The 121,896-nt window shown below is 33.6% G+C and overlaps 2 protein-coding genes across 10 annotated transcripts; both read right to left on the bottom strand.

Annotated features, from left to right (window-relative positions):
- Positions 1–1,440: 1,440 nt before the first annotated feature.
- LOC135847384 (neurogenic protein big brain-like) lies at positions 1,441–15,728 on the bottom strand. Its single transcript, XM_065366883.1, has 7 exons — positions 15,173–15,728; positions 14,773–14,899; positions 3,316–3,526; positions 3,157–3,225; positions 2,946–3,054; positions 2,735–2,851; positions 1,441–2,648 (listed from the first exon to the last, which is right to left on the bottom strand). The coding sequence occupies exons 1-7, from the start codon at positions 15,498–15,500 to the stop codon at positions 2,062–2,064; spliced, it is 1,548 nt and encodes a 515-aa protein (XP_065222955.1). The 5' UTR covers positions 15,501–15,728; the 3' UTR covers positions 1,441–2,061.
- A 3,969-nt stretch (positions 15,729–19,697) lies between these two features.
- LOC135848637 (voltage-dependent L-type calcium channel subunit beta-2-like) lies at positions 19,698–85,169 on the bottom strand. 9 transcript variants are annotated; one of them, XR_010559400.1, is made up of 12 exons: positions 84,761–85,169; positions 64,198–64,409; positions 36,881–36,997; positions 36,663–36,782; positions 36,346–36,580; positions 30,966–31,203; positions 30,612–30,771; positions 27,483–27,581; positions 27,092–27,392; positions 26,846–26,884; positions 26,349–26,494; positions 22,059–22,194 (listed from the first exon to the last, which is right to left on the bottom strand). XR_010559400.1 is itself a non-coding variant. In XM_065368589.1 (12 exons), the coding sequence occupies exons 2-11, from the start codon at positions 64,288–64,290 to the stop codon at positions 26,409–26,411; spliced, it is 1,488 nt and encodes a 495-aa protein (XP_065224661.1). In that variant the 5' UTR covers positions 64,291–64,409; positions 84,761–85,169; the 3' UTR covers positions 22,078–22,194; positions 26,361–26,408. The 9 variants fall into 9 exon arrangements, 7 of the variants coding, with proteins under 7 accessions (XP_065224655.1, XP_065224660.1, XP_065224658.1 ...); XM_065368589.1 differs by having other exon boundaries at positions 22,078–22,194; positions 26,361–26,494; XM_065368583.1 differs by lacking the exon at positions 26,349–26,494 and having other exon boundaries at positions 19,698–22,194.
- Between the last annotated feature and the right edge of the window lie 36,727 nt (positions 85,170–121,896).

Raw genomic sequence — 121,896 nt, 5'->3', positions numbered from 1 at the left:
TTGAAAATTTCCAAAAATCAGAAAAAATTCTCATGTTTTTGATTTTTTGGCTATTTATCTACAATTTCTACAATTTGCAGTAATGCTCCAGAAATTGGCATTATTGGCAACCCCCCTCCGTTCCAAAACATTCCCTCTGTTTCAGAAATTAAGTATAACCTTATCATTCGATGTTTTAGCATGATTATATTGATTATATATCTACATATAATGTAAAATACTGTAGAACAAACATTTTCAAAATACGAAAATAAACAGCTTGGGTAGAGACAGGATTAAAAAACACGAATTTTTTAAAAAGGTCCTCTCTTTGAGAACCCATTTCTCCTCTTCATGGGCACTTCCGGAGCTAAAATGTTTTCTGAGTGACTTTAAAAACTCGAAGTGAAGGTTTCTGCTGAATTTGATCAACATTTTCTGACTTCATGTTAGTTGTTATCCTCTTGACGTACAAACAATATTTCAGGATCTAATTAGGCAATTTATTTCACATCCATGATTTTTATTACATAAGTGGAATTTTACAGGCGTTCAGTGTAGTAAGGGTATGTTAAATGAACGATGACGAGTGAACGAAAACCGAAATTAGTTATTTTTGATATTGTATGTAGGTACCCAGTACCTACGTAAGTATTATTTTGGAGATTTCTGTATAAATCGCTTTGGTAAAATTACGTTTTCTTTGTTTTTTTTTGCAAAGAAAAATGAAATAGGCCTACAATTACATGATTATGTTGACGAATTTCATAAAAACGGGTACCTGGGTATTATTTAAAAATTTTTGGATTTCGGCTCCAGCCCTTCTGATGGTGGGAGGGGGACGGGGCTTCCCTTTACGACTCATTTTTAGGCTGTAGGTGAGTTAGTTCCAGTTACTTGATTTTTTTTTTTGACTAATAGTCGAATTCGAACGCTTAAAAAACGATAAAGGAATCAATTTCAAGCATTTTCTATGCTTTGGGAGAATAACTCACAAGCTTTCCATTTTTACTAGAATTGTTGAAATTTTGTTCATAAAACCTTACAATTTTGAGTGTGGGAGCAAAAAGTCTCAAATGTTTTTTTCACAAGTACCTAGATACAAACCCGAGTTCTCTATCTTTACCTCTAGTCCATATGTCGGTTACCATATATTTATTGTTCACTGACATGAAGAACTGCTCACTCAAGGTAACGAATGTTGTGAAGTGGGTGCAAAAATAAGGCCATCAAGTGTGAAGTGTAAACTTAGGTATTGGTAAGTGTAGCTTTTTGTTGGGCTATTCGTTAATTTTTCAGTACAGAGCAAAATTAAAAGAGAAGAAAAAATCATTACCAAATTTTTATTCACTAAAAAAAAAAAAAAAAAAAAAAAAGTTGTGAGTAAATAAAGGAACTGAATAGTTTCAAATACTTACAACGTGATACTGTTCTGAATTCTGAACTTTTCAACATAAACACTTTATAAAAACGTATCATTTTATTTACACTTAATTTACATACAAAAGGGAAGACACAAAAAATAATTAAGAAGAAAAATAAATGCAAAAAAAACAAATACCCAGGCAAAGGTATAGATAGATACATAGGTCCAAAGAAAACAGGAACTACGACTACGAGCTCAAATTAACTCTCTTTTATTTTTATAACGAACGAAATCAGAACATAAACAAAAACAATCCTTTATAACGGGAATGGAAAAGCCAGTTGAAATTTTAATAAAAATTTAATTTTCGGGTTTGGTTTTTTAAAAAGTATTTTTACATCAGTAATTCGGAACATAATTCAATGTGATATTCATTGTAAATTATTAAGAAAAAACTTTTATAAAAACCAGGTATTTTTTCGGTTAATTTCTATTTTAATAAAAAGTTTTTCTAATAAAAGCTTTGGTTTCAGTTTAGGTTTCGGTTTTTGATCCAAAATCAATATTTTTCTCTCCGTTTTCCATCTCCGTTTCGTACTTAATAAAAAATTTAAAAAGAAAGGAAACATCTTTCGAAAATTTCAAACAAATACTTACTTAAAAATAAACAATAATTAACAATAATGGAAGACTAGATTCATAGTTTTGAAAATCTTTCAATACAGGGAGCTCAACTGCGAATTAGGAGAAGGCTGACTATGGTAATAAGGACTATGACCTTTGGGTGGAGGTGGAATACTCGAACTCGAATACGATTCTTTTCTACCACCCATACTATGAGTTGGAGTTATCTTAGAACCACTGGTATTATTACTAATATAGGAATTATACGAATTATCATTAGAATCGTGGTGCTGTTTCTTAACGCCACCATAAATCGACTCGTTTCTTCCGGGTATTTTCCCATAAATATCCCTGCTACTGGTTTTGGTACCGTAGATGTTCTCGGTTCCTTGACGTTGCTGGTTTTGGTGATTTTGACTGATTGGATTAGCATTGCTGGAGGGCATAGGGTACATTGATTGAGCCGGGTATAAAGGACCAGGGCGAGGTTGTTCGCGTTGATAATTATGAGCAGGAGGTGTTTTGGTGTAAACTGATTGAGATCTGCTTAGATTAGCTCTGGTTAGAGGTGGTGATTTGGTGTACAGTGAACGACTTCCTTCGTATATTGATTCAGATCGATCTTGTGTTTTACATACTGACATTGGATAGAAACCGGTATTGTATGAATGACCATTTCCTGTAAATATTTGTTTGGATTAGAATTTGATTCAGTATCGACAGATGCCTTTCTTGGCGAGGAAAATGATTGAATTAGACAGGTACCTGAATTAGTCGATAACTGCCTAGTATATGGATTTGGTTTCATGATTTTCATAGCAGTGCTTCGACCTTTGCCTAAATCATCGTACGTATCAGCTTCCGAATGAATACTCGCCGAATCTACGAACAAATGTTGAATTAGATAAGTAGGCATGTACTGTTTTCCAACATTTAACACCTTCACGAGAAAGGAGGCCAGGGGAAGAGTACATACCACCATCAACAGACATTTCCGATCTACTTTTACGCCTGTTTGTAATGAATATGACTTTGAATACTAAATCAGCTGCTACACCACCAAGACATGGTCCGCCCCAAAATACCTGCAGATAAATACAAGGACTTGAAATTAAGAAACATCTGTTTTGGCTTTTTTTGAACATAATTTTTTTCGAGAGTAAAATAAAAAATGTGTATGTACGAACCCATTGATTATCCCATCTGTTTGTTACAAAAGCTGGTCCAAAAGCACGTATAGGGTTTTGTGTTGGTTGCTGATAAGGAAAAATTATGATTAGAATAAGTAGGTATTATAGTGGATTGTGATAATGATGTTAATGAAGTTCAGTGTTAGAAGAACTTACTGAAACCAATCCAGTAGCTAAATATGCCAAGCCCATGCAGGTTGCCGAATTTCCGAACCATTTACGATGATCATCTACTGTAATGCGATATGTGAACACGATCAGAAATGAAAGTACAAATTCTATACCTAATCTCTTCCAGACAGACATATGACTGGCTAAAGATGGCACAGCAGCGTTATAGTCTCCAACATGAGGTGTGACAGATACCCTGAAAATGAAATTTATCGTTAGCAGAATGTCGATAGGTAGCTTATGCAATGCAGTTTATAAAACTACGAAGTAATGATGGTCTAATTATAGTTAAGTTACTCAAAATGGACGTTTTTTTTCTATCCTCATTTCCAAAATAAATTTTCAATGTAGGGATACAAAAAATTTTCCAAAAACTTTCTCTAGGTAATACCAACACAAAAATCAGTGATTTTCCCACCTCAAACAGGGTGGGGATGACCTAGGAAGCTGAAATTTGGAAATTTTGATCACAATGGGAGTACTGACCAATGGTATGATTTTGGACACTTTTCATCTATTTGGGGTCATATTATGCCCCTCCAAAAAAATGACCTTTCTGTAAAAATGGGGTTGGAAGGTTGAAACATGCAAAAGGCACTTCAAGTACATCCTCCCATTGTACTGTGAGAATTTGGACTCTCTAGGTCAATTCCGAGGGACTGTAGGCTGTCTGAAAAATTGAAAAACACGTAAAATAGACCAAAAATTCACTTTTGGACCCTGGAGAGAGGTCAAATAGGGTTGGAATGTTGGAACCTGCAATAATCACTCAAGGGGTACCCTTCAATTGTATGCTGAAAATTTGGACCTTCTAGAGTTCTAGATCAATTTTAGGAGGGGGAAGGGTCCAAAAACTGGGGTCAAATGTGGTGTTTCCCACCTCAAATGGGGTGGGGATGACCTAGGAAGCTGAAATTTGGATATGTTGATCACAATGAGAGTACTGACTCATGGCATGATTTTGGACCTTTTTCGTTCATTTGGGGTCATATTATGCCCCTCCAAAAAAATTACTTTTCTGTAATTTTCAACTTTGACCCTTCAAACTGCGGGGGTCAATTCTAGGTCCTAAACGAACCCCATTACTCAAGTTTGAGTTGATTTGATCAGTTAGAGCAGATTCCAGGTCATAAAATGTAAAAATGACCATCATGCTGAAACTTATAAACATCTATAAAAATATTTACCTATATATATAGAAACTGACACACCGGGAATCGTCTAGTTTGAGCTCAAAACGTCGAGTACTATCAAAATTTTTCACCCCCGACCTTCTTATCCAAAGTTGGGCCCACCGCAATAGCCATCATTTTTACAAAAATTTGGCTAAAAATTAACAATGGAGATTTTTATTTGAAAAAAAACATTATTTTGGAAATAAAGTTTTAAGGCCATTCCAAAGTGCATTATAAAAAATATCATTTTTTGTAAAACTTTTCAAGGTCATCGAAAATTCAACCTTCTTAGTATTCAATACCACAAAAATTTTGAAACGGAAGTTACTAATAATAATGTTTGGTTACTGTAAAGTAAATTTTCAATTTTTTTTCACAATCCAAATTTTCCTAATTATGCCCCTACAGGTATGTACTTTGTGAAGAAAACAAGAAAAAAAGTAGAAAACATCAGAGTAGTCAAAAAAACTTTGTTTCCAGCCAAAAATTTCAAAAAATCTCTCAAAAAAATGCCCAGGAGCTGAAAAACGACCTCAAGCAGGGATCCAAATCCGACAAATGGGACTTGGTGGAAAAAATCAGAGATTATTCGAAACAAAAAATCACCTGGCAAAAAGACGAGTTGGAGGAAGAAAGCGATGATGAGCGACTTGGTGGACAAAATCAGAGATTATTCGAAACAAAAAATCACCTAGCAAAAACACGAGTTGGAGGAAGAAAACGATGATGAGGAGGAGGAGGTCGATGACTCCATTGACCCAGAATATTTACTGCGAGATTCGCGAAAGCATCCTGAAAAAAAATCAGCCAAAATTCTGCCGCAGAGAATAAGAAGAAAATTTCGAAAAATGAAGAAGAATTTTGAGATTCTTATCAAAAAATGTTTGAGAATCTACCCCCCCCCCCCAAATGAAGAGTGAAAACTGGTCGAGTGTTTAGAACATACATTCCCAGATACCAAAGCAAAGATACAGATAGAGGAGGGAAGCAGCGCAGGAGTGGTACGAAACACGTTCAAAAACAAAAACCTGCCTACGAGCTCGAAAAATCCAAATTCAAGTACCCAAAGTTCATCCGAAAATTGCAAAATTCGCCAATAATTGGCCAAAAGTCTGGTGTTATGCTAAAATTATAAAAGTCTTGCTTTTTACAAAAATTTGATAAAAGATCTCACTTTTTAGAAAAATTGCTAAAAAAAATCTCACTTTTTTCTTCAAAATTTAAACGCGCAAAAGTCTTGCTTTTTTCACAATAACATCACTAAAAATCGAAAACTTCTGATTTTAGCTATAACTATTGTGGAAGTCTTGACTTTTTGCTATTTGCTAAAATTAGCAAAATAGTCTAACTTTTACAGTCTCTTTTTTTGGAAAAAATGGTTATTTAAAACGTGTTTTTTTTTTAGCGAAAAATTCCAAAATTTTCAAAAATGGTTCTAATGTGCTGGTTTTTTTTTTTAGCAAAAATTGCAAAATTCTCACTTCGTTACTCCAAATTGAGAAAAAATTTCGTTTTTTTTTTTCCTATCAAAATGTTGCAAAATCACATTTTTTTTTTTTGCAAAAATTTTGAGAAAGTAACACTTATTTGGCACCAATCAGTTTTAAGCCTTAATCTACTTTTTGCTAAAATTATACAAGTTTCCATTAAGTTACATTTTCAGATGAAAGCTCTATTTTTTCGATGATTTCTTTTCTGCATTAAAATGTTCTATCCATGTTTTGATATCTACTTTTTTAGTTACTCGCTGAAGTTACTTGTTTTTTTTTTTTTTAATGAGTGCCAAGCCCTGGTGATGGGTTTTCTTTTTTCCAGAATTTTGAAATTCAATTTCCCACATTTTCCACAATTTTACTCATAAATTCAATAAAAAAGTTCAGCACAATGCGAACACATTGCCTCAATTTGGCAAATCTACTCGTTAATTTATCACATCTGCGCCTATGTCAACATCTCCATTCCTTTTATGAATCGTCGCAACGATAAGATAATTCGCATCGAATTAAATTTCATTTCCTCGGCACATTCTCTAACATACTCTTTCATCTTACAATACACAGCCGCATATGCCGAGTATCCTAAATTATCTATTCAAGTACGCTACCCTTTCTGTTGGATTTTAAATTTAGTATTTCACAGTTTACATACAGAGACTGGTATGACACATGCTTGTTGTGGTATTCATACGAGAAAACACATGTAAAGCATTCTACTTTTTTACCAGCAGAGGAACCAGCACTATTATTTCGCAAAGACGATGTACGACGGAGGATTGGATCATCTCAAACTCAAGTATTATGAACCATCGTACACGTTCCATACATCATGATCCCATTCCCAGCATCCGGTGACACAAATTAGCGAAACTTCGACATCTAATCATCAACATGACACTACGACTTTAAATGAAAAGAAAAAAAAAGCTCTCATATTCTCACCAACTTTAAAAAATCATATGCACTTGTACATGTATCCGTGGGAAGAATATATCACATCGTAAGGTTAGGTAATGTGAATTGAAAAGGCTAATAAAAAGCCCTCGTTTTTCGATCAATCTCTAGGGAGATGAGATTTTGTAATCTCATTCGGGAATCGCGTAATGCAAACGTTTAATTCTTTTATTTTTTATCAATCAAATTTGACCACCAACGCGTCATGTTGTTAAAAACATCCCCTAGGGAGGGAAGAATAGGAACGTTAAATGCGATCATATTGGCTGCACCGCGAATGGTTGCGGTTCACCGAGCAGACATTGGCCTCATGTAAGTATCAATGTGTTAAATTGTACGAGAGTGGAGCTGTGGTATAAAAAGTGGTGCAAGAGCATCGTGCTTTCTCACGTTGTAGCGGTCGGAGTTTAATCCTAAGATGCGATTTTGGGATCGAAATTGTACGATGAAGTACATATTTAATTTAACGATGCTGTAAAGATTCACGTTTAGCTTTCGTAGGAATGAAAAATCATAAGAGAATCAAGATGATGAGAATGATGGAAATTTTTTTTTTATATGTAGGTAGTAGGTACCTACTTCAATATTCATATATGTACTTGATACTTTGATTTGCTACACGATTTCTATAAACATACTCGCAAGTTGCAAGTGAACGAAGACAGGTGTTTGAAACTGCATAAAAGTTGGAAGTTAATGACTGGCTGATTTTGGCGAAGGGCGCGTGCATCAAAATACACGATGATACGAGTACAAGTACAACTACAACTGCAACGTATAGCGAAAAAAAGACCAACGTTGTATATTAACAAGTGCGACAGTTGTTGCTGCATGTATATCAGAAGGTTAAAAAAGGGGCGACCTTTACCGCGACAGTGTGTTGAACAATGAACGAGTAAGAGTAAGTACATTAAAAAAGACTACAGGCGAGTTGATAAATGTATGATGGTTAGTTTCAAGTGCTTCCCCATCCCCTCTCGCTGATAGCGATAGAATATGAAGCGTGGAGATGTATCATTGTTAACTCGTTAGTTGTTTTTCATACTTGGTGATAAAGCGGAACCCTTTAATTGAAGATAGGACAAGGAGGTGGTAAAATTTATCGAGTTATTGCAATTGTACATACATAATTTGGAAAGTAGTTGTAGTGAATTCGAAAATGTCTGAAGTCGTTTCTCTGATCGAATCACTCACGAACTATGAATTGATCTCTGAAAACAGAGAATATTTTCATTTCTAGGTGAAACTACTCAAAAGTTTGCTAAAGATTCATTCAGTTTGATCAAGTCGTTCACGAACGATGATTCATATCTGATGAAATCATTCACGAACGGTGAATTGATCTTAGAAAACAAGAGAATATTTCTGTACTCCAATGCAAAAAGGATGGAAGTCCAATGACCTGGCATAAGGAAAGGAGGTTAGTGTGTTCAGTGCAGTTTTGAGAGACAGGAATTTTAAATTTGGAACTGAAAAGTTTAAAATCCCTGTATCAAACTGCATTAAACACACTAACCTCCTTTCTTTATGCCAGGTCATTGGACTTCCATCCTTTTTGCATTGGAGTACAGATTTTCACTTTTAATTTTAGGTGAAATGAATCAAAAGTTCGCGAATGATTCATTCAGTTTGATCGTTCACGAACGATGAAATGATGAATCATTCAGTCTGATCAAATCATTCACGAATGATGGAATTGATGTTTGAAAACAGAGAATATTTTCGTTTTTAGGTGAAACGAATCAAAAGTTCGCGAAAGATTCATTTAGTTTGATCAAGTCGTTCACGAACGATGATTCATATCTGATCATATCATTCACGAACGGTAAATTGATCTTAGAATAACAGAGAATATTTTCACCTCTACGGTTTACCTTTAGGTGAAAACTGAAATGAATGAAAAGTTCACGAAAGATTCATTTAGTTTGATCAAGTCGTTCACGAACGATGATTCATATCTGATCAAATCATTCACGAACGATGAATTGATCGTAGAAAACCGAGAATATTTTCACTTTTATTTCTAGGTGAAATGAATCAAAAGATTGCGAAAGATTCGTTGAGTTTGATCAAATCGTTCACGAACGATGAATCATTCAGTTTGATCAAATCATTCACGAACGATGAATTGATCTTTGAAAACGGAGAACATTTTCATTTTTAGGTGAAACGAATAAAAAGTTCGCGAAAGATTCATTCAGTTTGATCAAATCGTTCACGAACAGTGAATCATTCAGTCTGATCAAATCATTCACGAACTGTGAATTGCCCTCGGAAAATGGAGAACATTTTTATTTTTCCTCGAGAAAAAAAATAGAAAATTCGCAAAGATTCACTTCGTTCGATCAAATCTTTCACGAACGTGGATTCGCTCAATCTGATCAAATCATTCGCAAAAGATTTTGTTTATAAAAATAGGAAACATTCAGTGAAGTGGCTCAGAAGTTCGTGAAAGATTCACACATGTTTGATCAAATTGTCCATGAACGATTCGCTCGGTATAATTAAATCGTTCAAAAGCGATCAATCCATCTTAATGAAAGAACCTGTTCAATCTTTATTGCGGTGAAATGATTTTAACGTTTGCGAAGGAATGAAGGATTCACTTCGTCTGTTCGGAAAGATTGTTTCGTAAATCGAATCCATTCACGAACGATCAGCAGTTTGATCGTATTGACTCACGCGAATGAGCAAAATGATTCATTGATTTTCCACAGGGAGATTCACTCGTAGCAATTCGTGAACGATTCATTTTGTGATCGCATCACAAAGGATCCATTTCCACTATTATTTGAAATTGATCAAATTCTTGATTTGGTCTCTAGTCATGAATGATTTTTGTTCAATTTGAATCAGATCATTTGCTAAAATATTTTTCACGAACAAGAAAAATCAGGGAATCAGTTTTCGAAGGAAAAAATGAGATTTGAAAATTTGAGCTGGTTCAGTTAGATTTCGAATCCAAATGCAAATCATATTTTGTCTAATGTCTATCTCTCTAATACGTAAATCAACTATTACTATTATTCGACTATAAACAAACCACATTTTACGAACTCATTGAACATTTGCGGTTGAAACTGCGGACTGCGGAGCATCGAATTGACGATATTATTTCAATAAAAAATAAAGAGTTAAATACTTATTCGGATAGCTCACAAAGAAGATGAGGAGGAACATAATTCTTTTGTAATTGACCTGCATGTAAAAAAATAACTAGTGGGTTAAAACAGAACCCGTTTATCAAAAATATAATTTTTTTTATCAATATCTTGGTAAGAACAGAATAATTGTTTGACCATTTCAGCAAAGATTGATCCCTTTTCATAATTTTACTAGAAATGGGCACTTTTTAAAAATTGTGACAAAAATAAACACTTTTTAAAAATGTTGTCAAAAATGAGCTCTTCTTGAATACTTATTTTACCAAAAATTGACGCTTTCTGGCGTCTTGTAAGAAAATTTGGCAAAAAAAAAACAGTACTTTTGGTTGGCAACTTTGGAACAAAAAGAGAACTTTTTGGACACGAGAGTTCGAAAAGAGTTGAAAAAGATCGAAACTTCCCAAAATGGGACATCGATTCAATGTTTGATTCTTTTTTAAAAAATTAATGATTTCAAAGAGTGAATGCTCATCAATCTGACCCATTGCCATATCCATGCATTGTGCAAACACCTCTAATAAAGATAACGACACATTCCACCCATTTCTAGTTCTGTTCAGGCGCCTAAAAATGCTAATGAACCGCTTCGAACAGGTTCACGACTACAAAAAAAAACCTCCCTTTCTCGGTAACTAGCCGACGAACGTGTAATTTAAAGGCATTTAAATGATAAAAACTCTCTGCATAAGGATTTGAAAACCACCGCTGAAACATACCGAGAAAAAAAATACTCGACTGTAATTAAATTTTGGTCCGTCTGAAGATTGAAGATGGAGAAAAAAAAATCCAAAACGAAATGCCCATGTAAACAAGGTACATATTAAACAGCTGTAGACGAGACGTTCGCGTTCCACCCTAAAATACAGCAGATGTTTGGAAATCGGTGCTTTGGCCTACAGTAAAGAGTACTCCATACTTATACACGAAGATCGGATCGTCGTGAGCCATGAAATAGGAAGCACGATATTTATTATAACGAATCGACCGAAAAATATTCTTCTATTTATCCTTGTAGGTACCTTAAAGAATGCGATAAGGTAGGTAAAGCCTGGGTTGCCTGGAACATCTGCTGGAGAAGCTTCGCCGTGCTGCATCGTTAACACGTGCTATAAAAATTAATCTTGAATTGAATGAGATTTTACATCTTCAACGTTTTCGTTTGATCGTCTGTCTGTGACTACGAACAGATTTTTTTTTAAAAAACACTCTTCGTGCAATATTTATCATCGTGCTTCATACACGTGGAACTGGAAGGTCATACATCTTTTAGTTTCGGTCGTACCTACCGATCATCCACCCCCGTTCTTCAATAGATAGGTATAGCACGTTAATCGTTTCCTCAGTCAGATTATTTAGGACGTGCATGAATCACAACACACCTGGAGATTGTTTAGAAAGGAAATACACATTGCGAAATATTTCCATAATGAGCTCGCGTCACAACCACGTGAATGGTTTGTCTGGTAAAAAGTTTTTTTTTTACCTGACAGATTTCCTTCTAAGACTGATGATAAAGTATTGAAAAAATGGTGAATATTCTTTACACACTAAGGACTTGGAATAAATTGAATTATTTTGCCCATGGGTCACTTTTAGTTACTTTTTTTGGAAAAAAATAATTACGAACCATGCTAAATTTTCTGTTAAATTTTTTTTATTAATATTTCACACAACTCGTCTCGTTCTAACAATTTTCCGGTATTTTTAACGATTTTATCTACGTTGAGCCAATTTTTTTTTTTGCAAAATTTCTATAATTTTTTTCATCATTTTGAATTTTGTTGGAATTTTTTACTACCTACTTTTCAGAATTTTGGGTAATTTTTATTTCAGTTGTTGGTAATTTTTGTTTGCTGCAATTTCAAGTTTTTTCTGTCATTAATAAATTGTTTTATGTTCGGGGGTTTCTCTCCCCATCGACGCAACTGTATCGTAAATTTGAAAATCTACAAAGAATTCCAATCGAAGAATGAACGTTGAACAAGTAGGTAAACCATAATCTTACATAATTCATCTTTTTAGTCGACTCAACGATGAAGAATGTCAGAGGGAGACTTCAAAGGCTACCTTGCGGCGAAAACGCGTAGAATAGTGAAACTGCATCGAATCTGTCGAATATATAAATCGAACTGCCTAGATACGAGTACAATAGAAATGCCATATTACGATCACCTGATATTTCCCATTCCGAGCCTATGGCCACAGTAATATCAAAATGTAGGGGGATGAAGTGATTCCAGTACAGTACACTTTCGTATATCGCCACATGTCCCATGTCCCCATATCGCTAGCATCATTTTGTTATAAAATCCCTCAACAAGACAACAACTAGTATAGTAGATCTGCGCTGTGCTGTGATGTGCATTCCATTACAGCTGCAACAACTACGCCGGCTCGCTTCTATTCAAAAAACCGGATGGTGAATTCGAGCTACAGTTGGGTTAATTTAAGAGCCCTTTTTATTTGCTTCTTGGTAGCTATTATTGTAGGGTAACACTCCTCCTACTTGACGAGGTAGTTGTAGCCACCCGCTCGGTGTCTTTAAACCTGTTGCTTGGTTTGAGTTATGATTTTTTTCCATTATCGAAGACCGATGACATAAGCCAGACGAGAGATGGTTTTCGACAAATCGAATAAATAGTTATGATGACAATGTAAGGATAAGGGGAAAAAATGGATTGAAGTACCCTGGCTTCTCATAATTAACGAGAAAAATACATCAAAAACCCTGGAAAAAATTAAAAATGCAACAAAATTATTGAAATAGAGAGAAAATGGCCTAAACAGGAAGCAAAGAAAAGATCAACATCTAGAGAGATAAAACTTAGTCAAAGAATAATGTTGAAAAACCTCTCTGTTGAGTCCCTGTGATCTCTTTCAAAATAAAAATCAAGTCCCAAAGTATAAAACTCAAGAACTCAATTCATCAAAATGAAAAAACATCTCCTAAAATCAGAAAAATTCTGCTAAAAGTTGAAAAGTTGAAAAAAAATCCCTTCCAGAAGAACAATTCAATTGAAAGCAGATACACTCCTCTGCTAAAATTAGACTAAAAATCACTAAAATTTAAGAAAACACATCAAAAAAATTGAAAAAAAAACTCACGAAAATTTAAGATAAAATTGCAGAAACTTTACAAAAATTTAGGCACAAAAAAAACATGAAAATTCGAAGAAAATTGTCGAAAAGTTGTGAAATAGAATCTACGAGAGAATTCAAAAGCATAAAACGTGAAAAAAATCAAGGAAGCTCAAAAAAAATTCGAAATAGAACCATCAAATCTTCAAGTCCACAACAAACGCTCAAAAACTCAAAACAAAACTGCAAAAAAGAAAATTCATCAAAAGTTAAAATTTGGAACGAAAGTAGGAGAAAATTTTATAAAAATCACGAAAATTCGTAGAAATGGTTTCGCCGAAATTAAAAACAAAAATTAAGGCTGAAAAACGAATCAATAAAATTTGACATAAAATCATGGAAATGATAAAAATGAAAACCTCTTGAAAATTCAGTTCAGGAAAAATCACTGAAAATTCAGAACAGAAAACTCACGAGAGTTGAAAGCATGAATTTGGAAAAGAAATCAAAAAATTTATGAGAAAAATCATCGAGAAATTTTAAGCAAAACTCAAGAGGATTCAAGAGAGAAAAATAATTCGAACTTTTAAAAAAAAAGGTTCAAAGAGAGAGGAAATCCGGAGGACCTTCCGCTATAAATTGGGAGAGAAGGGGGAAGGGGAAAGGAGAGAGGATCGACGAATGAAAGCTATCAAGATGCAAAAAAATACACCACAAAAGGTGAAAATAAAAAAACAACCTCGTCAAATCATGAAGAAGCTCCCCTCCCTCCTAAAAAATGACCAAAATTCAAAGGAAATCATAACTTTTGGAAGAAGAAAGTTGCAATTCTACAAAAACGTGAGCAAAAAATCACCAGTTTTTTTAAAGCACAATACTCAAAAAAAACTCTCAAAATAAAAATAAAAAAAAAATCATTGAAAATGAAAGCAAAAAAGTGACCATTATTTAGAACAAAATTAAAACCGTGAAAATTCATAGCGAAAAAGTCAGTCAAAACTGGCAATACTTTGCCAAAAATCTGAAGAGAAAGAAATGGAAATTTTGGGGAAAACACTGGAAAACTAAAAAAGAGAAGTCGCGAAAATTCAAAAGAATGGTACCCGTCAAAATTGGGAAAAATCTACAAAAATTTTAAAAAAATCAACAAATTGGGAAAAAAGAAAACTCAGAAAATTCAAAAAGTCTTTGAACAAATTCCGAATAAAATTTGATCAATAAAATCACACAAGCTCAACGGAAAATGTTTATGAAAAAATCACGAGAACTCAAGGTGATAAAATTTAGCATAAATTCAGGCGAAAAAATTACCAAAATTCAGAACAAAATTATGGAAAAATTACTCAGAAAAAAAATTACCAAAATTCAAGAAATACCATCATTGATGAAAATTAATACGAAAATTTAAGAATCAAGCGTATTAAATTACGTAAGTACTATAAATTGCGCGTACTCTAACGTCATAGTTGTATTCTAATTAATTCAATAAAAGCTAAAATACAGTTCAGTTTTGTTTTTGTTTTTTTTTTCTTAATTGGTGGTAATAAAGTGGTTGAAGGTTTGCATTAAACCTACCCGTATAATAACGCTGCACCGGCAATAGCTCCTCCGCTCTGGGCTACGATGAACAACATTCCTCTGAAAAGAGTTATACTTTGGCTCATCATCATCGATACAGTAATAGATGGATTCATATGGGCACCTGCGAGTGAAATTATACAACGAATTAATATCCATTTTATGTGTAGAATTGTGTGGATGAGAACCATAATCATCGAATAACGTCTACACCGTAGGCCTATTGGTATCTAGGTAGGTTAATAAAACTACCTATTTGAATTTACTCTACATTATTGGTTAAGACACAAGTTGTGTACATAATTCATCACGCATTAAATAGGTAGTACTTATAGATAGGTTCGAAAACGTTTTAATGTGTATGTATAAATTTAATGAATTGAGCATACTCAATTACCTGACAAATTCTGAAAGCAATAAGTCAACACACAGACAGTAAATCCAGAAGCAGCGGCAGTAATGAACACAGTTAAAGGAAGAGATCCAGCTTGAGCTGCAGTCGAAGCAGCCCCACAAACGATAAAAACATATAAAAATGATGCCAAACATTCGGAAATCACCGATCGCCAAAGCTGCAATGTTCTCATTTCAATTTGAGCCGGAGGTAGAATTTTCTTAATCACTTGAGGTTTCTCCTTCTCCATAGATTCGACTTTTTCTATAAACGTAACCACACATTGTTCCAAGTTCTTATCGTTCAAAGCACTAAAATTTGTGTTAGCCATTGCGAAAAATTTCGACTAATATGATAATTATCACAGAAAAAATACAGGCCGAAAGAAATGTTATACTAAATTACTCCTATCATATTCGCGAACACGTTTCTAGCGCACTGGGATCACGAATCGATGCGAACTACTTGTCCATCCTACAGATACTTGAGATACTAACTTCGGTCTTTAGACTCGCTCGAGCTCGAGCACCGCGGTATCGCGGCAGATCTTTTTACCACTATTGCTATCCGTCGTTGATAGGCGGAGGGAGCGACAACAGACGAAAAACAGCCAATAGGCATTCGTGGTCTATGCAAGAGGGTGCGAAACACGAGGTCCGTCGCAGCCACATTGCAGCTTTTTCCAGTGGCACTGAGGGCATTCAAATTCTGAAAATTTTTTGTTGATTTTTCAAAGTACATACCAACTACCTAGGTAGGTACACATTTGTGAAAAATGACATGAATTAATGGAAGTGGGATTTCTTGATCTCTGAAGGGAAGGAACTTCGAAAAAAATTGGTTTAATCACTGAAGGAAATTCGATTTTAGTATCATTGTGTGGGGCGTGAAATTTCGCAAAGAGTGAGTAGTGCCCTTAAAAATTGATTTTACTCGACTACCCTATAATAAAGTAAAGGTGATTTTCCGGAAGTTTTGACATTATTTTTTATTCCGCTAAAAACATGCAAACTGAGTGAATGCTTCAATGGATGCTAATAAATTTGTGACAAATTTAAAAAACATTAAATGTTAAGTAAGTATACAAAATTACGATTAGGTAATGTACCTACATTATTTCAATTATTTTCAAAAAATTTGATCTTTGGGTAATTCTCGAAAAGAAGGTGAATTCTGATACCTATGCATTATTTTGAAAAACAGAAATAATTTTTTTTTGAAAATTTCAAGTGGGAATCATTTGTATATGTGTTCCAGATCCCTTTTCTAGTGTTGGCCTCAATTCAATCCCCCCCCCACCCATAAAACGGTGATAATTAGGATTCCACCTTCATCAATGTGTAATACGTCGATTAATAGGTTTTCGAGGTCGTAGAGTTCAAATCTGGAATTATATTCTTAGTAGGGGTAATAGGTGAGACGTGAAGAGGTGAAAAATTCCAAATTTTGCTCATATTATCATGTGATAAGTTGTTTATTATGGGAGAGGTGCCAGTAAGTGTGACTTTGCACGCAGGAAGCAACAGTTTTGGACTAATTTTGGGTCGCTGATTTCGAATATGACGTTCATTTTCATGGGCGATGCTCGTAAGTGGCGTTTTGGCTGAATTTCAAGGTGCAAAACCACCTCACAGGCTTCCAATCAAACTGTAGCAGGCTACGGATCATCACAATGAATTCCTCATTTACTCAAATTCAATTCTTGAAAAATTCACATTTCTGTCACAAACTTTAAATTTTAGTCTTAAGAGTGCATTCAAGGCATTTAGAAAATTCATGAGCTCAAAAAATGAAGTTGATGGTGAAGAGTATTGAAAACAGTCGGCAAAAGTCAGAGAAACTCTAGGAAATTACAGCGAGAGAGCTGGGAAAATTTTATCACATTCCTGGAACATGACACATACAAGTTACGGCCAAAGGTGTATAAGATCAGAAGGAGAATTGACACAAATTTCAACAAAAAGTGGGTTTGCCAAAAGTAAAAATCAATGATGGAACGGAATATTTTGAAGAACTCTGGAATGATGAAAATGAACAAGATACAAAAATAGAAGATGAAATTGGAGAAACAGAAGACAGAATATCAATTAAAGAGCTACGAGAAACTCTGAAAACAGAGAAAAATGCAAACGCTCCAGGAAAAGATTGCATGCCAACAAAACTGTACAAATACGCAAGTGGTGAATTTAAAAGAAGACTGCTGGAATTCCTAAATAGGATGTACCAAGAAGAGAAGGTACCCCATTGGGTGAAAATCTGCCGATGATACATGACAAAAAAAACACTGCAGGAATTGTAACACTTTCTGCCAATACTTTTCTGCTCATTGATCAGCGCATGTATTTTTTTATGCAATAAATTCTGCCAATGTCCAGTATTTATGAAAAATTGTTGGTGCTGCAAGGGATCAAACCCGGGTCTCTGAGTTGGAGAGCAACTTTCCTACTTACCTAACCACTGGGACATGTGATGGAATAAATGCAAATATTTCTATACTATGCTAAAACATTTGCCTAAAATACCGCATTTACACATGTTAGGTATTTAGCAAATATGTGAAAGAATACACCAAAAAACAGGTTAGTGTTAGTGGTGTATTTTGTAGTTGGTTTCTTCCAATGCAAAGAAACATGCCACGTAATTTGAAAGCGCTGTGGCCTTACACAAGAAAAATAAGCTACAAAATATTCTCTGTAGCAACTCATAGTGTATTTTTCAGCAGATTTTTTTTTTGGTGTACCAATCCACCTTTTGAACAGCACTTTTTCATGCGTATATTTAGAATATACCAATAACCAGCTGGTTTTGGCATTTTTCAGTATATGGGGATGGGCAGATTTTCCCCGAATGGGGTAGGTACCTGAAGAATTCAAAACAGCGATTGTAATACCATGGTTCAAGAGAGGTGATACCTATGCCAAACCTGAAAAACTATGGAGGAATAAGTCTATTCAACACCTGCTACAAGATATATATGAAAATACTGGTAAAAATGACTGGCAGAACAAGCAGAAGAAAAGTTGTCAGAAAGTCAAAACGGATTTAGAAAAGGAAGATCATGCATTAATGCAAGTTTTACAGTAGGTAAAACTACTGATGGTAAAAAGGATTGAATACAACCTAGAAACACACATGTGCTTTATAGACCTGGAAAAAGCATATGATAGGGTCAATAGAAAAAAACTGTTTGAAGTCCTAAAGGATGAAGAGATAACATATAAAATGTGAAAGGTAATAAACAGCATGTATAGGAACACTAGAATAAGAGTGTGAATCGGAAATCAACTCTCAAAACAAGCAGAAATAAACATAGGAGTTCACCAGGGATACTCACTGTCTTGTATTTTATTCAACATGTACATGGATCACATGATAAAAGAATGGCAGAAAACAAAGCCAAAAGGAATCAAAACAGACAGAAGGTAGGAAATATCAACAGTAATATTCTTCATAGATGATCAAGCAGTACTAACTACGACATTGGAAATAAAGTATGATATGAGAATATCATCAGAGAAAACAAAAACAATGGCTTTCAAAGGAAAAGAACCAGTAAGAAGCAAGATTGTAATAAATGGAAAAATCATCTAACAGGTCAATAATTTCAAATACTTGGGAAACACAATATCATACCAGGGAGAAGTAGATGTTGGTGGAAAGATTGCAAAGTTCCTGAGAGTCATGGGACTGATAAATAGGACCCTGAGAAGCAGTAATGTGGGAAAAGAAACAAGATTGAAGGTGTGCAATACCCTCGCAATACACTGATGATGACTTATGGAAGCAAGGTATGGGCACTGAAGAAATCTGATAAAAGAAGAATAACTGTAACCGGAATGAAATTCATGAGGATAACGGCAGGGATGACTCTCGGAGACAGAGTCTCATCTGAGAAAATAACAGCAGATCTTGGAGTGAAGCTGAAGCCAGTCACGAAGAAGATAAAAAAAGTATACAGGAAAGATTGGAGAAATCATGTCCAAATGATGGAGGAAACAAGATTGCCGAAACAGGTCCTCCAATATACACCAACGGGGAAAGGATGCAGAGGGAGACCAAGGAAGAAACTTACCAATACCTAATACCTCAGACTCATCCTCAACAAGTTCCACACCATAGCAGACAGACCAACAGGCCCACCACTTATAAGGAAACCACGAGTGCATTCCAACCCAGGTTCTCAGTGATGGCAACAATGGATGAAAGTGAGTGACTGGTTCACAACAAAGACAATTTTAGACTAATTTTGGGTCGCTGATTCCGAATATGGCGCTCATTTACAGGGGCGATGCTCGTAAGTGGCGTTTTGGCTGAATTTCTTGCTTTTAATTCATAATCATCCCTTATACTTCCTAATAACAGAGTAATTTTTCATTTTTACTCCATAATTATTCGAGTAAATAATACACATAGGTATGTATAAGTAGAATTTCAAAGAATCCATTCAAATGTTATACAAGTTACATCGACTCTCTCCTCCTTCCCATTAAAAAATCCTGCTCTGAAATAAAAAAACGACAAAGAAAAATTACCACAATATTCTAATGATTTATTCGTAGAGAATTCCAGTTTCAGTTTTCGAAGCCCTTGTAATACAACATCACGCTTTGATACAGAAACGAAAAATAAATAAATAAAACAAACAAACAAAGAACACAATGTTTCATTTAAATTTTACTAAACGGTAAATCAATAAATTTATCACAATGACAACAAATATAATTACTTTGAATTAAAACGAACATCAAAGCTTAATACAATAAATAAATAAATAAAATAATTTAAAAAAGTATGTATATTATACATATATATTTATAATATTTGTACGCTAGAAAAATAGCACAAAGTTGAATTTACAAATTAAAAACAAAATTCCGATCAAATCAACTCCCGTTGAATGAAAAACAAAAATTTTTTGTTCTTATGTTCGAAGAGCACATTAAACCCATTAGGTCTTTATTTAATAATTAAGGTATATGATTTGTACGCTGCAATTTTTCGTACGAAAAATAAGTCTCTGGGCGTAAAGATGTTCTAGGAAAAAAAAGAGACGATAGAGTGATAAAGCCCTTTTTAAATAACATTTACACTTGTGCGGGAGGAAGGAAAGGGGTCAGGGGGTCAGTCTTCTGCTAAAATTCAGTTTTTTTTCTCGAGTATGACGTAATGGGTTCTTCATCTTTTTTTTTTTGCTTATTTTAAACTCAACAAATGAGTAGCAAAATTAAAAAGGCTAGAAGCGATTTTTTTATAGTAAAAAATTTTCTTTTTGAGTGAAATTCTGAATTTTTTTTTTTTTGATTTTTTTCCCGTTCATATGCAAATTTCAGTCTAAATAAAAATGTCGTATGTAAAATTTAATTCATTAAAAACAGTGAAGATAAACTTGAATAAAAATTAAAACCATAATTCTACAAAGAATAACTTGGTCGTTTTATTCTAATGAGCTTTTTTACGTTAGGTATCAGTTTCCAGGTTTGATTAACGAATGAAAAAACAAATAAAATGTCATCGGGAAGCTGTGTAATTGGCTGAATTTCTGTGCTGATTCGATTCTCTTTTTTAAATCCAGGTTAAATTATTGTCAAGCGGGTATAAGTAAGGGAGAGAGGATGTGCGGATGGATACCGAATCCGTTTATTTTTTTCAATTTTTTTTTTCATTTATCGCAATTTCGCTATATATCGAGCATACAATTTAAAATAAATATATATTTTAAAATAGAAAAGTAAAAAAACAAAGGAAAAAAAGAAAAGGGTGAAGTTACGTTATGTAGCTTGAGCTATGATTGGCCCAATGCGCGGTACTAACAAGGGAATCCTCCCACATGATAATCTCCGATTTGAATGAAACTTGGACAGGTGGAAAGAGGACCTCAAAAAAACCCCATCCCTAAATTTTCAGCTGCTGAAGTTGATTTTTATATTTTTGGCGAGCGTGTGAAGTTTTGTGTATTTTTTATACTTTTTCTCATGTTATGTGTCAAAAAATTCGATTTCTGATGATAATTCCAGATTTGACCGACGGTAGTACTTATCGATTAGGTATCAAGCAGAGACCCTTTGGCCAAAATTTCAGCTGCTGAAGTTCATGTGGTGGGGAGAAACGGCCATTTTTTGAATTCATTCATAACATGGGAAAAAACAGTAAAAAATCTTGTTTCCTGAACGGATGGCCGGATCCGGCCAATGATGGCATGAGTCGATTTGGTATTCGGCAGAGACTGTTTGACCAAAATTTGAGCCCTTGAAGTTCATTAGAAGAGCTTAATTGACTCATTTTTCAAATTTTTCAATGGCATTTAAAAACCAGCAGTTGGGCAAAAAATTCGATTTCTGATGATAATTCCAGATCCGGCCGGCGGTAGTATTAGTCAATTAGGTATCAAGCATAGACCCTTTGACCAAAATTTCAGCTGCTGAAGTTCATGCGGTGGAGAGAAATGGCCATTTTTCGAATTTACAGAACAACTTTACCTGTGTACACAAAACTTCAAACGCTCGTCAAAAATCGAAAAATCAATTTCAGCAGCTGAAAATTGGGGGATGGGGGTTTTTTGAGGTCCTCTTTCCACCAGTCCAATTTTTATTCAAATCGGAGATTATCATGTGGGAGGGTTCCCTTGTAAGCATTTAAATTAGAAAAAAATGACGTTTGTTTTTTTCTTTCTTCATTTTTCTCGCATCTGGATGGCGATCAATGACGTGCGCTTCGTCTTGACGATTCGTATAAATTTGGAAAAGGAAGATTATATTCGGTACCTAAATAGGTCGGATCCACTTCTTCGGGCGGACTGAGCTGGAAATTGTCTATATCGGAGCCGTCGCTGCCTTGGTAATATAAAGGATGACGTTGTTGTTGTTGTTGTCTTTGCTGCCGTGAAGAAGATTGGGCCCTTGGTACGTGGTATTGACTACTGCCATAATGGACAGCTCCGTTGTGCCCGTTTGGTTCGTAATCGTCGTAATCGGCTGTTCTTTCGCGTTCCAAACGTCCTCGACCGCGGTCCCGTACTGGTAAATAGCCTGTAATTTTTAATCCAACAGTTAATATAAGGATGCTGGAGTGGAGTTTACAAGCTGTATGGTCAAAATTGACGTGTCTAAAAAGGCCAATTAGATATCGACTAGATCGCATGCGATGTTAATGTTGTTGATGGGGTTTTATTTTTTACTCTATGTAAAGTTAACATGGTCTACGTTGTGTCATCGTAGTAGGTAGGTATATTAGAGTATTCATGCAAGTTTTATGAATTATGAGTAACAATTATCTACGAGTAATGAAAATTCTACGCTACGAATAATTAAAAAGTATTAATCGTATCTATTGGATCTAGTACTCGATATTAATCTACGTAAGTAATTGAAATCGTATTATTATGTTATCAGAGTTGCAGAAAATTGCTGTTCTGTTCAGATAATTCTGCTAAAATTACGCGAATCAAGTTGCTGAGAAATTGAGAAAGAAAAACCTATGTTTGACGGAGTGACCAAAATTCATCTTGATTGTGGAAGACATGAGTTCAAATTTATAATAGGCAGTACCTATTTTATTGCCTGAAGCTCAGACAGATAATCACGATGGAGAATTTATTTCTGTTTTTTCAAGGGGGAGAGGGAGAAGAGAACTAAAAAAAATCTACTTTTAGCTCTTTTTTGGAGAATGGCATGGGCAGTATTTTGAGAAATTTTTCATACCTCGTCTTCTCGATGAATTTGCCATTTACCCATCCAAACAATAAATTAGGTAATTCAAATCGATCAAACCATGACTTTTTTTTACGAGAAATGAGCCAAATTTACGTTTTTAAAAATTTGTGAAAAATCAAAAAATGAAATTCAGATTTTAAAAATTTCTGCCAGGGGTGTTTTTTTTGAACAGGTACTCTTTCAATTTTTTCTTTGTTGATTGGAATGCTTCTGTTGTGGATCACTTTTTTTTTTCAATATTATCGATCAAGCCAACTCGTGGCCATCGTGGGTAATGAGCTCACGATCTCAACCTTTTTTTATTCCAGCTAATCAATGTAAAAAATACTTTTTCGGGCACCCTGCGATTCTAAATTTTTCAAAAGTTGGTTTACCGAAAACAAATTTCTACGTAAAAATGGTCCAATGTCGAGGACATGGCGTTATTACTTGTTCTATCTTTAGATAATGATGGAGTCTCAAATCAAAGTAGTAGGTGGTAAATCTTTTTAAAATTCCATTTTGTACAGTGTGATTTAAAAATGTGACTGGTCAAAATGATTTTCAATTGAAAACGGAGAGAAAAGTGGTTTAATCGGAGTTTCATTCCTCAAAAAAAAAACAAAAAAAAAACGTAGTCAAGGCCACCTACTGTAAGGTGTCTGTTGACCATCCTGCTTATACTGTGTTGCTCGCTTTTTATCCTTAAATGGCTTACATTATCCGAAAAGTACAGTCTTTGCCTGAATTTTCGAAAAGGTTGTGACCAAAATAAAATCTGATTTTTCACCAAAATTGACAAAATTTTTATTTTATTTCACCTGAAATTGGCTGAGAAGGCCTCCCTCACTCGCCCCCCCCCCAAAAAAAATCCAAACAAGTTATTTTTTGCCAAAAATATTCTGTTTTTTTTGCATTTAGACAAAATCGTCCAAGAAGTCCTGTTTTTTGTCAAAATTACCAAAAAGTTATTTTTCACCAAAATGAATCTGTTTTTTCACATTTAGATGTTTTTTGTCAAAAAAGTTTTTCTTATCTATCTACAAAAATTGTTCAAAAAGTCTTTTTTTTTTGGTTCTTCGTTAACATTGAATTTAAAAATCAAACGTAGGTACTTGATGTTCGAAAGTTTTTTTTTTTTTAGTAGAAACAGATCTGTTTTTTTACACAAATTGTCAATCAACACAACTCATTATTACACGAAATTGAGCATGGGGTCTCGTTTTTTCAATAATTATCAAGAAGACCTGTTTTATTCAAAATTTGCCGAAAGGTTCTAATTTTGTGTATTTATCTATTCAATTCTTTCCCAACAAGATTCTGCCTTTGTTTCTCCAAAAGTCCAAGTTTTGCCAAAATCGGGGGAAAATCCATTTTTTCCAAAAATATAAATTCCATTTTTTTTTTAAATTTTCCAAAATCTCGTTTTTCCTGCCAAAAAAAACTTTTTTTCCTTCAAAATTTTCATAGAAGTCTTGTGCCTATCATTTTGAGTTTTTTTTTCAAAATCGGCCAAAAGTCCAGTTTTCCTCTCCCAAAATTAATCAAAACGTTTCTTTCCTCGTCAAAATTGGACTCAGTTTTGGACAGAATCGCGTAAATTGTGCAAAAATTCCATTCGTGCCAAAATTATCAAAAAAAAAAACCTGTTCTGCTCCAAATTTTTCAAAAGTGCAAGTTCTGTCATAAAAATATTCTGCTATTCTAACCAAAAGTTTTTTTTTGCGAAAATGGCTCCAAAAGTTCTGTTCTTTGCCGCTATTCTATCAAAAATGTAATTGAAGCATACGTTTCCAAAACGCACTAAGTTTTAAAAAAAAATTGATAAGAAATTCATGGTACTAAGTACAATTTGGAAACGTAGAAATGGCCCAAATTGGCTGATTTTCTGATACGTTGTAGCTATAAGACCCTTGGGTATAACATATCAAAAAATCAACCATTTTGGTCCGCAACTTTATGGTAGATAGCCTTGCAACCTCAGTCAGAATCTTTGAAAATGTACTTGGTGCAGTTTGGAAACGTACTTATGCTTCAATTAAAGTCCCCTCTCCAAGGAAAGGTTTAAATCATGGATACGTTTTTTGATTAAGTTGACTTAATACTCGGAATTTCAAATAAGTATGCTGAAAGTGTGAAAAAATATCGGCAGAAAATCTTTTTTGAAGAGTTGGCATAATTTTAGCTACATAATTTAGTTGTTTTTTTAAGAACTTAAATCAGATTTGGTGCTCGAAAGCTCACTTTATTAAGCTTACGAGCAAAAATTTCAATGATTGATAATTGTTTTCAAATTTTTAAAAATATGTGTACCTACTCAACATGATTTCAGGAATTGATTGCAATTATTTTTTCCAAGTACTAATTTGAAAAATCAGGTAAAAGTTCGAAACATTGCAAATGGATCAATCTTTTTCGTTTTTCCAAGTCTTAAAAAGTCTAATGGAATACGTAATATTGAAGAAATTTTATGTTTTTGTTCATCTCACAAAAATTGTCCAAAACTTCAGTTTTACCAGAATTGGTCAAATAGTCAGATCTGTTTTTTCACAGAAATAGAAGTTATTTTTCATTTATTCTCTCCTCTTTTTTTTTAGGTTAGGTAAGTATTTCGTTTCATTGTTGCATGTTTTTTTTCTGTACCTAATGATAATTTTTAATCTCTTTTTCTTCTGTCTACGAAAAATATTAGAATACCTGATTGCATTTTCCTGTTTTTTAATATCGTTCTACTTTGAAGACACCTTCCGCAAGGTGTCCAGCAAGTCGCATTGTTTTTTATCTTGAAATAGGTACGTAAGAGAATAATTGAAGATTGTTTTGAATTATCGATAATGTTTTATGAAAGCTAGTTCAGTATTTTTCAATCCACTTAAAAATTAATTGTTGAGAAATCTTTTTGTGGAACTTCAAAAGATTAGGTAGGGATCTAATCGTTTTTTTGTTTGAGTTTGTGTTTTTTTTTTTTTCATTTGATAGCATCAACAAAATTCAAAATTATTCCTCTTTCGCTCAAAAAAGAATTACTTCATTATAATTAGATTCAAGATGAAATTGCGGATTTGAAGATTGCAAATTTTGGCCCCCACAACACTAATTTGTAATTTCGTTGAGAATCGTTTGATCGTTTGAATTTTATTAAGATACTCTCCAGAGAGCAAATCGTATAATAAAAAAAATCATGATACGAATCAATTTAAAGAAAAAATTAGAAGAACCCTCGCATAAATAAAATAATATGGGGTTTCGTTGCTATATATCAGTACCTATAGTTGAAGTTCGATTCCTCGTAATAACAATGGTTCAATTCAAATCAAAATTCACCTCCTACCTCCCTCTTTCCCTCATCGCTGCTGTGTCAAAGGATGATTAAAGAACTAAGTACAAAAAAAGTTAATTCACAAAACCACTCGTATTAATAACGAAAACACAAGGAGTAGGTAATTTAGGTGGGTATTTTGATGAATATTCAAAATTTTTTTTTTCAATACCTGTTTTTATACCTTTTGGATTGATTAGGCAAGGCTCGCGAATACACTGAGAAGATTATCTCACATATAGGTAAAAGTTGCATTGAAATCCAAATCCGGTATTCGTAATTTTGATTCTCCACGTATTACTCCCTTCATGGCATTAACTGTATGATTTTTTTCACAATAAATTATCATGTTCATGAACATTGTACAAAGGTACTTTATCGTAGGTAATATAAAAATTAGTCCTCTCTCGTCTCCTGTCTTTTTTTTGTTACGAGATTTGAACTAAGAATACCCAGTACCTACTTTACTTATGACTACTAGTTTGAAAAAATTAAACTACGTATTGGAAAAGCATTTTTTGCATAAAAATATACTTATACATAGCGCTAAGGCATATGTACTAAAAAGGTCAGCGAATCATATACGCAGACTCTACTCATTTGTGTATAAAGGAAAAAAAACTTTAAAAAGCCGAAGCCTTTAAATTTGTTGAAGCATACACCTCGTACCTCTTTCAGGGTGACTGAACGGATACCCATGGCGCATTCCTATTTGAAGAGAAAATAAAGCGTGAAAATTGACTCGATACGAGGATTAGGTTGTATGCTATAATGCTTTTGCATACGTAACTAAAGGAGAAGGTTCGACCAAATACATACGAATACGATATGTACATAATTATACATACGACCAAAATAGTGTAATATTTTTATCTTTATTATGATACATAGTAAAATTGTGCACATTTTGTTTACCTGGAGGCGACGTCGAATTATGAGTCATCATGTTGGCGTGAATTTCATCCGAAGGTGATAAATGCGATCGAGCTAAAATTGGTGTTTGCGTAATGATTGGAGCCGAAGGCGGATGAGCAGCCCTCCAGTACGCTTCGAGGTATTCGCCCAAATGCTCGCAGGCTTCTTCTAACTGATTTTCGTCTAAAATCACATCAAACATTTCCGACGGACACGTGCTAAGCTTTTCGGCAGCTACCATTTGTACGTTTAGAAACCTCGATTGTGATTTCCCTCTCGATTTGATTAGTCTTTGGAGTACCTGGGAAAAGCATCGAGTGGATGAGTAATAATGGAGTTGATTCAACTTGAGTACAGGTTGACTGGTTGAATGGAAGGATACCATACATACCTTTGGACTTGAAATTTTCACGTAAACGATTATCGGTGCTAGTGACGTTTTCATTAATTGTGACGGATGATTGACGGTATCGCAGTCCAGAACTACTAACTGTGAACAAAAAACAAACCAGATGGGTTTAAAATTATGTATGAAGTGGATGGAATTTGTGAACATTTTATTGTGTAGTTGTTGAGTAAAATTCTCCTTGAGCAGAACAAATAAAATACATTCTCAATAAAAATTTGCCACAATTACAAGAAACAAAATCAAGATAGATTATTTCTAGAAAGATGAACATTAATAATTTTTCCTATTCTCTAACCTACGCAGAGAACTTCGAAATCTGCTGATGAGATGATCAAAATTTGATTATTAACTTTATACCTATAGGTAGGTACAGCAAAAAGACAAATAAAAAGGGGGAATATATATTGGCACAACAGAAAAAGTGATTCGAACGACAAAATAAGATACTTATTTCAACGAGAATTATTAACTATACGTCTCAGCACAACAAATCAGGTAATACGAACTACAATTCGATTTCACATACCAATGAAAGAAATGTAATCCACGTCCAAATATAATTTTGACCCCCCCCCCCCCCTTCAAAAGAAATTGTTATCCAAAAAAATCCAGAAAAATAACTCCTTTTGTTATTTGAAAAAAAATTGCAAAAACAAACATTATTATAAATTGTTATAAATAAGATGTCTTTGATTTTTTGAAAAAACTCCTTTTTCAGGTTGAATTTTAAAACGTTTTGCTTTCCAAAAAAAATTAATTTCTTGCAGAAATTGCTAAAAATTATGAAAAAGTTGTAGTTTTTGTATTTGCTAAAGTGGTGAAAAAGTTTTGTTATTTTTGGTCAAAATATTCAAAAATTGTCAAAAAATCTTCATTTTTTCCAAAATTACTGAATAAATTTTGCTTCTTACAAAACTGCCAAAAATCTTGCTTTTTTCCAAAAATTGTCATAAGTTTTATATTTTTTGAAAAATTTTCTTTTTTTTGTGAAATTTAAAAAAAAACTAGCCCAAATTGCTAAAAGTTGACAAATATTTGTGCTGTTTCTCCTTTTTTTTTTTTTTTTGTTTTGCTAAAATTATGAACAAGTTTTGTTTTTTTGGTCAACATTTTCAAAACATGTCAAAAAGTCTACAAAACTGCCAAAAAATGGCTATTTTCCAATGTCATAAGTTTTATATTTTTTGAAAAATTTTCCTTTTTTTTGTAAAATTTTCCCAAAAAAAATCATCTTAATTCGCTAAAAATTGACAGCAATTTCTGCTGTTTTTTTTTTTTTTTTTTGCTAAAATTATGAACAAGTTTTGTTTTTTTGGTCAACATTTTCAAAACTTGTCAGAAAGTCTTTATAGCCCAAATCGCTAAATTGAAAGAAATTTCTACTGTTTTTTCTTTCTTTTTTTTTTTTTGCTAAAATTATGAACAAGTTTTGTTTTTTTGGTCAACATTTTCAAAACGTGTCAAAAAGTCTACAAAACTGCCAAAAAAACTTGCTATTTTCCAAAAATGTCGTAAGTTTTATATTTTTTGAAAAATTTTCCTTTTTTTTGTAAAATTCTCCCAAAAAATTATCTTATTTCGCTAAAAATTGACAGAAATTTCTGCTGTTTTTTTTTTCGTTTTTGCTAAAATTATGAACAAGTTTTGCTTCTTTAGTCAAAATTTCCAAAAATTGTTTCAAAGTCTTTATTTTTTCCAAAATTACTGAATTTTTGCTTTTTACAAAAATTGCTACAAGTTTTCTATTTTTTGTGAAATTCCAAAAAAAAAGCCCAAATCGTTAAAAATTGATAGAAATTTCTTCTGTTATTATTTTTTTTTTTTGCTGAAATTGTGAGCAAGTTTTACTTTTTTGGTCAAAACCACCAAACACATTTCGCTTTTCATCAAAACTATCAAAAAATTTCGTTTTTTGGTCAAAATAACAATCAAAAAATCTTAATTTTCATTCATTAAAACTGCCCAAAAGTGAGTTTAAGAAAACTCTTGTATCATTTTTATGTAAACCTCTTCCCTTTTTGATTCTAATGTTTCAATCCCATTTCATTTGAAAAATCAAGAATACTTGATTTCCTTTTCACAAATCGATTGAAAATATTTTGCTCAACTTTTGCAGTCTTACAATCAAATTTTGATACTTTTTCAGCGACTTCGAAGGCTCCAGATAGTCGGTTTAGCTGGAGACTCCAGGACGCTTGAAAAATATTTTCAATCGATTCAAGAGGGTGAAATTAGGTTACGACTTGGCTCCCTGTTTCCAGCTAAAAATTCACGAAAAAAAAAACAAAGAACGAATTCAGCCGCAGGAAATTGAATTTCCTTTGGGGGAGAAAAAACGATTAGAAAGGTAAATAAAAATAATTTCATTCTCAGACTTCTAAATCTGAAATCATTTCAGTATAGGTAATTATTTATTTTTCAGCATTTGAAACGTCTTGTAAAAGTGCAAGTAAGTATGACCTGCTTGATTTAAAAAAAAAAAAACAAAAAAAAACGAATTTTTTATATCTTTTTATTTGTTATTTGAACTCTTGAAAAATGGGAATCAGAAATTTAGAATCAATGTTGAATAATTTGATTAAACCCTTTTGAAAATATCACATTTACGTGATTGAAAAATGTACGTAGGTATTTATTTTTGTGTTGAGAGCTGTCAAGGGTTACTGAAACACGTACTTTATAAGACTTATAAGGGTGATTATCAAAATATGAAAATATGTTGACAATGAATTTTGTCTAAAAAAGTTTTTTTGCATTTCCCCATTCGAATATATATTTTTTTCGTTATTTCGCATCGCCCATGACTTTGAATTGATATTATGCAAATTGAGAGAATTATTAACCAACACTGAGCACGTGTACCTATGCGTGGAATGTATTCCCCTTAAATAGGTCAAAGCGACTACCCTCGGTGTGGTTATTCTAGGCATGTGAAATGGGCAAATACTTGGTTGCTTTTTCATACACACAACCGTGATACCTTCTTCGGTCTTGTACCCTTTTCAGACTACATAGCTACCTATGGATTGTATTGTTTTGCGGTGAACTTGGCTAATGTTATGGGTTACACAGGTTACACTAAGTATAAGGTAGGTATAGTAGGTTGGGTACCTGTAATGTTCTCGCTAGTTCGAATATTCTCTCGATTTCATTTTGTACTTCGACAGCCGAATTTACTTTGGTTCTTTCGAGTAATGGACGTTTAGAAGGGTTGTTTAGGAATGATCTTTTGGCTTGTGAGACGTCAGCTGTTACTCTGGTTATGATTATTCTGAAAAAATACACAATGTTTAGATGAAGTTTTAAACAAAAATGAACCAGGTAATCTAAATTATTAAGAAATGTCTAAATTTATTCGAAATTTTTTCTACCCAATGAAAATTTATACTAATTTGAAATGATTTATAAAATTATCTAGCTGGGGTATTTTTCAAAATTATGAAAATTGATTTTAAAAAAACTCACCTTCCTTCGAATCTACGTTTTAAAAAATCAAATAAAGCTTTCTGCATCATATCGGTGACTTCGTATCCTTTGAGCGAGGGACCAACTAAAACTACGGGACGCATCGACGGTACCACATCATAAGGCGCTGCTGATTCTTGTTTTTTAAAAAAAGGTTTCCGTTTTTCTTTGGAAGGCGGTGTTAGATTTGTTCTCGATTTGCCTCCTCCTGTACCGCCTGACAGTTCTTCTTCTTCGACTGTTGCAGAGTCAAATTGAAATTATTACGTGATGATCACAAGAATACGAGAAATCTAAATCTATACCTATAGTTAGTAATTGAATAAGCAATAAGCGACATTTTGCCTAGAAGCTGAGTTGATTTAAAGCGATGACGATGAGTCAAAGTGTCAAGGGTCTGTTTAGTGATCATGAATGATTCTATAGAGATTTCTCCCAACTATTGTGAAGTGATTGATGATTTTCTAACTAATGAATGTGATTTCTAGTTGATTGATTCATATAGGGTGGAATTTTTAAAATTCAGATCCAAATACATATTTCTGAGCTGGCAGTCTTGAGTACAAATTTGAAAGGGAGTAAAATCAGAATACGAAGCAAGTTTTTACTCGATGGAAAAAGCTTTCAAATCGACAAATCAGAATCTCAAAGACTTAAGCCCTCTCCTTCCACCACTTTGAACCAATTTTGAAAAAAAATGAACATCACGTGACATATTGTTTGTTATGTTTTCGATGGCGCTGATTTCGAATTTCAACATTTCTGTGATACGAGCCCCCTTAAGTCCAACCATATTTTCTCCAAAGTTTGAAAAAAAATTGAAAAATTTTTGCAACCGGTTTGCTTGGTTTTCAGATGTGCTGTTTTTGAATTTTTACTTATTTTTTCGATATAAGTCCCCCAACTCCCACAATAGGTCCTTTAATTTTCAAAAAATTGAATAATTCGTGTGACCTAGGGCTTGCTGGATTTTAGAGATGCTGTTTTCGAATTTGAACATACTTTTTTGATACAAGTGCTGTCTCTAAGTTACACAATAAGCCTTCAAATTTTGAAATAATTGAAAATTTTGTGCGACGCCAACGTTTATTTTATTTGGTTTTCAGAGATGAATTTCAACTTACTTTTTTGGTATAAGCATCCTGAGCCATACGATAAGCCCCAATTTTTAAAAAAAATATGAAAAATTCGTGTGAATTAGTTTTTTTTTTGGGGGGGGGGGGGGGGGGTTTCAGAGGTGTTATTTTTTAAAATGTATGCTCTTTTACAAATTAGGCCAAGAGTTGCAAATATATTGAGTAAGTATCAAAAATTACTCGTTGAAATATTTTTGGATTTAAATAATATTTCTGCAAAAATATTTATTGGGCTAGGTACAATTTTTTGTGAAGAGGGAGGGGGTGGTTTGTTCATGTTTTTGATTTAGAAAAAGGTTTTTGAACACAATAGCTGAGGTTTTCAGGTCAATTTAGAAATGAGTTAGGTTTACCCAGGGGGATGAAATTTGTTCCGGATCATTTTGAGGTAATTTCAGAATTGTAGAATGTACTCGTATTTTTCACACATTTTCACTTTGCATTTTGAGTACGTGGTTTCTATTTTTTTTAGACATAAAAGAGTTCTTGTTCCTATTGAATTTTACTTCTGTCTCTCTCAAAAACACATCAGTGATTTAAAAGCTTTTCCATTCGAGGTTCAATATATTATAATTTACATCAAGTTTTGAAAATTTTGGTCGTTTTTTTTTGAAGACTTCGCAGCATTGACTCGGATTTTCAATATGAGAATGAGAATCATTATTTCCTCATTAATTTCCAAAATTAGGAAGTCCCAGTTTTTCATTAATTTCGAAACAAGTGGCTAAATCTACAAATAAATGAAGAAAGGCGTAAAATTTCCGACGAAGAAAAACATTCAATTCCCAAGTATTACGCGAGTTTTACGCGGTGGTATTTGAAAACCGATTATTCGACTGGGTAATTTATTTTCTAATTGGTAAAAGATTACATTCCGCACGTTGGCACAGCAGTAAAATTGTTATATTTTTACGCTGGAGTGCGCACGAGCTTTTTTGCCGAATCCGAGTAAGTAGGTAAATACGAGTAAACACGAGTAAACACGTATCGACTGATTCGCAAAAAACATTCGACTTCCGTTTCTTTATTATCGTATCTCGCGTTCGAGGAACATGTAGTATTTATCGTCAAATTTAGGGCGTAGATTTTCATTTATTCAGTGAACATATTTTCTAGACACGGTTAAAATTTGAAAGAACCTTTCAGGATATAAGATAATGAAATCTACACATTATTCAATTTTGACAAAACTCATCCTAAATGTTAGTTTTGATGTAAATCATCTCGAAATTTTTTTCTGAGTCCAACTCCCCCCAACCACAGAAGTGAGCCTATACGTGATCTGAATTCAAAATTCTCGTTCGTCAGGAGAGGCCCCGGGGGGGGGGGGGTAGTCCAAAAATGTTGAAACCTTTCATAGAGAATGGTCACAAGGTAGGTGCGTATGTGGAATTTTTTTCAAAAAACTTTCATACTGAGAGAAAGGGGTTCGGGGAGGGGGTGAAATTTTCAAAAATTCGTAGGAAAAAACAAGGAGGGGACTAGGGTGGTCCTTAACTACATGGTAAAAAAAATGTGTGATTTTTCCCGCTCCCACCACCTAAAGGTGTGACTTCTGGTGAGAAAATAATTCCCTATTTTTTATGTTTTCCATTTTCGAAAAATTTGGGCTGCGGTGGGCCCGTCAATTTTCAAAAATTTGAAAAAAACTTAATTCAAAGAGGTCGCTTCTGAGTATAATAGACTCTCATGACGATTTTAGCCCCCTCCCGTGAAAACCAAGCTGACCTCCCCCCCCCCAGAATAGCTGAAATTCATATATTATGTGGGATGTCCTAAAATTAGTTTTTTTCAGTCTTCCCTCCTCCCAACCCACAAAGTGGTGTTCTTTGGTGAGAAAATAATTCCCTATTTTTTATTTTTTTCATTTTCGAAAAATTCGAGCTGCGGTGGGTTCCTCAATTTTCAAAAATTTGAAAAAAATCTAAGTAGGTAATTCAAAGAAAAATGTTCAAAATTTCAAAATTTCGAGTTCCATCATCTGTAAAAGGTCCCTTTTTAGTAAAATAGACTCTCATGACGATTTTAGCCCCTCCCATGAAAACCAATTTGTCAGCTTGGTTTTCATGGGAGGGGGCTAAAATCGTCATGAGAGTCCATTTTACTCAAAGTGGACCTTTTAGAGATGATGGAAAGCAAAATTTCAAAAAAATTTCTTTGAATTACGTTTTTTTCAAATTTTTAAAAAGTTGAGGGGCCCACCGCAGCCCGAATTTTTCAAAAATGAAAAAAATAAAAAATAGGGATTTTTTTTCTCACCAGAGGTTACCACTTTAGGGAGTGGGAGCGGAAAAAATCCCAACTTCAAAAATAAGGACCACCCTAAAGAGGACAGTTTGCAAATTTTTTTCAGAAATTTAGTTACACCCTAAGGTTTAACATATGCACTTTGTCGAGCTCAAAAATCGGTGCAACATGCTCAAAAAATCGATTTCTTGTAAAAAACATGATTTTGTCACTTTTTTCTGTGATTGGACTTTCAACATCAAGATTTTTGGGAAAAACAAGATTTCAAGCAAAGTACCTCAGTATACGTAAAACTACACGAAAATTACAATTTTCCATTTTTGAGCCTCAAACGCTGGTAAAAAAAAAAAAATTGTTCAGATGAAAAGCTCCCTCCTCCCGAAATTTCATGCTCATCCTCTAGAGCCATCCAAGCTAATCACTTTGAATTTAAAAAAAAAATGATACTGGACCAAAGTTTAAGGACTTTGGAATTTGTAATTCAGTCAAGCATCAACCGATTATTCGACAAAAAGAAGTGTTAAATGTGACCCCCTTCTCCTTCGGGAAAATAGCACAGGAGGTGCCTCCGGGTCTAAATTTATAGCTTTGGGCCTGTACTATTAGAAAATTGGCATTAAAACATCAATTGACCAACATTTCGTTGTGAATACCTACACGAAAAAAACCATAAAATTCATAAAACATGAACGTCCAAAAAACTGCATTTTTGGGGTATAAAAAAATACAAAATTTTCCGTTGGAAAATCTCAAATTTGAGGGACCTTCAAAAACGACTTGATAACGAAATTTTTCACAAGAGGGGCTAGTGCTTCTTTGACCCCTCCCCCACTCGACCCCTTCCAATGAGGTTTAGCGAATGTCCCCCCTGCTTGAAAATTTTGTTTTGGGGTCCTTGTGCATCGAGCAAAATTTCATGCTTCTATCACAAAATGCAATTCAATTGCTTTTTGTTACTGAACTATTCATTTTTACCTGGGTTTGAGGCTCGAAATGGAAAATTGTAATTTTTGTGAATTTTTACGTACTTTACTTGAAATTTAAAGTACAAATACAACGAAACAAAAATGACAAAAAACACAGTTTTTTTTTGCAAGAAATTGATTTTTTTGAACATTTTGCACCAATTTTTGTGCTTCACAATTCCGCAAAAAATATATTTTATACCTTAGAGTGTATCCAATTTTCTGAAAAAGTTTCGCAGAGGGTCCCCTCCTCGTTTTTTTATACGAATTTTAAAATTTTTCAACCCCTCGCCCCTCCCAAATATAATTTTTTTGGAAAAACATTCCACATACGCACCTACCAAATGACTATTTTCTATAAAAGGTTTCAAACTTTTTGGACCACCTACTCCGGAGAACGAGAATTTTGAATTTTGAGCACGTGTAGGCACATTTCTTGGGTTGGCTGTTGGTTTGAGATGGTTTACAATTACATTTTTTTTCAAAATTAATTTATATAAATTTTCATAAATAAAATGTCATTCAATAATTTTAAATATTTTTTTTTCCTATTAGAATATAATTATTTTATGAACAAAAATTTCTTTTTTATAATGAAAGGAGGGGGGGGGGAAATCGACTCAAAATGTTTTTAGGGGTGGCTTACATCAAAACTAATATTTTGGATGAGTTTCGTGAAAATTGGAGAAAGTGCAGATTCAACAATCTTATCCTAAAAGACTCTTTGAATAAGCTACGTATGTTTTCAAAATGCAAATTTTAGTCTCGAAAATCGATTCATCAGGGGAGGGGGGGGGGTCAGGTCAAAAAATGGAATAAAGTTCACGCCGTAGACGAAGCGATACGTGTAGGTGCGATTGCAGTCGCGACGTTGGCGATTAATGTTTATAACGCGCGATAATAGAAGACTGTAGAATTTGGAAATATTCCAGAAATGCTCAGCTGTGCGCGCGATATCGAGCGAAATATTATAACAGAGAAATGAGTAGAGTAAAAGAATGAACATGATGCAAGGGTTTGCGTTCAACATACCAGGAGAAGGCGGGGAAGAGCCACTCGAATTGGCGCTTTTTGCTGGTGTCAGCATGTCAGACGCTAGTGCGCCTAAATTACCGGATAATGCTGGTTTGGTCATGTATAGTTTTGTGTTTCGCACTTGAGTCTGTTGCAGTCTTAAGTTTTCGAGTTTTAAAGGTGACGGAATGAAGCCTACGTCGCATCCTTCCTTCACCAAACGCCCGATCCACCAGTTATTATCGTATTTTTCCTGTACAATGATCAAGATTTTAGTAATCGGTAGGATGAAAATTGGGAGATTAAAAAATTCAAGAGAGAAGAAATAAGGTTACTTTTATGTGTAAGTATTCCCTCACGTTGAAGGATACCGCGAAACCATGAACTGGTGAATCGTCGTCCACTGCGGCATCGTAGGCCACGTTCGTTCTCACAGCAAAAGCTACTGGTTTTTCCTGAAGAAAAAAATCGAGTCAATTATGTACGAAAAATAAACGACAAGGGCGCCATAAAGGGGAAGAAAGTGGAAATTGAACATTATAGAGTCACTTACTCTTGCTTTCTCCAGTTGAGCGAGAGCCTGGCCTTCTTTTTCGCGCCGAAGCGCTTCTTTTTCCTCGTCAAGCGACAGGTCCGAAGATGGATTTGAGAAATTGGAATCAGCTGAATTCTGTGAAAATACATTGTCTCGTTATTTATATAATATCATACTACAACACGTTGACGAAAAATTATGCACCTATTATAATATATAAAATAATAGAGATGCTACGTCATACTGTAGAATAGGTAAATTCGCAGCAAATGACTAATGAACGTGACTCTTTCAAGGAATAGTGCAATCATCGTGTAAAATAATGCGTACGAATTTCGAAGTAGCTAAATTAAAAACCAACGAGTAAGTTTTCAATCTAGGTCGAATTTTAACATCCGTGTAATGACCTATTCGCGTTTCATTTTAATCCACCCTACCAAAGGCTACCAGAACCCCTTCTTCCAAGGTGTGAGGAGAGAGTTTATTGATGGATGGTGTTATTCGAAATGCATCCGAAATAACGCCGAGTACGTTTCGAAATCCATTAATCGTCGCGAATAAATAATTTCCCGATCGTAAATCTTGTCAATGAAAAAATATCTGCGGAAGGAGAGAAATATTCGCGTTTCAAAATGAATGCAGTTTCATTAACATACGTAAAATTAGAGTGCAAATTACGAGCTAGGAGATGATCGAAATCTGCCAGTGAGTGGGTGTTTGTAGCTTGCAGAGTAGATTTATCGACCGAAGTGTAAAAATAACCCGATGATTAGACTGTTTGGAATGGAGTGGTTTACATGATCCAGTTGAGCTACCACGACGAGACTTTCTGATTTTGATTGAAAAAAAGTGCTCATGGTGTTGAGAGAATTGGGGAAAATATTTTTTGCTGCAGAAAAAATAGTATTTAGTTAACGAGGAAGTGAAAAATGCATCCTCACGAGTCTAAAAAATTGATTTTTTTCGTGACCAGTAAGAGGAAGTAAGGTATCGTTTTGCTTACTTTATTTAAAAGAAATTTCCGACGACTAGAATACATTTTTTTTTCAAAATTGCTAAAGATCTTAATTTTTGAAGTATTTTTTTCGAAGGATGCAAATTGAGCTGAAACACACTTGCGATCAGTAGAGCTATAGGTATTACATATACCTACTACTCAACAGCTCCATCTTGGTTGATTGATGATGGAATTTATAAAGAATACATAGGTATTTCAATATTTCTAACGCTAAAATTCACATGAAATGAAACAAACTCGAGAATAATTCGTTAAAAAATCAAAAGTAGGTAGGTATCGTGTTTTTTTTGCCAAAAATTGACAGAATATCCCAATTTTTTTGCAAAAGTATCTCGGTTTTTCTACGAAAGTTGCTGAAAAAGTCGTATCAAAATAAAAATTTGCAAAAAGTCCAGCTGTTTACTGAAATTGTCAACATGATAAAATGATCGCTATTCAGCGAAATTGCACAAAATCTCACTTTGTTCCTCTAGAGTATAGTTTATTCGTTTTTCGTTGAGTCACGTTATAGTTCAGTTCTTTCACGCATTTGTTTGTAATTTGTCCATCACTGTTCCCACAAACATTTTTATTGACCTATTGATCCATTGACCCATCTGACGTGATAGTGGGTTCGCGATGTGTAAATACACATTCGTGAACGTTACTTCTAGCATTTGCAACCTTCGTTTTAGAATCAATCGTTCGTTTTTAGTTTTTAGTTTTGTTTTTGTCCGGTAAATATCCCATACTGGGGTAATTTGCATTCAGTAATATCCACAGACTATGGATAATCTTTCAGTAAGTGCATACTGCACCCCTGTAGTATCGTGGCACTGCTGAACCATAACCCTGCAGGTATCCGCAGACTCAGGGCCCACAGCAAAGCATCGTTTGTAGCTACGCATCTATGGTTAGTGAGCCAAGATGTCGTTCCTACTACTCGTGAACTTCACCGTCACATCCAGTACCTACCTCAGACAGAAATACCAGTTGGCTGTGCAGCTCATGGAAGACCTCAAGCAGCAAGACCACAAAGAGTCCAGTGAAGGTAGGTACTCTCTTACTGGAAAGCACGTTTTCAAGTCTGTTTATAGTTACTCAGAGAACTGTAGTTCTATTCAAAGCAATATATTTCAAGTACAGTACATAATAAAATGAAGTGCATTTAATTTAAAAACTTAACAAAGGTTATGGGTCCAGCCATTAGTCTTGCCAGTTTTGTAAAAATCATTGCCCCTTATGTTTCAAAGTAAGTTGTATGAAAAATGAAGTGTGTTATTGAAAGTGAAAATTTGTCATCTCACCATTAAGTTCCAGATTCAATTGTTAATGATATATATACTAAACATCTACTGAGTTTTTAGAACTGAAGCAATTCGATGGCTCAGATGTAACTTGGAAGAACCGAATATCAGCCATATTACTATTATTATAGTAGGTACTTATCATGGTTTGAAGAAAATAGTGACTGATCTTGCGCCAGGAGCAGAGAGAAATTCAAAAAGAAAAATTCAAAGACAAAATGTATCATTATTAAAAATGTGTCTGACTATTACCTGAGTTACTGTGAACAAGAATTAGCATCAGAAATCATGAAGGATCTAGATGAAGAATTTTCAAGAGAAGACATAGAATCACGTCTCACTAAAAGAATTTTTCCGCATGGAGATTCATGGCCAAGCACTGCAGAATTTTGCATAAAAGTATCAAAAGTAAGAAATGCTACTGGTGTACCTTTATTTGATAATATTTTCTAGGTAGGTATGGTTTACTGGCAAATGGTTTGCCCATTAGTAAGAGTAACACTACTGATATTAATGTATCTTCAGCATAATGGCAATTGTAAAAACTAAAATCCGCAGTCACATGGAATTTCAGATGCTGAACAGCATTCTAAGAATAAGAGTTTCACATTCTAAAGAAATAATTATGCCATCATTGAAGATGTTCAGCTAGTCAATTCTAAAGTAATGTATAGTTACCCAGTTGGGTGAAAATCTGCTCTTACGCGACATAAAAATGCGGCAGGAATTTTAACACTTCACTCCAATGCTTTTTCTGCCCATTAATCTGCGCGTATTTTATTGACGTGAAAAAACCCCGGATCTGTGAGCGGATTCTTTGCTACCAGTACCACTAGAGGAAGTTTCAGCTATTCAATTCTAAAGTAATGTAAGTATAGTTATGCTTATAGAAATTACTTATACAAATGAAGCTAACACTGATGAAACCCAGAATCTTAATTATGAGACTGAGAGTTCCAACACTATCAACGATGTACTAAATGAAGATGAAAACGTTGATCTACATACAATATACATACATAGATTTAAGTTTCTAATATTCACCAAAATTGAAATATGTAGTTTTATTCGTAGTCTTCATACTATTGAAGTCTTTGCTCCTTTATTTTTAGAATAATTAAGTATTATTTTTGCATAGCACAAGTGCAAAATAAATTGATTTCCTGCGTTCATTTTTTTGACAGTGGTTATTATTGTATTATTTGTACATATTACTTACATATGTATAGCTATGTATATTTTTGTAGCAGTAGAGCTATTTAAGTCAATTTACTGTTTTTTTAATTGTTTTTTAATTTTAGAAGTTATTTTCATTACTGTTTGTATTTTTATTGCAATTACCTATTAGATATAAAAGGAATTATTGTGAGACCTAACCTAAATTCTCAACCACAACCAGTATAGTCTAAGCCTGACCCATTCAATGAGAGTGTTGAAACTTTTGATATCTAGGTATATGAAACAATTCAACACATTTTTGGCTACAAGCAGGTATGAAAATAAGTAAATTTAACCCTGAAAAAGTGAACTTGCTCATTGATAGTTTGAGTGCAAAAACTCACCAAATTTTTATTTGGTTGAATTCTTTGGATGGTTTAGTAACTCTCAAATGCTGGTATCTGAGAACACAATGGTTTTCAAATCCAGTCAATTTGTTGAATTTTGCAAACAACACAGTATATAGACCATTGGGCAAGAAAAAACAGTTGAAAACGAGGACACATCCGCTACAAATAAGAAAAAGGCTATAGGGTATTGATATGTTTTGCTCAAACATACTTATTCAATTAGTAGTTTGACAACGTTGCAACAACCATGCAACGTTGAGCCACCTCATGTTCAGCGGTATTTTTCTTTAGTTTTAGGTCTGATACTTATGTTAATTTTACTGAATGTAATCATGTCCAGTAAAATAATGTGAATATATTTTTGTTTATTGTTCAATGACTATATTATCTTTTGTTTGCATAAATGAGTATTCTACAATGACGCAGTAGGTAAAGTAAAATAAAAGTTCAAGTGCTGGTAATTCCGAAATTACAAGTGCCACGTTTCATGATAACCATTTTTGGAAATGGATCAACCAAATATCAAACCATTTTATGTTCATTTGACATCTGCATCCTCGAAATGGATCAGATGGAAACTTGCTGTTGATTTATTCATATTATCAAAGGGCTATACAGATGATTGCTGAAAACAAGCTACTTTGCTCTCCTTAGGTGGGATGGAGCTTCAAGATATTTTCTAAGCAATACCTGGTAATGCAACAAAACCAGATACAGAGCTATGTAAGTTGGTATCAGCATACCATAATGCTTCTAGATGCCTACTTCATCCCTAGAACCAATGTTAATTATGAAAGGTACCTGTTTAGTAAACATTACTCAAAATCCAAATTAACTAATGGAACAGCTCATTAACCAATTACAATGCCAAGTGACAAAATATGAGTAGATACACAGATGAAGATGTTCAACTTTGTCAACAAATCATCACTGGATGTTGCAACAGAGAAATATGTAAAGAATGTCTCAAAAAGAAAGTGCTTATGGTAAGTGCTATTGAAGAAATTGCACAAAACATCGAAACCATGTCATCACACAGTTATCAGCATTCGAGTCTAAATCTCCACTAGTGTCCACACCTGGGATAACCACTGTAAACCAAATTTTGTCGTCAAATTCTACACGATTCCAATCAAACAAGTCGAAAATTAGTTCTTATGGTTGCCAATTGTCCAAACACCTCACAAAAAATGATTCTGTCCCCTCAAAAGGGAACAAATTCCATTTTTGTTGAAAAATTTGTCATTTTGATAGTATCTGCCATGTGAAGAAGAAGCAACAGGAAGAGGATAAACCTCGTCACTGAGGAAAAAACTAATGAAAGATACTGCCAAACATGAGGCAGCTCAACATTGCAAGGTCATTGTGACATTGCCAAATGGCTAATTGAATAAGTCGAGCCTAACGTATCAAAAATGAAACATCACAAAACCATTCCAAGACTGAGGAAGAGTTTCAGTGATCAGACAGCGCCGATGTTAAGAGATGTGTTCGGAATTCTAGAGCATGTGGGATCAAGCAGGTGTTTTATGTTGGACTCCCTGCTGATCATTGTTCATCAGTTTATTTGGTACCTGCCAAACCCATTATTTTGTCACGTTTTGATCTTATCAGGGTCATAAAATAATCCTTATTTCACTCCATTGTTCTCCCAATCTTTCTCACACCTGCAGGTTAAGGGATTTACAACATTTACTACCTGCTTGGTTAAGGGGTCGGTAGAGGGAGAAGCAGGTGGGATTTTCCCCCTCTACAAACGTTGTTAACCTCCTAAATCAATTCCAAATTTGGGTTCAGTGAGATTAGAACATTCTTTGGGGTATCATCCAATTAACTATATCTTCTCGCACATTTCAGGCATTTTGGCATTTATTGCTTAAGTATATCAGTGAATATACCTATTTATTCAACTTTCTATTGTTTATTCCTTTATTTATAATTTAACAATTTAATTTATTTCAGACAAGAATCTCTCATCAGAGACGAAGTCGCTCGAGATCTGAGACAAGTTTCCAAAAAGCTTTGCAATACAATAGATACAATTTATCATCATTACCAATTCAAGAGCAATCAAACCAGTTGCAACTTGTTTTATTGATTTGATTTTTTAAAACTACCTTCACATAAATGTTTTTTTTGTCACTTTCCTCCTCCAAGGTTTTTTTGTCAATGGTTTGTTTGTTGAATGAATGCAATATCATAAAAATTATAGTTCAATTGCAAAACGATCCATTTATTGGGTTATGTGATCGCGAAAACCAACTGCATCTAGTTTCAATAACTTGATTTTCCAAAATAAGTTTTCTCAAGTTTTTATCAAGTGTATTTTGTAGTTGTAGCAATACATGTGAATAAATGTACCATTATTCTGCGGATAAACTCTTCATAATTATGATGATGAAAGATTTGAATAGGTACTAAGAATGTTACACTTTTGATTTCCTCTGAAATTTTGAAAAATGAATTATCGGCACGTTATTTACTTTGCCAATGATTAACATATTTGAGAATTTATGAACAAGAAGGACCTCACCACTTTGCTCAATTGGTGAAAGCTGTATTTATTTCTTACTTGAATATGAGACTTGAGTACTAGACAGTTTTTCAGCGGATCCCACCATTTGCCGTAAACTAACTCACCTCATTTTATTTAGCAATCAGTAGCATTCGTGTTCGTTTGTTTGCTCATGGTATAGTTATGTATCATTTGTATGCTTCAGTAAGTATTCTCTTATTATTACCAACACAGAAATAAAAAATTTTCAAAGGTGCCCTGAGAAAAAGATGCAAGAATTACTTTCAGTTGTCATTAGGTATGCTGAACAGCATTCTAAAAATAAGAGTTTCATATTCTAAAGAAATAATTATGCTGTCATTGAAGATGTTTCAGTTATTCAATTTCTAAAGAAATGTATGGTTATGCTTATAGAAATGATGAAAATTGAGCTGACACTGATGAAACCCAGAATCTTAGACAATTATGAGTGTGAGAGTACCAACACTTTACCACCAATACATCAACGATGTATGAAATGAAGATGAAAATGTTGATCTACGTACATATAGATTCAAGTTTCTAATGTTCACCAAAATTGAAATATGTAAGTAATTATTTGTATTCTTCATACTATTCAAGTCTTTGCTCCTTTATTTTTAGGATAATTAAGTATTATTTTTGTATAGCAGAAGTGCAAAATAAATTGATTTCCTGCATTTATTTTTTTGACAGTGGTTATTATTGTATTAAGTACGTATTTGTATTAGGTGCTTACTACATATAACTAAGTATATTTTTGTAGCAGTAGTGCTAAATAAGTCAATTTACTGTTTTTTCAATTGTTTTTTAATTTTAAAAGTTATTTTCATTACTGCTTGTATTTTCATTGGAATTATTAGGTATAAAAGGAATTATTCTGAGTCCTGACTTGACTGTTGACTTCAACTTCGCAACCACAACTAGTATAGTCTAAGCCTGACCCATTCAATGAGAGTGTGTGTTAAAACTTTTGACATCTAGGTATATGAAACAATTCAACGCGTTTTTGGCTATAAGCAGGTATGAAAATAAATCTCACCCTGAAAAAGTGAACTTGCTTATCAATAGTCCGGACACAAAAACCCATCAAATGCTGGTATCTGACAGCACAATGATCTTCAAATCCAGTCAATTGGTTGAATTTTGCAAACAACAGAGTATATTATAGACCATTGAGCTAGAAAAAACAGTTGAAAACAACAACACATCTACTACAAATAAGGTATTGATACACTCGGCTCGATTATATTCAATTACCTTAATTGTTACTCAATGTATATGCGTATTCTACAATGGTGCAGTTGGTAAAGTAAAATAAAAGTTTAAGTGCTGGTAATTCCAAAATTACAAGTGCCTCGTTTCATGATAGCCATATTTTTTGGAAATGGACCAACCAAATATCAAACCATTTTATGTTCATTTGACATCTGCATCCTCGAAATGGATCAGATGGAAACTTGCTATTGATTTATTCATAGGTATTATCAAAGGGCTATACAGATAATTGCCAAAAACAAGCAACTTTGTTCTCTTTAGAAGGGATGGAGCTTTAAGATATTTTTCAAGCAATACCTGGTAATGCAACAAAACCAGATACAGAGGTAAGCTGGTATCAGCATACTACGTTCGCCGCAAAGGCATGAATATGTTTAATCGTATTCTGTATCGGCATCTTTGTGCTCTTCATTCACCTAGTTCATCAACGACGATTGCCACTCAGACGCCGTCCACTCAGACGCCGTCGTGGGCCCAGGAAACGGAAAGGCGTATGCGAAATAGGTTCATTTATGCGTAAGTGAGGAATCCATGCTCCATCCCTTACGGCTCTTTTCCGTAGCCTACCCCAATAATAGTGGCTGTCGGTGGCTGCTTTACGAAGAGACTGTCATATTCCTGAGAAATTGATTTATTGGCATTTCTTAGGTATCTAGAAAAATGTTCCATTTGTTTTATTTCTACTTTAAAGTTCAATTATTTGTGATAATTTTTATTGTGATTCACTGATGCTTTTTTCATGTTTAAATATCTTTATAAATCTTAGTCATACTTATTTTTATTTGAATCAAACTTCAGATTTAAATCATTGTCAATTAGATTACCTTTAAAATTTTTCAACTTTTTATAGTGTTGTTAGGTATATTGTTTTTCAAAACATTTAATCAACTTTTGTGTTACATTTCATTGTTCTTTGTTCCTTTTTTTTTGTTTTGCGTTCTACCAACACTGAAATACATCAAAAAATAACATTTTGTTGCGGAGTACTCCGCAACTGGTCGACTTTTTTTTTTTATTATTTCACAGAAATACGTTTTTTTTTTTTTGAAAGATACCATGAGAAAAATATGCAAGAATTACTTTCAGTTGTCATTATCTGAATTAGAAATAAAATACAAGAAGCACCTATTTTAGTTTGTCATTATCTGAATTATTACAAAAATACGACTAGTTAAACCGGGTGTAGATCGCAAGCGCTAATGACCTAACAAAAAACACATCGCAAGCGCAAATCGATTTACACATCCCAAGCGCAAATGCATTAAAAAAATGCATCCCAAGCGCAACAAAGAATGCCCCGAAGGGTAAAACGGGTTTTCATAAACAGTGGTTCCCAAAATAGGTTGCCTATAAAAATGAAAAGAAATCGACGAAACTAATAAGCATGTGAGATTGTATAAGTAAATTTGATATCACAGAAAAATCACATGGAAAGTTATTAAATAGATAAGGATAAACATAACTACATAGTACAGTCGGTAAACCACTTTATGGGGCAAACCCAAACAAAATTGCTAACAAACCTAAACAACATATCTGGACCCACCCCCGATCCACCTGGTGCATCTTCGCACGGTGGATTTTAGCCCCTCAAAACACGTTTTTCGCCATTTTCTCCCCCGCATTGCATTTTAGCGGAAAATATGTAGCCAGACAAAAGAATCTACGTCAAATTTCCGATCTAATGATGTATCAACTTTTTTTGTATCTACAGGGGGGAGGGGGGTGGAACTGCAGTCATTCAAAAAAAAGGGGGTTTCTGAAAAATACATACAGATACAGCCTATAGGCGCATGAGAGGGGAGAAATGGCCCCCGAGAGCATTTGGGTTGCATATGATATTAGCATGGAAGGTGAGTACCACAGATAGAGAAACTTCCGCATATGGAAAGTTTCAGTACTCAAACTATGAGCTTGGAGGCGTTACTTTTGGAACACCCCTTGTATGTACATGAACTACATTACTGACCAACAGTTTGAAACCCCCTACATAAAGCAAACTGGGAAAGTGTATTGATAGCGGCGTTCTTTGTTGCGCTTGGGATGCATTTTTTTAATGCATTTGCGCTAATGATGTACAAATCGATTTGCGCTTGAGATGTGTTTTTTTTCATTCAATGTGCGCTTGGGATGTATGCCCGTTAAACCAGTTGCAACCGGTTTCATAATTTCCTCAAAAGAAGAAACAATGAATAATATTCATACATTTGGACATCCCTGTGTCACTTTCTCGATGTCTTTGATCAAATTTATTCCTAATGACCAAATTTTCACCTATCTGAATTTTGAGCCCATTTCTTCCCTCCCCCTCTCTCTTTCTAACTACATAGACATAATTATGAGTCTAGTACGTTTTGGATCAATAACTCAAAACAATCAATGAGTTCGTTTCTATTCACATATTGAACAATTGGCTCAAACTTTTCAATCGGTAAGGACTTACTTTCTCGAATCAGCAGTAAACAATTCCACTCATGCCGCGAAAAATTTTCAACTTTTAATCAAAAACAATCAGCTGAAATAAGCTAACGAAAGCGTGAAACTCCAAATTCGGAAATGTCATGTCACCAATACTTAAGTGTAAAGTTTTGCAAATGATGAAATAATTATTTTTGATTGAGTTAGAACATAGGTAGTAGGTACGTCGAATAGGCCCGAGAATGATATTGCATACCTATTCGTATCTCTCCATCGCTGGATTCACGTTACCTCGCGAATAGGGCATGTTAAAGTATACCTACAAATTCGGAATATGTTTGCAACTTGCTTCGACCCGATAATAGGTTACGATGGGATGGCGTGGAACAGGAACAGCGGAAAACGTTCACAATTGAGACGAGCACTTGGAATAATTAATTTAGAATTTTGAAACGATAAAGTGACATTTTAAATAATTGTTCGCCACGTTACCGCTGTTTAAAAAACGTTTCAATTTCATTAATTAACATCGACGACGACGACAATCCATATACGCAACAGAAAGCTTTCAAGAAGAGCCTCGCAACCTCGTTAAAGGCGTGCTTTTTAAACCTAATGGAAATAATAACGCTAGCCCAAGAACCAGCGATACATCTCATAAGGCAAAACTTATGACCAAAAAAAAAAAAAAAAAAACTCTAAACCGAAAACGTTATAGGTTTAAAAGCATGTTCGCACTAGATACGAAAACCCAGTGCAAAATTTATCGACTCAGGTTGGCGAAAAATAAAATACTCCAAGCTGCAACACTATGAGAAGAAAAATTCAAAATGAGAATTCCACTACAAAGGAAAACGACGCCGTATTTGTCATAAAAAAATTCAAGGTCAAGGTCTTGACGTCAGCGTAAAAGTATAAAGAAAGAATGCATGCAGATGAGTGGACTATGTAGTAAGAGAAAAGATGTAAATGCTTTTTGCTGCTGCGAACATACTCTTATAGCATTACGACAAGTACTCGGTGAAAAGTTATTCTTTTTTTTTTCATTAAAACTCCTCGAGCGTCAAAATGTTGGTGGAAGTCTACTCCTCGTCTGCGCCAGAGAGATTGGCGGCCGCCGACGTTATTTGCCCTTGGCGATACTTTCAATAAAGTATTCAATCATTAATGCGAATTAAACGAAAGAGTTTTTAAGGCTAGAAATTTTCTCTTATCGATTGCATTTTTAGTCGGCCAATAATGCTATATGGTATTTGCGCCGCGCCGCGCCACCTACTCCGCGCGCATATACTCGACTCGACTCGTCTATGAAATTAATGGAAATTCGAACTTTTTTTTTTACGACGTTCGAATTTTATTTCTGTATACGTAGACGATATTTCGTAGACGTTCGAGCTAGTGCTAGACGCACATTTGAGAATTATTTCGTACTCGAAAAGATATTTTTTTCAATGCCTTTGGTCGTAGGCTATATAATAAAACGCTGAAAAAAAATGTAATCGTGAAAAGTCTGCCTTTTGTAATATTAAAGGCGTCATGATACTAGACGACTCTGGGCCATGTAAATGAACCAGTGCTTATTTGTCTGGCGACCTTGAATTTTCCAATATTCTCGAATCGAAAAGAATTCTCCGAATTTGCCAACCGTAATACCGCTTATTATGAATGAATAGTAGAGATTTTAAACTATGAATGGAATGGTAATGGCAATGGAAGAAATTTCAATGATTTTTTTCTTCTTTATCACTACTGAATTTCACCATTTGCAGGATGGTTTTAATTTTTTGAAATTGGGTTAATTTAGAGTGATTCTTTGACTTGTCTGGTCGTATTATTATACTCGAATTAATTATTGATCTTCAAAATTCGTTTGAGCTGGTTCAAATCCTGTTGTATATGAGAATCGGAGTTAACAGAGAGTGAGCTAGCTGGATGAGTCAGAATTCGAGGAATAACTGAGGAGTGTGAGAATGAGTAAGTAGGACAGTATGACGTGAGTGTTCACGTCATACTGTCCTACTTACTCATTCTCACACTCCTCAGTTATTCTTCGAATTCTGACTCATCCAGCTAGCTCACTCTCTGTTAACTCCGATTCTCATACAACAAATCCAAAATTTTCTTCACCGATCATCTTTGAAAAAACAATGAAAAATTTACTGTTCGCAGACGAGTGAACGAAAAAGGCTGAAATTTGGTTTGCATCCTATTTTTGACCTCAGCAGTTAATTTGTTATGGTTTTGAGTAGTTCTGGGGCTTCAAACAGATTTTTGAATTTTCCAGTTTTCGAAAAAAAAAATCGAAAAATAGGTTCAAACTGAAATTCAGTACCTATAAACTCGGATTATTTACTACATGGGAAGTTGAAAATATCCGAATTTGAGGATTTTTTGATTAAATGTTCGCAAATGGTGAATTTTTCATTTCTTCAAAAAACCAGAGGAAAAAATTTTGAATTTTTTTGAAAACTGGCGAACCTGAAGACCTGCTAGATGCTCCTGAATAGCTCAAAACCACGACTTATGTACTCTGGAGGTTAAGAATAGAATGTAAACCAAGTTTCAACTTTTCACGTCGATTTGAACAAATTTTAATTTTTTTCATAAGAAATTGTCTAAATTTCAAATTTAAAAATCTGCTAAAAATTGAAAAATGAATTTCAGCACCTGAAATTTGTGTTGGTGGTGTATTTTAGGACCCTGTTTCAATTTTCCGTTGTTCAATTTTGACATTTTTGTGCTGGCCAAGATATCTTGTTCGTGGGGAGCTGAATCGAAAAAAAAAAAAAATGAACAACCTCATTGCGAGGTTGAAGGAGCACTGAGTATTGGTTTTCAAAAACCAAATGAATATTCTAACTCACCAGAGAACCTCTTGGACACTTTTTGCTATTATTTTCACTGAAGCAGAAAGTTTTAATGGGCCATTTTTTTTGTAATGCTTCAAATGGCGGGGTCACACTCTCTTTATACTTATCAGTAAATTTTATTTTTTTTCAATTTGTTTTTTTTGAAGAAAGGTATATAGTGAACAAGTGGGTGGGTGGGGGTAAGAATTCTTTTAAAAGACTTTTTTGGGGATATCAAATGCCTAAAAAATTTGATAACAGTGAGGAAGAGGGCACTTTTTTGGGACCCAAATTTTTTCGAAAAAATACAGCAAGTAACCTTTTAAGGTCCACGTCATAAGTAGCCTTTAAAACTCAATTGCAGTGAACAATTTCCAAAATTATGACTGCCCAATCACACAATTTGAGATTTTAGGGTATTATTTTGGGGAAAAAATTAGGGCTCAAAATCGCACCTTTTCTTTCTTGATTTCATCTAGAGTAGCCCTAATAAAAAATGTCCCTATAGTAACATCTCAAGAATCGCACGTTTTGGAATTTTGATGTATTTTTTGTAAAAAAAAAAATTTGCCTCGAAAACACCTGGATCTCTAAAAATGCAATTTTAATTCGAATGTGACCAAAAATAGGTATATTTAATCATATATCGTCATTTGAATTTTTTATGCCAATCTAGGCAATTATTGAACACTTGAAAAAATTTGAATCCTCCTAAGAAATATTATTTTTGGAATCCTCGAAAAGGATCTTCACGCTCTGGTGGGAAATATGTAAAATCCGTGACTGTGAGACCGAGAAATTCCTACAGATAGGTGTTTGAGAAAAATACTGTAAGAAGATACCTACTAATGAAATTTGGCTATTTCAGATTCGAATTCGGTCCATTCACCGCGTACTTTTCAAGCATGAATTTTCGTCAAATCAAATCAGTTTTCAATTTTTTTTTTTTTAAATTAATTACTTGAAATTTTAAAGATTAAGATTGTTGTAACTTAAATTCATTTACGGGCCTTTGATTTCCAAAAATTCACTCGAGTTCCTGAAATGAAAATAATGACGAACTGGTAATGTATTTTTGTATGCTCTTTCAATTTAGCAGTGTCCGGTTCAAAAATTCTCCAGCCAGTGAAGATCCCTACCTTGTCAGCAATTCTCGCCCAAAAATGAAAAATTTGAACAACTAAAATCACTTGTGAGGACAAAAAAATGGCGGAAAATGCTTTCTGCCCTACTATGGCGCTAATGTGACCAATTATCAATGAAAAATAATCAGAAGTAGAAAAAAATGTTTATTTTTTACCTGCATACTTTTCAAGTTTTTGAATTCCATCTTTATTACAGTTATTTTTGGTTGCAATGAGAATGTGGGTTTTGATTGTTAGGGCCTGATCCATCCAAATTTTCAGAAACTTTTTTTTTGTCAAACATATAGGTACTTTTTCAGTAAAAATGATGAAAAACAGTCTTTAAGTTGATATCGACTCCCTCAGACCGATTTCAATCCATTTCTGGCCTTTCAAGCGGATTCTCCTCCATTCGTATTTACATTTATGTGGACTTGAAAATGCCTGTAGATGAAAAATATTGATTTGTTTCATTCTGAAATTTAAAAAAATATGGGATTCTCCATCATTTAGGTACGATGTTCCTTCTTCGATAAAAAAAAAAAAATATCTGGCTTTCAGGGCACAATTACCCACCAATAGGTAGTGTCAGTTGGTTTTCGAACTCGACAAATTTCAAAATTAATTTCCACCTTTTGGTTTTCTTACGCCCATTCCGGGATTTTCTATTGTTCTTTTATACCAATTCCTACGCAAAACTGCGTGCACCAAACAGGACTGTAAAATTAAATTTTTTCAAATTTTGGTTTCCTCTAAACGTAAGTATTTTGAACCGCGATTACGACGTCTGTAGGTAGCACATACCATTGTTGAAGATCTGGAAAGAAGCCATATTTCAACGAATATTTGTTTAGTATACAGACATGCAGCCTACACGAGTAAGTATATGATGTGCTTTGCAACCAACAGATCTACTTGAAAGATTATAAACATGGCATTCTTTACATTTCATGGTATAATTATTCCGAGCGATTAAATCATTAGAGAAATTTTCATATAGCTGTGTTATAATCTTCTTCGTCTGTCTCAATTTACCAGAACTTGTGTTTGCGAAAATGTGAACTCGAAGTAAAAAAAAATCAATACCTCGAGAATCTCATTTTACTCGTAGCCACGTGAATTTCAAAATTAATGACGACGATTGTACGCGAAAAAAAAAATCATCTCTGTGGAATCAACCAAAGTTATATGTACTAATGTAACTACGATTCATTGATTCATTTTTATCTTCAATTTTTTTATCGCTCGAGTGAATATCAATATAGAGTATCATTCCCTATGTGACAGGTCAATGGAGGAAATTGTTTGCGGACCTAGTATGGAGTATATATTATTTTCTTTGGTTAATGCACATTGTATCATTCTATTATTGCTGAATATTGAAATTTTAATTTAAGTAAATGTAACTCGCGAGAGAATTCCCATGAAACTTGTTTTCATATTTTTCCCCCTTACTAACATACTTATCTTTTTTTTTCATGTAAGTACGTATCAAGTTTCTCCATTATTTGTGGAACGTGCTGTATAGATCTTCTCTTGTTTATCATCGTCATCGCTGACTCGATTTTTTTTTCGAGTCAATTTTCAATACTCATGTAGGTACATACTTACTTATTCGGCTGGGTTATGAAAAAAGTGCATAGGTGCGCAAGTTTTCGAGTGATAATTTTTTTTAGCGAGATTTCTACATTTTAAAAAGTAAGTATTTTTAGGATTCCCCCGAGCCCCATTAAAATCACCTAGAAGAATTTAGTGGTGTGACTGGATGTACAATAGTGTCTTTATAGTGTTAAGATACCTTCGCAATTGACGAGTAACCTTTAATTCTTCTTCCTTGTTCTTCTTCAGAACTCTACAACAAGTTTTCTGGTGTCGTCGTGTAATCTGTAATGTGAATAACTTTTTTCATTCATTTTTTTTTCATTGGTCGAAGTCCAATTTTTTTTTTTTTTTTTTTCTAGTTTTCTCGGGCGGAATTGATTTAATTCATCAGCTGTAATGCTATGAATATTTTGTAAGAAAGAAAAAAATAACGCCAGTGGTACCTACTCAAAAAATGAAGTTGAGACAGAGTTGATTTTTGCCAATTTATTGATTGTGTACTTGTTTTGTTTTTCTTTACTATTAGACATAGGTAGATATAGATTACAAAGTTTTGAGCAGTCATTAATTCGGTTAGGTATGTGTTTTATTTTTTTTGTTGTAAGGCGTTCATAGTGGCGTTTTATGTAGTAATTTAAACAGTTTAAAATCCGTCTTGAAAGGCCGTCTTGCGCCCAGAGTATGTACCCTACAAATTGTATTTTAATTTTAGAAAATTTTATAAATTTGAATACATTTTTTTAAAAAATGGCGAATAACAATACCGTAGAAGTGTTAGACGCACAGTAGGCCAGGAGAGCAAAAAAACGCGCGCATGACCTGTTTTAACGATATAATGAGATGTAAATTTTTGGTAAATTTTTTTTCCATGATCCACGGAAATTCGAAAATGGAGTCCTTTTTTCATTTTGACCCAAAAAGGAGGGGGTAGTAAGGAGATTTTAGAAAAAAAATTGAAAATTTCAAGTAAGGTGTCGAAATCTTGAGGTTTTGAGCTGAAAAATTCAAAAATGGAGTCCTTTTTTCATTTTGACCCACAGGAGAGGGGATAGTACTCAACGATTTTGAAAAAAAAATAAAAATTTCAAGTGAGGTGTCGAAATCTTGAGGTTTTAAGCTGAAAAACTCAAAAATGTAGTCCATTTTTAATTTCGACCCGCAGGGGAGGCGGTAGTACCAGAACATTTTGAAAAAAAATTGAAAATTTCAAGTGAGATGTCGAAATCTTGAGGTTTTAAGCTGAAAAACTCAAAAATGGAGTCCTTTTTTTATTTCGACCCGCAGAGGAGGGGGTAGTACCAGAGGATTTTGAAAAAATTGAAAATTTCAAGTGAGATGTCGAAATCTTGAGGTTCTGAGCTGAATGCTCGAAAATTAAGTCTTTTTTTCATTTTGACCCACACAGGAGGGGATACCAAATAGATATTTTGAAAAAAATGAAAAATTTCTACAGGAGTATCAAAATTTTGGTTTTTTGACCTAAAAAACTAAAAAATAGAACAATTTTTTGATTTCGACTCTTATAGAGGGGCAAATTCGTAAAATTTCTGAGTTAGGTATCAAAATATAGATTTTTTGGTTTGAAACACTCAAAAATGCAGTTATTTCTTCAGTTCGATCCATTATGAACAGGAGGTACATATCAAATGGAAATTTTTATTTCACTAAAAAATAGAATAGGTAGATAATTGATATGCTTAAACATAGTTCAAGTTGGTGTGAAGGTAGATATTTTTTTTCAACATTTCGAATATGTTTACTGTTTAGTAGCCACTTTCTTCACTGTCCTCTAAGTAATTTGTATTTTAATTTTAGAAAATTTTATAAATTTGAATACATTTTTTAAAAAAATGGCGAATAACAATGCCGTAGAAGTGTTAGACGACGACGATAATATTCTTGCGATCGAGTAAGTAGTATAGATTAGCTTAAAATTTTCTTTCAAATTATTTAATTTCATTTCTTGCCATATGTGCAACCATTTCCCCACTTTTCAGTTTGAGTAATAGAAAAAAATTGAGATAGGAATCAGAAAACAAAGTGATCTCTATTTCATCTGATGCTACAATAATCTCAATTTCGTCGGCCGATGACGAGGATGTGATCTCGATTTTGACGGAGATCGAAGAGGCAATGGCTGAGTAAGTTTCATTCATTTATTCATAATATTTTAATTACTCATGGTAATCTTTGTTGTTTATCTCTTCATCAGAAACCAGACGATAATGGTGCGGCGGCATCTTCTTTCATGGAAAGTCCTTCCTGCTTCCAATAAAACCAATACGCGCCATATAGATTTTGCTCAACACCGCTAATTAATACGTAATATGTAAGTACACACCTACACAGCTTGATGGTTTTATTGTTATTTAATTTCAATTTTTTTCACTAATTTTTTACTTTTGTTTCAAAAGGAATGATTCGAACAATGTAGCTAGAGATCGCCGCCGTAACCCTTACATATGTGGAAAAAGATGCAATGATCCGCAATTAATAAATGGGACGAAACCCACCAATAAAATGGTCATTTATATTTTTTTTAATAAAAAATCCTTAGAGCTGATAGGTAAGCCATATGAGGCTTGGTTAAGTAATGACAAATTCATTCCTAACTATATCAGGTATAAAGACATATGTAATATGCAATCAAAATCAAGTTCACAGTACCGAAATTAATATTGAAGATATAATAGAAGAATCTGACGATGAAAAGTCATACCAGGCAGCTAGTAAGGCAGATCAAAAAACTGCTCCATTTAAAATTTTCCGAGCGTCAAACAATAAGGCGATGAGTACTTATTATTGTAGACTGCCACACTCAAATACTGTTCATCCCTGTTCTATCACAATCTTTATTTACACAATAACCAGCTGACTTTGCAAAAAATACGCAGAAAAATGGTCATTAACATTGCAAGACTCTATCGAACCAGCAGCGTTGAAGCCGCTGGAGTTATAGCAGGTATACCACCTCTGCATTTACACATAGCTGATCGCAGTGTATTTTGGTTACTCAAAAATGGCTTGCCTGTGCATAATTTCTGCCATTTTCCTAAAGGCTCTACGTTACGTTCTTCTCTTAATACTTGTACGCAGAACTCCTGGCAAAATATCTGGAATAAGGTTGAATGCAGTCAGTGGACTCATCACCTAATTTCAAATCTAACCAAAACTGTCCCACTTTCGGAAATCGACTTCTACCTGGGACAGACCCTTAGTGGCCATGGAACGTTTTGTTATCTCCTCCATAAGTTTGGCCAATCAACGCATCCACATTGCGAATGCGGTGAACTGAAAAAACCTGCCCCCTTCGTGCTGCAGATTACCCATACCTTCCAATTAATGTTTTGGATGAAAACCACCTGAAATATGTACCTTCCCTAAACTGTAAAGAAAATGTGGAAAGCTGAAAGCTCTCAACAAAGAGGCCCAACATCTCAAATAAACCAATTATAAAATTCGACTTATTATCTACATACGTCATGACACTAATAAACTGCTACTCATCATACTGGCCCTGTTACTGAGATATCAAACTCATCATTCTATCTTGATCATTTGTTTTTATTCTCTTTATTCTACACAAGCTATAACTGTTGTATAAATTATAACCTATTCATTTTATTATTTTTTTCCCCTGATGTTTTCAATGTTCACATAAATATGTTGTTTATATTGTTGAATTTATAAGGTTCTCCCCTCGGGGTTTCTCCTCGCATTTATCTGTATTTATCATCACATTTTGTATTATCAATATGTTAAGTTGATGTCTAGTTGCTTATACCCCCCCCCCCCCCCATAAAAGTGATTGTTCAGCAAATATTGAATAATATAACATTTAAAACAAAAACAAAGGTTTACTCCCAAAGTACTATCTAGAGTAAAAGAATGTGTAACCACTTTTGAAATGGTCACAAATTTAAGACAATATTATCAAATAGTTAGTGATATGTATTAGAAAGGATGCTGCGAGACGTGATTTTTATTTCTTAAAATTTTCTGAGAATGGAAATACGGAGGAGTACATTTGGAAATTTGAAGCACTAGCTTCAAAAATGCGTACTGCAGGTGTAAAATTATCAACTGAAGAAGCCGACAATTTCCAAACAAGTGATATTCGCGAAAACAATGGATGAAGAATGAAGATGAAGTTGGATTTTCTACAGAAAGTTTCAGCCAAAAATATTCATCACATGTTTCCACAGATTTCATAGTTGAAATTATGCACTTAGAAGCTATTTATTTAGATAATAACACGGAGATTATATTACAACCTCACACTAAAATAATAAATTTATCAAAATTTGCAGCGCGCTCGAGTAGAATTATATGTTGAAATTGCCAATATTTCAGAATGTAAATGGTCACAAAAATCAATAGCTGACACCAAATGAAAATACCGGCCAAAGTAGAATTTGGATCTAAGATAAAACTGCTACTATCGCCTAAAGTAAGTAATATTTTGGTTTTCATCTTTCCAAAAAATCTAACAAAATGTTATCATCTCTGCGGGGAAGCGACTGTTTCCTCCAGTTCCAAAGATGTGCAATTAAATGTGAATTTTGAATACCAAATTGAATTGAATCCTCAAAACACAGAATCTGAATGCTTACAAAATTTCAATTTGGTGAAATCGAATATTTCGTATCATCTCATAGCTAATCTGCAATAATTCAACTGGTACTGTTGATGTGCCGGTGGATCCACAGTACTTTTAAAACATGCGGAAGAGCGACATACCAGCATTGTCCAGGATGAAAATTAATTGAAAATAAAAAAGGCTCACCTCAAAATTGAAATTTATCATTTGAAATCAATATGTTTTAACAATTATTCAAAGTGGTTTTGCATCATTATATAGACTGCATTTTGAACAAAGGCTAAGTATAGGTGGATAAGTATGGTGAATTTGCCCCCGAGAGCTTCTGGGTTGATATTTGCATGGAAGGTGGGTACCCTTGAGCACCTTCCGTCACGAAAGTTTCAGACCCCCAGACCCCCCCCGTTTTTGAGAACCCCCCCCTAAAGGAAATTTCAATAGAAATTTTTTTCTCAGCCCCATGTGAACCGATTTCTTCAATTTTCTGATAAGTTGTAAACATCCATAGGAGGTATCCCCACAAAAATTTTCACCCCCCTCCCCCCATATTTGCCCCCCAAAATGACGTTTTTTAGCTTTGTTTGCCCGATTTAGCAATGATCATGATTCTGCACAAAAATGGGAACAGGATTTTTAAATGTGTTTTCGACCCCCAAAAAACATATATTTTTTCAAAAAAAATTTTTTGGTGGGTCGTGGTTAAAAATTGAAAAAACTAACAGAGGGGGTAAAAATGAATTCTGGTGTAAATGATTGTTTTTGGTAAACGAGGTGTCGTTTCCATATGAATCGAACCCCCCGAACACGAATATGACGTCCAATTTAATGCTACCCTCAACCACACCCCTCCAGTACCTCTGCCCCCACCTCAATTTTTACTATTATACTAAAAATTGAGCTATATAATAATATTGGTGTCGTTCTCATATGAATCAAACACCCCGAACACGAATATGAAGTCAAATTTTATGCTATCCTCATCCACACCCCTCAGGTGCCTCTGCCCCCACCTCAATTTTTACTGTATTAAAGTTTGAGCTATTTTCATTTTTATTTTGTGCACTATTGAGTAAGTAATTTTTATTTTTCAACAAACCGCCTACCTATGTCACTTTCTTTTTCACAGATAACACCAAACTAACATCTTCAACTAGAAATAAATAAATTTGATTATTAGATAGCATTTGTTAAGCAGCGGAGTATTTTTGCATCTACTGATGGAATGTTGCACCTGAGCATCGATATTGTCATCCTATAACTGAACGTGTCCTTACATAAATTGTGTTCCCAAAACTAGGGTTGTCCTTTGAGGCTGCAGGAGTGCAGGTAAGTATTTATGGTCATTTGTTATGTTTCAGATGTGATTGCATCGGCATTAATGTTTTTTCGTAGTCTTTGTTAACAATGTCGCATTTATTTTAAAGGTGCCATCTTCGGTATTGATAGAAAGACAGCTTCTCGATATTTCTATATCATGATTTTAGTGCTAGCTAGGTAGGTACATCTACATACATGAAACATGTACTGAAAAATTTTGTGTGCTGGCCAACTCAAGAATCAATTTTGGAAAAATTTACACAAGGCGTTTCAAAAATTCCCAAATAAGTATAAGAGTACCTAATAATTGATGCCACAGAAGTAAGAACAACCATTCCGAGCTGCATCAAAAGTAATGAAAGGTGATTGGTATTTTAATTAGAACTTTCAGTACAATTAAGTAGCATTTCTTGTTGAAAACTGGAAAGAAACGTTCGATTTTTTGTTTACATGGGTTGTTCTAAGTAGTTTTTTCATAAGCTTAATATGAATTAGACATTATCTTGCTGGTGAATCAGGCCAGTGTTGCTAGATGATATTTTTGTTCAATGCTAGATTGAAGGAAAATTTATGCTAAATTATGCCAGAAAGCAAAAATAATTATGCTAGATTCATTATGTTAAAAAATTTTTCAATCCGTACCAGTCTATGCTTAAAAAATCAGCTGTTATTGTGCAATTTTTTGCTATTTTTTGCCAACTTTTACGTCATTTAGGATAAAAATTGATGAAAAGGAATTATGCTAACCACTATGCTAGATGCTAGATTTGAAAATCATGGAAAATCTCAATGCTAAATGAACTTTATTTATGCTAAATTTAGCATAAATATGCCAAAACTGCAACACTGAATCAGACCCATAAATCCCCTTTTATAGTGAGCAATAAGCCTCATCCTAAATTTGGATTAAACATCTCTTATTTTTCTACTTTTTATTTTTTTTTATTTTTTTATTTAGAGTGTTTATACCTACCTGATTGCCAGATTATTACAGCTGCCCACATAATCGTAAGAATTTAAAATAATTCTGCTAATTGAAAAAAAAAAAAACGTACCTGCTGAAAAACCTCCCCTTCCCTCAATGAAAATTCACAAGAAATTAAAATATTACATGTATAACCTAGTTCTAGGTTTTCCTGTCTCTAAGTTGAAAATTTATTCTTATATTATGAATTTTTAAATTTTCTAGAATTACAGCCTACTCAAATTAATTTAACGATCTTCAACATCCTACTTGTAATGAACGAATTCGTGTTCTATTTCGAGGAATTTTAACTCGTCATGTTTGTTTACGTAATTATACTTTCAAAAAGAGAAATAAGACGAATAACTCTCAACTCGAATATTTTTAAAACGAAGATTGCGGCGATAAATCGACTCTATGAGAGTTCCTTGGCAGTAGAAAGCGCGTCATAATGTTTGTATGTAAATTAAATACAACGTAAATTTCTTGACGAAAAATCCCTCTTTTTTCGTATCTTTTCGAATCGATCATCTTGAATTGGAAACTCTGTTACAAGACAATCAAGTAGAATAATTTGAATACAAAAGCGAAAATCTTTCGTAAATTACTACAGAAGCGTAAACATATAGCTCAATTCAAGGCACTTCCACCTGAAAGGTAAATAATTTTATTTAAAAATTTATCATTTTATTTTACTTATTGGTACTAATAATTGTCATCGTTGATTAGTTCTTCTTCTTACAGAGACTTCGTAAATACCCCTCAAGCGTCCTCCTTTCTATTTTTACGTGACACCCTCGATTTACTTAAACGCAGACAAACACAGCACAGACTGTGTATTGATAATACGAGTTTCATGCCTCTTTTTTTTTTTTTTTTTAATCAACGTGTTTGATTTAGAAAATGGGTTGTTCCAATGTTTATTTTTTTCCACTATTTTTATCATTTTTGTTTTTTTTTATTATTTTTAGATCAACGTTTTCGAATTGGATTGTTCCATGTTTTTCCAAGATTTTAAGTATAAATAAAAAAAATATGTGTTTTTAAAAAAAAAATAATAAATACATCAACGAGCGGACCACTTTGGGAATTCCCACTCTTGGGGGCCCAAAAGTGCCCCACCTACTACTAATTTACAATCTTTTCGGACTGTTTCTGAGATCATTACTCATTCCCATTTTGTAGCCTATTCACACATTTCTACATACATTAGAATTACTTACTTCCATATCTACATTTTAATAATCTGAGCACATGGGACGAGGGGTAGCCAAAATGCTGCGAATTCATGGTCAAATTCTACCTATTGTAGAACTTTTTCGAAATTATCCAAGTACAAAATAATTTATGTATAAAAATGACAGTTTGAGAAATCATAGAACAATATACCTAACCTAACGATACCTACGATACAGTAAGCAGTGAAAAGATACGTGCGATGCATCGTAAAATTCATAGTATAAAGTGTGTTGTGAAAAGAAACATGTCGTGTAAAAGAGATACCTATAATTACCTACTAATTACATACCTAAACAAACATAACACAATATTCGTACAAAAAAAAGTGCATTGCAGTGGCATTTAACGAACTATGAGCATAAAGGCGGCAGTTGCAGTGTCAACTGAGAGGCGAAACATGTTCGAAAAAAAACTGCCTATATTGAGCCAGAGTCGAAGACAGTGCAGCGGCGGTGGTTTACTAAACCTTACGCGATAATTTGGCTTTTGATTTATATCTAGTTCACTGCGGCACAAAACAAGTACTACTCGGTGTAATTTTAAAGCAGGATGTCGGAAGAATTGACTGCTGGTAGCTTTTTATATCAAAGACTACTACCCAGTTATGTACCTACTATAAAAGGGTAAAGCTCGTTTGCATGTAAGTAGGTCGTTAAAAAGTTGAACTTGTTCAAAGAAATCGAATACTTGACGCTGTATCAGTCGGTAGGTAAAGGTGGGTGAGTAATAATTACCCTGTTGTTTAATGTTTATTTTGGGCTGGAAATCTGCACGTTTGAAAGTAGATACCGTGGGCACAGGCGGAGGGGTGGACTGGGTCTTGGTGGATGCACCGAATGGGGCCTTTAAAATTTCATCCCTCCCATTCCCCTACAGAATCTTACTCTTACTGTTTCGTTCTCAGGTTCAAATGAGTGAAAGTTGGATGTGAGTTGTACAATTTTTTTTTCAATTTTTTATTCACTTTTGCAAAAATAAGATAACACGAGAAAAACGGGATCAATTTTTTTTTTGGGGGGGGGGGGGGTGTTAACTGAAAATTTGCCGAATGGTATGAGAAAAAAATACTAATTTTGGCGAATAAAATGACGAATTTTCAAGATGAAATACAAATGAAAGATGGAATGACAATTTTGCCTATTGATACAACCCTATACTCACATTAAATAAAAATTACAATTTTTGAATTTACGAAAGTTTAAAACTGGGATTTTTTTCTAGTTTAGAAGTACCTTAGAATTATGGGCCGAGTGAAGCAAGGCCAAAAGCTTTCAAAAATTCGAGTTTTGAGAGGTCAGAACAATGTTTGAAAAAATCTGTCCATTTCTTTTGATCCAAAATAACAGAATTTGAATGATGAGTGTTTTGAACATTTTTATTTTGAAAATGAAAAGTAAATCAGACCAGAGTGAAGCGAGGGCAGGGCTCTACTTAATTCTCCCATAAAAAAATAATTTTGTAACCGAAACATCTCGAAAAAATAAGCAAGGACAGAAGCTTTCAAAAATTCGGATTTCGAGAGGTCAAAACAATGTTTGAAAAAATTTGTACAAATTTCTGTCGATAAGAAATCTCAAAATTTGAATGATGAGTATTCAAGAATTTTAATTTTGAAAATGAAAAGTAAACAGACTGGAGTGAAGCAAGGGCAGGGCTCTACTTACTTAACCCCTCCCTCCTGAAATATGCAACCGAAAAATCTCGAAAAAATAACCAAAAAATAATTGAGAATAGCCAAAAAAATTAACAAAATGCGAGAAAAACATTTTAATACAGAAAAAAATCACAAAAAAACAGAACATTACGAATTGAAATGTACAAATATTTAATTTTGAAAAATTGAACTACGAGTATTTCAAAACTTTTTGATGAAAAATCGAGACTTATCTTTTGGCAGTAAATTAAAGATTTTTGACAAAAAAGGCAATTCTTGTGAAAAAAAAAACAAAAAAAAACGAAACTGAAAATTTTAATAAATGGAATTTTTATTTGACAGTTTGTGGTAAAAAAGCAGGACATTTGGACAATCTTTTTAAAAGAAGTAAAAATTAAAAACTAAAAAAATAAACGACTAGTTTTAAAAATTTTGCTGAAAAGTGAGAATTTTTTCATAATTTTTGGCAAAAAGAAGGATTTTGACACTTCTAGCAAAACGAGGAATGGTTTTTGGACAATTTATGGCAAAAAAGCGAGACATTTGGACAATCTTTTTGAAAGAAATAAAAATTCAAAATTTCTTGAAAAACGACTAGTTCTAGAATTTTTGTTAAAAAAGTTAGGATTTTAATAAAAGGGAGGATTTTGACACTTTCAGTAAAAAGAAGAACTTTGTGGGAATTATTGGCAAAAAGATATTGATACTTTGGCAATTCCAGGCAAATAAATAAGCCAACCTTTCAGATAATTTTGAAGCAAAAAAAATTGATAATTTTACCTTAGTAAGAATCAGCAATTTTCAAGAATAAAAAATAAATACATTTTTTTCGCAATTTTTTGTCGTAATAGTAAGATTTTTCACTGTGCAACTTATGGCAATTTTACGTTAAAAAATCGAGGCATTTCCTACTGTAAAAAAGCTCAAATTTTCAGCAATTCAAAAGATTTTTGGAAAAAAATAAAACCTCAAAAAATCTAGAATTTTGACAATTTTTAGCAAAAAGTAAGACTGATTGTTTTTAGGGAAAAGCACAAATTTTTGGCAATTATTGGTCAAAAAAATTGTAGCTGCTTTTTCGCAATCTTCGTTCAAAATGGGTGAAATTTTTTAGTCATTGGCATTTTTTTAGGCAAAAAAGTGCGTTTTTATATACCTAATTTTTAGCAAGGAGAAGGGACACTTCTTGAATTTTTTTGCGAAAAAGTGACACCTTTTGGCAAGAAACGACTGATATCATTATTTTTTTTTTGCTCTTCAAGATGTATGGAAAAATTGAATTTTTGAAATTGTTTAAAAAATAACTTGAGTAACTTAGTTACTTAAAAAGTGACCGAGTACAAGCACTGAGCGAGGGCAAAAGCTATTTTTTTAATTCAATTTTTTTTTTCAAACAGGGGCCCAAACGGAGCAAAGGCAAAAGTTTTCAGAATTTCGTATTTTCAGAGATAAACAATTGTATTTTTTTTTCTATGTCCACAATTTTAGAATTTAAATATTGGGTAATTTGAAATTTCATTTATAAAATAAAAGATAAGAAAACTGGCCCAAGCGAGTCGAGGGCAAAATCTTGCAAAAATTCAATTATTTGGAGAGAGTGAAAATACTATATTTTTGGGTTTTAACATGGGCCCGTTGTTGGGCCAATCAATATCATAGGCCAGTCCACCACTGTACAGATGCCTAGATCATTTCGGCAAGTAAGGGACCTGTATAATGCAAACGCAGCTATTCTGCGTGCTCAGTTTTTTTTTTCAGCAATGTGTAAGCGAAAAGTACGAATATATTTTGAAAAATTTCAGCGCCAGTTTGAGAGGCGAGCTTGATAAAAATTTCACAATCGAATGAAAGCCAATTACTCGGCAAGCGTTGAAAATTTCATTACCTGTGCGTGTAATTTATTGTAAGGTTGCGTCCGATTGCTGTATCCTCGCATAACACGGCATACTGCTGTATCGGTCACTTCTTCTTGAACCATTTGTTAATAAAAAGTAAAGACGACATAACCGCCTTATACTTTTCTATTTCGGTTTCCGTATCGTGTTATGTAAATAACATTTGGTGGCTCACGTTAACTTATCATGAACGAGGATTCATCTATAATAGGTACAATATAAAACGTGTGTTTTGGTATGTTGTATTGAACGACAAAAAAAAAAAAAGAAAAAAAATCATATGAAAAATAACGGGAAGAAACCCGACCGGATCGATTGGCTCGTATATAAATAATAAACACTTAGCACGACATACACAATTCGCTTTTTAAACTGAAGGATGAACGATTTCATGAAGCCGAAGGAGCATTTCGTATTTATTTACCGATGCCACAACACGTCTGACCTCGAATTTTCACCCTGTACATACACAGAGAGAAGTGATGAGGTACCCTTCCCTGCATAAAATGTCTTCCGAGTGCGATATCCTGATCCTGTGGAAATGAAAAACTCAATACTGGTGATACGAACGAGACTGTCTCTTGTAGCAATACAGTTGAACTCTGCTAAAGGCCACATTTGAGGAGGTGGGTTGCCCAAAAATTGAATTTTTCACAAAAAACTCAATTTTTGGGTAACTTTTCTCCCCCAGTGTGGCCATTGTGGCCCTTAGGAGAGTCTAACCGCCAATCTAACTTCATATTCGTGTTCAGCAGGTTCGATTCATATGAAAACGATACCCATGTTGCCTATCTTATTTCGCCTCAAAATTGGGTTTCAAAATTCAAATGGCCGATGAAAAATTCAAAATTCGAGTTTTTACCATTCAAATCTGAAATTTAGTTCAAACACAACTATTGACCTGTTGAACCCATTCCAGACGATTTCAAGCAACTGATGTTTTTAGAGCTACAATTTTTTTCATTATTTATTGAAAAATTAGTCACAACTGATTAGAAAGAAATAATTACGGATTTGAACTGGATTTATGGATCACAGGAGAGATTTGAAGTAACTGAATTTCATTAGAGCCCTTTTATTCGATTTTCGAAAACTGAACATTCCCAAAGATATGTACCTCGAAAGATTCAAAATGACTACTTTTTTATTAAATTGCGTAGATCCAATTTTAAAAACCTTTGGCTGAAGTTTAAAAAATAGAATTTTTCACCTTAAATTTTGCAGTTGATGTGTTTTTGAATGATGATTTTGATTTTTTGTCTCATTGTGTGGTGGTTAGAGTAACTTCCAACTTTTATGGAGATTTTTAAACTCATCACTATTACTTTTAGACTTTTTTCAGCTTCATTTTCATTCTCAATAAAAACAAATCGTAAAAGTCGATTTTTTTCAAGTTTTTAGAAACTTGTTCGTAGAAAAAAAATCAACTATTCTAGTAATATTATGTATTTTATTTATAATTCAATATTTGTTTGTACTGGCTCCTCATTTCAACGATATGAAATCATTTTCATTGATATTTTCTCAGAAAATTGGGAGAAGGGAGTAGACAGGCACAATGACATTTTACAGGTAAAAGTATCTCACTTTGAGTCAATTGATCAATTTAAAAAAAAAAAAGATTTTCTATCCATATTTTTAAAATTATTGAATCCAATAAATAGGAGAAGGAAAAAGGTCAAATTTTCATCGCGTTGTTTTGGGTTTGGACTATACACTACATAGACACTGGACCAGCTGAACAAGACATCCAACTGACGGGCATATTGCCCAAATTCCATGAGTAATGCCAGTTTCTCCAGCTGTGTGATGTTTGAGTGCGCTATAGTCAAATTTGAGGAGTGATAAGGTGATAATTATGATTCAAATTCTCAGATGATTTCCAAACCTCAAAAAACAACATAATCACCAATTGTTCACAGTTTAAGTATAAAAGTTCAATTTGTGGCAGGGTAAGTTTTATTAATTCTTCTATGAATTCTTCATTCATTATATTATGTATTATTGTGTTACGTAGTACTGTTTCAATTGTTGAATGAGCATGAAAAGTATGATAGGTACTGCGTTTTTCAGATAATTATGTGCTCCTAAAATTATAGAAATTTATGGATTACGAGCATTGGTCATCTGCATTGCGTGTCAATCAACCCTGATTGTTAATTGATTCGAGAAATGTCAGTAAAAAGTTGAATAAGCCATCTTCCAAATTATCCTATCTCATTGAAAAAACTGAAGAAGCTATAGTTATTGACTTGCTAGGATGAGCAGAAAATCCATTCGGAAACGGTTTTAGAGATTTTATATCACATAGAAGATAGGAGATGGTTCTACCGAAAGTAGAATGCTTGGAACATTCAGATATAATTACAAGTACATATAGAATAATCTATTTTTATGTTTCGGTTTGTCTGCACCTAATCTTGTTTGCTCGGTTTGTCAGTTTCTAATGCATTATATGTATTTTTAATTACTTGGTTCAAGTTATGAAATTTTAGTACTTTGTGGTATCTTATTATTTAGTTAGTTATTAGTTCCCTTCCAGCAACAGTTGGTAACATTGTTATCGACGTATTATCGACGCCCTTATGTTAGGCGTATTTATCAATATTGTAAAATATTGGAATGATGTAAATATATAGTGTATTAACAATGGGTTAATTATTAATTCGTATATAACATACTTTATCAAGTATTACATTGATTGTTTCAATATTTTGTCATGTTTTACACTATAGGTACTTTGTTATGAAAAATTTTCATCTCAGGAGAAGTTATGAAGTAATACTAAATTTATCATTTCTTTTTTTTTTTCATTTTTTGTTCAATCAAAATTACTAATCAAAAATTGTTACGAAAATTACTTAATTATTATTCATCAATTTATCATTTTTTATTATTAGGTATTACTTTTTTTTCATATTTTTCTAAATCAAATTACTAATTAAAAATTATTATGAAAATGACTAAATTTGTATTTACCGTCAACTGGGGTGAAAGTCACTGAGGTAAAAATGGACACCTCACGTTTTTTCGGCTGAATGTTGTCACAGAAAACACAACAATGAAGGTAGGATCCTACTTTTTTTTCTTCTGATAGAGGAGTGTCTGGAGAATTTTTCAGAGTATGATGATGCAAGTTTTGAAAAAAAAACAAAACCATGAAAAAATAAAATGTAAAAGTGATAAATTTTGTTTTTGAAAAAAATAGGATTTTATCAATTATTTTTGAAAGGTAAGTGCTTTAAATTATAATCCACATACCTAAAGAGGCAATGTATCAGCTAAATTTTGTATTCAATGGTACAAGTAAGTATAAAAATTAAAAGTTCAATTCATGGCAGGGTAAGTTTTATTCATTCTTCTATGAATTCTTCATTCATTATAAATTATTGTGTTATGTAGGGTGAGCTACTGTTTGCAACCACCATCCAGTTTGCAACCAAAGTCACTTCACAGTTAAAAAATAAGACTTTCCGACTGGAATTCACTTTTTTTTAATGCTACAGTTTGAGATTCTCTACACAATGAACCATTCCTACATAATTTATCTGTGATTCTCTTATTTGATATTTGTCACTGAAGTTGTGCCTTCCAGGCATTTGTACATCTGTGGTGTTTTCTTAAAAGAAATAGTGATAAGAGTGGTTTTCTAACTCCCAGAAAATTATAGAAATTGATGCACATTTTTTTATGATGGTAAGTAGATTGTTTGAGCTACTGTTTAAACTGCTTGGTATCAATTATTTTATTGATATTGTGCTTTTAATTAATCACGTTGCAAACCTTACTAGAAAACGTGATTTTCCAGTTTGCAACCACCGGTTGCGAACTGGTTTAGTGAATCAAAATTTGGGTACCCAGTTTGCAACCATCGTATTTTTTATCATTACAGGCTCCCAAAAAAGCTAATTATTTACCGAATAAACTAAGCAAATGTATTTCCGAAGTAAGATCCGGAGTCCTGAAGGTTGGACAGGCTGCAAAACTTTACAACATACCTCGCGGAACACTTTCATGCAAATTGACTGGAATTCAACTGGAGGCTAAAGGAAAAAATGGGCCAGATCCGGTGCTAGGTGAGTTCACTATACAAATATTTTTAATAATCAGCAACAGCTGAGCTACTTAATTAATTAAACTATGCCTGTGTATATTTTCACGGGTGTAGAAAAGGAAAAGCGGATTGCAGAGAGGGTTTTAAATCAATCACGACAAGGGTTCCCTTTGACAAAAGCTACTTTAGTTCACAGTGTGGCTCAGCTAATCAATCAGTGCGATGACTACCAAAAAGATGAGCTACCATTCGTGAATGGAGTACACGGTGAAAAATGGTTTAGATCTTTTATGAAGAGACATCCGGATATTTCTAAAAAACATGCGGAGTATTTGAGTGTGGCTCGTTCTGCGGTGACAGAAACGAAGATTCAAAATTGGTTTCTTAAAGTAGAAAATCTGCTGGAGAAAAACATCGAAGTATTATCTCATCCTGATCGAGTATGTAATGCAGACGAATCAGCGTTTTTTCTGAATAATGATGGAAAGGTGGTACTGGCTGAAAGAGGAGAACGTTCCTACACTGAGAAAATTTTTTTTAGTATAAATTATCATAATTTGTAGTAAATGTGCTCCAGTCTTGGCATTATAGTCGAAATTACTATAACTATAGTAAATGAAATACTATATGTATGGTAATATTTACTATATTATAGTATTTTTTATTATAATTATAGTATTTCATTTACTGCAGTTATAGTAATTTCGACTATAAGTCCAAAACTGGAGCACATTTACTATAAATTTATTGTAATTTACACTATACATTTTTCTCAGTGTACCAAATAAGTTCGAATACTGATAAGGAAAATTTACCCATATCGATTTGCGCCAATGCTGCAGGTGAATTCGCTCTGTCTCTTGTGATTTATGCTTATGAAAGGCTACCAGCAGTTATAAAACACACTTTACCTGATGGATGGTGTATCAGAGGGACAGAAAGTGGGTGGATGAATGTGGCAGTTTTCTATGAATATTTCAAAAACGTTTTTGTGGATTAGGCCTAGTACTGTTTCAATTGTTCGAATGAGCATGAAAAGTATGATGGGTGTACTGCTTTTTTCAGATAATTATGTGCTCCATAAATTAGAGAAATTTATGGATTGTGAGCATTGCTTATCTGCATTGCATGGCAATCAACCCTGATCATTAATTGATTCAAGAAATGTCAGTGAAAAGTTGAATAAGCCATCTTCTAAAGTATCCTATCTCATTGAAAAAACTAAAGAAGCTAAGTATAAGTATATTGACTTGCTTGGATGAGCAGAAAATCCATTCGGAAACTTTTTTTGAGATTTTATATCTCATATGTAGAAGATAGAAGACGGTTCTACCAAAAGTGGAATGCTTGGAACATTCAGATATTAATCACAAGTACATAGAATAATCTATTTGTATGTTCAGTTTGTCTGCATCTGATCTTGTACGGCAAATGGATATTCCGCAGAACAATCCCCAATTTCACACCATCGATTCCCTTGTCAATACAATCAGGTTTTATGAGAGAAAGATCAGATCAGAGGTAAGAAAAGTAAATCGTAAATTTTCAATTATTTTGTGAAGCTAATTCGTGTGGTTTTTTTTCAGTCTGATGCTATCCTGCTGGGTGTGTATAGACCCCCTTCCTGCAAACATTGTTTGCAGCTGCGGATGGAGTACTGGCGGAACTGTTCCCCCAAAATGAAGATGAAAATATGTAGAGTAGACTAAGAAAAATGTGCATTCTAATCTAATGCCAATTGCGCTTTCACTGAGAAAAATAAGTAGTACAAAGCACCACAGATTGTGGCAATTTACCTTCATTTGTGACACTATAGTCAAACTTACTATAAGTGTAGCGATTGAAAGTACTATACTTGTAGTAAAAAATGATATAATTAGAGTAAATTATACTATAAATGATTTGGAAGTACTACAAGTATAGTACTTCAGGAACTACAAGTATAGTTCTTTCAGCTATGATGCCACAAATGAAGGTGATTTGCTACAACTATAGCACTTTATACTACATAAATTTTTCTCCATGTTAATTTAGTTTTAGTTACGTTTCGGTTTTCGGTGCCAAAAAAAGTAAAAAAATGTTACGATATAATATGTTATTTGTTAAAACAAAATAATGTTGAATAAACGTGTGTATTTTTGATTTTTTTGCATAATTTTATGTCGAATAGTACTGTTACTGTTTGCATCCTTCTAAATTTCAATAAGTACAATGATGTTGGAAGAAAATATAGATGGGTAGTTCTACCAATTTTACACTTTTTGTGTCCGTGTGAAATTTCACTTACAGTATGCACATGAAAAGTAATGGTGAATGGTTTTGTCAATAAAAGTTGTCCCCATCTAACATTTTCAGGCACTACAATGAATTTAACCCCCTCCCCCCGGGCCACAGACCCCCTTATATGATCAAAAGTTCCATCGTCATGGCTGTCTCACATCTCATTTTTAAATAGTTACATCGCTGGTTAGCAAAGAGTCGTGATGTTCTGCAATTTTGACATTCGTTTTTTTATTTCTGAAAACCACACGAAAATTACAGTATGAACACAATTCACTTCAGTGACACCTATATGCTGTGGAGTGACCTCACACCTCTGTCTTCGAGTTTTTGTTCCCTCGGCGTGGTTAATTTTCAATGCATTCCCAACGGCTCACTATTTACAAATTTTGGTGTTTGAAAATGGCAAAACTGTTTAGGCAATTAACCAAATCTTGTTCCCTGATAAAATACTGAATCCGAACACCGCTATCCAATATAAAAACGTGATTCCATGAAAATATGGTTATTTATCTTTTGCCGATTCTTTCGTCATGGTTTGTCAGCTTCGCCATACACAAACAGAGAAAAACTGAGAAATGTTGAAAAATTATTATGTGCGGTGAGTACTGATACTACTTACACTAAAAAACACGAATTTAAACAATTTTACATTTATATTATCCCTACTTAATGAAGTTTTATCCACCGTCATGGGGAATGACGTTTTTTCCTTCGTCATGGAATTTATACTTTTTTGACCAAGCCGGAGAAATTTTCACCTAGAAATCCTTAAAATTCGTGGTATATTCTCAATTTAAAAATTATTTGAATTACTGAAACACATTTCTTAATTTTGTAGGTGATCAGTTCTCTCAAAAAAGACCAGTTTTGATTCGAAATTTGCAGAAAAGTCCCACATTTTCAAATGGCTCTCCCCCCTCCCCTGAGAGATATGAATTGGGCACAACACTATCAATGAAGTCTCAAGTGTATATATTAACCATTCCAACCAAAAAAAATTCTCAAAAAATTTTTTTTTTTTGGCGAGGAAACATACTGCAAAATTGTGTAAAATTGATAGAACTACCCACAAAGAGTTCGCTTCTAAAAATAATCATTATCCAGTGCTCAAAACAAAATAAAATCTGTTAATTCGATACCTACCTTATTTAGAGGTAGGTTTTTGTTAAGTTGATGAAGAAACAATTTTTTAAAAAAGCTTACATACTCTATTACAATCGAAGTTTGTCAGTTTCGAATGCGTTGTATTTTTAATTACTTGGTTCAAGTTATGAAATTTTAGTATTATTTTATTATAAGTATATATATAGAATAACATATCAAAAAATATAGGAGTGACATTTTTTTTCATTTTCGTGAAAAAAATTACAAGTTTGGCACTTATTGCAAAAACACCATCAAGAACCTAAGAAATGAAAAGTTTTGCATTTTTTGAGATATTTTACCACTGAAAAATTTTCAAAATTTTTTATTTTTACTCAATTTTTACATTTTCTGAAGGGTATACTTAGTACATGAAATTACGTTTTGTTGAATTTTTTTACCAGGTTTCCTTTTAAATTTTGACAGAATTTGAATTATTTTTTGAAAAATTGCACTTCTTACACTGTCGATGCAAAATTGGCGCGCGGTTTCACACAGATGAGATTTCGGCATGATTTAAATTTAAACATCTCGACCCTTGCTTCATAATTATGGAATATTATGTTGTATTAATGTTGTTTCATTGATATGTTCCAGATACAATTACAAAAACTTTTGTCTTTGCCAATACAAACGAAGTACGAAAAACAATCAGTGAAAAATTCTGCAAATTTGCGGATTCGGTTAAAAGACGAAAACCCGAAGTGTACACCAAAGCACTCGAAATAAGAGAAATAATTCTGCAGCAGCAAGATGCAGAACAAGAGCTTGCAGCTAATAATTGATCAGAGCCAACATCCGATGATCTAGGTGCCGAAGGAGTTCAGTCTGTATAATATCGCGAGATATTTATATTTTTTTCATTTTTCTACAATTTGAAAATTTTTAAGTCATTTCTGTTTTTCAGTTTCTATTTTTATCTGTCTCTTTTGTGAAGTTTATTTTGAAAATTTTTTTTTTCATTTTTTTCAATTCTTATTTTTGAAAATGTGTGCTGTATTTACCTACCTAAGTATATTTTCACATTTTTTTTTTTTTTGAATTAAAAAACAATTCTATTTTGCTTATTTTAAAAACGCTCTAATTGCCACTCAAATACCTAAACAATTTTTTAAAACTTTTCATGAGTACTTTTATTTTTATTCAATTACTTATAGGTATTAGTCTACTATATATATGCATTCTATATTTTTGGTTTTTTTGTTCATACCTATTTCATTTTTATTTTAAAAGAAAAATGTTCCACTGTTTTAATAAGTTTCTCCATTTTTTGCTTGTTGGAAAAAAAATATTTGGTACCTATTTCAGGAAATTGTTTAGTTTCTTGTCTTTACAGGAAAATATCAAAATGCCAGATAAAATTATTTCCTCAATTCAGAAGTTTTGAAAAATTGAATGTTATTCATTGTGTGATGTTATCTCTTCATCTCTTTATTCTCATTCGTTCGTAAATTTTGAACAGTTATAGCCTTAAGCTTGAAACACTATACCTATTATATACTTACTATATAATGTTTTGTTGTATTTTTCAATCATTTTTGTTATTAAATTTTTTCAGTTAGTCTATAATTCTAACATGTTTTCATAGTTTTATTTGTATAGTGTTACAATTATACATCGTTTCAATCAAATATATAATCAAATAAAATTTTAAAGAATATTTCATTTGCATATACTGTGTAAGGACGATGATGCGGATTTAGATGTAAATGTAGACACATCGAAATCCGTCACAATTAGATGCTGCAGTGTAGATGTAATTGTAGATGTTTTGTAGACCTGTAATTGGATGGTTTTGTGGATCATCCACAAACGCAACAACAAAACGTCTACAAACTTGTAGATGTTTTGTGTACCCAATTGTAGATGTTATTGTGATGTAGACGTTTTGTTGATGCGTTTCCATCCAATTACAGGTCTACAAAACATCTACAATTACATCTACACTGCAGCATCTAATTGTGATAGGGCTCTATATAAACCAGGTGAGCGCATCCACCATTTTGTTCCCTGAAGTGATAACGAACCAGTAATTATGCATACAATTTCTTATGTAAAAAATGCAATTTTTTAAATTGTTCGCGAGTTTGGGTGAACTGTTATGCAGTCTTAAATTAAAGACAATAAAATTCCATATCGATTGATGTTAAATTTTGATCATTTCGCGTAAAAATAACGATTTTATGAATATTTCTATTTTACTGATTTTTGCATACTACGTACGTCATCTTTAAAGTAAAAATACTCGAAATTTTCAGTGGACACATAGGTATTTTATTACAGTAAAATGTTCGTTATTTTATCCTCTTTAAAATGAGCTATTACCGAAAGCTCTACATGCAACCGTTCAAAAGTTTTCGAAGTTGAAAGTTGCGAAAATCAGCTGCGGGCACTCGGGCAGTAAGTATTTGACTTTGAACAAATTTTACTCAAAATTTTCAACGGACACATGGATATTTTAATACAGCAAAATGTTCGTAATTTTATCGTCTTTAAAATGAGCTTATAACGAAAGTTCTACCTCTCATCGTTCAAAAGATCTTGAAGATCAAAGTTGCGGAAAGTAAAATACTGATCAAAACTAAGTGACTGATAACAGTGATAACACAATTTGGCCACTTTCCGCAACTTTGAACTTCAAAAACTTTTGAACGGTTGAAGGTAGAGCTTTCGGTAAACAACCATTTTAAAAAGGATACAATTACGAACATTTTGATGTATTAAAATACCTACGTGTCCACTGAAAATTTCGAGTAATATTAGTTCAAAGTTCAGTACTTACCATCCGCAGCTTGTTTTCCCAACTTTCAACTTCGAAAACTTTTGAACGGTTGCATGTAGAGCTTTCGGTAAACAACCATTTTAAAAAGGATACAATTACGAACATTTTGCTGTATTAAAATACCTATGCGTCCACTGAAAATTTCGAGTATTTTTAGTTTAAAGACGACGTACGTAGTACGCAGAAATCAGTAAAATTGAAGTATTCATAAAGTCGTTATTTTTTCATGAAATGATCAAAATTTAACATCGATCGATAGGAAATTTTATTGTCTTTAATTTGAGACTACACGTAAGTTCACCCGGACTCGCGAACTATCGAGAAAATTGCATTTTTTACGTGAGAAATTGTATCTATACTTACTAGTCCGTTATCACTCAGGGAACAAAATGGCCGATGCGCTCACCCACTTTATATAGAGCCTTAATTGTGACGGATTTCGATGTGTCTACATTCACATCTAAATCCGCATCGTCGTCGTTACACGGGTAGTCATGTTTTAAGCCTGGTACACATGATCCAATATATTTGACAAACTTGATTTGTCAAATCAAATTGAATTTAATCAAATATATTTGGTTGCATGGAAAGTCAAATATATTAGATCATGAAAACGCTCTGATAATCTAAGTTTTTTTTCAAATTTTCAACGTTTTATTGATCGATGACACCAATTCTGAAAATGGAAATTATTTATATTTTCAGAATTATTTTCAGAGTTGGTGTCTATGGTGTCTCCGATCAATAAAACGTTAAAAATTTGAGAAAGACATCATCAGAGCGTCCACACAACCAAATATGTTTGATTAAATTCAATTTGATTTGACAAACCGAGTTTGTCAATAGTGTATTACACAACGAGGGCCGAAAAAGTGATTTTGGACGAGGGTGAGGTTTGTGACCCGAATGAAGTGAGGGGAACAACTCACACGAGTTCAAAATCACTTTTTCTCCGAGTTTAGTGAAGTAATTTTTCCTGAACGAGGGTGGAAAGTACTTATTTTTACATCCGAGCGATTCTCGCGAGGTTGGAAAAGTAGTACTTTTCAACCCTAGATAGGAAAATATATTGGATCATGTGTACCAGGCTTTACACTGTGCTTGTTATGAAAAATTTTCATCTCAGGAGGAGTTATGAAGTAAAACTACATGTTTTAAATATATATTTATCATCTATCATTATTTTTTTCATATTTTTTTCAATCAAATTACTAATTAAAAATTGTTATGAAAATTACTAAATTATTATTTATCAATTTTTGCTGGTGAGGTAACGTTTTGACGTGTATTTTGTTCACGTTTGAAATATTAATTGGCTGCGCCTAAGGTTCGTTGGTAATCGTACGAACTGTAAGTAATTTTATTTACATGTAATATCACGTTTAAAATCATAATAAAATATAAATCGGACGTTTCAATTTGATTTTTAAACAAATAAATAATTTATACCTATAAACAAATCTAACTGAAACGTCCGATTTGTATTTTGTTACGATTTTCAAACATGATGAGTAAAAATAAATTAATTCTATTAAAAAATTCAAGTAATTCTCAAATAAAAATAAATCTGCACCTTAAGTGGAAATGTTATCATTTAGGTGGTTCAAAAATGATCAGTTTGTTATGATTTAGGAGCTAAGTTTGATCGAAACAGCAACAGCAGCGCAGCCAATATCATTCAGCAAGAGAAATAGGGGTTACTCAGCTAACAGCTACCATCTCCTTTCCCCTCTACCCAAGGTTGGGTTTCTTATTCAGTAAGTCCAGTGTCTATAGTTTGAACACAATGTTTGTGCTGCTCAGGACTCACTCCTTCAAATTTCGAGAGACCATACTATGTATTTGATTCAAAAGAAATTATGCCGAGATAAAACGTATTCCTTTTCACAGACCCCCCCCCTCAATAGTCGAGAATCTCACACAACACTGAAAAAATCACACAGTTGGTATGGCTGGGAAAATCGTGACTTTCAATGACAACCCAAGCAAAAGTGACTGAAACTTGGTAGTGGGAAAATACCGTTTAACAAATTCACAATTTATAATTCATTGTTGGAAATACCTGCAACTAACTTTCGAGCATATCTGTACATAATAAATGTGAACGATAGAATAACGAAATGTCTAAAAAAATAATAATGATTCCCTATATTTGTGGAATGTGGATATGTTCGTCATCAACTCGTCTTGACGTTGACGTTAGCTCATTTTTCTGTTTGAAATTCATTTTTAATTACGCTAATATAAGGGGAGGTTCTGCGCCAGGAAGCGTTAGGTACGTATAAATGAAGCTATATAGATAGGGTAAAATGAGAAGGATGTGTTATGAAACAAGATATGACACAAATGAAAGAAGCTTTTTTCAAATTAGATGACTGAAGCAAGGTAGGTATTGTAATTTTAAAGGTTCTGAATATTTCTACCCAATCTCGGCATTTCATTTCGTACGCTTAATGCCTAATTTAAACGAATCTAAAGTTTTTTAATAACCCTATAGCCACTAGCTCTATAGGAGTTCAAGCAACAAATGCCTAAAATTATGTATAAGTAAGTTCGAAATTACCTCAATAGGAACGAGCACTCATACGAGTAGATACTATACAAGAATAAAAACTCAACTAAACATTAGCAACTGCAAGACAATCTCTTTTTCAAAATGCATCGCTACAAAAAGAAGAAAAATATAACCTTAAGAGTTGATACGCGTAAAATGTGACAAAAGTCGATATACGAGTAGAAAAAGAATAACAAAAAGAAAAGGAGTAGTTACTCTCTGCTCTCTCGACAGCGTAATTTGAAACAAAAGCGATGACATCCTCGACATTGAAATAAATCTAGCGAAGAACAAAAGAAGACTGCCAATTATCAGAGTAATTATAAAGCCCTTTACGATGCTCCTGACCTAAAAAAAAAGAAGGGTGAAAGAGGAAGCCTTCTGATCACACTCGTACTTCACCGAGTATTTTTTTTTTTTTGTTACAAGGTCTTATCATCAAATGGGTAAACGTTTATTACGAACTGCGTCATTTGATCTCTCAATCATACAAATGAGGTCCCAAAACAGTGATTTTGAATTGTCTCGTATGAGTCTGGAATACTCTCTAGCGACATAATGACAATATATGCTTGAAATTTAATATTTTTTTTTTCGAGTAAAGAGAAAAAGGTGTATGGAGAAGGAGTTGATTGTTGAAAATTTGCAGGATGTAAGGGAGTTGAGCCTGATTAAAAGTGTTGTGATTAAATACGAATAGCTTTCAAATTAGGTAGTGTAGAATTAGGTACATTTCAGAGAAAAATGAAATGGTTTTGAACAAGTTTTCAGTTTTGAATTTTGTCAAGTGGAATGGATTTTGCTGATGCACCAGAAGATCATTAGGAAACAATTGTATCGTATCCAAATTCTCCACTAAAAAATGAAAAAGGTTTTCAACTCCTTTTAAAACATCGAATTCTAGGGAGAATTTATTTTTTGAGTATCAAAATGAAAATTTCAAAAATTTTCAAAAAAGTGACCAAAGTGTAAAGTTTTAGCAGAATTGCCCCTCCTCCAAAAAAAATCACAGAAACTCTCCTCATCAATAAAACTGGCGAAATTGCAGCAACATTTCAGAATCTCTGAGCTCCAAATTGAATCAGAATCGCCATAAAAAAGACAGGAGGATCATCAAATTCCTCGCCTTTTTTTCAAGAACCAGCAAAGGAAGAATGCAATGAATAATGGCACAAAATCACACTATTTCATCCTCTTTCTTTCACAAATTTGACAGCTCATTAAGAAAAATTATCACATCTCGATAATGTTTTGATAAAAGCGGGTAAAATGTTGCAGAGTTTCTGATTTTTGAAAATATGATCGATTTTTTAGGTAATGTTCAATGCAGATCAATTCCAGAACACAAGAGAAAAAAATTATTTAAGTAAGTATGAATTTTCAGCAGAAGTTGTGGAAAGGTTGTACTATTTTAATATTATTAAGAGTTAAGATCACAATCATTTTACGAATTCAATCAGCAGAGAAAATTATATAATGCAGGTGTTTGTTTGCTCATTCATTATTCATTAATGTTCATGAATGTGAAAGAGCTATAGAAATCGAAATATGGAAGAAGAAAGAAGTGGTCGTAATTACAGTCTGAACCAAACCAAATTATTTTCAACGCCACCGAAAGAAAAAATTAATATGCCAGTTTCCGAACGGGGGCAAACTTTGATGAATTTTCTGAAAAGCCTTCCGAAAATGGAGTCGCACTACTGCAAGGCATCTTCATCAAAATGATATCTCGAACTAATTATGGAGTAGTATTTCAGATTTGTATCGTTTTGAAAATATGTACTTAAGCACTCAGATTCTATTTTTTCAGAAGAATTCTTAAAACTGAATCTGAAACTGTTTCGTTCTCGAAAAGACGAATGTGATAAATGCAACGATTTCACTGTAGCTGGTAAAATAGACAAGGCACAGTATCATATCAACAGCATCGTGCGGAAGCTGAAAACGCAAGAGAAGAAAAGAGAGGAATCATAGAACAAAAAATTCGATCCCTGAAAGAGAATTTGCCGACGGATTGGCGTCCATAAGATCTCCAAAAAATGGACAAGTTCGTCCTGTAGTAACGGATACCACAGAATTGAAATATTACCTAAATAGAGATAGATAAGTTTCACAAATCAAGTCATGGTGGACAAGAACAACTGTTTCAACAACAACTTCGAACAAGGAAGATGAAACCACTGCAATTTGCAAACTTCCATGATTTGCCTCCGCTATAAGTACACTTCGGTTATTCCAATTGAAAAAAGCAAATTTAGTCATTTGCAGCAATTAACCCTTTAGAGGTTCTCTAGGTTGTATGGTTAGCAAATTGAATTGCTTTGATGAGTGTGATAGGGTGCTTTGCCCAATTGGTCAAATCACAAAAAAGTTGAGCTTTCAATAAAAAAAATTGTCGGAAAATGAAAGTTTCCAAAAAGCACAAAATGTGACATTTCCAACAAAAAAATTGAATATGCAGAATTTTTTTTTTATAAATGAATCAAAAACATTGAACAAAAGCACTCTTTAAAGAAAAATGAATTAGAAAAAATATTAAAAAATAAGATTGAAAAAAGGTCATCTGGCAGTTCACAAATTCAGCCAGAATCAAATCTTGTTGGCAAAAATGCATTTGTTAAAGAATGAAGAAAAGAAAAATCTATGTCGCCAAGAGAATGCTTCAAAGCATAAGTGTTTTCATCATTAGTTACCTACCCCCCCCCCCTCTCCACCCAATGACAAAGCTCGCAATTTGGCCAAATTTTATGTCATATTTGGGTCCGATTTCCAACAAAATTTTACGACTTTAGCGACATAGATTTCTGTTATTTTCATTTTTTGGTCAAAGGCATTTCTTTCACCAAGTTTTTAATTTTGCTCAACTTGTGAACTGCCAGACGACCTTCTTTACTATCATTATTACGCTTTTCTCCCTCATTAATTCTTTTGAAATATTTTCAAAACGTGCTTTTGTTTAATGTTTTTTACTTGTAATGTTGAATTATTATTTTTGAAAAAAAATTTCCAATTTATATTCATTTTTTGTTTTGTTGGAAATGAAGGATTTCAGCTTTATCAAAACTTTCATTTTCGAACATGATTTTTCTTTGAAAGCTCAACTTTTTTGTGATTTGGTCAATTGGGCAGGGTACTCTATTACACCCATTAAAGCAACTTGTTTCCCGAACATGGGAACCTAGAGAACCTCCAAAGGGTTAAGGAAAGCTGTTATACGTTTTCTTCTTCTCCCAGAACATGGAAGCTATTTTGGAAACTTCGACATTCTGAGTGATATAGCAATCCTATTTGGAAAACGGCAGGTCCTTTTACTGCAGTAAAAGTGGTAATAACAGAAATGAATTTGTTTTTTCGCCTATTGAAATTAGGTGTCGATTACTGGCGACGTTTTCAGGCATGTCGATTACTGGGCACGCTACGTTATATGCACTCTTACAAACATATTTCGTGTAAATTTCAAACCTTGATTACCCGTTACCATTAATCAAATTGGAATTTGGCGTTTTATTTACATAATATCATGTGATTTGTAACGAGAGCTGTGATTATGGTTAACACATTTTTGATCATTTCAGTTGAACTTCAATCTATCAAAGTTACGTAAAAAACAGGACTTCAGTTTGGCAATTTTGGAACAAAAAGACGAATTTTGGAACAGATAAGACGAAAATCAATTCTTTTGGGATCATAAAATAGCATACAAGTCATTCGGGAAAATTGATTCGGGATTTTGGTAGTCGGACAGAAACATATTCAGGAGAATCATTTCGGGGAAATGTACTGGAATTTCAAGATTCATGATGAAGTTTGTGTCAGGAAATCGATTCATGGCTTTTGGAATCCATGAGGAGCTTCCCCGGAAAAAATGATGGAATCTGATCTGACCTGATCAGAACATTTATCTAACCCGATCAAAATTTTGATCTAATTAGATTTGGTCAGCTCTAGCCGAATCCAGGTAATCCACAGGTCTGATCGGGATCTGTCCAAATCTGATCAGATTCAGCCAATATAGATATGTTTTGAATTGAAACGATTGTTTCATTGCAGGGTGTCCACTGTCTACCAAAATTTAATATTCAAAGATCTCAACTTTTCATGACCTTTTTTCACGACGTTTTTCTTACAGACCCCCCCCCAGTCAATTGTCCAACGAAAAATACTGGGGTTTCAAAAGTTTCCACTTTTTGGGGGAGTTTTTGGTCAACTTTCAGCAGTTCCCAAAGTTACAAAAAAATAATTGAAATAAATACTCTGCACTAAAGAAATATATGGAAAAAAAAATAGAAAACTTCATTTTAAATTTAATGAAATCAACATTAAGTATTATTAGGAAATACATACTTCAATAGCAAATATTGGCAAGTAAATAAAAATTGAAAAATTATTCTGAATCGACAAAAAAAAAAAAAAATGAAACTGAATCGCCACCGAAAAACTCATTTTTAATCACCATGAACAACTGTATCTACTCATTGTGATTTGAAATTATGACTAATTCCACCACCAAAAAAAATGATTCGTGAATCACGAGGGAAAAACGTAGGTATTCTGAAATCACCTACCTAAATAATTCATTAAAAATTACTACAAAAAAAAAACAAAACTCCCACACAAAAAAATCATGACGTTTTCATGACATATTTTTCACATTTTTACCACATAAAAATACCCCCCCCCCCCGCCAAAAAAATTATCATTGAATAACTCGCAACTACGAGTGTTTTTTTTAAATTTGTAGGCAAGTATAGGTATTTCAGTTTTCTCATTTATCAAATTTTTTGAACAAATTTTTCATTTTTCAATTTTCAACTTTTTTTTTATTTTATGGGCTTTTAAAAAAATTTTCAAGCGTGTTTCGAGCAAAACTCACGAACTTTTCATGACTTTCATGACCGTGAGGCATCCATAACTTGCAAAAAATTTATCAGAATTCATAGCTGAAAAAACAGTTTGAAATCGTCAAAAAAAATATTTATTAAGCTGAATAAAAAAATAAATCACTAAGTAGTGAAAAAATTCTAAAAATCGTAAAAAATCTACTTATTTCTTAAAAATTGTTCCAAAAAAATTAATTTTACAAATTAAGTAAGTAAACTTATTTTAAATCAAAACGAAAAATGCATGTGAAATCATTATGAAAAAAATTCCTCAGAATTCAACACAGGAAACCCAATCAATTAACAACAAACGAAAAGCGGAAAAGCAAAAATTTTGCTCATTACTGCATGCTTTGGTAAGACATCATCTGAATTCTCATTCGTTTATGAGGCGAATCAAATACGAAAATCGCATAAAAAATCTGATAAAAAGTTCTTCTAAATTCGCGTTTTACTCGTATTTGAATAGGACGCGAATTTAGAGAAATTTCTAACAAGATTTTTCATGCAATTTCACGCATTCTTGATTCTATTTGTCTGCGAATCGGAGGCGATTTTCTCCTCTTTGATTTTCGCGAGCGAAAGCATTCGGTGTATTTACCGGAGGAGTTTTTGGTAAAATTCAAAGTCGGGACGATTTTCAGCGACTTTTTGGTGATTTTTTTTTGTTAAAATCGCGAATTTTTTGACTTTTGCGACCTGGTAGACACTCCGTGAAGATTTATGATGAAATTTGTGTACAAGATTTATTTTAAAATGTAGGTAATGTAAGTCAAGTTTCTAACTTATATGTGTACTGAAATAATAAATGAATGAGAGGAAATCGATTCATGGTTTTTGGAATCCTGAGCACCCTCCTAGGAGGAAAAGATTGAATCTGATCTGATCTGAACAGATTTAATCCAATCAAAATTTTCGTCTGATTAAATAGGTAATCTACGAATCTGATCAGGTCTGATCAAATCTGTCCAAATCTGGTCAGATTCAGCCAGAAGATGTCTTGAATTGAACTATTGTTTCATTATGTCGAAGTGTCATCAACGAGTCCATCCATGCTCATAATTTTGAATCCTACTATCCCAACCTGTCTTCTTGCTTCCTGCACCATTTTTTCCCTAAGTCTCTCACAGGCTGACTTCTCTCTCATCATTTGACCTATAAAAATGTCCATTTAGTCAGAAAAACCTATCTGATCTGTTACAAAATATCATTTTCAAACACCTTCTCGTCAAATAATTCCATAACTTCGATACTTCGTACATCTGTATTATTCAAAATATTAGACCTATCGAAGGTTCGAACTTCGAACCCATTCCAAAGATATCTATCTCGACGTTAGTTCACCGTGTAGGAACGTTGAAAATACATATTTAATGAGTCGTTGGTTCGAAAGACGACGAAAAAAAAACACCAACCCCAGTGAAAATCGATCCGAGCAAAAGTTGCGTATGTTTGGAAACTTGATACGTTAATACAGTACGAGCTGCTTATCACAAATGTTACCTATACGGTTTTCTGACTTCTGTCGGTTTGTGGCAAGAATCTCTCATTGGCAGCATACCTACCTATAGCTATTATCTTACCACTCGCTTACATTTCCAACTACTTTACTCGAACCTATACTCGAACGTAGAAGATAATTTTGCCACATATCTAGCAAGTGGAAAACTATAGCGTGTAGACACCTGGAGCTATACAACGTGTACTTACCTCTAATTCGGTTTAATTTAGCTAAAAATTAACGCCTAATTGAAGCAACCTGCTACGATAACGTCGCCTATCGGGATTATTAATCAAACTTTCGCATCAACCTTATCAAATGATACCATTGTAGGCTTTTTAGGCGGGTCTGGTTCATTTCGCTAAATTACCAGTATCTGTATCGATCACTTTACTAGACCAACTGCTGGGAATATTTTCATCAAAATTCCAACCTAGGTTGGTAATTTTTTTTTTCACGACGACGACTTTGAAAAATGAAAAATTAGATGGTTTCGATGGAAAGAAGCAGAGTGAGAGAGAGAGACAGAGAGGAAAAGGTTATCGCCGCTCGTCGCTGCACCTCGGTCGTATCCTACAGCATGGCGCGGATCGATATCGAATACGTTTGAATTTTTCACACTGCTAGGCCAATTCGAGGTGCAAAAAAATAAAGTAAACATGTACACGGCTGGATGTTTTTTAATCATAATACAACACACGGTATGCTTTATACATACGAGTATATTGCAGGGTAAAAAAAAAAAAAGGCCAACGAGAAAACTGCTGTATTAGGACTATGTATAACGTTTTATATACGTAATGTAACCGTCGCTGGCTCGAAAAATACAACGAAAACAGATCGATATTGTGGAGTCGAGTAAACTCTACCTAACGAAGAATATTCACACACAAAACCCCATAAACCGTACAAATGTACTATTCAACGTAGTGGGTACGAGTAGTACGTGTCGCAGATACACAAATCATAAGCTCGAATCGAATTCAACGTGTAGGATGATGAAGGCATTCCTCGAGAGAATAATTAGGGCTAATTAGACTGTCGTTCGACTGGAGGTTTCCCTAATTTGAAAATTGTGCAGAAAATCCAGTCCTAACTGCCAACAGAGTAGAAATGATGCGAATGAATGAATCATCGATGAAAATTGAAGTGAACCGAGATACTAGAATGAATCAGACAGAGTGAAAATGAGAGCTAGCGAGTAAAAAAATGACCAGGTTAGGGTGTTAGGGGGTAAAAAAAAACAAGAACCAACACGAAAAACACACAGTCTTTTTTGCAAAATTATATACGTATACGAATATTGTACCACACACGCACACGAGTAAAATTCATTTTTTTTTCCATAATACCTACCTTCTGTTTATGGTATTCGAAAGTCTATTTGTCTGCGTGTTAAGTTGGTAGGTAACGCGACACAGCGTAGGTAATTTTTTTTTCGACGTGTGGAAAATGAAGGAAAAAAATAATCAACTCTATATCGAAATGCCCCTTCGCCTGCGACGACGACACGTAAACATGGCGAACTCGTTGTTAACAGGTTAATATTACCAAAACCGATACCCCGTACACAGGCGACCGCGAACGCGAATGCGAAACGCGTATCGTACACTTGCCGTTGAATAAAATGCTATTTACGAGAGCCGTACAGCTCACACACACATATACACACACACAGCACCAAAATACGCGAATAAAATGAAATTAACTAGAACGCACAAAGTTTCACGGTGCCGCCGCGAAAAAAACTAGAGAGACAACTTCGGAGGAAGCTTTTGAACATTTAGAACGTCGGGTCGTTCGCGCCGTCGCAATTCGAGCTTTGGTTAACCGTTCGCGAACGAGTCGTGAGAAAATTTTAGACACGAGATGGCCCTTGGTAGATGTAAAGCAATATGAAGGGAGGTACTCGCATACGCCATTTTGGTTCCTACAAAACGTAAAAAACGTTAAATGTTCTTCACAGGGCTTAAAACCATTTGGATTTTATTGATTGTTGTGATGGTGTGGATGTGGTTTTGGTTTTTGTAGTAAGTAATATATTTTTTTTTCTGGTAGTGGTGGTTTTTCATATCAAAAACCATTTCAAATTTTCAAATGGTTTTGGTGGTTATGGTGGTTTTGATACCAAAAAATTCTGAATTTTCAAAGGGGAAGGCTCCAACCCCCCTCCACGACCTCCAGAGGCGGAGCTGGAGGGCAGGAGCCCCCCGGAGGATACCCTTTTTTGGCCTTGCTCCTGGAGCCGGAGCCGGAGCAAGAGGTACTTGAAATTTTTCAAGTGGAGCCGGAGCTGGAGGTGGAGGTACTTATAAAAAATCTCCGGAGCTGGAGCCGGAGGTATTTCTCTTTCAAATTTGGGAGCCGGAGCTGGAGGTGGAGGCACTGACCCCCTCCCTCCGCGATCCCTGGACAATATTGATCATATTGAACTTGAAGTTCACGAATATGAAATCGGAATGGAAATCCCAAATACGTACTGTTGTATGTAGAAGAGCAGTTTTCTGATCTTGAATTTGACGATGAAAAAATTCCAGTACCTATGATTACGGCTGAAGATATATTGCAGTCAGAATCCTCTAAGCCTATAAATGATGAGAAATCAATGTTGGGGGGGGAGGAAGGAGGGATCAAATTTAATTTAATTTAATTAATCTACAATGGTTATTTTATTTTTTCAAAAATTCAAATTGTTCAAGTAACCATTTTGGGGGGTTGGGATGAGGGGTTCAAATTTGATTCAATCAATCATCTTTTATATATTTCATTAAATATTAAAATTGTTTTCAATATGGATCGTTTACTTCGATTAAAGCCTGCTGTCAAAGAGTTGGCCAAATTTATTCCTGTACTTAAAATCAGTATGATATTGTTCTCTCACTAATTTTCAATTTTTAAAATTTTAGCAAACATTACAAATTCTTTTTTTTTATAGACAATCACACTTCCGCTGAATTACTGTCTGAAATAAAAGCACGCGAAAAGCAGTTATTCAAGAATGTTGTGTTCCTGAGTGCAATTTACTTATTTAGATCCGAGATTTGATGCAGTTCTGGATGAAGATTCTCAAAAATTGGCCGTTGATCATATAATTAGAAAATATATATCTACGAGTAGTTACTTCTCACTCCCGGTACCTTCGGGGAAAGGGTAAGGAGGCTAAAATACATGCGGATACTTACATCGGCAAGTAATAGAAATAAATCCAAAAAACTGCATTTTTGTGGTATTTTTGAGAGAAAGGGTAAGATTCGCAGTAGGGAAATCTCATATTTGAGACACTCCTCCCCCTCAGCTCTTAAAGTTGAATGACTTATTTTTACATTATTATAAAAAAAAATTTATTCAATTTTTTCAAATATTATAATAGGTAATTTAAAATTTATTTAATTTTTTAATGTAATATTAAATATTTTAAATTAAAAATTCAGTAATTTTTTGAACTCAGCAGGGGTTGGATTTAAAAATGACTCTATGAACGGCCAGATAACTTTTTAAAAAGTGGAGCGCCGAAATACTCCTTTTAAACTCTCCTGCGTCCTTCCTATGAGATTTGGCAAAATGCTCCTTACCATAACGAGTTGAAAAATTGACTTTTCTGATCGTTGAAAACGACGTTTTTACTGATTTAAAGATAATAATTTTCGAACGCTTGAGCTCTAGCTTCGCCCCTCACGAAAAAATAGACGAGTAATAGACTGAACGAGTATGAGACTGAAAATATTGAAAAACCTATGAAGACAATCTGGTTTGATAGCATATTTTCTAATCCATTTGCATTTTATTTATAAAAGTCATCACTGTAGGTGGTTTTCGTTCTGCAGTACGTTATATGTTATTCATGGAGTGGATTATTTGTGTGTAAGTTAGGGGTACGTAAACACAATAAGTATTATGCACTCTTACAAACATATTTCGTGTAAATTTCAAACCTTGATTACCCGTTACCATTAATCAAATTGAAATTTGGCGTTTTATTTACATATCATGTGATTTGTAACGAGAGCTGTGATTGGTTAACACATTTTTGATCATTTCAGTTGAACTTCAATCTATCAAAGTTACGTAAAAAACAGGACTTCAGTTTGGCAATTTTGGAACAAAAAGACGAATTTTGAAACAGATAAGACGAAAATCAATTCTTTTGGGATCATAAAATACATAGCATACAAGTCATTCGGGAAAATTGATTCGGGATTTTGGTAGTCCGACAGAAACATATTCAGGAGAATCATTTCGGGGAAATGTACTGGAATCATTTTTAATTTTAATAGGTACATATTTTTAGTTTATTAATATGGTGTGGATTTTAAACCATACTTTTCCAAATGGAGAGCGAATGGTCTGCAAGTAAGTTTTCTTATTGCAAAATTAAGTACTTGAATCACTACCAGATAGTTATATAGGTATAAAATTGAAATGAAATGTCATATTTTTAGACGCGAATATGTCTGCCAGAATTCCAAAAGGAATAAAGCTCCCATTCTCCAAGATGTCACAAATATAAGAGAGCTGGTTCCGAGAAATTGTAACTGTAGAAGCTAAAATCATTTTTAAAATTAAGCTAACAATAACAAAGAATACGAATTATGTGCGAGTAAGTTTTAGATATATTGCTTCAGCATAGTATTCCAAGTTAGAGTTATACTGGATTTGATGTAAGTATTTAATTTTCTCGTCGATTAACAGTGCTTTCAATAGGAGTAGTTTAAAAATGATTATGAGCGACAGTTGAATTATAATTACAAAATTTGTATAATCAGGAATATTTTCAAAGATGAAGGTTTACAAGTGTTTAAAAAGGAAGTTTGTCCAGTACAATACAGGAGCACCGGCAAGAAAACCGAGAATGAAGATACAACATCTTATCTACAAGATTATCTGTATAGTCATTTGTAGGTGGTTTTAGTTCTGTAGTAGGTTATGTTATTCAAGGAGTGATTTATTTGTGTGTAGGTATAGTATAGTTTTTAATTAGACTACAAAGTTCTTGATGCTGAACAGTTATGTTAAATTTTGTTTTAAATAATTAATTTAAATTGACAATTAAATTGAAATTAATGACAAATCAACATTTTCCTTGATGGCTGGGGTTGAAAATTGGACAATAAATTTATGCGGAAAATATGTACCTCGTTTTCGTGTTGAAGTGCATCACGTTCTTCATAAAACAAATCGACAAACACTTCATCAGATGAGGTCGTTGAACTCTGTGCCTGTTGAGTATTTTTCATCGCATCATTGAGCGCCATTTTTGCGCCATCAACCACTTGGCCTACATTTGACTGGAAAATCGCTAAAAATTGATCTTCGGCATGCTTAATGGTTTTATCGACGTCGCCGATTAACAACTCTAATTTCAATTCTTCAAACATTGTTTCAACTTTGGTTTTTATTTCTTTTTTTTTTTTTTTGTATTTCGATTCTTAATTCATTTTTTAATATGTTGAATCTGACATCTAACTCGCTTACAGTTTCAGTTTTTATTGTAGGTACCTACTATCTTTTATTTATTTATTCTTTAACTCTGTTCTAATTCTTGCTGAGTCGCCATCTTAATCTTCTTGTTTTTTTGTTTTACAGATTGATGATACTATGTAAGTATGAATATAAGGTCATTTCTGACGAAACAATCCCTGAGGTATACAAGGACCATAAGTTAGATACTCAGGTTGAAGGAACGTATCCACGTATATCGATAGATCGCCTCAAAGAAATTTTATTAAAGACCGAAGGTGAAAGTGTAGAAATTTTTTTTGAGTAGGTAATTTGTCACACTGATTTAAAATAGGAGTCGTTTTCAGCAAAAATATTTTCTTGGCTAAACTCTGATGAATTTAAATTCAAATTTCAAACTGATTTAGTATCTCATAGCTTTCTTGTAAACTTGCTGAAAAATGAATACTTTTTCCAGATCACTAATGTAAACAAGCACTTTAAAACTGATTCAGCTTCCTTCAGAGCTCACAAATCCTACAAGCACCACCACACCATAATTTTTTTGAAAAATAATCCTTCATACCCATACAACAGGAGCTGACAAAAATGACTAAATGTTTGGGTGGATAAATTTCTCAAAATTGATCAAAAAAAATTACCTCCCTGAACGAGGATCTATTGCCATATATGCTTAATTCAATACCAATTTCTAAACCTGCACCAGTGGTGTCCTGTAAATGAAGTTGACAAACATCCCTTACATCAGTACCAGATACGTGGGGTAGGAGGAGATCAGCAAGAACCAAAGACATCCCAGAGAAAGTAGAGAAGAAAACAGGTTCCATCACTCATTCACTCTTCAGTTGAAGTGTAAGGGGGGAGATAATGACTTTTCTGTGCAACTACAACATACTACCTAGGCGCCTACCCTACACATTCATATTTCTGTTAATTGTGGTTGTAGTTTTGTCACAAAAGGAATCTTTTTCTTTTGTTTGGTTACTTGTTCCAGCTACACATTACCCCCTACAGTGAATAGCATACCTTGTAGAGCGGATTCGCTATTCACCAGCGAAAATGCTATAGCGAAGTGGTCCTAAAAAGTCGCTAGCGAAAACGCCCTCATATTTTGTCATTAGGGAAAACGCAGAAAATGTTAAATGTTCTCTATCTCTTGTGAAATTTCAATTTTCAACTATAATCCCACTAGATGGATTATTGAAGGGCATAGGCCTACTACTATCACCCAGGATCTACTCCACTGTAGATGGAAGACCATTCGTTAGAGTAGAAGATGAAGGCTTTCGCCTTACTTCGACTGAAATAAAATAGGGCTTGGATAAAAATTACAAAATGAATCGCAATAAAGTTCGAACGCTGCTTAAAAATAAAGCAAACGAAATGCGCTCGCAGCTGACTGATATCCTGAAAAAAAGAAAAGCGCCGATTATTTTAAGATCAGAGGAAAAACATTCTTGGGTGTGAATTCTCAAATAGTAAGTGGTTCTTTTTACTCGGGGATTAATCAGGTTGAATGAACCTCATAAAGCATAGTTTTTAGTACCTGAGAACATAACTCTTGGATCTATTGACAAAATTTCATAATATTGACATTTCCGAAATTTATTTGATAACTAGTGATAATGGCTCTAATGTTGTTAAGCTCGTATCAATTTTAAATCCTGAAGTTGATGTTGCTGAAATCCAACCTGTTCATGAAGAATCAAGGTGATGCTGAAACTCGTGAGACTGTTGAGTGACAAAGTTGATCATGTTGAACTTGGAAGTTCACAATCAAGAATATGAAATCGGAACGGAAATTCCAAATACTGTTGTAGAAGAGCAGTTTTCTGATCCTGAATTTGATGATGAAGAAATTCCACTAATAATTACATTACACCTGTGGATATATTGCAGTCAGAATCCTCTAAGCCCATATATGATGAGTAATCAACTTTGGGAAGAGGAAGGAGGGATCAAATTTAATTTAATCAATCTATAATGGTTACCTATTTTATTGTTTCAAAAATTCAAATTGTTCAGGTAACCATTCGAGGGGCGTGGGGGGTGAGGGGTTCAAATTTGATTCAATCAATCATATTTTATATAATTTCTAATAAATAAAACTAAAAATTATCATTTTAGATTTCAGATGGATGTCATGTTATGACATGATGGATTGTTTACTTCAATTAAAGCCTGCTGTCGAAGAGTTGGCCAAATTCATTCCTGAACTCAGGTTAAAAAGAGAAACACGGAATGATAATAAAGATCTTGTGAAAACATTAATGTCCTGCAAACAATGCACAAAAAATCTCCAACTACACGATTTAACCTTATCAGACTTGTTCCAAGAATGGAAAATTTTAGAATTAAAGTTTGGCGAAAATCAGTATTACTTATGTTCTCTCGCTAAATAAGCACTTTCCAAATAGATGTCTATGTCTTTTAATTACAAGAAAGTCCTTTCGAGTGAAACAAACTCATGACGATTTAAGCCCTCTTCCCGGAAAATACAGCTGCCCCCCAGAATAGCTGAAATTTGTATTTTATGTGGAGAATCCTAAAAAAGTTATTGAGTTGTTTTTTTTTTGGGGGGGGGGGGGAGAATTACCGATATAGTAAAATAAAACGCGGATTTTTAAAAAAGTGAAATAACTGATAAAAATGTCAGTTTTTAGGTTTTAAAATTCTCATTTTTCTTTTTACAATTTTCGAAAGCTTTAACGATGGTTTTTCTTTTAGAAATTTCAATTTTCAAAAAGAAAGAATACACAGACTTGATGTATGCGACCGCTAAAACGTTGGAAAATTTGTTCTTTTGAGAAGTGATGAAAAAACAATGTTTAAGACAAATTTTTTTAAGCGAGAAGTTTTTTTTGGAAAGGTTTCCAAAGGCTATAGGTGGATAAGTATGGCGAATTTGCCCCCGAGAGCTTCAGGGTTGATATTTGCATGGAAGGTGGGTACCCTTGAGCACCTTCCGTCACGAAAGTTTCAGACCCCCAGACCCCCCCGTTTTTGAGAAACCCCCCCTTTTATGAAATTACAATAGATACTTTTTTCTCAGCCCCATGTGAACCGATTTTTTCGATTTTTTGGTATGTTGTAAACATCCATAAGAGGTATCCCCACAAAAATTTTCGCCCCCCTCCCCCCATATTTACCCCCCACAATGACGTTTTTTAGCTTTATTTGCCCGTTTTAGCAATGATCATGATTCTGCACAAAAATGGGAATAGCATTTTTAAATGTGTTTTTGACCCCTACAAAACATATATTTTTTTCAAAAAAAAAATTTGTGGTGGGTCGTGGTCAAAAATTGAAAAAACTAACAGAGGGGGTAAAAATGAATTCTGGTGTAAATTATTGTTTTTGGTAAATGAGGTGTCGTTTTCATATGAATCAAACCCTCCGAACACGAATATGACGTCCAATTTAATGCTACCCTCAACCACACCCCTCCAGTGCCTCTGCCCCCACCTCAATTTTTACTATTATATTAAAAATTGAGCTATATAATAATATTGGTGTCGTTCTCATATGAATCAAACACCCCGAACACGAATATGACGTCCAATTTAATGCTACCCTCAACCACACCCCTCCAGTGCCCCTGCCCCCACCTCAATTTTTACTATATCAAGAATTGAGCTATTTTCACAATGTTGGTGTCGTTTTCATATGAATCAAACCCTCCGAACACGAATATGACGTCCAATTTAATGCTACCCTCAACCACACCCCTCCAGTGCCCCTGCCCCCACCTCAATTTTTACTATATCAAGAATTGAGCTATTTTCACAATGTTGGTGTCGTTTTCATATGAATCAAACCCTCCGAACACGAATATGACATCCAATTTTACTCTACCCTCATTCACACCCCTACAGTGCCTCTTCCCCACCTAAACAATAAAATTTTTAGCTAACTCCGATCAATCCTCGACCAATAATTACTTCAAATCAAATCAATTACTATTAAAGGTATGTTTCACGAAGATTGAAAACTTAGCGACATCGCAAGGGTCAAACTTTAACATTTTCGAGGAGCTGGCTGTAGCCTGAAAGGGAGTAGATGGGGGTAGACCTAAATTGGACTTCATATTCATGTTAGAGGTGTTTGATTTATATGAAAACGACATCAATATTATTATACAACTCAATTTTTAATATAATAGTACAAATTGCGGTGGGGGCAGAGGCAGTGGAGGGGTGTGGTTGAGGGTAGCATTAAATGGGACGTCATATTCGTGTTCGGGGTATTCGAGTCATATGAAAATGACACCAACATTATGAAAATAGATCAACTTTTAATAGAGTAAAAATTGAGGGGGTAGAGGCACCGGAGGGATGTGAATGAGGGTAGAGTAAAATTGGATGTCATATTCGTGTTCGGAGGGTTTGATTCATATGAAAACGACACCAACATTATGAAAATATCAAAACTTTTAAAATAGTATAAATTGAAGTGGGGGCAGAGGCACTGGAGGGATGTGAATGAGGGTAGAGTAAAATTGGATGTCATATTCGTGTTCGGAGGGTTTGATTCATATGAAAACGACACCAACATTGTGAAAATAGCTCAATTCTTGATATAGTAAAAATTGAGGTGGGGGCAGGGGCACTGGAGGGGTGTGGTTGAGGGTAGAGTAAAATTGGATGTCATATTCGTGTTCGGAGGGTTTGATTCATATGAAAACGACACCAACATTGTGAAAATAGCTCAATTCTTGATATAGTAAAAATTGAGGTGGGGGCAGGGGCACTGGAGGGGTGTGAATGAGGGTAGAGTAAAATTGGATGTCATATTCGTGTTCGGAGGGTTTGATTCATATGAAAACGACACCAACATTGTGAAAATAGCTCAATTCTTGATATAGTAAAAATTGAGGTGGGGGCAGGTGCACTGGAGGGGTGTGGTTGAGGGTAGCATTAAATTGGACGTCATATTCGTGTTCGGAGGGTTTGATTCATATGAAAACGACACCAACATTGTGAAAATAGCTCAATTCTTGATATAGTAAAAATTGAGGTGGGGGCAGGGGCACTGGAGGGGTGTGGTTGAGGGTAGCATTAAATTGGACGTCATATTCGTGTTCGTGGTGTTTGATTCATATGAGAACGACACCAATATTATTATATAGCTCAATTTTTAATATAATAGTAAAAATTGAGGTGGGGGCAGAGGTACTGGAGGGGTGTGGTTGAGGGTAGCATTAAATTGGACGTCATATTCGTGTTGAGGGGGTTCGATTCATATGGAAACGACACCTCATTTACCAAAAACAATAATTTACACCAGAATTCATTTTTACCCCCCTGTTAGTTTTTTCAATTTTTGACCATGACCCACCAAAAATTTTTTTTTGAAAAAAATATATGTTTTGTAGGGGTCAAAAACACATTTAAAAATGCTATTCCCATTTTTGTGCAGAATCATGATCATTGCTAAAACGGGCAAATAAAGCTAAAAAACGTCATTTTGGGGGGTAAATATGGGGGGAGGGGGGCGAAAATTTTTGTGGGGATACCTCTTATGGATGTTTACAACATACCAAAAAATCGAAAAAATCGGTTCACATGGGGCTGAGAAAAAAATTTCTATTGTAATTTCATAAAAGGGGGGGGGGGTTTCTCAAAAACGGGGGGGTCTGGGGGTCTGAAACTTTCGTGACGGAAGGTGCTCAAGGGTACCCACCTTCCATGCAAATATCAACCCTGAAGCTCTCGGGGGCAAATTCGCCATACTTATCCACCTATAGCCTTTTAGAATTTAAATAACTTTTTTCCAAGAATTTCTGGGGCAAAAGCTCCCAAAAATGTATATTTTGAGGGGAAAAAATGTTTTTTATTTTTTTTAAAGAGTGGTTCATTAGTTTAAAATATTTTTAATGGATACCTATTTAGAAAGTTCGATAATTTGAAAAACAAAATTTTCGAAAACTTTATTCATCAAGAAATGAATCACTATGTACTTTTTTTTTTATAAAAATAAGTCAACTTTTCATGCCTTTGACATTTTGGACACCTATTTAAGCCCGATCGAAGCGAGGAGGGCAAAAGCTTTCAAAAATGCGTTGGCCAATTCAAGTTCCAAAAGAAGTTGTCTCTTTGCCGATTTGAATACCGCTGAAAAAAGAACAGAAAGATACTTGTGCTTTGTATCTTTCAGACAGACCCTTCCTGAACCTGAACTTTTTGAACTCGCCGATCATCGTGGATTGTATTTCTAACGAATTGAATTGAACTAAGCTGGAAGAATTTGAACTCGAGGTATGTGTATAACTGTATATTTTATATTACGTCATCTTATTTGTTTTGATTATAATTACTATTGCCAAAGTGATCTGTGATTCATTTCCTACGTTGAAATTTATTTCTCAAGTTGAAGAATTCGTTCAAGCTGTTTGTTATCAGAATAATCTTAGAATAATTTTCAGCTCTGATATGTGTTTTACTGAAGTTTTGTGAGAATTTTTTCATGTCCTGTGAACCTGAATAATTACCATTCTGTGCTCTATGAAATGTGTAGTTAATTGTGTGTTGTGATCATGTGATTTGAACTTGAATTAATTGCTCTTTGGACTTTGATTGATTTTGTGCTCTGTGTTGTACATATTTGATCTGTAACTTAAAAATGTGATGTGCTCGTTTTAATTAATTTTGACTAATTATAATGGTCGTTCCATAAGAAGGGATTGTTTGCCTACTGGAATATTATTATTAGTCTTGATTTCGTCTTAATAGATAATTAAAATGCAAAGAAGATATCAAAGCAACCCAAGTACCATACAGTTCAATTGTAGGTAACATAGATAAGAGGAAGACAAAAATCTTCAATGGAAAAAAATTTTGTCCACTCACATCACAGGTCGACACTTAGTTTCATTTTGTGGAGGGCGCGCAATGTACGAGATATCATTTTTCATCAGCTGAATAGTGAGTAATCTTCATTTTTTCAACTTTATATTGTTTGAATGAGTTATACACTAGATAAACAAGACTTTGGAAATCACTGATCAGCACCAATTATCCAATAATCCGAGCCCTATTGAACAGAAATCTCAGTTGATATTCGGCAAAAATGTAGGTCAGTATAGTATATGTACGCTTTACAGGTGAATTCAATTTGATGAATATACAGGTATGCAATTAATACAAAATTTCTATTCTTTTCATAGTTCAATTTATTAAAAGCACGACGACGTACCTTGACTGCATCTACTGATCTTCCTACGAAACCAAAGTATAGGAGAAATGAAATATGGGTACCTAATTGATTGGAAATTGTTTTCTTGGCTGCAGATCATACCTATACCTAACAAGCAGGTACACAATTTGTTTCATCAAGGTATACACTTATTATTATACTCTATGTGATGGTAATTCTAGTTTATGTACTACGAGTAATGATTAAAACACAATATGTTTCAGATGGGTATGTTGAAACCAGAGTGCAAAAATGTATCCAGTTTTCCTATTAAAATAATCAGATTTGTGTCAGATATACAGCAGCATGGCTTATTGATCAGTACACATCCATTGTCCAACATCTCGAATCCAAAAAAACTATCCCACACTATGGACAAAGAAATTATATGTTTTCTTCAAAGTAAAGGTGGCACTGTATGGCGATCCAAAAAGGAGGATAGGGTTAGCCCTCTAAAGTCTTTTTTCATTTCCTGCTACGCCTCTGTGAAGGTAGAGGCAGGTATTGATTTATAGGAAACTCAGTTGATTCAGTTATGTTATTCAGTGTTTATGTTTCTAAATTCATAATTTGTTATCTACTTTATTTTATGTATTTAATAAATTATTTTCATATATTTTTACTTTTATTAGTTCACATGTTTGTAAATAACTAGAAAAGATAATATAAAATGTGTTGTGATGTTTGTTTCATATACTTAATGAAAGTTACTTTGAAGTTTCCAATATTCTTTATAATGATGCAATACGTCAAAAGGAGTCGGCATGCAGTAGCTTTCCTATTCAACACTCTAAATCAGCTCAAAAAGAGAAAAAACACGCAGAAAAGAACAACAAAAGAATAATTTACTTTAATTTCATTGTTGCCAATGTTTAAGTGGAATCAGATGATAACACTGGATGCGGATTTAATTCTTTCCTCAAAAATACTGATTCAATTTTTGCATTCAAAATTCCAAAACTATCCAGATTGCTAGAATAAGCTCATACAGTGAGAAAATGTTGATCTGATTGAGAAATATAATTTTATCAGCTGCACACTGCTTTGAGAGGATAACCTCCAATTATGAAGTATCTGTAAGTGGTTTTAGTTCTATAGTAGGTTAATTATGTTATTCAAAGGGTGATTTATTTGTAAATTTGTTTTCAATTACAAAATTCTTGATGCAGAAGAGTTGAAAAAAATGAAAAAATGAATTTGAAACAAATTTTCAATTTTGTTTTTCAATTTCTTAAAGTTCATTTTGCATTTTTTCAAAAAATGCTTCTAACCAATGTTTATGACGAATCTTTTTGATCCATTTAATGAAAAAAATCCCTCATCATTATTTTGTGTTTTTTGTCAAAAAAACCACATTTAAGCTTTTTTGAAACTTTCATTTTCTGATAAGATTTTTCTCCTGAAAGCTCAACTTCTTAGTGATTCCGCCAAGTGTTTTTTTTTTTTAAATTTCTTATGTTTATGGCGAAGGTTTGATCAGCTAATTATTTTCATACAACTATGTACTATAATTGACTCTCAAGCCATCCTGTATCAGAATTTGGAGAACCTGTCCAAAGAAATATTCTAGTCCCCCCTGCTCCGCGATCTCTGCAATTTTGAATCACTGCGCAGTGCGATGTGCATGCATTTTTTATATGTAGTTGTACACTGGTGTTTATCTCATTTACAAATAAGTTTTTTCAGACGTTGGACTGTTGCTCAAAAATAACAGTCCAAAAATTAACTAATCACACTCTTGATACGTTGTTTCAACCATCAGAACTTCTGACCTGCAGTTTGACTGGTCAATTGGCACGCGCCTGCGTTCCAAAATTTAGATCAAGAAATCTAAATTCCAAAAGCAGAAAACAAAATTTAACTAGAAAAAATTGGAAGCTCTGTATGGTATGATGTCCAATATTGTACATAAATACTTATTTTATTAATATCGGCTTGTCAGGGTTAGTATTTATATCTCCAATTTAATATCTTTTTGTGCATGTTTCAGACGCTGCTCAGAAATTGTTCCCAAACAATTTCTTCCCAAGACTGAAAAAAGTTGATAAGACACTACTATGCAAAATGAATGTAGTAACGCCAAAAAAAAAAAAGGCAATAAATCGTTATCGAAATAACTTTGCTGTAAATGTATTGTACTTACCTGTTCAACAGCCACCAACTAACTCCCCTTAAGCTGCCAAATTCGTGTCTATGATCTACCCAACCTCCCAATCCCAATTTTATGGCCTATAATCCCCTTCTTAACATCCTGCAAGTAAATTTAAACCATTGCAAGGCGGCTTTAATTGAACACATCTAAGTGTAACTTACACTTAGGTGTATTCAACTTTTCTAGTAATATATTTATTGGTTTGTCATTCTTTTTAATATTGAATGAATAAACGTTAATTCCAACTGCAAAGAATCTGTATGTAGGAGAATTTGAAGCTCCAACTAATGGAGCTTTTTACATACAAGTGAGGGGTAAGTACAGGTTTCCAGAATTGTTGCTATTGGACACGATTCTCATGGAATTTAACTGTACCTACCAATTTTTAGTAAACATATTTATTATTATTATTACATTAAGGTATTTTATGTTGAATCTGTATGTAGGAGAATTTGAAGCTCCAACTAATGGAGCTTTTTACATACAAGTGAGGGGTAAGTACAGGTTTCCAGAATTGTTGCTGTTGGACAGGATTCTCATGGAATTTAACCGCACTAATTTTCAGTAAATATATTATTTATTATTATTTTTACATTAAGGCATTTTATGTTAATATTTGTATTAAATTTGTTCACGTGTTTGTTCCCGAGTTCAATCCACAATGTCTTTGGTCAATTGAAACTCTTCGGGATTGGTAATATGATTAATCAGGGATTGGTGAAAGGTGGAATCGAATAAATGTCAAGAGATTCGAAACCTTCACATATTTACACCTATACTGAAGGAATTACTAACTATGTAATGAAACCTGGGAATTTTAATATCACCAAATCATTAGCATTGGCCAATTTCACACTTCGTTGCATAACAAAACAGAAATTTTATAACAGTGAAGAGAAATCTATGGATTTATCTAAAGTGAGAGCCCTTATGCTCAATATTATAACTGAATTCGAAGAAATACTCTGTGGTATATCAGCTGAGTACAATTTACCTCCAGAATCTTTGGGATTCGATCCAATAACACAGACTTCTAAACTTAAAAAGAGAAGTAATTAATCAAAATCACCAAAAAGTAGGAGATACTGTATCAATCCATTGACCACAATGTCTATTTAGACAATCCCCAATTTTGCACTCTGATGCTGTGTAAGCTTCATGAAATACTGAAAAGACAGAAAAAGGCTCACTACGTCAAAAATGGCAATCATACATCACATAATATGTACATGTATCAGCTTGATGTAGCATAGGTTGAACGTTGGTACATTCTGTTCTGATACTCCTATGCCAAAAGATACCAAGCTCGTGACCCATATGAATTCCTTAAATCTAACCAATCTCATATTTAGAGCCAAGGTAGCAATAGGTTATCTAGATTGAACTTGTGACCCATATGAATTCCTGAAATCGAACCGATCTCATATTTAGAGCCAGAGTATTGTGGTTATCCAGATCAATTCTGGTATTGAACTCTGTATGTTTTTACTTCCTTGTCATTCTGTGTTTGTATTAATGCTGATCTCAAAATTCGTCTTTCTCCTGAAGAGGCAAAGTCTGCTCTTCCTGTGAGTCGCAATTATGCTGATCCACAGATCTTCAATTCTCATCAGGCTCCTGTTGAAATTACCTTAGGCAACAACTAACAATTTACTGTATACACTTGTAAATGTGAGAAGTTATCTAACGGTGTTACTCTCAGACAGTCTGTCCATTATTTCTGTTGAATGATGTAAATACATGTTGTGTGTGTTTTAATAAACTAACTAAACGAATGTTCAACTCTATTTTTCAAGCAACACAATCGCTCATCTTATTTCCATGAGTCAGTGGAAGCTGATATGGAATCGACTGTCGTCAATGTCCTGGCTGCACCATTTCCTCCGTTCTTAAACAGTCTTTATAATAAACGAATAAAAATATAATTCAATTTAATTTGATAAGATTTAATATTTCATTTAAGTACTTGATTATTAAAAAATGAAAATATAATCATTCGATATTAATACATGTCTGGGATGTACAAAATAATAGATATATATATAAGAGTTATAAAAATGTGTATTCTTTTAAGACTTGACTAAAAGCAGAGAACTGGGATGTACAAAATAATAGATATATATATAAGAGTTATAAAAATGTGTATTCTTTTAAGACTTGACTAAAAGCAGAGAATCTGTATGTAGGAACATTTGAAGCTCCAACTAATGGAGCTTTTTACATACAGGCCTGAGGGTGCAGTTTAATTTCAATTTTCAACAAGTAAGCAAATAGGTTTCAATTTTTAATACATATGTAATTGTTTTTTTTCTCAGTTCATAAATCGAAGAAAAAGAGATGATACAAATATCATTGACTACCATAAATGTTAATGTGAAACGTAAATATCAAGAGTATGAAAGAAACGACTCAGCTACTGTGAATACAGATGAAAAAAATGATTCTGGCCTGGAGAACATAAATTTATTGATGTTAAGTATATTATTTTAGTGGCAATTGTATTGGTTTTAGTTATAAGTAAATTGTATCATATTATTTGTACCATAACTACCTTAGGGTACGTGAAAGGATGGATATTATTTTTATGAGTAGGTATATAGGGTAAAAACTTACCTATCATCTATTATTTAGATACAGAATATTGATAGAAGAAATTTTTGTTGAGTGAAGTTGGGTTAAAAAAAAGCATAAAATTTAATCTCCTACCTACTAGTTTGTGGTATTATACTTTTCCTCGTTTTTCAATTTCATTTTTAAATATCCACACTTAAATATTTTTCAACTTTTTATTTAATTTGAACAATTTTTAATCTTACAGTTTTCAATTGTTTTGTATTTGAATTAAGTACACAAACATAATTAATTTTAGTAAATTTATTTCTGGCTGATTTCATCCAAAATTAATTACCATACAGCCAAAAAAATCGCTTAAACCATCTCTATTCAAAACCCCCGCGGGAGAGTACAAAGATATCAGTAGAGTTCTCCTGTATGTTTACACTTTTATACATCAACGATATTGTTGATGGATTTGTATGGCGCTTTTATCTGAGGATGCTTTGTAGTGTTGAATCATCACAGATGAATGTGTGAACATACATTTCCGAAATAACACTTACATTGCGTACAGAAATAATCGATATGAGGATGTTTCATGTAAGAACTGGATACACGGCAACACCAGGTGAAATTGATAATCGAATTTACGACGTCCTGAAATTGGCAGGCGTTGATGTAAGGAGCAAAATTATACATATTCAAAAAAGATGGAAAACGAAAACATCACGGAGGAGATATCGACCATAATAACCTTAAACTTACGTAGAGTACAGCTTTTTTAAAAATGAATTCTTGTCTGATTTAAAAACACGTGGAGGTGCAGGAAGTACTTTAACAGTCAGACACTTGCCTGAAGGAAGTAGCTCAGCAGAAATTACTTATCTAAATCTGAAAGCAGTGGGTTGTAGGAAGCAGTTGCACCTGTCCACTCTCCCTCAGAAGCTAGGATTTACTGTGTGTAGGTACTGTGGATGAAATCATAACCACAGCACAACGGTGACTTGGAATATCAGAGCCAAGTTGTAAGTGCATTCTTTATGTTGTGATAATGTTTACTATGCTTTTAAGAACCAAAATGGCGAACATGAATACCTCTCCTTATAGTGCTTTAGGTATAGATGAATCGACGACCCTTCACGAGAGGTGTCTACAAATTCGGCTGAGTTGGCTGCTTGGCGCTTCGAATTGCAAGGCGAATGCGCGACTGCCACCGTTTTTGTTTTCATTCACGGGCGTATTCCGGATGCGCTATTTTTTCGCTCTCTCTCTCGCTCGTTTCGAACCAAACGTCACGTCGAATTTAACATAAACCAGGCTGGGGGAGCCGCCAACAAGGGGTATATTTCTTGGGGAGGTACAGGGTACGTTGCTTATAGTTTAAGAATGAAATTCTATCCCCACATGCGAGCTCAACATCACATCGGTTTACCGCAGCCATCTACCCAAATAGTGTACCTAACCTACTACCTATCTTACTTAGCTTGATGAGATCAAATCGAAATATGCTATATACACAATCACATATAGAAGTGCTAATGTTTTATTCACAGTCTTGTAGTACTCGCGATCCGCATAATTCCTATTCGGCCAGATACACTATGGTGAACACGTGAATGATACTGTACCTTTGCCTTATTCGCCGGCATCGCCAACCCATCGCCTTTGCAATTACTCGTAAAACGTCCCCCTCGCGAGTCATTGACCTTATTTCAGACATGGTTTGGTTTATAAATAGAATACAAAAAGAACAGGTCGATGATCCGGCTAAATTTAAACACCTGTACTCTCCAATTCTACATGGTGCCCTTATTCAATGTGGGCCGAGGTTCGCCATATGGGATGGCAAAAATTGAAAAGTTTTTAATACTTTTTGGATCAGCGTAGTACTTTTAAAGCTACTCCAGGACAAAAGAAACTAATTCAAACTGTTTTAACACCGCCTTCAAAGTCTACAAATAGCAGTCCGACTCGATTATATTCCTCAACTTCCGGAAATTCCATCTCATATCCATCTCTACATAAAAAATACAGGTAAGTACTTTTTTAACTACTACATATTTGCAGAGCCAAATCCTTGCAGATTTATCATTCTTGAAAATGTGCGATTGAGGTATGGCGGATTGTACATGTGTCAAGTACTCGTACATACATACAGTAGACTCCGGATTATCCGCCATTCGATTATCCACCCTTCGGCTTATCCGACCCAATTTCATCCGCCCTTCCCTTCGGGTTATCCGACCTACTGAGGGCGGATGCACGCATATTTGCATATTTTGGCTGTTTTTAGCGCATATTTCAGCATATTTTGTTCTTTTTACTCGTTTCAATGCATGTATTTTTCTCATTTCTGCCCATTTTCTCAAATTTTTTCTGAAAAATCATGTTTTTTTCGTTTTTTAGCGGGAAAGTTTTTTAAAAAATTTTACCCAAACGAAACGAATTTCCCTGAAAACGTTATTTTGGATTATCCGCCATTTTCGTTATCCGCCAGACCTTCAGCCCCAATTAGGGCGGATAATCGGGAGTCTACTGTATTCACTGACAACGCATGGACCATGAGTTATCAGAAGTAGCTCGTATTTGTGGATAACATTCTAAATATAATTAAGTATTTTCACAACTTTTTGCAGAGTCAAATCCTTGCAGATTTCACACAAGAAAATGAAACATTGTGGCTTTTTCATGATCATATAAATTTTCATTCACTGTTCCGCACAAAGATTAGGGATTGTATTGATGAAAACCTTTTTATAAAAACATTACAATAAAGATATCTAAAAAATGTTAAATGCAAACTGTTGCAGGTAATCAAATATTATTGTTTTTTCATTTTTGAATTGAAAAATACACACCTTTATAATTTTCTTCTTCTTAATTCAAATGCGCGTATGTTTAACATTAAACTACAAAACAGGTTCTGCCCTAGAGCTTCCCTTTATAGATTTGGAAAATGTAGCAGTCGTAAAATTACTGTTCAGAGTACTTCAATTTCCCGAAGAAAGTCCAAGTTGGAAGGTCGAAATCGCATTGAACATGGATGACCCTTAAAAGCTCTGGATACTAACAAACATCGAACATCATTGTATGTAATAAAAGTACGAAAGCTTTCAAGATTAATGTGAAGAAAAGAAGGCCGCCATTGCCTTAGTTATTGTATTTCAGAAAATACACCACCAGGAGAGTAAATAAGTGTTCCCGAAGAATCTTACCATTTTATATTAACCCTTTGGAGGTTCTCTAGGTTCAATAAAAAGTTTTGTTGGAAAATGAAAGTTTCCAAAAAGTACAAATGTGACATTTCCTACAAAAAAATTGAATATACTCATATATGCAGATTTTTTTTCTAATGGATCAAAAACATGTTTCAAATACATTGAACGAAACCACTCTTTCATTTTCACGTTTATTTAAATTATAGACCCTAGGTCTGGTAATATTTTATGTTTGTTGATTACGTATGCCATTCCACCACAGTACACAGACAAATTCCAGGAAGTTGTCAAAAAAATATTCATAGCAAATTAGCGTTGTGACGAATTCGTCAGACGGTAACACTGCTTGATTGATTTTGCCTGCCACCTTAAAAGATTTTGGCATTCCTGTGAACAAGGAAAGCATGTAATTTTCAATCCTACTGTCTCAATTATTCAAAAATATTCAAAAAAAAAGGAGAATTTATCGTTATCTTCCTTAGAGGCCTCCGCTTGTTTCTCATTACAAGTAAGTAATTTTCTCAACTGTTTGCAGAGCCAAATCTGTTGTTTTAAGTATAGTAACTTATGCTGAAAAACATAAGAAAGGCAGAATGGTCAAATAAAAGTAAGTATATGTGTAGCGTTATTATAAATAGTTATGTTAACGATTAAATTTATATGTATAACGTTAATTTTCGACATGTATAGTTCAAGTATTGACCAACTCAGAACTACTCGTATCATTTTCCCTAACTTCATCATAAGATTTCGTTTATAAGGAACTTTTCATTCGAGGGTAAGTAAGTAATGAGTCTTTTGCATTCTTCCATCCTCCATTGGTGAACCATCTCATCTCGTCGTCCCGTCGTCTCTACCCGAGATGACCTAGATGAAGAAGACAAATGCGCTCAACCGTTCATTTTTCAGATATTTAATACGTAGGTATATTTTTTCTCTTTTTATGTGCGTATTTTTTCAGTAAAATAGTTGGAAGAGTTTGTATATTTCCATGAACATTTCAAGGTTGACAAATGCTGGGCCAGTTTTTCTGGACTATATACGACTAAAGTCTGAAGCTATCTGCCTACTATCTCAGTTTCGTTTTGTGAAACCTGAAACGATGACATTGACATTACGATACATTCGCTGGGTACCGCTAGGACTAGAAAGCTCAGAATGACAGAATCGGAGAACACTTGTTTAAGAAATTCCAATAATTCCACTTCGCAGATTGGGCTAAAAAATTATATAGAATTGCGAAGAGTTCGGTATCAGGGGTGAAACGAGGAATTATTTCTTATTGAAGATGAAGATTTCATTTTGTAGTAAGTAATCATCTATCTACTTTTGACATTATAAGTAGATATCTACTTACTTCAACTTTTTTAAAATTACTTCTCTATTCTTTTTCATTCAGGAAAACGGTGGAAATCAAGATGATTCTCAAAATCGATAGGAAAACAGTATCATATTCGTTTCCTACTACATTATAATAGTTCAGGTGTTCTTTTGTAAGTATAATATTTTCATTTTTAAACCAAATTTTTGTACAAAATGATGGCTATTGCGGTAGGCTCGACTTTGGAAAAAAAGGTTGTGGTTCATCAATACATGGTAGTTCGAAAAATGGCGGCGGAGGGGGGGGGGGAAATAGAAAATCCGAACGGAAATTCAAAATATGCTGAATAACTAATTTTCAATTTTTAAAAACTTTTTTATTGATTATGCTACGTTTATGATCTTTTCAAATTGAGTTTTTCATTCTTGGAAATTTTTGAAAATTGATGCAATAGAATTCAAATTTAAAGTACCTTAAAAGGGAAGCGAGGCTAAAAGTTTTGAAAACTTACTAATTTGAAAAATAGAACGTTATTCTTAATGCAAGGAATTGATTTTCATGTAGCCTCAAAATTTTCAAATTATAACCCTACTTTTGAGGAAATTCCAATGTTATCGAAGACATGAGTAAATTTGGCCATTGTGAAGCGAGGACAACATTTTTCCAAAATTAACATGTGAGAATACCTACATTTCCTCATCCTGAACTTTTCAAGAGTTAAGCCAATGGAAAATTTCAAATTTTCAACATCACATTTTAAAAAAATATTTTGAAATTTGCTTTTTGATATTTTGTGCTTGAAAAATCGTTTATCTTATTTTTTCAGGCATTATTGAAAAAAAAGTTTAAACTCACATTGTAGCATAATTTCTGCTGAAAGATTATGCATTGACTGAATAATAACCCGGGGAGCATAATAACGTACCTACCCCCATTTTTTAACTGAAGTGATTTCTTTTAAATTTTTGGACTATTTTAATCATTTTTCTATTATGTACCTATTTTCAATTTTTTTCAACATCGAGGATTATTTTTTACATCTTGAGTAAATTAGATGATGGTTTCGAACTGTTTTGAAGCCTTCAGTAGAATTTTGGATTCTCCATTTTCTGAAAAATTCTGTAAAAAGGTCGCAAAAAAATTCAACCCTAATAAACTCGAATTTACGGTCTTTCTCACGCTTTTAATCCATTTTCGCTCAAATTTTCAAAATACATTTTCACTAGTTCATATCCAAAAATCAAAATTTTCTCCTGAGATTAATTTTGACGGAAACGAAAAATTCATTGTTTGTGTTTTACGATATAGCGAATTCAAGTTTGTAGGTGGTGCTGAACTTTGTTTTGACCCTAAACTAGAGAGTTTGAAAATCCGAAAATCTGCTGGAGGATCAAAAATGGTTCGAAATCATCAGTACCTAATCGATAGGGACAGTTAAAAGTTCAAAGTGCAGAATAAACGAAATCCCAATATTTTACGGTAATTGGATATAATTTTTTTCATGAGAAATGGATCTCTGAAATTATAAAAGTCTAGCCCAACTTATTGATTTTAATGATGCATGGATTTTTGATGGAAGAAAAAAGGAAACGATTTGCCACCTTCATACAAACGAGGTTTGTTTTTTTAACTATCAAAAGTATCAAGCTCTTTAATGCGAAGTATTTTTCTCATGTGTTTTTATCATCAATCATAGGTGCACTTCTCAGTGATGAGATGAAGCTCACAGAAAGTATATCATTCAACAATGAAACATTACGAGTAGCACAACACCAGGTGGAAAGCCCACTACTGCTACATCCAGAATTTATGTTTTATGTTATAATGTTTTTCGTTTATTGTTGATCTAGTGAGTACATTTCTACTCTCACATTTCACCCAGTGGTTAAATTAAGTATTTAATACATAAAACTTCACACTTCATGACAACCAACACTTTTAAAATTTTTGACCATGTGTAGGTTCATATTATTTTCAAATATGTAAATTGCAAAACTCGTCCATTTTTGACCCAACCAAAGTTCAGAGAACTGTTTGTATCTTACGTTTGTTTTTAATTATTGACGCTGTTCACTTTTCAGTAAAATAGTTTGAAGAGTTTGTACATTTCTGTGAACATTTCAAGGTTGACAAATGCTAGTCCAGCTTTTCTAGACTACTACATAATGTGACTTTAGTCTGAAGCAACAGATTTCTAAAGGAGCTGATTAGACAGGTGTTTGATCAGATTCTGACGAATTCTAACTTGACAATTAGTATAAGCAGGATCGGAGCCATTGGTCCAAAGGGAACATTGTGGGGAATCACCCTCGCTCATCATCATCACGGATTAACCAAAGGGAAAGAGCGACTTATGCGTCACAGTTAGTATTTTACCATTATTCTGTATGTAATATGCTTCTATGTTTAATCTTAGTAAGGTACCATTTCAAATTCTTCAACGATCTTGTTCTTATTAATAAACGATTCACATGACGAAATCGATAATTTACCAGTTCTTTGGCTAATTAAGAGAGAAGAACCGCGAAAGGGTAAGTATTATTCATCTAACGTACCTAACTTTATAAATTTCTGCTGTAGCCGAAATCTAATACATATTTTGTTCATTTGCATCGAAATCACCTAGGACGAGTCGCAGGCAGATCGGCTGCCTAAGAAGGTTCGCGGTGGCGACAATTTATCGAAGACGTGGTCGTATGCTAATTAGGTATAGGTCTCAAATAATTTCGTACTCGATTCCGTCGTTATAATACCTATCAAATTCAATACCACTAAACTTGATAGCTTACTTTTTTTACCTTCAAATGTAAGTAATGATTTTATTAGTGGTTCCTTTTGCCCGGACTTGGATTTCTCGATAAATATATTAAAGTAATTAAGGTATGAATTTTTAAAATTAGAATTGAGAATTGATGTGATCAATGTGCTGATTGAATGATTTATTAAATATCATCTTAAATTATTATTTAGAGTTGCTTTTTGTTAATCGGAGAGAATTTTGTAAATTTTCAAGAAGGCATAAATTCCCAACCTTGTGTTTTCTCGATCAGATAGGTGGATACCTATCTTTGTAAATATTCCTCAGTTAATTTTGATCATTAGAAACGAGTTTTGACTTATATTCCTGTTCCGATACTATTTGCCTGAATTCCCATGTGCTTCGCATTTAATTTACCTATCTAGATTTTACACGCCAAATCTCCTTAAAAATTCCCTTCCTAAATTTCTGTTTCAAAAACCTATACCACAATGTATCATTGTCCTAGGTAAGTATCTATGTACTATTCCCAGGAAAGAAGAACACCACGTCAAAATGGAACGAGGATCGCGATACTACCACTTAAGACAAACTCAAAATTTACTATAGGATGAGTAAGGTATTTTGATTTTTTTTCAAATTTTAACTAATAAAATAATCATCAAGTTGTGCAAATTTTGACCATGTGTACTTACTGTGTAGGTTCATATTATTTTCAAATATGTAACTTGCACCCAACTAAAGTTAAGATAACTCTTTGTATCGTATACGTTTGTTTTTAATTATTGGCGCTGTTTACTTTTCAGTAAAATAGTGTTGAAAGAGGTTGTACATTTCCATGAACATTTCAAGGTTGACAAATGCTAATAAGACTTTAGTCTGAAGCTACAGATTTTTCAAGGAGCTGAAATATCATGGTTGGGATTTGATGGATGTACAAAGCATCGTTTGACCATCTTGGACATTTCGCTATGAATAAACATTTTTCATGCTAGGTATTAGTAAATAAATTGAAAATTTTGAATAATTTGTAGTTACTTAATGGGTAAAGTACAGATCCATTGTTTATATTGTCTTGTTCGTAGGTACAATTATTCCGTTATTTTTAACCATTATGTAGGTTCATATATTCTCAAACAATTTACAGAACTCGATCATTTTCGATCCAACTAAAGTTATGAGAATTATTCGTATTTATTGCTCACTTATTTTCAATTATTGGCGCTGTTTATTACATAATATCTGCCAGTATCGATAAAAAAGAGATGTGGCGAAAATACAGTTTACATATGCGCATGCCACGCTTGGTGGATTCACTGCCATGATAATCAGATCTGAGATCATTACAGCGATAATCAAAAATAATCTGAGTAAGGGACTATTTTAAATTCATCAATGATAAGTATGTCTTCATGAATAATCCATAATTATACCGTTATTGAAATGTTTTTCAGGGCATTTTGACCTATTCAGTAAGTTATCATTTCAATTTTCATTTCTCAAAACTGCAACCAAAGGCATACTTAATTGGGATGTTTTTTGGGGCATTTGACCTATTCAGTAAGTAATCATTTTCAGTTTCATTTTTTAGATATGTAACAGATGAAAAACACCAATATCACCGAGTATCTTCATTTGACGGCGAGGTGATGACTCAGAGCTCGAATTGTTTTCCAAGATGGAATAGTTTTTAACCTGCAAGCATTAAATCTGCGTTTGTTGAATTTATTTTTGAAATTTTGTAAGGGGTGGGATGCTAGGGACCTCAAATGGGTCACAATCAAAACACGAATTTCATATTCGTAAACGCCACGCTCTAAAATGTAGGTACTTTTTCATGCATCGCGATACTGACACAATTTTTTCGAATTTGACCCTTAAGAGGCGTAGTGGAAGCCCTATTAAGAACAAACACCTTATTCGTGCTCGACACCTCCTAAAACGTATCAAGTAATTTGTCACGATATATCTTAACAATTTTTTTTTAAATTTGACTTTTTCGAGCAATTCCAGGGGTTTTGTATGAAATTCAAACGAAAAAGTAATGCCATATTTGTGCTCATCGCCTCTGAGAATATATTAAGTAGTTCATATGATTATCGATAATGTTGACCAGTTTGTAAACAAATTAAAGTGATTTTAATACTTACATGATGAAATCTATTTTAGTTACTTCATTGTTATTCATTATATGCAAATTTTGCATTCTTTTTTTACTTTTTAATTTTCAAAATCCGACTTTGAATCAATTTTAGTTACTTTATTGTTAGTCATTATGCAATTTTGCATTTTTTGTAGTTACTTTATTGTTATTCATTATGCAATTTGCATTTAGTGTAACCCCACATGATCACTTTATGCAAATGTTAGTTTTGACTCCAAGGTTCATATTATTTTCAAATATGTAACTTGCAGAACTCAACCATTTTCAACCCAACTTAAATTGAGAGAACTGTTTGTATCGTACGTTTGTATTTAATTATTGGCGCTGTTCACTTTTCAGTAAAATAATTGAAAGAGATTGTACATTTCCATGAACATTTCAAAGATGACAAATGCTAGTCCAGCTTTGTTGGACACTACATAATTATGTGACTTTAGTCTGAAGCTACAGATTTCTAAAGGAGCTGATTAAGCAGGTGTTTGATCAGATTCTGACGAATTCTTCAGCTGAATATAGTTTGGGCGCTTACTTACATCGCTGGAATTCATGTAGTCCAGTCATTAAAGACATTTTTACAGGAAAAACTATTATCAAACAGATCTTTTGCAAATATTGTTCACAGAGGTCCCCTCAACAACATACTAAAAGTCCTGGTCCGTACGGGGTCCGGAACCCGTGGAACCTCCCCCAAAATCAGTTTTTCGCAATTTTCTCCCCCGCATTGCATTTTAGCGAAAAATGTGTAATAGATAAAAGAATCTACGTCAAATTTCCGATCTAATGATGTATCAACTTTCCTTGTATGTTCAAGGGGGGCGGAACTGCAACCATTTAAATGAGGGGGGTTTTCTGAAAAATAGATAAAGGCTATAGGCGCCTAAGAGGGGTGAAATGGTCCCCGAAAACGTTCGAGTTGATATTAGTATGGAAGGTAGGTACCATTGAGAAACTTCCGCGTAGAAAGTTTCAGATGCACACCCCCTCCTCTTTTTGGGGAACCCCCTTTTCTGAAACTTCAATAACATTTTTCTCAGCCCCATTTCAACCGATTTTGAAAATTTTTCAGTATGTTATGTATATCCTTAGTAGGTATCCCCACAAAAATTTTCAACCCCCTCCCCTCACATTTACCCCTCAAAATGATGTAAAAATGAGTCTTAGAGAGGGTTGGGGGTGAAATGGGAATTTTAGGGAAAATAACTAATTATTAATGAATAGGGTGACGTTTTCTTATGATTCGATACCGCTGAGCACGAATATGACGTCAGATTTTTTGCTAGACTCATCTAGCCCTCTCCAGAGCACTTGGCCCCCTCAATTTTTTTTATTGTTAAAAAGCATAAAATAAGTTGAGAAACGCTATTTTGAGGGGTAAATATGAGGTGAGGGGGTTGAAATTTTTTGTGGGAATACCTACTAAGGATATACATAACATACTGAAAAATTTTCAAAATCGGTTGAAATGGGGCTGAGAAAAATGTTATTGAAGTTTCAGAAGAGGGGGGTTCCCCAAAAAGAGGAGGGGGTGTGGATCTGAAACTTTCTACGCGGAAGTTTCTCAATGGTACCTACCTTCCATACTAATATCAACTCGAACGTTTTCAGGGACCATTTCACCCCTCTTAGGCGCCTATAGTCTTTATCTATTTTTCAGAAAACCCCCCTCATTTAAATGGTTGCAGTTCCGCCCCCCTTGAATGTACAAGGAAAGTTGATACATCATTAGATCGGAAATTTGACGTAGATTCTTTTATCTATTACACATTTTTCGCTAAAATGCAATGCGGGGGAGAAAATTGCGAAAAACTGATTTTGGGGGAGGTTCCACCCCCCCCCTTTGAGGGGGTTCCGGACCCCGTACGGGCCAGGACTTTTAGTATGTTGTTGAGGGGACCTCTGTTAACAATATTTGCGAAAGATCTGTTTGATAATAATTTTTCCCGTAGATGGGACATAATTGGTCTTTAATGACTGGACTAATGTTATAACCACTCCACTCGGAATCAAATGTCTCAAAAAAAGCAAATTCCAAGTAATAAGTATCAAAAGAACATTGGATCTCCAGAGAAAAAAATACAGAACTACAAAAGGGAAACGATCTTTTTCATTTCATCATTTGTCATAGAAGAGACACTTTCTAACAAACTCATTGTTGAACAAACTTTAGATAATATCACATGCAACAAAAAAGAAGATGGTACTTTTGTTGGATTATTATATCCAGCAGAAATATACACCCGCGTTTTTAATCGTGTGATAGATATTTTTCAGGAAAAATTCCATTCATAATCTCCGGTTTGTGGTTTTTTTATACTTAACAATGAGTGGCGTCAGTGGTGTGCCTAAAGAGTTCGCATACGTCTCGTAAAAATTGCTCCTTTATTTTTGAACACATGTAAGTTTATATTTTCCAATAACGTAGTAATGAATTTTACAACCTTAACATCAGAAAAAAAATGATTGAAAAGGTACCTTCATAGAATGTTTACAAATTCCCACTGTTGAACCAATAATGCACCATTATCTCGATTGATTCCAAAATGCTTGGCCAAAAATGGTATCAATGCGCAAGCACCAACAACTTTCAAAGACCTAGTTAATTATTCGAAAACTAGTACTTCATGGAGATAGAATTAATGTCCAACACTCAGGTCTCAGATGAGTAATATACCGATGATTTAGGCCTCCATTATTATAATTCAATCTTACTTTCATTTTCATTCCCACGTGAAAAAATACCACTCAATGGTTTTTAAATTACCAAGGGTTCCTACATTCACCATACAATAAAAACTAATGGTTTTTGAATCACCAATATGGTTCATCAATTTTCAATTTACCATAAAGTAAAAAACCATTCATTCAAAACTTTAACCAATGGTTCACCATAGGTTTTCAGTTAACTATTGGTGTAAACTCAATAGTTTCTTGAAAGCCATTAGTTTTGTTTTGGAAAATTGCAGTTTTCATAAAGAGGAGGGCAAAACAAGATACTTATTCAAGCGTAAAAAAACAAAATTTCAAATAATTTTCTATTACATATGGTTTAGCATAAAGAATAATGCAGATATTTTTCGAAATGGAATGTTTTTCTAGAGAATTTGACGTATTTAGTAAGTATGTAATCATTTTAATTTTCAATTTTCAGATAAACAGATGAAAAACACCAATACCATCGAGTATCTTCATTTGATGGATGATGGCGAGGTGATGCCTCAGAATTCAAATTATCTTATATTCAGCAGAAATTCAGCACTCAAAATTAATCACATATTTAATCCTGTAACCGATATCTTTCAAGAAAACTTCCATTCATTATGCTACCAGAAAGAACTGAAAGAACAACTTCAAACATAGGTAATTAAAGAAGACCAACCGATTTTTATCACAAATAAGTACATTAGGATAAGTTTAAAAAATTAAATGTATATAATGTCTCCTGGAGGACAGTAGTACCTAGTTCAGATGGATAGCCGGAAGAAGAAAATTCGGTTGAAGAGCCGGAGCAAAATAACGAGTGGAATTATTTCATTTTGAAGTGGTTCTACTCGTATTTTTTCTAGGTAAAAGATATATAATCTTTACAGTAGTTTTTTCCGCTCATTTGTTTTCGCCAATTTACTATTCATTTACAAATACGTTCTTCAGGTCTCCACCATGAGAGATTCATTGTTCATTGTCTTGTTGGTACAATTGTTCCTTTATTTTTGACCACGTGTACGTTCATATTTTCAAATAACTCGCAGAACTCAACAATTTTTGATCCAACTAATGTTATGAGAACTATTCGTATCGCTCGTTCGTTATTAATTATTGGCGCTATTTATTGCATCGTATCGGCCAGCTTTAATAAAAAAGAGATGTTCAAGAATAATTTTAGTAAGGGACTATTTTAAATTCATCAATGATCTTGCTCTAATTAATACACGATTCACTTCACGAAATCGATGATTTACCAAATCTTTGGCTAATCAAGAGAGAAGAAATGCGAAATGGTAAGTATTATTTTTATCCATCTAATGTAACAATGTACATATTTCTGTAGCTGAATCTGATATTTTGTTCGTTTGCATCAGAATCACCTAGGACGAGTCGCAGGCAGATCAGTGGCACACCAAAGAAGCTGTCAAAGCGTTCACGGGGGAGACGATTTATCCAAGACGCCGTTTAGGCGTGTTCCACTCCAAATTGAAAATTCTGGAGACTGCGTTTCTAGTGTCAAAAAATACAGCCACAGCCAGGATCTCCAAAAAAAACTATTGAGAAGATTAAATGAATGAGTAGTTTGTTGATTCGTAAGTACATCTTCATAAATAACCCATCTTTATCACATATATGTATCATCAGTGGTGAATGAACTTTTCTAATTTTGCATCTTGTACACCAACGCATTTATAACCACGAATGGTTTTGACATTTTAACCCGTTCTGAATCGCGAATTTTCGAAAAATATAACCAATTTTTAAAAAAATATAAACGTTGTTGATGATTTTTCAGCTATCTAAACCGCATATTGAGGTGATTGAATTTCACTTTTCGTTTGATCGGACAACGAAAAATGAAATGAAAAGAGACTGAATGCGAGATGCTGCTCCTAAATACGCGTAGCATTCAACATTTTCAAAATTGAACATTAGAAAAATTGGTTGAAAAGTTACCCTCGTAAAATCTTCATAATCCATTATTGTTTGCAACCCAAAATTTTAAATTTTCAATATTAAAAATGCATTTTTCCAATAAAATGTAGCACTAAAATTCCATTTTGAAAATTTCCTAAATTAAAAAACTTTGTTCCCTGGGTTCTCATCATCAATTTATTTACTCAACACCAATTTAAAAATTTCTGAGAACGGTAGGTACATAATTTCTACAGAATAATTTCATTCTGACAATACCAGTTTGATCAAATTTTGAGACGTTAAAGAAATTTTTACATTATTTTAAGCATTTTTTGAGAGAATTTTTTTTCAAATTTTGTATTTCTTCACTAATTTTGATCATTTTAAAATTTAGTCGTAGTAAAGCAATTTTTTGTAAGATTTGTCAATCATCAAATCATAAACTTTTTCTTTATTCAAGTGTAGTAAAATAGAAATTGTACAACTCAAAATACCATACAAAACTACTTCAAATGCAAAATGATCAAAATTTGTTGAAATTGTTTTAAGAAATACAAAATTTGAGAAAAATTCTCTCAGCATAAAATAAAAAAATCCCAGAAAATTACCTGAAATTTTGCTTTTTTTATAATTGAAAATCTTGTTTTGCCCTCCTATGTATTTGAGAAAACTGCAGTTTTCCAAAATAAAACTAATGGTTTTCAAGAAACCATTTTGAGTTTATACCAATGGTTAACTAGAAACCTATTATACATCATTGGTTGAATTCAAAAAAAAAGTAATATTTTGAAAAATTGAGAAGATTTTTCGAGAAAAAAATTAAATTGAATAAATTTGAGGTATGCAAAGATTACAGAAATTGAAAAATAAAAGTTGTGCCTTTTTTGTTGTAAGTAATGTTGTTTTTTTTCATATCAATTTTTCTTGCAAAATATTATTTAGGCCGAAAAATTGAGAAAAAAGGCTACAAAAAAATCATCGTTTCTTCTTTTCTCTATAAATATAGTTTTTTTTTTTACTAATTTGAAAATTTAAGAGAATGGATGTACATATGAGTCATTGACAGAAAGAATTCAATGCCTAGCTACCATTGGTTTTTAAGACCTATTCAGTAATAATTTCAATTTTAAATTTTCAAATAAACAGATGAAAAACACCAAGTATCTTCACTTGACGGCGAAATGATGCCTCAGAATACGAATTATTTTCCAAGATGGAATATTTTTGAGCCTTCAAGCATTAAATCTGCGATTTTTAAATTTGTATTCGAAATTTTTTTGGGGGTGAGGTGCAGGGGGCCTCAAATAGGTCACAATCAAAACACGAAGTTATTCGTAAACGGCAAGCGCCAAAATGTACTTTTTCATGCATCCCGATACTGAAACAATTTTTTCGAATTCGACTCTTAGCGGCGGAGTGCAGGAGACTTGAAAGTTGAAATTACGCCCTATCAAAGAACAAACATCATATTCATTATTCGTGCTCGATTGTCACGTTATATCAAAGCCATTTTCTAAAGATTTGACCTTTTCAAGCGATTCTAGTGTTTTTATGTGAAATTCAATCGAATAAGTAATGCCATATTTTTGTGTTCAGCACCTCTGAGAATATATGTATTAGTTGACATAATTATTACTTACACGCTTATTTTATTTCTTTTTTACTTTTGACCCAAACACCTCCCCTTAATTTGAGAGTGTCCGTTTTGAGAATACTACCTCTTGAAACAGCATAAAATGTTGCATCTGTGATAATTTTTGTAAAACTTCAAATCATAGCTCTCACTTAGGTATTGTATCTACAGGATTAAATATTTTTAAACTTCAAATTCAAATTTGGAAGTTTTATTTTCAATTTTTGAAAACTCAGATGAGGGCACCTCTCAAGGTATAGTCCCCTACGATTTGAACAGGACCATTGCCTCCACTGCCTATACGAAATCAATGTCCTCCTATCTGTTTTTGTTAATTGTTTCAGGTTTGTTTGATGCAGGCGTCGACGTATTCAAAAAACTTGGTTCCAATATTGAACATACGTTAACCAAAGCCAAAGGTTATGTGTCACATCCAGAAGTCCCATCGTTGGGTCATAATTCCACGAAAGTTATAACAACAAAAACATTGGCGACGATCTACGCTGGAACGTTTGAGATACTTAGTCTATGGGGAAGAAATCAAGTTAAGCGCGTCAAATGCGTCCACTACTGAACAGCGACATAATTGTAAGCTCAGATGTACATAATATGGGCGTATTTAACAAAAGAGTAAGTGAGTTAACATAAATTATCCTCGAATTAGGCATATATCAATTGTATGCGTTTGTTTCGAATCGAGCATTCACGAGACACTTTTGAACTACTGTACTGAGAGGTTATTTCATGTCAAAAGTAAATCTCACTTCTTTTCGATTTTAATGATGTCTGGATTTTACTATTTGAAACCTCACACTGAAATAAGCTTAAAATTAGTGAAAATGCTAATGCTAAAAAAAAAAACGTAGTCAGAGGCGTCGCGCATCAAAAATTTCTGAGGGGAGGGGTTAAATTGAGTACGAAGATTTCGACTGAAACAAGGGCGAAAGCTTCTGAAAATTTGTATTTCGAGAGACATAAAAACAATGTTTTTTTATGTGTGGACGATGAGTTAATTTTTTGGCTTTTGAAATTTTATAATTTGCATGAAGTTTTTTTTGAAGGAAATTGATTTTGAGAAAGAAAACAGGAGAAGGCCAAAGCGAAGGCAAAAGCTCTTGAAAATTTGAGGTATGGTTGCGATTGGGAATAAACTTGACTGATAAGTGTGAAATAAAATTTCATGTACTTCGATGAAGAATTTGCGTCATATTTAAATGTTGCATATATTTGGTCCAGGTAATGATTTCTCGATAATAAATATATTAAAATAATTCAGGTATGAATTTATAAAATTATTCCCAGGATCTTGTGTTTTTCGATCAATATCATGGCTGGGATCTGATGGATGTACAAAACATGCTTCGACAATCTTATATTCAGCAGAAATCCAGCAGTTCCAGCACCTAAATATTTAATTCTGTGATCGATAGGTATATCTTTCAAGAAAAATTCTCCATTCATTATGCTATCAGAAAGAATTGAACGAACAAGTTCTAAGATAGGTAATTAAAGAAGAAAAAATGATTTTCATCACAAAAAAGTAAATTAGGATAGGTAAACTTAAAAAATTAAATTTTTAATGAATTAAATTTATAGATGTGTCCTGGAGGACAGTAGTTCAGACGGAGAGCCGGAGCAAGAAAAATCCGTTAGAGAGCCGGAGCAAAATAATGAGTGAGTTATTTTATTTTAAAGTGGTTCTATTTTTTCTAGGTAATATAAATAATCTTTACAGTAGTTTTTCCCGCTCATTTGTTTTCGCCAATTTACTATTTATTTACAAATACGTTCTTCAGATCGCCACAATGAGAGATTCATTGTTCATTGTCTTATTGGTACAATTGTTCCTTAATTTTTGACCACAAATAGGTTTATATTTTCCAATAATTCGGACCCCAACAATTCTCGATCCAAGTAAAGTTATGTCAAGAATAATCTTATATGTAGTAAGGGACTATTTTAAATTCATCAATGATCTTGCTCTAATTATTACACGATTCACTCGACGAAATCGATGATTTACCAGTCTTTGGCTAATCAAGAGAGAAGAACCGCGAAACGGTAAGTATTATTTTTATCCATCTAATGTAACAATGTTTTCTTATTTCTTTCATAAAAAATGCGGGAAGAAGAGGCACTCAGAGAGAAACAACGCAATGAACGAAGATTCAAAGAACACGAAGCACAGGAGAAACAGGACATCATACGAAAATCGCAGCAAAACGCCAACTATGATCTAGGGAACGCAGCAAAAGATGGACATAACGATCATCAAATTACTCAATTAGGCACTTATAAGCAAAAAAAAAAGTATGAAAACCGTAAGTATTCTACTCCCGAATAGGAGTAAAACATCTTATATACACCATGAACCATAACCTCTTCATTTTGGACTTATTGACCTCTAAAGGGGCCAGCTGTTTTATTAAAATTGGCCATTTCGGCGTCTCTATTGAAAATTTTTAGGGGGTAAGTAGGTCTTGGAAAAAGTGAAGTGAGATCTCAGAAATGTAGAGTATCGTTCAATTCTGTTTTGGTCCATATAACTTGATGTTTTGAAGTCAGAACTTTGTTTTCTTACATAAAAAACAATTAAAACTTGATGTTAAATTAAATTATTTCGAATTTTATTAATTAATGCGGTAGTACTTCTCATTTATTTCCTCTTTTTTGGTCCACTGGAAGCTGAATACCTAATCAAATTTTTCAATTTTGACAAATTCCATAAATTTTTTGTAAACTAATGACTTTGAAACTTCCTGGACTCAATTTTCAATGTTAAATACTTGAAAAAAAAATGCTATTCCTCAATAAAACATGATTCATCTCAACAAATGTGCTAATTTTGGCTCACGGTAAATTACGATTCCGTTAGCTAACTTTCGCTTTCGTTCTTGTTGTTGTTGCTTTTGATTTAATTCGATTCAGCATTTGTTCTATTCGAAGAATCTCGATATGACACACATATTTTGACTTTATTTCGCTTTCGATTTTCGCCTATTTGATTTGCTTCAGATTTTCGTTAATTCTAATTATTAATTAAGTCCACCGCCTCCCCCGCCAGACACTCTGCCACCGTTAGGTATGATAATTTTTTGAAAATCCAATGAAATGAAAACACCCCGAAGAAATTTGTTGTTTGTTATTATTGATTATTGTTTTGTGTTTTTGATTTTGTGAATAAAAAAAAAACCCCGAAGTTTAATGTACATATAATTTTGTAAAGATCGAAAGTAAATAATTTTTTCTCATTGATAGGTATAACTCAAGTAAATTTATTATAATGAATTTATTTTTTAAATGAGACTCATCAGTAATTTATTTCGATTACTATACATACTGAAACTGATCAGAAGTAATTTCATGACAAAGTATGGCAGTATTACTTTAGATACGTACATACGTTTCATTTTTGCAAAATACAGTAATTACGTATTTATGATGGGCTGCACACAGACTCCTTCTTCGAACACGTGAACAATTTACTGCTAAGAACAACAGATCACTGACCTGAGGTAGAATTAAAAAATGAAGAAAATTATGATTATTCAATTTTTTATGCATAAGTAGGTATTGCTATTCGATATTGAATGCATCCAGAAGCTTGTAGCTTGTCTACAGCTACCTCTTTCAACAAATACAATGTTGCCCAATTTCAAAAAAACAATCTTGAAAAGCTCTTTCTTAGGTGATTTAATTTTTAAAAAATTGAAAAAAAAACTCGCTCTATATCTTTTATAAGGTAGATGTAACGTGAAAATGCAAAACCCATATCAACCAAACAGAGGATAAAGAGGCGAAGAATTTAATGTTATTAGCCTATATTACTCTACTTCAATCTTTATTTTAATGTAATTAAAAATAATTTTAAAACCATTTGTTCTTTGTTCTAGTCAAAAGAAATGCAAGATTCCATAAAATTAGAAGATGCGTTGGTCAAACTTTTGGCCGCCTCGATCAACATCCGATGAAAAATTCTCTAGGTGAAATTGAACTGAACAATAACATATTTTAAAATTCTAGTCTAGATCAACAAATCTAATATTTTCTAGGTAAGGTACTAGCTGAGAAATTTAGTTTACTTCAACTGACGCTTGAGATTGAACATTTTCTTAAAGATGAGGGAATTCATTAATGCCCTCCCAGAAAAGAATCATTATCAACAACAAAAAGGGTGAGAACGACAACTACATAAATAAAGAAACCAATAATATCCACCGAAAAAACCATTGAAAATTTATTGATAAATCAATGTCCTCCCAGAAAAGAATCATTATCAAATATGTATCAACAGCAAAAAGGGCGAGAACAATAACTATAAAGAAACCAATAATATCCACAGAAAAACCATCGAAAAACCCTTCTCGGTGGTGTCGACGGAAAAAGATTGGATGCACCAGTTGTTAAATGTATTGATAAATCAATGTCTTATTCCCAGAAAAGAATGATTATCAACAACAGAAAGGGCGAAAACGAGTGAACGACGACCATTATGTGAGGACGACTGTATTCGCTTCGAGATACCTACTTAAACGTTTAAGGAAACCCGGTTTAGAAAGAAAAACAATCAAAGTGCATTACATAAAACAATCTCAATAATCAACTTAAAATACAGAAAACTGTTTATGAGAATTTCATAAATAAAAAGTAATATTTTCTGCTCTAGCCGTGGATCTTTTTCAAGAAAAATTTACTTAATAAGTACCTACGTACATAATCTAATCCTGATGTTTTATTTAACAGATGGCGGAAAGTTTCCAAATGCCTTCGATTATTGATCACTCATAATCCAATCATGAACCTGCCTTCTGTGTCTACGCCAGACGAAGTCTGTTAACTTCAATGCCGATTTCTAATATCGCAGAATACCTGTTTGATACGCAAAATAGACCTATTCAGTAAGTAAGTAATCATATTAATTTTAATTTTTCAGATACTTAACAGATGAAAAATACCAATATCACTAAGTAGGTACCTGTCTACATTTGACGGCGAAGTGATGACTCAGAATTCGAATTATTTTCCAAGATGGAATATTTTTGAACCTACAAGCATTTACTTTCCATTTTCTTCACTTCGTTTTCAAAAATGAAAATAGACTTCGCAAACCTTTCGTCATTTAAAAATTTCATAATAATTTTTCCACGTGAAATACCTTTTTGCTGCACAGAATGGAAAGACCTTGATCGCAGGGTAGGAACGTCAATCTCTCAGTACAACACTTGTAAGGTACTACAAAATGAAAATCTAAAATCAAAGTTCGCTATTTATCAATTCCTCAGTTGGTACATCAATCGCTGGGTAACGCGAGTTATGTACATGAATTAAGAGTACTCGTAGGTAATAACATAAGCACATAAAATCAAACATGTAAAAATGAATTACCTAATTTATAATATTACAAGTTGGGGTTCTGAAT

This window comes from Planococcus citri, chromosome 5, assembly GCF_950023065.1.
Source record: "Planococcus citri chromosome 5, ihPlaCitr1.1, whole genome shotgun sequence".
In the NCBI taxonomy this organism is placed as follows: domain Eukaryota; kingdom Metazoa; phylum Arthropoda; class Insecta; order Hemiptera; family Pseudococcidae; genus Planococcus; species Planococcus citri.
This window is presented reverse-complemented; position numbering and strand designations above follow the sequence as displayed.

What these genes read in the sequence shown, in the direction of transcription:
- LOC135848637 (XM_065368583.1), bottom strand. Translation starts at nt 64,290, where the DNA reads ATGGTTCAAGAAGAAGTGACCGATACAGCAGTATGCCGTGTTATGCGA. An exon ending in GGGAATACTTACACATAAAA is followed by an intron (nt 36,581 to 36,662) that starts GTAACCTTATTT and finishes ATCATTGTACAG; the next exon opens with GAAAAATACGATAATAACTG. An exon ending in AAACGTAGATTCGAAGGAAG is followed by an intron (nt 30,772 to 30,965) that starts GTGAGTTTTTTT and finishes GTATTTTTTCAG; the next exon opens with AATAATCATAACCAGAGTAA.
- LOC135847384 (XM_065366883.1), bottom strand. Translation starts at nt 15,500, where the DNA reads ATGGCTAACACAAATTTTAGTGCTTTGAACGATAAGAACTTGGAACAA. An exon ending in TAGCTACTGGATTGGTTTCA is followed by an intron (nt 3,226 to 3,315) that starts GTAAGTTCTTCT and finishes TTTCCTTATCAG; the next exon opens with CAACCAACACAAAACCCTAT. An exon ending in ACAGATGGGATAATCAATGG is followed by an intron (nt 3,055 to 3,156) that starts GTTCGTACATAC and finishes ATTTATCTGCAG; the next exon opens with GTATTTTGGGGCGGACCATG.